The sequence below is a fragment of the Mustela erminea genome, chromosome 7, assembly GCF_009829155.1.
Source record: "Mustela erminea isolate mMusErm1 chromosome 7, mMusErm1.Pri, whole genome shotgun sequence".
In the NCBI taxonomy this organism is placed as follows: domain Eukaryota; kingdom Metazoa; phylum Chordata; class Mammalia; order Carnivora; family Mustelidae; genus Mustela; species Mustela erminea.
Genome location: NC_045620.1, coordinates 9,056,983 through 9,201,161, shown reverse-complemented (window position 1 = coordinate 9,201,161; position 144,179 = coordinate 9,056,983). Strand labels below are relative to the sequence as shown.

At 42.3% G+C, this 144,179-nt stretch overlaps 1 long non-coding RNA gene across 3 annotated transcripts; it reads left to right on the top strand.

Moving 5' to 3' along the window:
- The first annotated feature begins 38,687 nt into the window (after positions 1–38,687).
- LOC116594801 lies at positions 38,688–118,042 on the top strand. 3 transcript variants are annotated; one of them, XR_004287423.1, is made up of 7 exons: positions 38,688–38,772; positions 40,316–40,425; positions 42,266–42,342; positions 44,479–44,670; positions 45,115–45,314; positions 46,455–46,630; positions 117,981–118,042. It is a non-coding gene; the product is annotated as an uncharacterized LOC116594801 (long non-coding RNA). The 3 variants fall into 3 exon arrangements; XR_004287422.1 differs by lacking the exon at positions 117,981–118,042 and having other exon boundaries at positions 46,455–46,841; XR_004287424.1 differs by lacking the exons at positions 40,316–40,425; positions 42,266–42,342; positions 117,981–118,042 and having other exon boundaries at positions 46,455–46,841.
- The last annotated feature ends 26,137 nt before the right edge of the window (positions 118,043–144,179 follow it).

The window sequence follows — 144,179 nt, the reverse complement described above, 5'->3', positions numbered from 1 at the left end:
CCCCTGCTTGTATTCCCTCTCTTGTTGTCTCTTTCTCTGTCAAATAAGTAAACAAAAATTAAAAAAAAAAAAAAAGAAAATATGGCCAGTGCAATGCCAGCAAGCATTCTTGGGGTAGTCATAGGGTTGATAGTTACCTCTTAAATTGTGCTTACTATGTCCTAGTCACTGTTCTGAGGGCTTTACTTAGATCAACTCATTTAAGCCTCCCATCAGACCTCTGAGTTAGGTACTATGACTGCATCTGTTTTATAGATGAAGGAACAGAGACACAGAGCAGTCAAGTAATTTGCCCTAGGTAACACAGCCATCAGTAGCAGAGCTGGAATTGAACCCAGGCAGTCTGGGTCTAGAATCTACCTGCTTTATCAACACACCATACCCACAGTATACCCATAGCATCTCTTATCTTACTATTAATCTCATCCCATGTGACACTTAAAAAATACACTGCTGAAGTGAGCACACCGGGAAATACTCTCCTCTTGGGAAAAGAGGTGGTTCATGGTGGTTAGAACTAATGAGCTCTTTGAGGCCAACAACAGTCATATCATAAATGTCAGGAGAAGCCCATTTTATTTTATTTAAAAGAAAAACACACACACACACACACACACACAAAACGAATAGAAGTTGAGAAGCAGCGCCACCTAGTGGGAGGCTGAGTTATGACAAGACAGTGTTGGCCGCCCTTTTGGAATTTGCTGTGGATTCCGTTTTCTATCTCAGCTCCTAAAATGGATTTTTTTAAAAAGGTGTTTGCCATGTCATAGTCTCAAGGCCATTTCAGATTTTGACAGGAATGTATTTGGAATTGAGGTGTTACAATGAACGTTACAACGTTACAACAGAAGCCAGTGACGTTTTGGCTTATTAGTACCCCTTAAAGGAGAGCGAATGAATTTCTCAGCTTGCCTTGCTAAGCACTTTACTTTTAGTCATAAAGACAAAATGCTTAATTTGTTAAACATATACAGAATCAGAAGTAGGGCCATTTAGTATATCTAATATCGCTTGCAGTTATTAAAGTCAGTTTTTATCTGTTTAAACAGGTCATTAAAAAAAAGTAGAATCTGAAATAAAGGGCTAACTCACTCCCTCCTACAATATTTGATACATGCTCAAAATTCTGATTAGGAATCAGTGCAAACCAGGAGAGTGACTAACTTAAGAGGCAGAAATGAAGTTTCAGCCTGACCAGCATTTGTGTTCTAGTCAAGGTTGGTCAACCTTTAAATGATATAGGGGTTTTCATTAACTCTCACCAAAACCGCAACAAATCAGAATTCTTCCCCACACACTTGGCGTACATAGCTAGGCATTTTCTACTAACTGCTGGATCATTTTTGTCCCCTGACTATTCCCAACTATGCGTAAGCTGAGGAAACTCATCTTAATTTATTACACTTTTTGTCTTATTCCACTTTTTTCTTTAATTCTTCCATTTTGTGATATCACAGGCTACACCCACACCAGCATGTTAGAAACCAGCATAACATTGCATAAAACCTTTGGCTCTTGTAGCGTGTAAATGCTTTGCCTTGTGGGAGGATTATTATTTTATTCTTCTAAAAATTAATATATTTTATTTATTAAAAAACTAAGAGTTTTTATGTAGTGACTTTGTAAAGGGAAAGTCATGGAGACATGTACTCCTCATTCTTTTTCCTCTGAGAACACTAGTGATTTATATATATGAGTCTATCACTGTCTGGGCTTATATGAAGATATATATATATATATAGAGAGAGAGAGAGAGAGAGACAGACATATTTAACCCCCTGGGCCTTGGGTATCATCTAAAGGAGAGGATAATCGTACTGATCTCCAATCTCTTTTCCATAATTCTGAGCCTAAAAGGCTCTGAAAACCTAAAGGTTTTTATAACTTAATTGGCAGCAAAATCCAACCTAAACTGACATGAACTTAGTGATTCATTATTTATCCTCTTTAGCAAGAGCATTCAAATATTTTGATGCAGAAATATCATGTGTGTGTGTTTTAATCAAAAAGTACAGTTCCAGACTTGACTGTGGGCCTTCGGTAATCCATGGTATGTGTTTCTGGGGAAGACAGACCCCCAGGTGGCCTCCTGTGAACCCTCCCGTCCTGGGATTCATGCCTTTTTGTAAACTCTCCCCTGAAATGTGGGCTGGGCTGACTACCGTACTGATTTCCTTCCAATAAGCAGAAGATGGCAGAGGTGATGGAATGCCCCATCACAGGATGAGGTTAGATGGGATTTCACTCCTGCCTTGGGTGTTTGCTCTAATTCTAATTCTCTCTTGGATCCCCTGCCCTGGGGGACGCTGGCGGCCATGTTGTGAGGAAAGGTGATGTGAGACTTCCAGGGTTGAGGCTCTGGAGGGAGCCACAGCGGCATGAGTGGGCCTGGAGGCAGATTCCCCACTAGCTCTGGTGAGGCTGTCAGACGAGACTACAGCCTTGGCCGGTATCCTGATTTTTAAAAAGAATTTTATGTATTTATTTGAGAGAGAGTGAGTGAGTGAGCACAAGCAGGCAGAGGAGCGGGGCTGGCGGGGGAACAGACTCCCTGCTGAGCCGGGAGCCCGATGCGGGGTTCGATCCCAGGACCCCGAGATCATGCCCTGAGCCGAAGGCAGACGCTTAACTGACTGAGCCACCCAGGAGGCCCCGACGTCCCGATTGTAACCAAGAGACAGAAACACCAGCTAAGCCACTGATCCATACTCTGATTCTTGAACCTTACTGTGAGATAAAGCCAAGTGTTTACTGTCTTAAAGTCACTAAGTTTTGGCTGTTTTGTTACACAGCCATAGATAACTAATACAGCATCACATTTCACCCCCCCAGCTCCTCCCATTCCCCGTCCGAAGTTAAAGTAATCTGACTTCCAAAACACTTCTGGCCCCACAAGAGGTAAAAACAAAACCTGACCGAGAGATAGTGGGCCTGTCATACCTACTTCGGAGAGTTTTTGTGATAAATGAAATGGTACTTGGAAAATACTTAGAATCATTGGTCAATAAATATCAGTTATTGTCAATCTTTTTTTTTTTTTTTTAGATTTTATTTATTTATTTGACAGACAGAGATCATAAGTAGGCAGAGAGGGAGGCAGAGAGGAGGAAGCAGGCTCCCTGCTGAGCAGAGAGCCTCATGCAGGGCTCGATCCCAGGACCCTGGGATCATGACCTGAGCTGAAGGCAGAAGCTTAACCCACTGAGCCACCCAGGCGTCCTTCAGTTATTGTCAGTCTTACCAAGATTTTTCCCTTTGTTGATGCAAGAGGACTTTGGATGCTTCCATTTTGGCCTCAAGCATTCTCGTTAGGTTTCTTGTTTCCAGCTTGTCTCTTGGCTCAGGTGGGAGACCCTGAGAGCAAAGCATCCTCTGATGGGAAGCCAAACTGCCCCATTAAGCAAGAAGGACTGCCTTGAGCCAGCGAGTGCCCCCAGGTGATATACTCCAAGACAGTGACTGATTTGATCTTCACTTCATATCTGCCCATACCACCTACCTTTCCCCCATGTTTTCCTTCTATAAACCTGGAAGCTGGAAGTCTTTTCAGCACTTGTGGGGAGGGGCGACTCTGTGGTCTCCTGACTTTGGCTTCCCTGAAGTAAATCCCTTTCCTGCTTCAACACCACTGTCTCTCTACCTTTGAATTTCATCAGTGGTGAGTGGCCACATCTAGTTTTGTACCCCTGGACCCCAGCTACAATCTACCTACCTACCTATCTATCTATCAAGGTACTTTTATTTTCAGTAATCTCTGCACACAATATGTGGGGCTTGACCTCACAGCTGAGATCAAGAATCACAGGCTTTACCTACGATTATTTGTTAAATGAGATAATACCCTATTTCAGCAGCTGCTCTTAACAGCTTTTACCGCGACATTATTCTTCAGCCTGTTTTCTTTTCCACTGAACCATATTTTAGAGCGTTCAGCTGAATATGTACAGATAGAAGTCATTTTTTTTTTTTAAATTCACCAAACTCTCTACTGATCAACATTTATGGAAGCTGAGTTACTTTTTTCTGGCTTAGTCATGACCGATGATGCTTCAGAAAACATTGGAGATAATTTTCAACTCAGCTGAGTGTTCAGAGCCCAACATTTTGAAAATCAGGTTGACAGAGATGTAATTTACATACAGGAAAATTCTACACTTAAAATTTTTTTTTTAATTTTAATTTAATTTTTATTTTTTATTAACATATAATGTATTATTTGCCCCAGGGCTACAGGTCTGTGAATCGCCAGTCTTACACAATTCATAACACTCACCATAGCAATACCCTCCCCGATGTCCATCACCCAGCCACCCTATCCCCACCCCCTACCCCCCACGCCCCTCCCCTGTAACCCTTAGTCTGTTTCCTGAGATTAAGAGTCTGTTATGGTTTATCTCTCTCCCTGGTCACTTCTTGTCTCAGAAAATCCAACTCCTGAAGGACGCAGTTCTCTGTGTTTTTACCACTGTAGACTGTCCTGTCCCGGTGGCTGTGATCAAGTTATGTAATAACCCCATCATTCCCCAGACAAATTCAGTTTTGCCTAACATCCTTGGTTTAAAAAAAGTAGCAGCTGAAAAATAATATCAATACGACTTGTAGGCTCTAACCATGTAAACTCCCCTCCCCTCCCCTCCCCAACCTGCTCCCACATTCAAAGACAAATTCAGCCAAACTGGAATGGCTCTTCAATTACTCTCAAGGTTTTAAGCCTTTGCCAAAAGTGTGTGAGCTTAATTAAGTTAAAATATTTCAAAGGGAGCCCAGTTGCACTCATTTGTTTATAATACAAGCTTCTCTTTGATCATGGATGTTCACTTTTATAGAAACCCTGTTATCATTTTTGGGATAAGGGATAAAGTAAATTAAGTTTGAGTTGGAAAAAAAATACAGGAAATTAAAGAAGTACCTGAGGTGAACTTCCTTATTAATAACAGAAAGGTGTGACTTTATTGAGCCAGTGGGGCTAGTGGACTAGAAATGAAGTCTGTGGGAGAATAGTGTGAATTGCTTAGATATTATGGATATAATTTATTAAAAAGATGGCTTTAAAAAATGCACTTAATATTCCTCTTTCTGCTCTCAGTGTGAACCCTCCTGGTTCCTGCAAAAGACAAAAATTGCCTTGGGAAAGTGAATTTAGCAAACAGGTACAACACTCTTGAATAATTTGTCCAGAAGTTACTGGGGAGGGATTGACATCCATTGTTGTGGGCATCCCAAGCTGGAAGAAATTCGGGGCCACTTTTGCAGTTCTTCCTTTTAAAAGATTCTTATTTGCTTTGAAGAGTAAGTGTATACTTAATTTAATTATATTTAAAATCTGACTTTTAGGTTTCTCCTTTCCCTCCTACTGTTCTCTCCCTTTCCTGGGCTTACTTTTGTTTTCTTTTGATAAATCATCCACATTTAAAAAAAGATAGCTCCATTAACACTAGCTAAAAAGTATCTGGAATGTTTGGAGTATTCTGGGCGGGAGCAGCTAGGATTTGCATTGAGATTAACAGCAATAAGATATTATGGAGACAGCAGATCGTTTTTGCTGGAAACCAAGGTTCAGATACCTACCAGTGATGCACTGTGAGCCCTTGAGAATTTCATTTACCCTCTCTACAATTCAGTTTTTCATCTGTAAAAGGGGATTCATATTTCCTTCACAGAAAGTCTGTGAAAAGACTCAGAAAACCACAAAGCACAATATAAATGGTGAAAGGAACATCTGAGGTCACAGGGCTTGGGGTGGACCTGGGTCTGTCCCTCACCAGCTGCTTACCCTCCAGAGTCTTTGTTCCTTATGGTTGAAATCGGGATAGGACACTCCAATGATTGTGGCTTTCATGGAGTTAATGCATGTTTTTCTAATTTTGAATTTTTAAAAAATATTTCTCTTCTGGAATTAATGCACGTTAAAGTGCTCTGCAAATTTCAAAGCAGGAGCTGGGAAACTTTTTCTGATGAGGGCCAGATAGTAAATGTTGAGAGGCTTTGCAGGGTGTATGGTCTCTGTTGCAACTACTCAATTCTTCCTTTGTAGTGTAAAAGCAGCCATAGGAAAGACATACATGAGTGGGTGTGGCTGTGTTCCAATAAAACTTTATTTACAAAAACAGGTGGGGGGCCACATCTGTTTTGCCAGTTCTTCTTCTAAAGCACATGTTGCAGCTTTGTTAAATTCTAACCATACTTGAAAAGCGGTTTATAGCTACTGTTCATTTATTTAGCCCTTAGAGCTGCTACAGGGAAATGGGGTGGTGGTATTCTAGGTTAGTGATGTGATCTCAAATGGGAGTGAGGTAGGAAGTAGAAACTATTCATTTAATTGGATTCATATCTCAGATTTGCATAACAAGAGAGATTACAAATGAGCTAAACATTTAAATTCAAAAGAAAGAAAGTAAGAAAGGAAGGAAGGAGGGTGGGAGGAAGGAAGAAAGAAAAAAGAAAGAAAGGAAGAACTAATAAATGACTGTTTTTTAACCATAGCTTGGGAGCTGAAGTTTTTAATCCAGAAGCCATAAAAGAAAAATAATTTCTGATACCGTCTCTACCAAGCAATGATTGATCAATTAACTCCTGGTAGTCCCACTTTATAGAGCAGATCCCAGGTAATTTTGTCTTGGAAAAATTTCTCCGTAGGTGTTCCACTCACCCGGTGCAGTTGTAGAAAATCTCAATGACACTCTTATGAATCATCTAGATTTAAGCAATGAGCATCATGGTGAACTCACCGGAAAGAATTAATTGCAAAATGTGCCCCCAAGTAGCTAAGAAAATTAACTTGCTATATGGGATTATAGGTGTTAAACCAATTAAATTTTAGAGAGCATCTGTCAAAAATAATGACTTTTGTTTTTAGAGTACTTAATATTAAGACATTTCTAAAAGTAGTTAAACAGCAGGACCAATAGTTTATTTAGATGGATTCTAAATTGTGTCAAGAAAATGATCATTGAAGGGTTGGAAGATCTTTGTCCTCATTTGTGAGGGAGCATGTGTCCGATCCCACTGTAAATATTTATGGAGGACCCATTCTATGCCAGGAAGTACAGAACAGGAATATGCAGACAGATGACCCCAGAATGACTTTCCATAGTTGAAATAATAAGAACAAAATTTATTTTAAAATGAGAGGGGCCAGGGGTTTTGGAGGGAGTTTTAACAAAGTTCCTTTTAAAAAAACTTACCATTGGGACATCCCCATGGCTCTGTCAGTTAAGTGTACAACTTTTGACCTCAGCTCAAGTCTTGATCTCAGAATTGTGAATTCAAGCCTTGCGTTGGGCTCTACACTGGGCATGGATCTTAATAAATAAATAAATAAATAAATACATAAAATAACTTTACCATTATTATTCTCTATGAAACCGTTCTTCATAATCCTTTTTATTAGTTTTTAGGAGAACATATCCACACACCCACCCACTTACATACATACATACATGTATGTGTTTATAGTGTTATTTTTTTCTGATTACCACTATTTTTTTCTGATTACCATGAACATGTATTAGTTTTGTGAAAAATTAGAAAAACAGAAAAAAAAAGGAAGAATGCAGTAATATACACTCATAATGTCACCAGATAGTCATTGTTAATATCTTACTTCTAGCCAGGTGTTTTTCTGTCATCATAGAAATGCACAAGATTTAATAAAATTGACATCATACCAAGTTTGTTATTTTGTAAGCTGTTTTTAAAATTTAGCAAATTATTCACAATAATTTTCAATGCTATTAAATAGAATATTTTAAATGTTCTCATTAACTAATTTGTTGATTGTTGCCAGGCTCTCACTATTATAAGTAATAAATATCCTTATAAATAAGGCCTCGGGTGTGTTGGACACACATAAGTTTCTAGGAATGGATATAAATATTTAAATATGTTATAAGAGTGATGATATTTGATTATATGAGTGGAACATGAATATTTTTCTCCTGGTGGCATGTTCAATAGTAATAAATATCAACTTTTTTTCATATTTGTCAATTTTATTCACATTCTTTTATTTTAGCAGTTACTGACTACAGTAAAGTTGAGCCTTTTTCATGTTCATTTGCCACATGTGTTTTTTTCTTTTACACATTGTCTGTTCATGTTCTTTGCTCATTTTCCAAAGGGAGGCATTTTTTTTCTTGCTGTTGATAAGTAAGAGCATGTTTTCTATTAAGATCATAACCATTATCCTATCTACTGCTATGCCCCTTATTATGTGGCAGTCTGTCTTTAATTTTAATTAGGGCATTTTTAACATGTATAATTTTAATTAATTAAATCAGACAATTATGCATTTAAAAATAAATACAATTAATTAAATTAGAAGTTAAAAAAATCTCAGACTGGTTTTAATGGATTTAACTTGAAATTGCCTCCTGTCCCCAATTTGCTCAGACACATTTATTGGGTAGTTTATAATTTCACACTGATTTAAATGTTGCCTAATTGTACGCTAAATTCTTATAGATGTTACAGTTGTTTATGGCATGTCTATTCCGAGTCAGTAATAAACTGCTACATATTAGTCTTTGTGTTCACTTCTTTCTTTTTTTATTTCAAGAACATCTGGTCTTTGCTCATTGCCTTCTTCTTCTGGACTCTTTTTACTGGGTTCAGAGATGTACTGAAATTAAGCTAGGAAGGATAGAATTAATTAGGACAATGGATGTGGCTCGGCAGTGGAACTGAATAGGTCTTGACCATTCTCCTGGTCTCATGGTCTATCTCGTGGCCAAACTGATAGCCCTTCCTCCGCCCGAGGTTGTCTTGTATTCTCGCCCTATGCCTCCCTCCTGTAGTTCATGCCAATGTCCTTCATGAGGTATCCCTTGACCTATATTGAAGGAAAAACTGTTTTCTAGGGAGATGAGTCAAGAATTTATTGCAGTTACCGTGGAAGGATAAGACCGGGCCTTGGACCAGGGTGGTGGTCACAGAGAAAAGCTGGCCAGATGGGAGGTATATTTGGAAGACCTGGGATTTAAGATACACCCTGTCAAGACCAGCTGAGAGATAGGAAATAAAGGATGAGAGAAAGGGATGGATCAAGATTTTTTAAAAAAAATTTATTTATTTTCAGCACAACAGAATTCATTGTTTATGCACCACACCCAGTGCTCCATACAATAATACCCACCACCTGGCTCCCCCAATTTCCCACCCACCCCCGTCCCTTCAAACCCCTCAGATTGTTTTTCAGAGTCCGTAGTCTCTCATGGTTCACTTCCCCTTCCAATTTCCCTCAACTCCCTTCTCCTCTCCATCTCCCTATGTCCTCCATGTTATTTGTTATGCTCCACAAATAAGTGAAACCATATGATAATTGACTCTCTCTGCTTGACTTATTTCACTCAGCATCATCTCTTCCAGTCCTGTCCATGTTGATACAAAAGTTGGGTATTCGTCCTTTCTGATGGAGGCATAATACTCCATAGTGTATATGGACCACATCCTCCTTATCCATTCATTCGTTGAAGGGCATCTTGGTTCTTTCCACAGTTTGGCGACCGTGGCCATTGCTATAAACATTGGGGTACAGATGGCCCTTCTTTTCACTACATCTGTATCTTTGGGGTAAATACCCAGTAGTGCAATTGCAGGGTCATAGGGAACCTCTATTTTTAATTTCTTAAGGAACCTCTACACTGTTCTCCAAAGTGGCTGCACCAACTTGAATTCCCACCAACAGTGTCAGAGGATTACCCTTTCTCCACATCCTCTGCAACACACATTGTTTCCTGTCTTGCTAATTTTGGCCATTCTAACTGGTGTAAGGTGGTATCTCAATGTAGTTTTAATTTGAACTCCCTGATGGCTAGTGATGATGAACATTTTTTCACGTATGTGATAGCCATTTGTATGTTTTCACTGGAGAAGTGTCTGTTCATATCTTCTGCCCATTTTCTGACATGATTATCTGTTTTGTGTGTGTTGAGTTTGAGAAGTTCTTTATAGATCCTGGACATCAATCTTTTGTCTGTACTTTCATTTGCAAATATCTTCTCCCATTCCGTGGGTTGCCTCTTTGTTTTGTTGACTATTTCTTTTGCTGTGCAGAAGCTTTTTATCTTGATGAAGTCCCAAAAGTTCATTTTCACTTTTGTTTTCTTTGCCTTTGGAGACATATCTTGAAAGAAGTTGCTGGGGCTGATATCAAATAGGTTACTGCCTATGTTCTTCATTAGGATTCTGATGGATTCCTGTCTCACGTTGAGGTCTTTTATCCATTTTGAGTTTATCTTTGTGTATGGTGTAAGAGAATGGTCAAGTTTCATTCTCCTACATATAGCTGTCCAATTTTCCCAGCACCATTTATTGAAGAGACTGTCTTCTTTCCACTGTATATTTTTCCTACTTTGTTGAAGATATTTGACCATGGAGTTGAGGGTCCATGTCTGGGCTCTCTACTCTGTTCCACTGGTCTATGTGTCTGTTTTTATGCCAGTACCATACCGGCATGGTACTGGCATAAAAACAGACACATAGACCAGATCTTGGTGATCACAGCTTTGTAGTAAAGCTTGAAATCAGGCAACGTGATGCCCCCAGTTTTGTTTTTCTTTTTCACTATTTCCTTAGCAATTCGGGGTCTCTTCTGATTCCATACAAAATTTTAGGATTATTTGCTCCAGCTCTTTGGAAAAAATACTGGTGGAATTTTGATCAGAATGGCATTAAAAGTATAGATTGCTCTTGGCAGTATAGATATTTTAACAATGTTTATTCTTCCACGGATCAAAATTTTTAAAAAAAGTTCTAAAAGTAATACTTGCTCATTGTAGGAAATTTGACAATATAATAAAAACATAAAAATAAAAAATTTCCAATCCCATTATAAATGTTTTAGTGTATTTCCTCTCAAGCTTTGATAAATCGATGAAAATAAAATTAACTTTCTGAGTCTTGGTCTGTAATGAATAAAACCAGATTTAGAGAGTGGGTTTAGGATGACCTCCCATAAAATCAGGGTATGTACCATTTACAAAAATCGACTTTTGGACATCCTGACAAAGCTGCTGGTCATTGTTTAGGAAAAGTAAAACTAAGGTAGAGTGTGTACATGAGTATAGACAAAGAATGATTCATACTCATTAAGATACTGTGGGCAAAGGAAACCGGTGGCTTCAACATGAGCCCCTGACTGAAGGTCTCAGTCGTGTTGTTGCCTTTGCCCTGCGCTGATTCTACTGAGGACGTCTCTCCCATGGGCTACTCTAGCAAATGCTCACAGGTGAACAGCAGAAAGGATTTCTTAATTTAATGCTGTTCGTCTAAAAATTAGTGAGATGAAATAATTTACTTAACATCTGTCTCCCTAAATCCATTTCTACTCTTACTTCGATGTTGAGATAGTCACCTGTGTGCACCTATGTGTTAAAGCCTGCATTTTTCATCAACATTATACCATAAACATTTTCTGATTCATGCTGGCATAGTCTCCACATCGATTCTATAACTGCCAACTTAATAGGACTTTTACTTCTAATTGCTTTTCAATGGACTCTCTTGACTTTTCTAGAAAACAGTCGTATAATGGTCTAATACTTTAGTCTTACCATTTCCAATAATTGTACTTATGATTGTTTTCAAGTCTAATTTTATTAGGCAGGTTGAAGAAAATGTTTGATGATATTGGCAAAGAGAAAGGCTTCTTTTATTTTTCTGTACTACTTCTGATGTTAATGGGACTGCCGTTAGTGTTTTTAAGGCATGATCTTATCTGTTGATTTGAGATAGATATTCTTCAGTGTGTTTCAGAATTTTACCTTGGCCTCAAGTTTATTAAGAGTTTGTCATTGTTGTTCATTCAGAAATTAGCATTGAATTTTATCTACTGCCTTCAGATTAAGAAGATTAAGATTATGATGCTTTTCTGGTTTATACTGGTGTATTAAATTTATTCTGAACTCCAATAATGACGCTTTTAGAAAAACAATAGTTTTTTTCTTAAGTACATCAATTTCCTTATAAAATATGTATTGACTATCTTCTACACTTCAGATCCTGGGCTGAGTGCCTGGGATAGCACAGTGAACAAAGTAGATGTGGTTCTTTCCCTAATGGATTGAAGAATCTAGTGGGGAAAAATAGAAAAAAAAAAAAAAAAAGTAAAACAGGGTGATATGAAGTTTGGTGCTTTTGTGGATGTGATTTTAGGCAGGCAACATTCATTTTAAAAGAATAGAGTTCGAATTTTAAAAGGAAGACAGTGTGTGGTGATAAGCTGTAATAGAAGATCTTGCTTTTAATGCAAGTGGTTTTAGGGATGGACTTGTCCTATGATGGAAAAGACCTATTAAAATTTAAATTAAGTATTTTTAGAGATGCATTTATAACTCCAGGAAGGGCAGTGCATTCAATTTCAGGGATGTTCGAGGTTCACCAATTCAACCAGGTTTGTATTCCTGTTTTGATGTTTTGGTTAACTCTGCTTATGATCCTGTTGGGAGCAGACGTGTCTCCAAACAAGGGAAGTTTTAGTACTTTTTAATGGAAGTGATTTTTTATTAAGAGATGCCTCTTAAGCATAGACCCTGACGTGACAGACACAGCTAGTTGTGTGGATATTACCTATGGCGTCTTCTTATGTACTCATAAAACTCTGATTTTCTTTGGAGGAAGAAATATGTCCACTGACGATACTTACATTCAAGACTTCTTTGCAGGTAGGGAGTGCAACTGACCAGTTTTATCTAAAGAGACAGAAGCATCGGGGTATCTGGAAGAGGTTTTGCAAAAAGATTTAGACTTGACTAGCACTTTTTTTTTGGCCTCTTGCCCCTGTTCTCTCCCTGGAACACAGACATGCTACCTGCAGATTCAGCAGCCACGTTATGAGCTAGAGGATAAAGTACATATTCTAAGAATTAGGAAGCAAGGTGTAGACGAAGCCTTGACCCTGGCTGGTACACACATGTAGCAGCAGCAGCTTGGAAACATCAACCTCTGCATCTCTGTCACCACCCCAAAGCCAGACTTTGGTGTTGAGGTTTTTTTGTGGCTTGCAGCCAACACTTTTCTAACAAATACACAGGCATTCTTTAGAAATAAAAGGAAAGAAAGGCTACCACAGAGTGAAACCAACTCCATCACAAGACAAACTTGGTTAACAAAGTGGACCACGTAAGACCCGTATTTTCAAAGTACATATCCTTGTAACTTCTTTGTAAGGGCTTGGGAGAATATTGGGAGAGAGTCCAGAATAGAAGGAACCCTGCGGACCCAGGCCATTGTTCTAAAACAAAATCCACCTCTAGTGTTTGGGGCTTAGCTGCTTTTCAGGGGCCGGGCCAAGACGAAATGGCAGTGTTCACATAACGCTGTGTACTTAGTGCCTCATGAATGGACTTCTATTGCTGATCACACAAGCAGTTCACCTGTAAGTCCTAATCACCCCAGCTTCAAAGGCTCATCCCATTGAAAAGGATTTTTTCCTTTTTTTTTTTTTTTTTTTTTTTTTTGCAATTCAAATGATGTAAGTATTCAGTGAACCATAGATACCTGCTGTTTCTGGTCTCCATCACAAAAACCCCAGGAAACATGTCATGTATTGCAGATTCAAAAACTCATTGGTGTGAGGGGCAACTTTCTTTTAAAAGTTGCCTGCTATTACTTGTAGTTTTATTATTGATCCTCTGAGCAACACAAATGACTTTTAAATGTGTGCCTTTGGTGCACCCCCGTGGGTAGAAGAGTGCACTGTTTGGGATACCATCCTGGGGCTGAGACTTGTAGAAATAAGGCAAAGACGAAACTGTCTATATGAGACAAAATGTAACAGTCTATGTTAGATAAGACAAGAAAAGAAAACAGGAAAAGCATGAAAGATTCATGAGTCTGCTTCGTAGAATCCTTAATTGCCATTGGTCATCAGGGTCATGGAAACCAAATTTCTTTGTTCTGCTTTCCCATGAAGAGGAAAGGCCTAAGTTTGCACAGTCCTTGGCTCCATGGTCAGTGTCTCTGTATAAATCAATAACATGCTTCTGGGAGAGGGTGTGCACTGGCAACAATTTCTCTGTGGAACATCTGCTTCAGCCAAAAAAAGAAAAATTCTTATAAACAAAATGTAACTATGGCCATGAGAATCTCCTTATCAATTTGTTATCTTTCTGTGGGCACAGACAGGATAATTTTTAAGAGAAAGATGAGAGAGATCCAGATGTTCTCTCCCCAGAATAGTGTCTTGTAAAAATGTGTTTTCAGGCTGTTTAGATTATTAGCGAATCACAGTGGAACTGAAGGTCTCTCGACTCATCACAAGGGCCAGAACTTCAGAATGATACTGGGAGTTTCTCAGGGACATTGGGAAGAACCATGCAACGAAAATAAAAGTTTGCCAAGTAAGAAAGGGAACTGTGGTTTATTGGGCATTTGCTGGATTGTAGGCACTTTGCATAATGCTTTCGTATATTTCCCCATACAACAATACCATGAGGGAAATCCTGGGGTCTCTCCTTTACATGGAGAGATAGAGGATCAAGGTCATGACTTAAATACCTGAGCCCACATCCGAGAGCAGGAGAGTGCACTGTGGGATCTCCATTCTTCCATGGAACCACGTTGGCTCAGTCTCATTGTAGATGGCACACCCTCGTTGGGGATAGGCAGTAGGAACCCGTGAAATGTTAAAAAGCCACGCAAGAGGGTGGGATTATGGACCTTGGGGAGGGTATGTGCTTTGGTGAGTGCTGTGAAGTGTGTAAACCTGGTGATTCACAGACCTGTACCCCTGGGGATAAAAATATATGTTTATAAAAAATAAAAAATTAAAAAAAAAAGAAGATGTGGTATATATACACAATGGAATACTATGCAGCCATCAAAAGAAATGAAATCTTGCCATTTGCGACAACATGGATGGAACTAGAGCGTGTCATGCTTAGCGAAATAAGTCAAGCAGAGAAAGACAACTATCATATGATCTCCCTGATATGAGGAAGTGGTGATGCAACATGGGGGCTTAAGTGGGTAGGAGAAGAATAAATGAAACAAGATGGGATTGGGAGGGAGACAAACCATAAGTGACTCTTAATCTCACAAAACAAACTGAGGGTTGCTGGGGGGAGGGGGTTTGGGAGAAGGGGGTGGGATTATAGACATTGGGGAGGGTATGTGCTTTGGTGTGTGCTGTGAAGTGTGTAAACCTGGTGATTCACAGACCTGTACCCCTGGGGATAAAAATATATGTTTATAAAAAATAAAAAATTATAAATAAATAAATAAATAAATAAAACTTACATACAAGAAAAAAAAAAAAAAGCCACGCAAGACCAAGGATAAGAGAACTCAGCATGTGGTTAACTGGCAAGTGAGAGCTAGGAATTGTAAGTTTGTCCTGAAACAGAGCAACCTGGAAAGGCCTGGTCTTTGTGTAGGACTCAGGTCCAGATGAATTCTAGGAAGGCGGAAGGGTGTGAGTTTCACAGGTGATAAGCACAAGGTGTGCTCATGGCACTATCAGATTGTTTGACTACAAAAAGTTTATGAAGGAAGCTTGGGGCTACACTTCAATAGGCCTTACGTTTTGGGCTATCTAGACTTTCATTCAGTACCTCGGTTTTACTGGGGTCAGCGGACTCCCCTTCCGGTCCACCTTTCCCTCCCCTCTCCACCACCTTGGGGCTCCTAGTCCTTATTTTCAGGGGTTGTGAAGTTCTCTATGATAGTTCATTTTTTTGTTTTCTAAATTTTGAAGATAATAAAACATTATGAGCATAGTATGGAAAACCACCGCCATAAGTACATCGTGTCTTGTGACGGTCTCACCAAAGGGAGGGTAAAGAGCATCACAACAGCTGAATGCATCAAGGTCTTGCCGTTGCTGGCCTTGAGACAAGTTGTAGAAAATGAATCTGCATCCAGCATCCAGTACGATGACCCTATCAGATCTCCCCTACGGAGTGAGCATCTTACCCAGAGGAGCAGATCCCATTATGAAACTTTCCAACTTGAAACCCTTCAAGATTGGACAATACAGCTATGGGTTCCAGAGACAGATGCTGTTGGTGCCCTGCTCACATCTGGATGGCACTCACTCTTCTTGCACATGCCTTGGCCTCCAGCTGCAGGCACCCCTGAGTTTCTCCCTAGAAGTTTCTCTTGGCAGGTGTGTGCTTGGGGCAGACCTGATGTGTTGGGGAATTAATGTGAGAAGGAGCCCCCAGCAATGACAAATTAGAATTAGAGGAGAAATACCCCAGCTTCTCTAGCTCTTGGTGGGTCAATTCTCTGGTTCTAGTGGCCCTGAGCTCTAGTCACCTAGAGCAGTGCCCTGTTTATCCGTGTGTGGTGTACTGGCCTCTCTTCCTTCTGAGTCACTTCCCCACATGGCTTATTGACCTCCTGCTCCATATCTCTGTCTCAGGTTTGTTTTTGAGAGAACCTAGTCTGATCCTAATTCCAAAGCATTTGGAATAAATATTCATTTGATGAATATTTCCATTGCAACACAATGCGCACATTATCTTTAAGTGAGCAAAATAGTTCTGCAGAGTTATTAATATATGCCTCAATATGACTGGCATGCAAAGATGACTCTGCAGCAGACTTTTGGTTCTGACTCTCCTGAATTAGAAATTAAAAATTGCAGTGATTAGTGCAGTTTTAGACAGCATGCTTGTGAGAATGGTTATTCCTTGTGTTAGTATGATCAAAGTTGAAATACGGAAACAGATTAAATAAACAAACCTGAGGTTACATCCTCCGTCTGTTAAACCAAATATCAGCAATTTTGTTCCGGCCAAATAATATCATCTGTCACATTAAATTAATGTTGGGAATTTAAATTTTATTGGTTTTGTAGTTGTATTTGAATATAATTTGAAAATTTATTCTGGATTTATAGTTATATCAAAGCTGCCAGTATAAGGAGTTTATAACTAGTTTTATGTTTATACATATTGGGATTAAATTATAATGAATTAAAAAATTATACTGAGAGTCCGTGAGAATACACACACACACACGTATATATACATATGTATATATTTTCCCTTATAAAGGAAACTAGGAAAGCCTCTTTAGGTGATTGGGAGCCCCTGGAAGGTTTTGACCTTATAAAAGTGGTGTTTCAAGACTAATGGAAGATGAATTTAAGTAGAGAGTAGTAGTGCCTGGAATATTGTAGAGACACAATAGTATATAATATATATAACTATAGAATAATAATATTTATATTACTAATTATAATAATATAACATATCAATAAATATAATACTGATTATTATTATCAATAACAATGACTTGAAACTACAAATTAAAATATATTAACTATATATGTATATATCCACCATGAGTTGCTATAATCAGAAACTGAAGAGTTAAAGGAAGTTTGTGATTCTTTGTATATGGGACATGTATTAGTTGCACTTCTGCCAAAGCAGAACCCTGAGCAAGAGTTCATGTAAAAGTCATTTATTAGGGATGTACTCCCAGGAGAAATCGTAAAGGAGTGATTTTGGGCAGAGTTCCCCGGAGGGTAGCTGAAATCTGACCCTATAGGGGAACCCTGGAATATGAGTTATACTTCCAAATTGATGCCCGTTTTTGCCAAGAGAGCTGACCAGCCAGTCACTGGCCCGTCCGTTTGGGACGTAACATTGCAGCGCAAACTGCTTTCTGCAGTCAGAGAGCAGTCTTCCAAAGAGAGTACAGGTGAATGTCTAAAAGCTAAAGCACCTCTAAACCAGAGGACACATTCACAGAAGTGATGAGGGGGACCCCAGGACAGATGTGCGGAGTGCCCACAATGTCTACCACCAAAAATAAGGCATCAAGGTGACTGGAGTCCTCTGACCTGTGGTGTGACACAGGGGCGTCTCATTAACAGAGAAAAATAATTTGCGAGGGGACCTGAGTCACAACCACTGGATTTTTAGGAAGAATGAAACACTCCAAGACCACCTCCTTGGCCACCGCTCTACTCTAAGCCATGATCATTCCTCAGCCGGCTCAGATTACATTGCCTACATATACCACGTGTGTGTCATTTTATTCCCTCCCCAAGAGAAGGCTTTTCACACTTGTCCAGCCCTTCCATCCTTCGACACTCATTTCACATAATACCTATTCTGTGAAGCTCACGCCAGACTTAGGACCGCCTTTGTTTTCTCACAGTCCTTGGATCTCACTATGGGAGCCCATGGCACTCTGTCGGTGTCCCTCTCTTCTGGAAAGTGAGACCCTGTCTTCTCGCCTCTGCTGTGCTCACCAGTGATACGGATTCTGCTTTCAACCGTGATCTTCAAACTTCTTGAATTGCAACCATGATACGAATTACATTTTACACCATGATTTACCACACATGCTCATCACACACACACACACACACACACACGAAACAGAAGTTTCATGGAACAAAATTTACTGTGACAGAATGCCATGAACTCTGATGTTTTCTAGTCTGTTCTACTCTATTTGTCATTAAACATGTTCTGGCCAAAGCCCCCGAATCAATTTATCTTCTAATGAGTCACGACTCTGTTTATAACATCCTACCTAGTGTAAGCTTGAGAACTATTTGTTGATGTGAATCGAAAAGCACTGGTTATTTTGAAGCAAACTGCAGACATCTTGTAATTTTATCCATAAGTACTTCTGTATGAATTTCAAAAACAAAAACTCTTCATTTTTTCACACTGAAAAATATAACTTTTGCATCTAAGATATATGACAATTTCTTGATATCATCAAAGTATCCAGCCAGAGTTCACATCTCTCAATTGTTTCAAATAGTTTCTAAAAAAAGTATCAGATTAATATTTCTCTGTAATTTCTTTAAATCTATTAGTTATCCCTTCCTTTTTCCTTCACCTTCATCACCACATTTTGGGTGTTTTATAATATGAGTTTGCCATATTATTCTAGTATATTAAATCTAGATCAGATAAGAAAGCAAATGGGATGGATGAAACTCGTAAGAAGTTTTAAGCATTGATGGTAAGTGAGCTACTGGCTTATGTGAAACTTGGTCGCTTAGAGTGAAACTCAGTTGATGTTAAGAATAAATAATGAGTAAGGGAGAACCTTATGGATATAGGTGGAATTCATGAGATAAATATGGAGAGTAAGTTGGTAACCTACAAGACTGATAAAAGTAGAGTAAATGGAATGTTTGATGGGACAAATCGGAGTTTTATAAATAGAAGGAGATGCAGAGTCCAAGTCAGAATGAATGATCATGAGACATTCCGGCTGACAGTTGTGTCATCCTTAAATCAGCCCCTGCTGAAGTCACCCAGTATAGTCCTGCTCTGTCCTAGCCTGTGCTCTACCCAAGAAATGCAGACAAAACCCGTAAGAGCTCAGCAGGCTAATTGGTTAGCGACAGCTGTGGACATGTATATTTTCCTGGATGGAACAAGGAGTGTGTCACTGGTCCTAAGCATCTTCCACCTGTGGTCTCCTCGCTCAAACCTCAGTTCTGTTCCTTGTAGCTCCTCTGTAGGGCTGGGGAGTAGGTGCTGGCCGGAGAGGATCTATGCATGTTTCCTCATCCCCAACTCAAGTCCTGTGATCCTTCCATTTGCTTGGGCTCTAGCCAAAGTGTGTTAATCAACCCCATCGCTTTCTCTTTGCTTCTTCTTTTATAATTAAAAAAAAAAAAAATGAAGACTTTAGTTTTTCAGAGAAGATTCCGGTTCATAGTAAAATTGAAAAGAAGGTGGAGAGATTTCCCATATACTCCTTGACCCTACACAGGCACAGCCCCGCCCACTATCAACATCCCCCACTAGCCCGGGGGTGTTTGTTACAGGTCACGAGGCTGTGCGGACACACGGTTGTCATCCAGAACTCAGTTTACATCTCCGCGGGGTTAGGCGAGTGTACGACGACACATACCCATCATTACAGCATCATATAAAGCATCTTCACGATCCTAAGAACCTTCTGCTCTGCCTGTTCATCCCTCTACCCCCCACTTCCCCAACCTGATATGTGTTAATAATAATAAATTTAATAATAACTATATGATTTATTAAACTGTAACTATAGCATCTTAATTTGGTCTGTGAACCCTTCTGTTCTGTGACTTCTGGGATCTAGTCATGCGCCTGGAGATTACCACTGCATTCAGGTGATCTCCTGCACATCTTTGACGCTGCCTAATTTTAAGATGCTGCTTGTAACCTGTTTTTTGTTTGTTTGTTTGTTTGTTTGTTTGTTTTTTTAAGTCGCTTAACTCCGGACCTTGTCAGTTGCGATCGGATTTCCTCCCCACTCCCACCTCTACTTCCCCACTCATTGAATCTCAGTTTTGTTCTGGGATCCACTCCTTCCCACTCAATCAGTTGCCAAGGGAAAGCAGCCCCGCCCCGATTGTTCAGCTTTACACCTGATTGGTGTAAGGTATTCCCATTCAAATCGCGCTTGGCGGTGATTGGCTCAGGCATGATCACTCGCTAGAATTCTGGCCAATGAATTGTAAAGGGTGGTCTGCCGGTGTGGGAGGGGTGGGGCTTCTGGGAAAGGGTACCAACCCTATGAGAAGAGATACTTGACAGACTGCACAGTCTCTCTTGTTGCTCTCTATGCCGGGCAAGGAGGTGACACAGGGCATTTTAGAGTCATCTTATCGATAGCCCCGGGGAGTAGAGAAATGAGAGATGGACCGGTCCTCCTTTCCTAACACAGACATCATTGAGCTTCTGAATCAATCCCCCCTGGAACCCACATTACTTTTCATCTTTTTTGTTGTTGTTGTTGTTGTTGTTTGTTTGTTAAAAGTCCTCCATTCTTGGAACCAGCTTCCCTGTAACTCTTCATAAAGTTTCATAAAATCGTCTTTAATGGAAACGCCTCCCCCAAGCTAGGGTTTAAATGACCTAAACCGGTCATGTCTTAGTATATGACTATAGCCTATTAATGCTAGAACCGTTTGGGCGGGTTCTTAAAATACACAGGGTGAGACCCTCCTGCAAAAGTAACGGAATTGAAATTTTAGTGGGATACTTGCATTCTCTCACACATTAAAGACCTTAGAAATAATATCGTAAGTTTGAGATTTTTAAGAAAAATTATCCGAAACTTGCAAAGAAAGCTAAGGATGACTGTATTTTGTTTGTTTGTTTTGATTTACTGTGACTGTTGAACCAACTCGCCCAGGAGATATTTAATACCTAGGAGAATGCATCTGTGTTCAATTTGCTATTTTCTATTTGGTTAAAATCAGATAACGTAAGTTATATATGTTAACATATAGATTTCTATCTGGGGGAAAAACAAACTATTACTATTTAGGGACTCTACAGGACATTGCCCACTTTCAAATCTCTTAGTAAATTCATTTCAGCATCCTTTTGGCCAACTTATAAATCTGTATTCTGACTTCTCCTCTGAATCTCTCTTGTCGTCATATTGGTTCCCCTGTTTATTAATGAGTCGAATAAAAATTCTGACACGTATTCATTCCAGATTTGTATGTGAGCCATGCTTTCAACTTTTTGAAAATTAAACTTTAATAGGATTCTTAGCCCTTTGGTTCATTTTTCCCCTCCCAAGGAGGCATGACATGATTCCTTCCTTATTACCATTAACAGTTGCTTACCTTGATACCTGCAGGAAAAAGGTAAGGGAAAGACCCAGTTTTTCCATTTGTGCACATGGTGTTTTGTATATTTCTAAAGTCGATGCTGTTGAGGCTACTGTTCTTACCTTTGGACACCATCCTTGGTGATTTCAAGTGTTGTTTTATGTGCATTTTGGTGATGAGCTAATTTCCTGTTTTACTGACAAAATGATGGCTCTATTTTCTGGAATACATTTGGAGCATCCGGGGCAGGTGCAACATAGAATTTTAATTAGCTACCATTTAAAATCTGATCACTGCCATTGGATCAAGCCAGTTTACATGATCATTTAGAACAAGATTCTTTGGAGGTAGGGTGACACTGGGGAGGGTGGTCAGCCGAGCAGGACTGTGTTCAAATCCCAGCTGTGCTACACTGTCCTTCTGTGGCTCTGGGCCTGTTCATCAAAGGTATTTTTTTCTTACATGTGAAAAGGGGATAACGAGAAGCCACCTCAGAATGTGGTTTTTGGGGCGCCTGGATGGCTCAGTGGGTTAAGCCACTGCCTGCGGCTCAGGTCATGATCTCAGGGTCCTGGGATCGAGTCCCGCATCGGGCTTTCTGCTCAGCAGGGAGCCTGCTTCCTCCTCTCTCTCTGCCTGCCTCTCCGTCTATTTGTGATCTCTCTCTGTCAAATAAATAAATAAAATCTTTAAAAAAAAAAAGAATGTGGTTTTTGAAGCAAGAGGGAAGAGGCCGAATGGAATATCTCAGAGCTCACTTTTGAGACCCAGTGCTCAGGTTGAATTCAGGTTCTCCCTCATAAAGGCTTGCAATTTTGAATGTTATCTGACATCTTTGAACATCATTTCCCTCATCCAGAAAGTAAATAACAGTTCCTGCCTTGTAGGTTGCAGTGAATTGCCATGTTCCTCAAACCTAGCTATTCGGTACAACATTCACAGATTTTGCTGTATCTCCATACCTTCATGCACCCTTACCACACATTTTGTCATGTTTAGGTACCGCTGGTCCTCTCACCTCCTTAATCATTTTATTTAATGAATTTCATTAACCACATATTTGCCGACCATCTACTTCTCTTGGCATCATTGAAGTCTGGGGATATAGCAGTGAATGAGTGAGACAAAACTCTTGGCCCCCATCGAGGGCATGTCTTACATTTATATTCAAAAGCCACTTGGTGTCCCCCGTGTCAATTAAGAACCAATATGACTTGAAAAAACGATAATTTAAAAAATGGATAAAAAAATGTTCAAAAGCCACTTGATATCCCCCTGTCAATTGAGAACCAATCTCACTGGAAAAAATAATTTAAAAAATGAAAATAGTGAAAGCAAAGCAGTATTGGTCTCATAGACTCCAGCTAGATAGGTCTGCCCTTTGTTTAAAAGAGAGATTTTCAACGGTTCGAGGTGCTTGGCATGGGTTAGTACCACACCAAAGCTTTCTCCTGGACACAATTGGGAAAAATCAATAAAGAACCAGAAAAGAGAGAGCTTTTCCCCAGCGTGAGTTTCTGTGCTGTTTAATTCTATTGTCCAAGTCGGCTTCATTCATCACCAAGTTCCACCTTTGGAGTCGCCCCTCTGATGCGACACGAGGCACTTAGAACCGTTCCTGGCATGGAACAAATGCTCAGTGAAGGTAACTTTTGCCTACAGCAGCATTCATCATCAAAGAGAACACATTCCTCTGTGCACCTTTATGGAGAGGAAAGATCTGGCAATCCTCAGCGGAGTTATAATTACTCATAGATTTCATGTCTGTTTCCACGAGGCTGCCGTTCTGCCCGTCCACCATAGAATATGCCTTTCGAGCTCCGGGAGCTCCAGGCGTCTTGTCTTTGTATCATTTGGCTCCTAGTACTAAAAGCCACATCCTGTTATGTTTGGTTGCTAGGTGGAGAAATGTTATCATGGGCTTCAGCAATAATTTATCCACAGAACTCAAGGAGTTGTCATGTTCTCCTGACAGTGAGCTGCAGCACTTTATCAGCTCGCCTGTAAATCAGGCATGTGTGGGTGCGGATGCCAGTGCTGTTTGATCTCTCTCAGACACTGTAATAATCTGCTTTTGTCTGATTGATTCCTTCACATCACCACGCACGTTGCAACAGAGAGTGGAGTGCCCTCTGTTTATCTCCGCTGGTCATCTGCGGGAGGCCAACAGGGCAGAAAATGTTCTCCGTGCCGAGATGTAAGAGTTTTTGGAATTAGGGCCTTTCCATCATATCCCGGAGCTGGTTTCGTTCAATAAATCAATGATAGCAGAATTGAATGCACTATAAATACCTCAAACCATATCTCTTACAAGAATGTAAGAGTAATTCATAGAAACAGGAAAGGTAACTTTGTGGGGAAGAATTACGACCCCTACAAGCCACAGACATTCAGGGCTTTTTACTGCCTGTGTTCACACCTCACCCTTTGAACTTTGGGGGAAAGAGAGTACACTGCTGGCTGGCACTGGCTTCGGGAGCATGCAGGTGGTAGAACGGAGCAGAACGGATCCTGTCCAGACTGATCACTGCTTTTCCTTCTGAAAAGGAGTTTTTCTCAATTCCCGTTGGCTTCTGTTCCGTATGGTCCCCTTTATCAGAGGGTGCATCACATCAGCATAATGAAGGGAATTGGACTCTGCCATTTGATGTTTTGGGAGTCACTTTTCTGCCACCCCACCTCAGGACCACCACTGTGTGAGGTCTGCCCACCTTTCTGATGCTTAAAATGCCTCTCTCTTCAGCAAGCCTGATCCCTGTTTCCTGGGCTCCTAATTACTGGCAGGTAGTTGGGGGGAACACTGCTGCACCCCCATTCCCAGGAGGCGGGTGCAAACCCGTGGGCTGATGACTGTCTTGGCGTATGGCAGCAGCTTGCTGAGCGGTGACCTGGGAGCAGGAGCCAACGTCCAGCCTGCTTTCGTTGAAAGCAGAGGTCAAGCTGCATTGTCGTCGTGATTGACTAAATCCCAAAGGAAGAGGATTCTGTTGCAGGGTCTCTCTCTTGGATGGCGGCAAGATGAAATGACATAAAGAGGCCTTTCAGCTCAGAAATGAACTTAGCTCTGAGAGGGGAGAGTAGCTTGACCTGGCTGTTTAATGCATAGTCAGAAGGTTGTGCTTATTTTCATTATGGTAGTTGATAATATTAATGTTTATTTGTTCCATTCCTCTTGGGTGGTCAGGCATATTTTAGGCACCAAGTACATATCTTAGAAGCAGTAAAACTAGTGCTTAGAAGAGGAGGAGTCATACCACAGCCAAGGGCCAATTCCTGCTCCACGCTTGTTGTTGTCAATAAAGTTTTATTGTAATACAGCCACGTTCATTTATTTACATGTTGTCTATAACTGCTTCCTGATATGACAGCAGAGTTGAGTAATTGTGACAAAGACCATATGGCCTGCAAAGCTGAAACTATTTCCTATCGGGTGGCCTTTACAGAAAACATTTGCCAATCCTGGGTTTAGAGGATTTTCCCTGGAGTCAGGCTGCCCATACAGATTCTGGCTTTACCATTTCCCAGTTCTGTGACCTTGGGCAAATTATATAGCCTCTCTGACTTTTGGCTTCCTCATGTATAAAATGAGAATTGTGTTAATATTTATTTTATCATGTTGGTGGCACGTTAGCTACAATAATTGGGTAATGTCTTCCCTCCGAATGATTTGCTACCTGTTCCCTTATGCTCACTCTGAGCAGCTACACCTGACCTTCCCCTGGCCTTTCATTACTGACATCTGTGTGTGCTGTCCCCATGCACTTGCTTCTGTGAATTTACAGGAGTAGAGATGTGTAGCCTAGAGCTTTTGAAAAAGACCAGGACAGAGTTACAGCCTTCTCAAACAATGATACTTTATCACATATGTTCCTAGAATTAGAAGATTTCTTCTGAGCTCTGCCCGAAAGTGAATTAATCTGGTTGCTTGGATTAGAATGACAGTGGCCTCAGTGGTGTTACAGGATGATCTACAACATGCTGGAGAGAGCATGTTTACTCTTTATAATTCTACAAGGACTTAGATGCACTTTAAACACAATGAAGGTTAAACACACTGTACCGAAACTTGACTCCTGGAGATCGGATCATGAAAGGCATAGTTCTCTACTCTCTCACCGGGACCAGCAAATTTCTCAAGGAAAGGGTCAGAGAATACCTGTTTTAGCCCCACATCTATTCAACTCTCTCATTGTGGCATGAAAATGGACACAGAGAGGCATGGTGGTGTTCCAATAAAACTTTATTTACAAAACAGGTGGAGGGCCGTAGGCCTATCGTTTGCCAGCTTTGCTCTACCATCTCTGTTCTAAGAAAGCTTAAAGTTAGTCCTTGATCTCAACTTCTTACAGGAATTAATTTACTAATCCTAACAAGGATCTTACATGGTAGATTTGTTGACAGTATTGTCATGCATCTTCAAGAATGAGGAAGTCGAGGGACCAGGAAATTAAGTAATTTGGCCAGGGTCATCCTGCTAATAAGTGGTAGACACAGGGCATGAACCCAATATGTCTGGCTCTAGAATCAGTACAGTAAGCTGCTATCTCTACTGCCTCTCTCAGTCTGAGTGCAAATAGTGATTTTCTTTGTAAGAAAATCATTCCAGCCTTTCAATGTCTTTCACGTACCTATTAAAGACTCTTTAGAGAAGATAGTATTTTTAATTTTTCAAAGTGTCCCTTGTTGGGTCAGTAACCAAAGAAGAGGACACTCTGTCTTTCTGGATGCTAATGGTTTGGGGTCACTTCATGGACATGTGACCAGTTTAGGGCCACAAAATCCTGCCCTCAAAAGGGGACCCATGCTTGGGGTTGAATGTTTTTAGTTGCCACCTTGAAATCATTAATTATATCTTGAAATTTTTGTTTTGTAAGTCCGATGGGACATGATGTGCCAGGGACTTGGAGCCTTAGCTCACACTGGATCCTCCCTTCTATTGCCTGTCTGCTTCCCTGAGTGGCTTCTTGAAGGCCACCCTTAGCACTGTCCAGTGACAGCTGCCACCCTTGGCTCTGATCCCCATGCTCAAGGGAACACTAAGAAGCAAATGAGAAACCGTCCTGACAGATGGAAATAGGGACTAGGAGAAGAAAGGAAGCATTTCTCCCCTCTTTTGTACAAGGGGTCCTGCATTTTCATTTTGCACCGAGCCTCATGAAGCATGTAGCTGGTTGTGGTTGACCCCAGACCTGCTGACTCAGACTCTTCATTTTTACAAGACTCCCAGATGATTCCTGTCCATTTGAGTCCGAGATGCCCAGCCCAGTGATAGCTTCCAAATGTGCCTGATGCTCCAAATGCCTATGAAAAACAATCCAGGTGGTTCTGAGGCCCAACCGGCGATGGGGTTATTGCCTGGGGTGCGTGTTTCCCCGCCTTACCTGATGATCAGAATCACCTGGGGCAAGTTTTTAAAAGAAGCGCCCAGGCTCCATCATCTGTCCTCTGGGGTCCTCCAAAGGAGGGCCTTGGGAAGATACATTTCTAACAAGAACCCCAGATGACCCTTCTTGTCTGGTAAGTTTGGGAAAATCTCCAGAAATGACACTCCAGGACCTAGAAGCTTCCCCAAATGCCTAACTTGCATCTGTACCTGTCACTTATCTATGCACCCCGGCTTCACCTCGCACACACCGGATAAACATTCTACCTAGAGCTGCCTCATCTCACGCACCTGCATGTTTGCAGGCAGCAGTGAAAAGCCATTTCCGCTCTGGTTACAGTGGATTACAATGAAAAGGTGAATGTGTGTTTTTGGGGATTTCAACACCAAGGTCTTGTAAAGACATCAAGACAAAGTGGGACGGCCAGGCCCCTGGCAGTTGGGTCTCCGGTCAGCCTCTGTGAACATGTGGAGGTTGGAGGGGAAGAGGAGGAACAGTGCCTTCATTCTACTGTTCTGGGGTACATGGGGTGTTCCTGAAGCCCTTGGACCGTTGTGGGGGTCATTATGGGAGAGGCACTCGGCAGTCACCACTCCAAGTCAGGCTCAGGTAGCTGGAACTTTTCTGTCCCACACAGAGACTGTGAAAGAGCCACAGCCCAAGATGAACAGAAGCATGAAAACGTGGTGTCAGACCCCAAAGATTCCAGGCGTCTAGGGCAGGACAACTGGTGACCTGTCCCCCGCCCTTCCCAGTGAGGGGACGAGCCCTCAGTTCAAGTCAGTGCTTGCCACATGGGGATGTTGGCTCAGCCTTCCATGTGATTTTAGCTTTTTGAGAGAATCCCGAAGCCTGGATTTTCATGTTAAATTTCCTTATTCAAATAATGGCAATGACTCTTACATGTAAGGCAAGTGGAAAACACAGTTCAAGCCAAATCAGTCTCGTTTGTGGGACAGATCTGGCCTACAGGAATGGATTTTGCTCTTTCAGGCTGGCTAACAAGGAGGAGTGCCGCAGCAATCTGTCACAGTGGGGTCATGCTTTGGTGCCTTGGTCTGAGAAGGAAAACCGTACGTGCGAGGTGTGTGTGCGTGTCTCACTCCCTTGTTCCTGAGAAATTAGAGCATAAATATGCTTGTCTTCTTGGGCTCTTGTTCTCTCTCCCACTACCTCCCCATGTGTATACACTTATTTGTGAGTTTATGCATACGTGCATGTATATACTGTATGTACGTACTATGAATGGACCATGGGTATGTACCATGTGTGCATTACATGTATGTCTGTACCAACATGTATGCAAATGTTAGTATAAGCCATTATGGCCATACCACTCATACCTTTCATTCCTTTTGACCGATCAGTGACCATGCAGGGTCAGTTTTTAAAATCTGTACATCATACATATAGAATCATTATATTCTGCTATCTTCACATATATTCATATAGAAGAAAATATAAAGAAATACAAAAATGTAAAGAAAATATAACTTACACACATAGTTTTGTATTACATAACATTATACTATGTGGTCATTTATCAAGTCCTCACACATGCCAGACCTTGGCCAAAAGTCCTAGCAGCTTGATTATTGCTGGACCATTCACTTCTAGTTCTTTTGTTAAGGAACATGGCAGTCTAGCTAAAGACTACATTTCCCAGCCTCCTTTGAGCTGGGTGCTGGCCAAGGGAATGTGAGCAGAAGGGGTAATCAAAACTTTAAAGGGGGGGCACCTGGGTGGCTCAGAGGGTTAAAGCCTCTGCCTTCGGCTCAGGTCATGATCCCAGGGTCCTGGAATCGAGCCCCGCATCGGGCTCTCTGCTCAGCGGGGAGCCCGTATTCCCCTCTCTCTGCCTGCCTCTTTCCATACTTGTGATCTCGGTCTATCAAATAAATAAATAAAAATTTAAAAAACAAAACAAAACAAAAAAAACTTTAAAGGGGGAGCGCATTTCCTCTGGTTTTCTTTCCCTTCCCACTGGTTGGGGTGCGAAGGAAGTGGTAGGAACTGGATCGGCCATCTTAGCCCGTGAGAAGTTGCATGTCGAGGAAGATAATCAACAAGACGGGGAGCCTGTGTTCCTACCATGGAGTGACCATAGCCAGCCTGGATGCTGGTGCTTGGGCTGTTGCATGGAAAAAAGCCCCTTTTTCTTTATACTATATTATTGTTACCTTTGTTACATCAACCAGACCAGTTTCTCAATTTATACAGTGCCAAAATGCTGTGCCCAGAAATGTTGTGTTTCACTTTTTGGTCTTTAAAGAAGACATCCTAATGGAATCAAATTGCTTAACTTATGCAACATACTCAGGACAGTGTTTGAGGCATAGTAAATTCACAACAAATAAAACAATTATTATTATTATTATTATTGTTATTTATCATCGCTAATAGTTCAAGGACCACTGTAGTTTATCATCGCTAATAGGAATAGGACCACTGTAGTTCAAGGGTGATGTCCAGGTCACATTTAAAGAGCTTTGATGGGTTGGTTGGGGCACCTGGGTGGCTCAGTTGTTAAGCATCTGCTTTCAGCTCGGGTCGTGATCCCAGGATCCTGGGATCAAGCCCTGCATCAGGCTCCCTGCTCAGTGGGAAACCTGCTTCTCCCTCTCCCACTCCCCCTGCTTGTGTTCCCTCTCTCGCTGAGTCTCTCTGTCAAATAAATAAATAAAATATTAAAAAAAATAAAAGCTTTGATGGAAAGTTTGGATGACCCACAAGATTGTAAACTTTTTAACATCCAAGATGCTTTACCTAAGTTTGTGTCCCTAGCACATAGCCCAGTGAAGGGAAATAATAGGGGTGCAATCATTATTTGCTGAAGAAATGATTTTAAATATAATCTGCGCTGAAGTCTGGGTTGCAAATGTCCTTAAGTAAGTTATTTAACCCCTCTGGGCCTCCATCATCCTTTGAACTCTAAATCAGGTACATTAAAAGCGTATTGCTAGCTCTAATATCCGGTGATTTTCTGAGCTTTTAAGCAATCTTAGAGATTACTTTCATTCTCACAAATCTGGACACAGAGATACCTGGGTAGACAGGCACACAGAGGACGAAGTGAGACCTATATCTGGGCTTTGGCCTCTTGGGTTTCTGTGTCTGCTTGTTACCTGTGTGGCTTTACGCAAACTGCCCAAACTCTAGGAGTCCTGGGTTCCTCATTTATGAAATGGGACATCTTTCCCCATCAGCTGGTGACAAAACCCATGATCTCTGGGACCTGCTCTCCCTTCTCCCCCCGTGGTTTGGCTGGGACTCACTCCATCCCTGTTCCAGGGGACTTGGGGCCCCGGGGATCAGACCGTCGGCTCCCCTGTGGTCACTGCTGTGGGCTGTCAACACATGTACCCAGGTCTGACCGATCTAGTGTTCCATTTGCTCCAGGCACAGTGACCGGTTTATGTGTGTGTGTGTGTGTGCGCGCGCCTGTGTGCATGTATGTGTGAATCAAGGTGGGCCAGTGGGAAGCAATTCTGAGATTTTTTCCCCAATATTAGGAAGAAAGGTGACCTATATTTCCACTGAACCTGAAGTGGATGGACTTTATGTGACTCAAAAACAACACGGAGGGGCACCTGGGTGGCTCAGTGGTTAGGCCTCTGCCTTCGGCTCAGGTCATGGTCTCGGGGTCCTGGGATTGAGCCCCGCATCGGGCTCTCTGCTCAGCAGGAGCCTGCTTCCCCCTCTCTCTCTCTGCCTGCCTCTCTGACTACTTGTGATCTCTGTAAAATAAATGAATAGAATCTTTAAAAAAACAAAACAAAACAAAACAAAAAAAAATGACACGGAGCGCCAAGTAGATAGAGCATGACCAAGAGGCTAGCCAGTGTCGCTGGAGACTGACCAAGAGGTGGTTTGAGGCTCTACAACTGTCCCCGCCTGGAGTCTGTGGAGGAATTCCCAGTTTTGTAAAGCAGTAATTTCTCTTTGAAAGTCATTTTTTAAAAAAAGATTTTATTTATTTATTTGACAGAGAGAGAGAGAGAGAGAGCGAGCACAAGCAGGGGGAGCAGTAGAGGCAGAAGGAGAAGCAGACTCCCCACTGAGTAGGGAGCCTAATGCAGGGCTTAATCCCAGGACCCAGGGATCATGACCTGACCCAGAGGCAAGTGCTTAACCGACTGAGCCACCCAGGCACGCCTTTAAAAGTTATTTTTGAAGCATTTCCTTAAGTTTTTTTTTTTTTCCACTAATCCAGTTTAAATTGAAGTTCAGTCCCTAAATCTGTACCCCCCACCCCCGCAAAAAAAATCCTTACTGATATAGTAATGGTCACATTTTGGGATTGGGGTTTTGGGGAGAATTACATGAGAAATGGAAAATAATCAACATGAAATTCTTAGGATAGCGCTAGGATAGTAGTTGCCTGGTTAATACTAGATACGCTAGTGATGGCATCGGGGAGGCAGGTAAAGGTGGTGGGCATCAGCATGGATATAGAGCCATGTGACCCTAGCTCCAAGTCCCCTTGCCATCACTCAGAGGACTTCCCTGCTGTGTCTTTGTTTCTCCTCTTGTAAAATGGGGATCCGGCTGACATATGCATCAAGTGAAAGGGGTGAATGTATGTGACAGTGAGCCCAGTGTCCGGTATATAGTAGGTATTCAATTAATGGAAATTGTCATTTCCTAACACTTATCCTATTATGTCAGATAATGAATTCCTAGGTTGCAAACTCTGTTGTGATGGGAATCTTATTCTTATTATTTTTAATTTGTTTTATCCCTAGCCTCTAGCCTGGTACTTGGCACAGAGTAAAGTAAGACTGAAGTTTGGTGTTGTCTGAATTACTTTTTTTTCTTTATCATATCCTTTTTGACTCATCACCTCCTGAATACATGTTCTGAATCCAACCTGTTCCCCATTTGGCCTGAAAAATTCATTCTTCCACACGTCGTCGCTGAATGCCTACTGGGGGCCATGACTTGGGGCACTGGCGTTAAAGCAGTGAGTAAGACAGACAAGGGGCTCACTTTGGCGGGGCTCGGATTCCAGGAAGACAAACACAGCTGACAAACTGATGAATACATCATAGCAAGGACGGGTGAGTGTTCTGGAGATCCATAAAACAAGGCAAAGAATAGGAATTGGGTCTTTGCATTGGGTCCTCATAGAAGACCTGTTTGAAGAGAGGATGTTTGAGCAGAGATGTGAGTGAAGGGAGGGGGTGATGAAGCCACAGGTCTCCCTGGGGAGAAGAGGAAACAGTGTGTGCAAAGACGTGGTTTGTTCAAAGAACAGTGAGTGAGAGTAGAAAGATGAGATCAGAAAGCTAAGCCGGGGCCAGCTGACCCTGGGCCTACGTGTTTCTTCATATTTTAGAAATACCATTTAAAATCCTACAGTTGATTTTCCTATCAGTAATCAGATCACATCAGAAATCCAAACGTTGTGACTCCTGATTGTGTTCGAGTAATGTGTGGCATGAATTGGGAGCCTTGATGTAGCTTCTACCAATTCCTCTTTGCTTCAGCACTGCTGGTCTTTGAAGTCTTAAAACAAAACAAAACAAACAAACAAAAATTCCACCTCCATGCTGCCTCAGGGCCTTTGGGCATGCTGCTCTCACAAACATTCCTTTCTCTCCCTCGACCCTCCTACCTGTTCACTTGCTACTTCTTGAGGGAGCCTGCTTTGACCTCCCTCGTGAGACTAGATCCAGTTCTGCTGTGACACATTCTCAAGGATGTGGGTCCACACACCCATATACAGATGGCACTTCAAGTGAGGGTTGCAAAGTTGGGGTTTAAAAACTCAGAAGTGGGAGGAATGGCTTCTGGCAGCCTGTGGGGAGAGATGAAGAGGGCATTTGAGAAAGTTCCCTGGAGGTGACGATGGGCTTGGAGATAGCCTCTAGGAACGAGCCAGCCTGTGCCGTGGGGCTTGGATGAGGCTGGATCTCCTGTTCAGGGGGAGATGGGATTAACCTTTTTTGCTATGAAGTGTAGGAAGAGTGTAAAGGATGGGGAAACGAGAAACATCTGTCCCAAGAAGGGCAAGTCTGTTGCTTAGAGCTGGCCAGCAGATGCTGCTGACCAACCTGGAGGTGATCTGGACTCTACGGTGGGTGGAGTCATTGCAAAGTTTTCCAACCTGTTACAAAGCCTCTTTGATGAGGAACTGACCTTTCGGTTTACGTCTGAGGGACACGGGCTGCAGCTTTGCTCGTAATGAGAAGGTGATGGAAAAAGAATGTCTCAAACCCTTGCGATCCCGTTTAATGAGAGTTGACTTTTTCCCCTACCATTTCTTAATGAAAGTCTTCAAAAATGACTTTTGAATCAGAAAGGGAAAGCTGATCACTTCTTGCTCTGTGATTCTGCATCCCTTGAGCGGAGCTGAGCCCCAGGGATTGTATTGTGATGACGAAGAAGTTTGTTGAGCACCCCTGGGCCTGGGTGTACTTACTCTTCCTGCTGAAATGATGCTTCCCTGTACCGCCCCCCCCCCCCCAACCCTGCACCCGTCCCCTGCCCTCAGCTCGGAGTTACTGTGTTCCTTCCCTTGCCCTTCGAGATGCTCCGTGCTGGTGACGTCATTTCATGGCTGTCATCATCTGCCCATCTTCCAGGAAATTGCAGCGGAGTGCGGTTTAGAAAGAAATATGCCTGAAACGCATTACTAAATGGTCCAAGAAGTACCTAAGTAGTTTTAGATGGTCCCAAATCATGGGCTATTTGACCTTGTGGATACGTGGTCACTGTTTTCACCTAAAAGGGAACCTTCCTAAGAATACGCAGTGCTTCAAATATTCACTTTTTTTTTTCCCCCATGCAGAATTATCTAAAGTACTATTTCGACCCAAAGAACGCTTCCTTCTTTGGATTTCGTTAAAGAAGGAAGGTGTTTGCTTTTTTATTTCTTTCCTCTTTCCTCTGAGCCTGTTCCCGACTCACCTCATGAGCACTTCATAAATCTTGCATCTGGGTAATATAACACTGTACGGTGCTTTTTAACCAGAACATTTTGTTTTCTGCGTGATCTGGCACTGAGTGGTCTGGCAGAGAGGGACAATGTTGGGGAAGGGTGGGGGAAAAGCCTGCCAGGACACACTGGAGTTTCTGCAGCCTTACTGGAGAGTTCTCTGTCGCAGAGAGTGGCTTCAAAATTGCACACACTTTCTTCTGATGCCAACTTCTTGCTTTTCTAAAATTTCTGAGTCCTCTAAAATAAAACTTTTTTTGACAGTTTTTTTTTCTTTCCCCCAAACAGAGGGGTCTCTTATTTCCTCCCACAATCCTTCCTCAGTGCTTCTCCACATACCAAGAAATTAAATTGTGAATTTAAGTTTGCTGGGTTGTATCTAACCAATGCCTGACTTACTTGGGAATATGGAAAATCTACTATTTACTCTTTATAATGTGCTCTGTCCTAAAAGGAATATGTGGTAATGTGCATGCGAGGTATAGTAAACAAAAGGAAATAATAAAAGAAAGTAAATATAGAAATTTAGGATAAGGCAAAATAACAAATAAAAAATCAAGAACATATAGAAGAAGAACTTAGTGAGCGTGTTACCAAGCTCAACTACAACTGCACTTTAAATTGGTCTCTGAGCTTCCTGGTAACCAAAGAAAAAAGGTGTGGGTGGCCCAATTGGTTTAATAATTCTCTTTGTTAAAAAAAAAAAAATGCAAAGTATCATCAATCCACAGGAGATGTAAAACATTTTGTACACTTTAATTTGGAAAGGCATCTCACATAAGAGCATGGGGGATAGACGAATTAAGTAACAAATAGTAATATATAAATAAATAAATATTTATCGATAAATAAATAAATAATAAATAGTAATAAATGGTAGTTTACATGGGATTATGCCTTGTTAGCATTGTTCAAGAATAGCCAAGGCCATAACATTAAAGCAACTCAGTGAGAAATTTCCAGAAAGGTACCATGGCATGAGAATAAGGCATACACGTAGGGTGAATGATTAGGAAAATCTGCTACGTAGCATGGTCACGTAGAGAAATGAATGTCATGTCACTTTCATAGAGATTGTCCCTTGTGGAAGCAAACAAGAGGCATAATAAAGACCATCTGTCTAGATTGGGGGCTATGTGGACGGACTGGCTGAGCTCTCACCTGGGAATACTGAGCGAACATGTGATGCATAGGGACACATTTGACCTCTTGTGGAGATGAATGGTTTAGTTGACAGGGACTGCTTAATTTCAGAGTTACGTTATGGGGGCTTCTCAGCCAAGGTGCTGAGTGTCTGTCTGTGATGGAGACTATGCCTCTCAGGCAGGGCCCAGAGCTTTTAATATGCCTTGGACGGAATGTTAAACACCTTGTCATGCCTCAATCTTCTTAATCATTACTAATGATGATAAAAATGATGATGATAGTCAAGGCAGAGGCGAACAAAGGCAAGGCGGTGACTCACGGAGTCGAGCAAGGTGTCCTGGCGAGAAAGCCCCGGCTGGAGATGGAACGTTGGTTCTTGCCTCACCCCAAACATGATCTGTATCCCAGGCAATGCTTGCACGTCTTCGTGTTTCTTTAGTTTGCAAGTGATCCCGTGGCAGTGTTTCCTGTGCTTCAGCATTAAATGGACCTGGGAATTGAACTGGGAATGAATTAGAAATGCAGGTGTTTGGGTCCCTCTCCAGACCCTGAATTGCTCCAGGACATTTCTCTGAAAGAAACAGTCAACTGTGGGAACTACGAGACCTTGGCTGAGGTCTTTCACGTGTGTGGAACGATCCCCAAGACTCCATCCCCGTTTGTATGCACGCCTTCTGCCAGCTCCTCCTCTTAGGAGGTGGAGTCCAGCCCTTCAAATTTTTGAATATTGGCTGGGGGTCTTGCTTTGGCTAATGAAATGTGGCAGGAATGATGGGATGCTATTTCCAAGCTACCTGGTTCCCTCTCTCTCTCCCTCTCTTGTCTCTTTTTTCAGTTTCTCAGAACTTAGCCACAACCATGACACACACTGGACTAACTTGCCAGAGGATGAAAATCCACGTGGAAGAGAGCCGAGTCATTGCTCCAGAGGCAGTCCTAGACCAGCCAGCCCCCCAGCCATCTGCTGGCGAACCAAAAGGCGTGAGTGAGCTCAGGTGTCATTAGTTGGGCTTGACCCATCCAGAAGACACGAAGCCAACCTACGGTCGTGTGAGCTGAAACCAATGGGTGTAGTTTAAGCTACTGGGTTTTGTGGCTTTTTGTCATACAGAATCACCATGGCAATGGTGTACAAGATGGAAATTCCATGATTGTGCAATTCTAACAGTTCTGATCTTGATCTCTTGTTAGCAATCCCAAATTCACAGAGAGCAAATTCAGGGGTAAGTGCGACATTCCTTTGTTTTTTATTGACTAAATGTGTTTCCTCTTCTGAGCCCCTGTTCTATCATAAGGGGGGGAGTTATGTAATTCTCAGTTATTGCCCAGCAATCTAGGTCCGCACGTTTATGGCAGATGTTACTTCTTACCACAACTCTAGCTCTCTCCTTCTGAGTGCACAGAAGATGGTGCCCCACCCCCCAATCTCCTTGAAGTTAGATGTGAGCAGAGGACTGGTTTTGGCCAATGAAATGTGAGCAGGAACAGGTCACTTCTGGGTGGAAGCATTTAGGAGTTGGTGTTCAATTGTGCCTGTTCTTTCTTCTTCTTTCTTGAATGGTGGAGGGTATGTTGTTGCATAAATGCTCCAAGATTGAAGTAGCTTTGAATGCTGGGCTCCCCCATGGGGATCCGCTGCCCCAGGGAGTTGCCTGGACCTATAGTTGGTTTGCTGAGAGCAAGAAAGAAACTTTTGTTTCTTAATTTTCCCGTAGTTCTGGAGGTTGGAAGTCCCAGATCAAGATGTCACCAGGTTCGGTTTCTTCTGAAGCCCCTCCCCTCGGCTTTTAGATGGCCACCTTCTCACTGTATCCCAATATGGGTTTCTCCCTATGTGTGTCTGTCCCAGTGTCTCTCCGTGTGTCCAAAATTCCTTTTCTTAAAAAGACACTCATCATAGTGGATTAGGGCCCACCCAACAACTTCATTTTAACTTACTGACTACTTTAGAGACTGTATTTCCAATGATAGTCCTATTCTGAGGGCTGGGGGATAGGACTTCAGCACATGAATCTGCACTCATAAATCCTGGAAATGTATGTTCTAAAGGCCCTTAAGTAGGATAGAGAGTCAGTGGATAGTTGGGGTGGGGACAGCACACTGACTTTTGTCTCCAGCATCCTCTCGGTGGATGGGATACCTAATGTTCTACAGGGCACACGTAATGCTCCTGCCTTGTGCTAGTCCTGACCCAGAAGTCCGGTTCATCTTCTCATACTTAGGGCTGTGTTTGTATTATTCCGGCCATATAGAGGAAAAACAAACCATCCTGGGCACCCTGGCATGAAGAAGCTTACTCGAGACCCATCTGACAGTCTGGGGATTTGCCTACCCATCTCTCACTGCTCTCACACCACCTGAACGATCCCCACAAACCTTGTACCCTTCAGGTTTCACCAAGGGAGCAGATTACAGCTTCCTCTCCTTTTGGATCCCTTGAAATTCTCTGGGGTTTCTATCCCTTCCCTCCATTTTAGGGCAATTCTGGGATCTGTACGTGGGGCTACGATTTGGGGTTCCTTTCTAAGAACCTACAGTTTCACAAGCATCTAAATCTGTTTTCCTTGGCTCTTTCTCTTCCACCTCTAATTGGGTGGGAAAAACTTGCTCTGCCTAATCCTATATTCTTCTGTAACTTTTTAAAAACTTTTTTTTCCCCTGGACCTTTACTTTGAAACTCAAAACTGGAGACTTTGACACCTTTGCCCTTCAGATCCTCTATGATAAACCTAGCTGGGGGCAAGATCTGCCAATCTCCATGCATATCTCAAGATATGCCAAGTTAAATCTTTTTATTTATAAAAAGAATAAACTTTGAATGGAGACAAGCCATGAGGTGGGAATAAATTACCAGGAATTAAACACACCTCACTTAACATATCAAAATACTTATCCCCCTGCATCAGAATGTATAAGTTTGCCCTAATAAGATTTCTTCTTCTTAACACCAAGAAATAAGACTAAATTCTACCTTGAAAGAATTCAGCTTTCATAGTGAGACGTTGACACCCTTGGTTCAGAAGGCAAGCTCAGGGTCCAGAAAAAGGGGAAAAGTGGCTTGATTTTAGCTGACCATTGAGAAAATGGAAGTAGTTCATTTGGAGGCAATGTTTGAAATACGGGGCAGAAAATTGAGTTTTTCAGTGTAAGAGCAACACTGATACCGTACAAATATTATGAATGCTTCCAAGTAAAGTAAGAACATTGTGAGTGCAGAAATGAATTTGTGATTGACATAAGGGAGAAGGATGAATAGAGAATGATCTATAGTGTTTGTCTGAATCCTCATAAAAGTGTATCTGAATGCTGGCTTTCCCCAGTCTCATCAGCTGGGAACGATTATATGAAAGATGTGTCTGAGTTAATGAGGGCCTAGGAGTCCTTAAAAAAAAAAAAAGATCGTTTAGGAGAGTTTTCTCCTTAGGACCAGTTGGATCTTACATGTTGAGATTGGGGTATTTAACACCTGGATTCTCATTTTCTCTCATTAATCTTCCCTCCCCATTGTCAGTTAGCGCCCCCTCCTCTGGTCCTTCATGTCTTCTTGATCTCTGCACTCTACAGGAGGGATGGACTTCTTGATGTGTTTAGTTTATTGCTTAGCCACCAAATAATGAAAGCATTTACAGTATGCTTTGTTAGCTCATTCAGTGGTGTAGGGGTCAGCATACATTTTCTATAAAGGGCCAGAGAGTAAATATATTTGGCTTTGAGGGCCAGACTGTCTCTGTTGCCATGGCTTGGCTCTGCCAACATAGAGTAGGCAGGAGGTAAGTGAATGGTCGTGGCTGTGTTCCAATAAAACTTTATTTACAAGAACAGGCAGTGAGCTGGACTTGGGTGTCCGGGTGTAGTTTGTGACACCTTGGTCCTCATGGCGGGGGAGTGGGGTAGCAGAGCTCTGGAGTAATGGAAAATGTTATTTTCTGGTGATTTCTTTTTCCATGCTCATTTTATTTATTTTTTATTTTTTTTAAGATTTTATTTATTTACTTGACAAAGATGACAAGTAGGCAGAGAGGCAGAGAGAAGCAGGCTCGCCTCTGAGTGGAGAGCCCAATGCAGGGCTCGATCCCAGGACCCTGAAATCATGACCTGAGCCCAAGGCAGAGGCTTAATCCACTGAACCACCCAGGCACCCCTTCTGTCCTCTTTTTAAATTTCCGAATGCTCCGTCTTCCTTCCTCCAGTGGTTCAGGGACTAAGGTGCTCAAAGAGCAGCTGGTGTGAGACAAGCAGGTGAATTCTATTTTGGATGATGCGGATAGTTCAAGAGAAGGGAGGCACCACCTAGACTTGACGTGTGTACATGTAGGGTTGTGGGGGGGGGAGGGGGGAGAAAAGCACCTGCTTCTTGTGAAACAGAATAAGGTGATGTTTCTTGTAAATAAGAGCAGGTGGGTGGCTCGTTGGTTGAGGATCTGCCTTTGGCTCAGGTCATGATCTCAGGGTCCTGGGATCGAGTCCCGCATCGGGCTCTCTGCCCTTTCCTCTGCTTGCCCACGTGTGTGCACTCTCTCTCTTTCTCTCTCTCAAAAATAAATAAATAATTTAAAAAAAAAGAAGAAAAAGAAAAGCAGATACCTGCTCGTAGCTGAGGAGTAGAGCCGGCTGCAGGCTTGCTGGGTTCCTGCCCTTTCTCTCATCCCGCACTTTCTTCTCTTCATGGTCTCTGGAAACTCCTTGAACGCAGCCCATTCTCTCCCGAAGCTGTATCTTCTGAAAAAGTTAAATGATACCTAATACTACCAAGGGAATTTTCTTGTATCAAGGGCTCCCCAAATATTTTCATGATTTATTTTCTTCTGATTATAATAGCTATATTTGTTTCTTATCAAAAATTTGGCAGCTACCGGAAAAGGATAATGTTTGACAACCTACTATTTATCGAGTCTCTTTTATTCATCACTGTGGAAGTCATTATGTGTGTGTGTGTGTGTGTGTGCATTTACACATCACACACACACAATCCTAGAGACTCATGACAAATCTTTGAGGTAGCTAGTTTTAGGCAGAAAGAAGTAGAGCACCTTGCCCAAAGCATATGTTGGAGGCAGGATTCAAACACAGTTGTCTGATTGCAAAACTCCCATTTGATTTTTTCTGGGTACTGCACTACCTTCAGGAAGAAAGAAAAAATAATCTCTTGCAATCTCCCTCAGGGAAAACTGTGCTTACCTTTCGCTGTGTGTTTTTATTTTCCCTCCCCCAGGGTTTTCTGGTTTTCCTTCTATTTTTTCAAGCATAGCTGAGATCATACTGCAAATATGACTTTGTTTTCTTGTTGTTTTTCACTTTCCATTACTATTTTAGTGTCCTTTGTTGGTGGGTGACCCTCCCAGGAGCTTCCCAGCTGCAGTGAGAAAGTGGCCCTTGTTTTCCGAGGGCTAGGAGAGACAGAAGGGAGAGGCAGACCACTCCAGGTTGGTAGGTGGCGGTTTTAGAAAGGAGAGGGAACTTATGTAAGAGGCTTGTCTTGGGGGACAGCAGGACAAATGCATCCCTGCAGCCGCTGGCCAAAATCTTTAAAGTTTCTAAAGGGCCTAACTGGGCTTGGTCACATATACTGTGCATGGGTTCTCAACAGCACATCACTGTCTCAAGGTTATGACCTTGAACAGCCTCTGAGAGTAGGGACAGCATGCAGAACCCAGAGTCCAAGGACAGGGGAGGGGGTGAGGAGCCTCCAAGTGCCCGGGTTCAGCTCATGGGTCAACTGGTGGTCACGTCTTTTTGATGACCTTTCCCGACACTTTCCAAAATCTCCTTGGAAGTATCCTTTTAATGGCGTCAACTACTTCTTTATTTGGTATAGTATAATTACTTTAACCAACTCTAGTCTGTTGAACATTTCAGTTATTGCTAGCTTTTCATTGTTTTAAATAAAGAGGTAACGGACACCTTTCAGTATGAGACATTTCCCCCCATAAAACGTCAAAATTCTGAGAAGTTATCAAGAAACAGAAATATTACTTTGTAAAAGGGGCGGTTAAGACATTTGCTTTGGAGGCACCCCCAAATCTTAGTTACTGAGAAAAAATAATATTTCAGTGCAAATTTAAAAAAAAATGTAGGGCTCCTGGGTGGCTCTGCCTTTGGCTCAGGTCATGATCCCAGGATCCTGGGATCGACAGCGCATCGGGCTCCTTTCTCAGTGGGAAGCCTGCTTCTCCCTGTCCCTCTGCCTGCTGCTTCCTCTGACTGTGCTCTCTCTAACAAATAAATAAATAAAATCTTAAAAAAAAAAAAAGAAAAAAATATGAATGATTGCCCGAAGTTTAAATCCATGATGAACAAAGTATCAACATTTTAAATAAGGGCAGGGTCAGTACTGCAGATTTTCCTTTTAGCCTCAGGTTCTAATATGGCCCAGGGACGGTGCTGTTCTTGATAAAGTCCTGGCTGAGGAAACATAATTGGTGTCGGGAAGGAGGTACCTAGAACCAACTTTATTACTCTTATTAAGCCCTTTGAGAAGCTATCTGTTGGGTGTTTTCTCCTGAAAGGGAGAAGGCTGCTTGGTTTCAACCCCCAAACATGCCCTTTATAGCATCCACATGGCCAAAATGCTTATGCTGTCTGGGCCTCGCTTTCCTGATGCTCTCCATGGAGATGATGATAATCCTTCATGCCTTCCATTGATGGGAGGACTTAGTGAGATAATAGTGGGTCCCTTCTAACAGCCAGTGCTTGGCTTGTGTTAAAGACCCAAGAAAAATCCTACCAAAATCAGATCTGGCAACCTACCCTCCCTCACAGCCAAATCTGCAGACGAGTAGATTTCTTGAGAGGAAATGAATTCTCTCCAGTTCATCCCAGACCTGTGATTGTCATAATTTGAAAATAAAAATACCGAAACCCAGTTAAATTTGAATATCAGATAACTGAATAATTGTTTAGTGAAGTATGTCCCATGCCATATTTGAGACATATGCATACCAAAAAAAGTATTTAAAAATTATTTGAAATATATATATATATTTATTTTTATTTATTTATTTGACAGAGAGATCACAAGCAGGCAATAAGGCAGGCAGAGAGAGGAGGAAGCAGGCTCCCCACTGAGCAGAGAGCTCCATGTGGGGCTCAATCCCAGGACCCTGAGATCATGACCCAAGCTGAAGGCAGGGGCTTTAACCGACTTAGCCACCCAGGTGCCCCAAAATTATTTGAAATATTAAGACAGGATTTGTTGTTTATCTGAAATCAGATTTAGCCAGGACTCCTGTGTTTCATCGGGCAACCCCTCCCTGACCCCCGCAGGAGCTTCACTTGACCTCTGTGGGCATCAGCACAGACCAGGCATGACTCCGGAAGGAGAGCTCAGATTCCAAGCAGAGGTAACATTTGACAAGCTGCATGTCAGTGTGGTCACTGAAGTAGAGTTTTCGGCTGTTTAATGAACTGGCTACAAGTTTGGGGGCCTTTGCTCCCTTGGCGTGGCCATGGTGGAAGCCATACGAGGGATAAAACCATCTAAGGTCGTCTCAGTGCTGCGGGCAGAGTGCTCCAAGTGAGCGCCTGTAAGAGTGTGAGCGAAGGTAGATAGACCCAGAGCACTCTCGCTGCGGCTGGGGTGTTTCAGACAGAGAATCGGGCCTGATAAGGTCCCCGTGGAAACGGCAGCCATCTTGCAGGGCCAGGACGGGAAGGATGCTGGGGTTTTCCTCAGCTTGACAGACCCTGCCAAAGAGGCAGGTGGTTTTCAATAAAGAACTGTTTATGTCTCTGTTGGACAGAAGAGAGAGGTAGATACCTGTGACAAGACTGTTCTGCACGCTGACTGAAGATTTTCTCCTCTCTTCGGATTCCAGCAAATGCAAACAGGCAAGCCTGGACAGGAGAGGAGAGAATTAGCTCGAACAGGTGTCTCCACCTTGGCACCACTAATTCTTGGGGTTGGATATTATTTTTTTGTCATCAAGGGGCTCTCCTGTACATCAGAGGATGTTTAGCAGTATCCTTGACCCCCATCTCCTAGATGCCAGGCCCTCCCCATCCACCCCAGCTGTCACAACCCAAAAATGTGTCCCGTATTGCGTAATGTCTCCTGAGAGGCAGGTTCTTTCCCAGTTGAAACCACTGTACTAGAAATATCACCGTAAGGATGAATTAGGGCATACATGCCCCCAAAGGCCAGGCAGTAACTTCACTGTGAGAGTCAAGTTTCAAGTTTTAAGGTCATGGGGGTAGAGAGGGGCACCTAGAGTTCAAGTGCAGTTATGAAGTTTGCTGGCCAAATGAACCTCTTCTGTGGGCAGAATTTGGGTTAAGAGACTGTAGTTTGTAGCTATCGAAATGGGAAGATCAGCTTCATCACTGTTTGGTTTCTGGTACTGATCATTGTGTGTCTCACCTCTGTGCATCTCCCACTTTTTGGATTCCTCTCTCTCTCTATTCATCCTCACTCCCTGACCCCCACAAGTGCCCACCTGACCACGGCTTTGCAGCCCAGAGGGTAGTCCCATCTCCACCCCTGGTGACATTGAGCAATGTCTAGGGACATCTTCAGTTGCCACAAACTGGATGAGGAGAAGCCACGGACAGCCCCATATTTCCTACAACACGGACAGGACAGCCCCCCACAACAAAGAATTTAATGGTCCCAGATAGTCCCCCTCCAGAGGCTGAGAAACGAGGCTGCAGTAGGAATGAGTGTGTGCCTGCCTAAACAATTCAGGAGGATAGCCTTCCCTACACACCCCAGGCCCCTGGGGTTTGAGGGGACTCCTTCCGAATCCATAGCTGGGGAAATGTCAGCAGACAGTCTCTAAGGAGGGACAATTTCTTTTCTTTCCATTTTGTACTCATGCCCAGAAATAGCAAGACTAGCAATTCTGGGAGGATATAGGTTCTTATGTAACCTTTCCCTTCTTTCTTTGGGGGTTTGGGTGTTTTACAGAAGTTCATCTGGGTCTCAGATTCCTACCTGATCCTAATCTCTGATGAACATCCTCAGATAAAGGGATTCTCCTAACACATTGAGGGCAGACAGGAAAGAAGCTTAGCAGGTCTGGTGAGAAGAGAACACGATGCAGAGAAAAACAGACCAACTCGATTTCCATACACAGCCCTAAATCATCTCCGCATCATTATCAAAACACGATCTGCACTATTTCCGTGGTTGCAAATGGGAACAGCTTTGATGACCCGTGTTTGATCAAGTTGCTGATGGACCCCTCCCCTAGACGTCTTGTGCCTTCTGTTCTCTTTGAAATATTATTTGGCTCCATTTTTTTTTCCTCCCGGTTCTCTCTCTCTCTTTGTGCGTGCGTGTGACCACAATTGTAGTTTCAGTAAATAAAACGGCTGCTTGATAACGTGGAACGGCCCAGCGCTTAACTCTGCCCTTGGAGATCCTTTACATCAAAGCAGCGATCAAAAAGTGGTGCAGATAAAATTTGTCATCAGGGATTTCCTACAAAAGAATTACAGTGGAGAAATGGCCTGATCGATACTATGGATTTTCACTGCAGGGGCTGGTGGTCCAATTGCCGGGAGACACTCACACAGATAAAAGGGCACGGCTGCCACTCCGTCACAGACTGCTGACTCAGCAAAAACTTGTCCAGTATTTATAGTGCAGAAGGATACAGAATTATCACCTTGCAGTGCCCGGCGCGTGTTCCTTCGGAGATTGCCTTCCTTTATGGGATTGCTAAATGCAGGTGAATAGAAAAATGATGGCTAACAGCTGTCAAAATGCAACAGAATGAAGTACTTAAATCTTTTTTTATCCATTAAAAGGGTAACAACCGTACATATATCATGGCACAGACATTGTAATGATATTTGGGGGCTGGTAAACGAGGGGGTAATAAACAATATATGTTCTGATCAGAACAGCAGAGGAAATAGAGCTGGGTGGGGGCTGGGGGAAAGCAGGGCTTCCCTGAAGCCTTATAATTACCTTAATGGTAATTAAGGAGGAAAACAAAATTACATTTGCGTCCCAATCTTTGGGAGACCGGCTTTCCCCTTAGTTGGCATTTTGCAAGCATTGAACTATTCCCTGAAACACTTAACCAGGCTCCCTGCGTTCTGAAATTTACTGAATTTCACGTAGGCCAGGTTAATTACAGCGCGTGGAATAACAATCGCTTACTGGTAAGATTCTCCAGCTGGAAGGATCGGGTCCCAGTGAGAACTTTCTCTTGCGCATCTCCAACCTCAGCGCTCCCGCTGAATTTCAGCTGTGAAGGCGGAGGAGCTCACACGTACCTTCTCACCCACCGAGCGCGGTTATTCCTGGAGGAGAAGACTGATGCGCTGGTCGTCCGGCTTCTAGTTCTTTGGCCGCACCCTACCTAAGGTAAGTAATCGCCCCGATTCCCAGTTAATGTTTCCTCAAGGAACTCCTCTGGAAAAATCTTACTAATCCATCTAAAACATCCATACAGTATCTGCCTTATTTTTTATTACGTGAGAATCGACTTCCAGAAAGGTTTGAAATACCTTACGGTTCCCCTGTAGAATCCTGGCTTGTTTGAAAATATGCCACATTGTGTCTTTTACACGCCTTGCCCTAAAACATTTTACTTAAATTTTCAGTGAAAAACCGTTTTTTGGTAAGCTTCAACATGAAAAGAAGAATGTTTTCCTTATTCTCAATATTTAAAAGGTCCTGCAAAGCAAATAGGGAAATGAACAAAATATATAGGATATCATCAATAACAGGGCCTCCAGACGTTAATGAATTCTCCATTTCTCAAACACCTGCGGTGCGATAGGCCTCGTGCAAGGTGTTGAAGAAATGCAGTGAATGAAAACAGGCTTTCAAGTAAGGAGCTTATGGAAAGGAGGACAGGAAAAATATTTATTGAACAAATACTTTGTGCCGAGCCCTTGGCAAATGTAATGAAATAGCCAACAGCTAGAAAATGCAAGGCAGTCTCGTCGGTGTTCTTTTTTTTTTTTTTTTTAAGATTTTATTTATTTACTTGACAGAGATCAGAAGCAGGTAGAGAGACAGGAGGAAGCAAGCTCCCTGCTGAGCAGAGAGCCCGATGCAGGGCTCGATCCCAGGACCCTGGGATCATGACCTGAGCCGAAGGCAAAGGCTTTAACCCACTGAACCACCCAGGCACCCCTCATCGGTGTTCTTTTGATTTGTGTGCTCGACATCATAGCTCTGGGAGGTAGGGTTATTTATTAACATGTCCACTTTGCAAGTGGGGAAACTGAGTCAACAGAGAGGTTGAATCATTAGGCAAAAGCTTAGACTTTATACTGCAGAGCTACACAGCCTCTCCCCATCCCGAAGCTTTCTCCTTTTATCCCTGTGATGGTCCCATGAAGTTGGTGTCCCTACGGAACAATTAGGAAAGGCTCACCAGCTCACAAGCAGCAAACATTTTTTCCCCCGCCCCCGCCCCGGTTACTTGAAGAGCTGGGATCTGAACCCAGGCACACCTGCCTTGACATTCCTCTCTGGTTTACATGTCATTTACAGAGGGCCCACGAAGCCGGCAAGGCTCTGCAGCTTCTAAGTTCAAAAAAACAAAAGTCAGGACGTACAAGCCATCACATGCAGTCCAGGGAGAAGAATTCAATTTCAGGAAGCATGCCACCGCTCGGAAGGAACATTAACAAGGCTTTTGTACCCAGATCGTCCCTGGCCAGCGTCAGGTAGGACTCAAAAATGTAGCCGGCACCTTCGGGGACTGTCCATGGGGAAATCATCTTTGTGCCTGTTTGAACGGCCTCATACTGGTGGGAATCATTGCTGCTATCATCACAGGATTGTCGTGTGGAAGTTTACTGTCACTGGCAATAAACATAGATGAAAGGGGGGGGGTGAATAAGAAAACAAAAGGGAAAAGTAGAAGCAAAAAATGCACCAGAGTGAAAAAATATCCATAAACGAGTTGTTTTTTTGTCTCTCTAGTTGCTCTGATGTGCACAAAGGAAATAGATGGGATAAAATCACAGCTCAGGAACACCAACATAAATTCCCCCTTGCTTTGACAAGTACGTAATTTTCTTCAGAGATGCTCTTCACGTCTGGAGAGTTATGAGCCAATTTCATTCCCATCTGACAAATTTACAAAGAAACATTAGAGAAAAGGGATTAGGAAAGCGAGAAATCTTTATAGACTTTTTCCTCAGGCTGTATTTCCCTTCCATCTTCTGGCTCTTCCTTGAGACCATGCATGAGCGACTCACACGGTATGGCCCCCATCGCCGAGACGCTTAGCGGAGACACAGAATGTGCCATGTGCTTTCAATTAATGAATGGTATTTACATTATTGGGGAGTGGTAGGCAGGACTGTGGGGTGAGGAGAAAAGAGTGTTATTGACAAATATTTAGATGAAGACTCAAAGGATCCTTCAAAGTGGGATTTGTAAAATTAGACTTTTTTTGCAAGAAATCTGCGGGGTGGGGCAGTGGAGAGAAAAAAGAAGGGGGAGGAGGTGGGGGAGGCGGGCACAGAGGGCGGGAAGGAGGAAAACTGATTGGTCTAAGGGGGTTTATAATGGAGATGCACATTCCAGGATGATAATAATAAAGGATTAATAAGAGCACAGTATACATGTTTTTCTTCCTCTGGAAAGATCATAGATTCTAAGAAGAATGTGGAGTTTTTTGATCTTTTTTTTTAAAAAAAAATCTCCATTGCCAAGTTCATTGTGCAGTGTTTAAATTTTTTTTTTTTTTGTGAAGATTTTATTTATTTATTTAACAGACAGAGATCACAAGTAGGCAGAGAGGCAGGTAGAGAGAGAGGAGGGGAAACAGGCTCCCTGCTGAACAGAGAGGCCGACGCGGGGCTCGATCCCAGGACCCTGGGATCATGACCTTGGCTGAAGGCAGAGGCTTAACCCACTGAGCCACCCAGGTGCCCCCATTGTGCAGTGTTTAGAGTGACCGTTCAGTTCGCCCGGGACCGTCCTGGTTTCTGGACTGAAATCTCACATCGTGGGAATCCTAACATCCTAGGCAAACTGGAATTGTCGGTCACCCCACGGCGGATGACTGTGGCTCCCACGCAAATTACATGAGTTTTGGGCCGTTGTTAATTCTCTTAAGTCTTTGCAACCTTGGATTGTTCAATTTTTGGCTTTATTAACTAGGAAAGCTGGTGCGTCTGCGTGTGCACGCGTGCTCACACCCAGATACTTAAATACAGAGATGTATGTATTTTGATCAGTTTGAGATTCTAGTAAAAATTTTCGATTAAGGTCACCGGGAGGGCTTAGAATTTTGATGGAAAAATCATAATAGTGCTTCGAAGTTCAGGAAATGTGTTCCTTTCCTGGAGTTGAGATTAAACATAATATAATACAGATGCCGTGGGATACACAGAGCCCAGATGACAAATGTTTTATAACAGGGACTTAGGGAATGGAGAAAAGTAAGAGATACATCGCTTCCAAGGCCTTCGTTGAGAGCCGCAAAGCACTCATAATGCTGTATGTATAATTTGGCAGGAGAAAGGTGAGATATGTGTGTGTGTATTAGTATTGTGTATTTTTCACAGAGTCCTTCTGGATTTACGGTGGCCTTGTTTATAACTCATTCGCCTTACAAGAGCGTGAAATGGAACCTCATTTGTGTAACTAATTTCAGATTTCTGCTCTAAATTTGCCCATTGCAGCCACTATTCAGGTTTTGTGCATTCAAAAAAAAAATTTGGTCTTTGGCAACCCTCACTATTTTTCAAAGTCACAAGAAAATCTCCATTGTTTACCTTCATAAGAAATGGTGATTCATATTGGAATTACATGATGTTCAAAGCCTTCAGAGCAGGAATAGAGACAAGCCTTTCTTTTGCCTGAAACATCTCCAAAGTCTTGCATTTGGGGTTTATGTTGAGGATCCTAAATCCAAATGGGGAAGTGTAATTTGGATTTGATCTCTCTTGAAACTCTTACAATAAAACTCCCCCTTTGGTGTACCTGCTGAACATGAAAGATGGTGCTTCTTCTCTGAACTGTAAATGATTCTTTTTGCCCAAATGCAGAGAGAGAACAATGATAAGGGATGTTCATATTTGTGTGTGCGTGTGCGTGTGTGCGTGTGTGTGCATGTGCGTGTGTGCGTGTGTGTGTGTGTGTGTTTAAAATGTCTTGGAACACAAGAATATGAACGTCATGAGGTATCCGACCTGCCTGACCTCTGTGACACCAGCCCCACAGTCGGGGTAGGGGGGACGGTCTGTCCTAATAAAGCCGATAGAACATGCAGATGGCTTTGCACTTAATAAGCGAGCTTAAGTACAGTGTTGCTGAGAAATGAGATTGATCGTGATGAGAGAAATAAAAATTTAAAATATCCCCTGGTGGGGAAAATTTTTCTTTTTATTTCTGCATTTGAATCTTTTAAATACTGTAACTTTTGGGGGAAAGTTATTGAGACATAAAAGGAATATTTGAACGGCTTTGGAGTTTATGATAACCACAGTATAATACATTATCTTGAAAGCCTTTATAGTATGCAGTTACAAACTTCCAGGAAATCTATTAAAATGCAGCATTAATTAACATAAACTTTTTATAGTGTTACTAATATTCTGCAAACAACTAAGAGTTTAAAAGCCCTTTTTTACAGGCAGTTCTTGCTGCCTGTACACCATGATGAGAGTGAATTATAGGGAATGCTAAAGGAAAGAAAGACATGAATTTTCACTGATTGTCCTGAATGGGACATTTACTTCAATATCAGCCTTGAATGTGCACAAGTGGAAAGACAAAATTTGCCAGGTTGCTTAGCATTCTCTATGCTTACTCAACTGACCATAAGCAAAACACTGATGTTTCCATGCCCATTCTCCCAAATGATGATCAGTAACTTCTTTAAAATACCTTTAGACATCAAAGCAGCTCCTTGAATTCTGTGCGCCCGAGTGCGGCTGTGTCTTCTTGCCCCAGGTTTGCCATGTCACTGTCTTACTGTGCTACGGACTCCATTTAGACACTCAGGGATGTGCCAAGCCATCGCAGACACTGAAGCAGTATTTTTATTTTTTGATCTGGTTCTGGGTTGCACTGGCAGATCTCCCAAACCCGAGTCGTGACCTTTCTTCCAGGGATGTTTTTCATTTCTGTTTTGAATCCCAAAGGGGAGGAGGCATTTCAATATCTATGCCCAAAGGGCACCACTGTCTTCCTGCGGGCGTGGAGTGAAGATGAACCGGCCCGGAATGATCCGGCCGTTAATTGCTTCCCCACCACCCAAGCTTTGTTGCATCTGCTCAGACACGAATCCTGCCGGGGTCCTTCGTGTCCTCCACGCCACGGGCTGTCCTCTGTGAATACCAGCGCTGTGATTCTGGCCAGAGGCTCCTTATTTTCCTAGGTCTTCGGTGTCATCGGGATAAGACTGATGATCTATTTGAGTACCTTTTCCAAACTGCACTGTCGCTTTCCTCTTTGAAAAAAAATTTTTTTTTTTTTCCAGGTCTCTTCCTTTGGGCTGTAGAATCCTTCAAAAGTCTCTTGCCATTCTGCCTTTCCCTCTTCCTTCCTCGCTCGATTCTAAATCCATCAGGGACCGAGATTCTACTAGACAGATCATAAAAACACAAAACTGTGCATATACGTTGTTCTCCATGTGAGTTTCTGCCACGAAGTCTTTGGCTTATCTACATATTAGACATTTATTATGTGTGTCCTACGTGCCAGGTATTGTGGATGTGCTGGTGGTGATGACTGATGAGTGTCCTACTCCTGGAGCTTGTCTCCTCCTGGGCACAGCCACGCAGAGGGCAAGCAAACAAATGAATAACAGAGTCTTAAGTCCATCCAGGAAAAACACCGATGATGGAACTGAATGTGGCCGGTAGGGTGCTTGAGGCAGGGGGGCGAGGGATATCTTCTGCAGAGGGGCCCCGTCATAGTCACAATGTGAGGAATGAGAAGCTTGTGATGCCCGGAGCTGGGACCAGTGTTCCCGGCAAATGGAGCGGCAGGTGCCGCGGTCTCGTGGGAGCTCTCTTGATAGGTTGCGGTAAGAGTGCTCAGGCCTGTGTGGCTGAAACAGGGTGAACCAGGATGTTGGGGAGGTGGGAGGTAAGCGGTGTCTATGGTAAGAACAGCTACCCTTGATCAGTGTGGGCATTTAAAATGGGATGCCTGGGTGGTTCAGTTGGTTAAGCAGCTGCCTTTAGCTCAGGTCATGATCCCAGCGTCCTGGGATTGAGTCCCACATCGGGCTCCTCGCTCAGCGGGGATCCTGCTTCTCCCTCTGCCTTTGCCTGTGCTCACTCTCGCTGACAGATAAATAAATAAAATCTTTAAAAAAAAAATAAAATGCATTGCCTCTATACCTTGCCGGGAGAAGATCATTATCACATTCAACAGGGCATTATGAACTGGAAGTTCAGAGAGGTAATGTGACCTGCCCAGGGTCACACAGCTCCTAGGTGTCAGAACTGGAGTTCACATGTCCATCTGTCTGATTCCAATATTTGTTAAAAAAAAAAAATGTATTGTGTACGTAACTATGTACCTGGCACTTTGCAGGAGTTGAGGATAAAGGAGTGGACAGAATAAAATTCTTATCCCCCTGGGGCTCACTTCCAGTAGAGACAACTGGAGTAAGAACTGACTGTATAGTGTGTCAGATTGTGGGACGAGCTGTGTGGAAAGATGAACTGGGGTAAAGGCAGGAGGGGAAGCCGCGGGGCTGGCGTTGCTCTGTTACATAGGATTTTTCATTTTTTTATTTTAAGATTTTATTTATTTATTTATTTGTCAGAGAGAGAGAGTGAGCACTGGCAGACAGAGGCAGAGGGAGAAGCAGGCTCCCCGCCGAGCAAGGAGCCCGATGTGGGACTCGATCCCAGGACGCTGGGATCATGACCCGAGCCGAAGGCAGCTGCTTAACCCACTGAGCCACCCAGGCGTCCCTGTTACACAGGATTTTTAGAAAAGGCTTCAGGGAGAAGGGAGTTCCCTGAGTCCAGAGATGAAGGACATGAGAAGAAGCCGTTGGGCTCTCCCTGGAGAGCAGTCCAGGCAGAACCAGCAGCACGCGGGCCCGTGCGTGGCCTGTTGGAGGAAAGGCAAGGTTATCAGTGCGCTGGATTCCGAGCAAGAACAGGAAACCTGGTGTCCTATTATAAGAGCTTAGGCTTTTCCTCTGAGCAAGGTGGGAGTCATTAGAAAGTGCTGAAGCGGGCGCCTGGGTGGCTCAGTGGGTTAAGTGTCTGCCTTCAGCTCAGGTCATGATCCCAGGGTCCTGGGATCGACTCCCCGCGTCAGGCTCTCCGCTCAGATGGGGTCGGCTGCTCCCTCGCTCTCTGCCCATCGTCCCCACTCATGTCCTCTCACTCGCTCACTCGCTCAAATAAATAAAATCTAAAAAAAAAAAAAAAGAAGAATTAAAAAATGAAGTGCTGAAGAAGAGGAGGGCATGATAGGAATTTGGTTTTAATATGGTTTGTCTAAAAACTGGGCAAATCGTAGACCGTTGAGGTGACGGGGCAAACGTAGTAGATCAGGCCGGACGTCACGGTGGTTGGGAGGAGGGTTGTGGCTGGGGCTATGGTGAGAAGGCGGCAGATGTGGGGTATTTTTCCAAGTAGAGCCAACAGAAGGTGCTGTTGATTGGTGTGAGACAAAGTGTGACGTGTGAGACAATGAGAAACTAAGGCTGGCCACACCGTCTGAACAATGAGAAGGAGGAGTTACCATTTATTGAAAGGGACAGAAATGACTGGGGATGGGCATATTTAGTGGGAAAAAGGTAGACGGTTTGCTCGTCATCCTATCATTTTATTCCACTTCTTTATTTATATTGTCACGGATACCTCCCGTTTTTGCTAAGCGGCTCAACTGATGAGTAAACATTATTTGAGCAGAGGAGTGTCCACATTTTTCCTCTTTCTTAAAAAAAGAAAAAAAGTTGGGCTTAAGACACATGGGGAAATTGGGCCCTGTGGCCAAACCCAAGAGGGCACATCCCCAAGTGATAAAATTAAAAATATTAAAAATATTAAAAAATTAAAAATATTAAAAAAGGCAAATACAACCATTTCAAGGTCAGATTCTCCCCTAAACCTACTAGTTTGGGAATCTGGTACTAACGCTTGGAAGATTTGGGCATATGAGAAGGAAGTTTTATTTTGTTTTCTAAGGAAATGTATCTGTAGTGTATCATATCTCTCCTACCCTCCTTTACCGGGTAGTTCATTGGTGGGAAAAAAAAAGAATGGACAACCATTTGAAACTGGGGCAAGAACTAGCTGGAAGAAATACCTTAATTTCTTTGCCAGACATGGACCTTGAGATTTTGTCTCTTACTCTTTTCTTGGACTCGTGTCTTCATGCAGAAAACCGTTTGGGACTTCTGGAAAGCAGCCTGGGTACAACCTTCATATTGTTTAGGTTATAGTGCAGGAAGAACAAGGAAGAAATGGAGACGCATTTGTGCAAACCCGAGAGTGTGTTCTGCCTGTGTCTAGGGAGTGCTTGTTGGACTGTCTCCAAGCCAAGACTTGAAGCCCACGCTTCTCCCTGGAGGGTGATTCCTTGATATCACCCATGGCATCCATGCCAAGGCTATGAAATCTGCCTAGCAGAGCATTCCTGAAGGCCTTGCATGGTGAGCCGGTCTCTCACGGGGACTCAAGGAGCTTCTGCTCTCTGGGTGGGACCCATCTCCAAAGGGTTTGGGGGGGGGGCGGCCAGCCAAAATAGTCTCCTGCCACCATGTTTGGGAACTGAGAACAACCGGGACGTAAGTCAAAATGCATGGTCCCCAGTAAATTCAGCTTGCAGATATATTTAATTGGCTTGCATAGCAATTATAGAATTACACATATTTACAAAATTGCCTATGTGTCAATATTTAAGAAGTGGAAAATGTGACATGAAGATTAGAATTTCTGGCTTCTGGAATTTGCACGCTTGGTCCATACAGGGCCATGTCTACCTGGCCAAGGTTGGGAGAGAAACATCTACCCATGTGATGAAGAGCGTGCTCTCTCTAGCTCATCTCTGCCCCTACCCAGCCAGCTCCACTCCGCTGTTTCACCTGCTCAGGCTCTTCTGTACACTTGAGAGAGGACCCCCACCTGTATATTTATGTGCGGTCTTGGCGGTTATAACATGCATAGCTCTAAATGCCTCTGATATCATCTTTAATTTAAAGAGCAGCCTGCCCTTTAGATAATCAACTTCAGTTTTTTAAAACCAGAATTGTTAATTATCCTGGCAGCATTTTCTTTGTTTTAGACCTGATAAAGTCACTGTTAAGGGATGCGATTATTTGGTGAGTGAATCTAATAGGTACCCTTAACCCCCTGCCTTTTTCTTTCCTTCTTTCTTCTGCACTATTTTCTCTTTGCTCACACCCTCCCTGCCAACCAGCCCAACATACAAGAAGAAACCCTTCAGGTGTTTAAAGGAGCTGGAAAATATTCCAGGAAATGCTGAAAGTTTGCCACGTTGTCAGAGGATAAAAGCACAGTGTTCAATCCAAAGGCTTTGTGTAGTTTTTCCCTTTTCTTCCCTCAATGCAAGTTCCAAGTTAAATTTTTGGATGCTTATCTTCTCTACATTTTAATGAGAAGCTTTTGCTAAGGATTTTTTTTTTTTTAAACAAAGGCACAAAAGTTTAAACCCTTTGCACAAGAGCAGTGTGTATTGAAGTGACATGCTGTTTTTATATTTGGAAAAACACCAGTGCTCAAGTAATCAGCAGGAGAGGGGATATTGGATGAGTAAATATGGAATATTATGCTCACAGGCAATAATTGTGTCTATTAGATATGCAAACCACACATCCTCCTATGGATTTTTTTTTCTTCTATCGCATCATTTCATACGGGTAAGTGTATAAGACTGGGTCTCTAGTAAACTTTTACGAGTTAAGATCATTTTTTCTGGTGGTTTTTGCTGTAATTACCAAGATGCTTATTGTAATTTCTGATTGATCTTCAATCGGCACTGCCTCGTAACACTTTATCTTGACAATTCTCTGCCTTTAGGTTTTAGTTATGTGGTGAATGATTTATCTGTAAACCTCCAGCATACTCAGGAGTGCTATGATCAGAGAGATCTGTTTTCGAAGCGAGGAATGTTCCTAAAAGCAAATAATATTGAGGTTTTTTTCTGCAGTTAGGAAAGTTAGTCACATTGACCCTGGTGGGAGGGACCTGCCTTCACAGCCGTTCTATGTATAGTTGAATCTTAACTTTCCAGTTTATTTTACGTCTCTCTTCCCACTGGGCTGTCATTTTGCTTAGAGCAGGAATCATGCCTTTGGGTGGTTTTATTTTTCCCCTTAAAATTTTTTTTTTTGAAACTGTGGTAAATATCTATAACATAAAATTTATCATGTCGACCATTTTTAAGTATATAGTACAGTGGTGTTAAGCACATTTACATTGTACAAGCATCACCACCACCCCCCTGCAGAGTGTTTTTTTTCTTTTTTTTAAAGATTTATTTATTTGTTTGAGAGAGGGCACAAGTGGGAGGGGCAGAGGGAGAGAATTTTTTTTTAATTTCTAAATTTAAAATCAATTAATTAACATATATTATTTGTTTCAATGGTACAAGTCTGTGATTCATTAGTCCCATATAATACCCAGGGCTCATTATAACACATACCATCCTCAATGTCCAGTTACCCCATCCCTCCATTCCTGTTCCCTCTAGAATCATCAGTTTGTTTCCTATGGTTAAGAGTCTCTTATGGTTTGTCTCCCTCTCTGGTTTCATCTTGTTTCATTTTTCTTTCTCTTCCCCTGTGATCTTCTACCTTGTTTCTTAAATTCTACATATCCATGAGATCATATGATAATTGTCTTTCTCTGATTGACTTATTTCGCTAAGCATAATGCCCTGTAGTTCCATTTATATCATTGCAAATGGCATGATTTCATTTTTGATGGCTGCATAATATTCCATTGTATGTATGCACCACTTCTTTATCCATTCATCTGTCGATGGACACCCGGACTCTTTCCGGGTGGAAATTGCTGCTATAAACATTGGGGTGCATGTGCCTTTTCGGATTACTACATTTGCATCTTTGTTGGAAATACCCAGTAGCGCAATTGCAGGGTTGTAGGGTAGCTCCATTTTCAACGTTTTGAGGAACCTTCATACTGTTTTCCAGAGTGGCTGCACCAGCTTGCATTCCCACCAACAGTGTAGGAGGGTTTCCCTGGGAGAGAGAGGATCTTAAGCAGATTCCCAACTGAGTGTGGAGCCTGCCATGAGGCAGGTGATATGACCCCCAAATCCCACCAAGAGTCCAGTGTGCAACCATCTGTGCCACCCAGGCGCCCCGTAGAGTGTTTTCATCTTCTCAAATTGAGCCTCTGCCCCCACGAAACAGTAGTTCCCATTCCCAAATCCCCCCAGTCCCTGGCAAGCACACTTCCATTCCCTGTCCTATGCATATGACTGCTCTAGGTACCACGTAAGAGTGAATCAGAGGCTACTTGTCCTTTTGCCATTGGCTTATTTCATTTAGCATATGCCTTCTGGGGCCATCCATGGTGCAGCCTGTGTCAGAATATGCCTGTTTTTAGAACCACATATCTAGAATCTAGTTCAGTGCTTGGATCCTTATGGGTCACTGCAGACAACAATACATATTTGTTGAATGAATGCATGAAAGAAGGAAGAAATGGGTCAGCCACCCTAGATGCCTCTTGCCGGCCTCAGGACCAGACTCCAGTAGGTTCTCAACAGCTCTTCATGGTATAAAAGAGTCACCTGTCTTCCTGTCTGCTCAAGCTGATCCCAAAGAACAATTGAGATACTTTTTGGAATATGAAAAATTCACATTTTCCCTTGCACGTGTTGCTTAAATCCCACATACAAAATACAACTCTGTGGCATATTTTCTTGGGCTTGTAATTTAGGTTGCTTTGTGCTTGCTGCTAATTAACCAGTTGGTGATGCCCTGTCTTTTCATCTGCCTCTGAGCTTGTGAGGAGTCACTGACAAGCCCAGCGAAACTGGGGGGCACTCCGATAATTAAGGTTTGGAGGGCTTCTTACCGACCCCATCATGTACCAATCGCTTTCTCTGCTTCGACTGATGGGTAGCTGACATATGACAAAACAGTGGCCTTGTCTTATATACGCAGCAGCAGGACACTTTCCCACCTTTTAATGGCTGAGCGAATTTCATCCCAGGCAACTCTGACAAAATGAAAGTGTATTGTCAAAGTTGTTTGTGAAGATGACTGTGTTTAGAAAGAAGAAAAGTCTTGATACATTTGGAATTCTATTTCTCACACGTGCACGCACACACACACACACACACACACACACACACACCGGTCTGCACGCTTAGCCTCTAAATGCAAAATGTAAACTACGCAAAGTTTTATTTGAATGTTTAAATGGTATAAGGAGAAGTGGTTGGGTGTTCTATATTCTTCTACAATATTCACACTCACTGTCACCTGAGCCAGGCTCTTAGCTTTAAAGAAACAAGATGGATAGAGGGGTGTTTGGCAGTTTCTCTAAAACTGGTAAGATCTTAATGTGCAGGGTCTGAAGCTATAACGTAAAATCATCACATAATTGCAGGTCTTAAGTCGGGGGCTCTCTGTGCCCCTAGTGATGCTTCCTGGCATCTTTCTTCCCTTAAATCCGGTGTGGTTTGGGATCAACCCCAGCTCCGGCAGCCTTGCTGAAGACCTACTGGGTGAATCTGGGTGTAACCAAAGGGGTCTCCAACATCTTCTTCTTTTAAGATTTATTTACTGGGGATTCATATACCCAGGAAAATGTGAGAAGGCCTGGTATAAATCCTCTCTCTGGTTCTCTGCCTTCACTTTACTCTTATTCAGCTCAGTTCTCTGGGCCTTGGGCATGGAGAAACAAAAACATCACAAAGTCCTTGGTGATTTTCATGAGCCATCAAGATTGAGAGCCACTGGGGCCCCTGGGTGGCTCAGTGGGATAAGCATCTGCCTTTGGCTCAGGTCATGATGCCAGGGTCCTGGGATCGAGCCCCAGCTTCTCCCTCTGCCCCTCCTCCCACTTGTGCATGCGTGTTCTCTCTCTCTCTTTCAAATAAATAAACAAAATTTAAAAAAAGATTGAGAGCCACTGACATAGGACCCATAATTGCCATCAGCATCTAAGGGAAGGGACCTTGCATGTTCTGTTCTTGCTTAGGAAGGCGCTTGGAACACAGTGTCAGGTTATTTATTTGTTGAATGGATTGTTATGCAAAAACCAAGGCTTAGATAGTGTATTCCTCTTATATTCACATGGTCATTCATTCCTTCAACAGACATCTCTGTTGGTAAATCTGGTGGCGCAGGTGACAGAGGCAGGCACCAAGACCGAGATTAGGGTTTGAGGTATTTCTTTGGACTCTAAATCTGTTGAGGGACGAGCAGGGGGAAGCACGTTTGGAAAGAAGCGGTGGAGGAGTTGGGGTGTCAGTCTACAAAGTCCTGTTTGACCCCATGGGAAGCTCTGGAGCACAGAATGCTCCGAGGGGCAGTACGTTCCCCCAGATGGCGGGAATTTATGGCCACGAATTGCTTGGTCACTGCCAGTGGGCTGTCCCTCCCTCATAGGGCATGGCCTTGAGGACACAGCCTGCTGCCCGTGTAGACCTTGATGGAGCCGCTCTCTGGCCATGTGCTGACCACATCCCTGAAGTTGGGCAGCAGATGTCTGTGGAGGGAGAGCTGGGTGGCCCTTGTCTGTGTCCAGGAGGCTGGGAGAGTCATGTTCAGTGATGTGCTCTCTACAGGTTGACTTTCCGGCTCCCAGTTCTGGACCTGCCACTCCCTGAATGAGTGGCCCTGGCTGGTTCTTTGTCTTCTTTGTGGGTCAGTGTTCTTATTCATAGGATGATGTTAATTATACCCACCGAACAAGGTAGTTTGAGGGTTTGGTGCAAAAGATGGATTGAAGGTCCATGTAGGCACTTAATAAAAATTACCATTCATGTGATAACACTATTCCATATGCTATGTAATGAAAAGGTATACTATTAAGTAATATGGGCTATGATGAGTGCTGCGAAATGTGTAAGCTTGATGATTCACAGACCTATACCCCTGGGGCAAATAATACATTATATGTTAATAAAAATAATTAAAAAAACAAATGGAGCCTTCATTTGCTTTTATGTGGGAATACACTGGGATGATGAAATGTTAGTGAGAAAGGGTAGTTTTATCGATACCGTAGATAATTTGGTAAAAATTTTATTCTTCTGGGTTTGAGGACCATCTTTGTCTCCTCGATCACTGGACAAAATACATTTGTTTGTGGCCTGTGTGCATTTTTCTTTCCTGTCAGAGCAGTGAGAGTCTCGACTCTTGCCCCCAAATGAAGTCTTTTAGGAGAAGATACAGTGATCAGATTTGTAAAATTCCCCTCCCCCACCCCCATTCTGGTGATATCTGGGGCTCCACCCCAGCTGCGGAGGCCCCGCTTGACTTGATGATTGGGTCTTTTTGGATCTCAGAGGTGTTCTCGAAGACTCCCACCGACAAGCTCAGTAGTGAAGACATAATGCCAAGATTTAGCAAGGTTGGTTACATTTGTAAATGAAAAAGGTTCAAAGCTTTGTTTGAACAAATTGAAGCCATAGATCTTAGATGAGATAGAATTCTAGCAGAACTAGGAAATGTCTTGGAAAAAACCCCACACCAGTGGCTGTTAAACTTCTGGAACTAACTGTATGGTGACAATGAAGACTATCATTGCTTTTTTCCCCTCTTTGCCTCCTTAGTCCCTATTGTGATAATAAAACTCTCCTCCTTGTGATAATAAAACCCAGTCTCTGTATAAGTTAGGATTGTGGTCTGCTTTGCCCGGGCCCCTCAAAATGGTAACTTAAAAAAAACCCAAAAAAACAAAAAAACAGAATTTCATTTTGGTTTCACAGAAATCAAAATCCAAGCTAATAGTGGGATCCTGCTCTGAATATCTGGTAGGAACCTTGGGTCCTTTTGTCCCGTTGCTTTCTGTTATTAGGATGCTTCCGTTGTCCTCAGGACCCAGGATCACCATCACTGGGGTTGCATTCCCATCAGGAGGAAGGAGAAGGGCTGTGGCACCCACTTTGTTTTAAGGCCAGAAGAGCAAGCTGTACATTATTCCTTCTCCTCCTCTTCCTCCTCCCTCCTCCCCCATCCTTTCCCCCTCCTCCTCCTCCTTCTTCTTTTAAGATTTGTTTACTTATTTTCGAGAGAGAGGGAGAGAGAGTGAGTGCAAGTGCAGGGGGAAGAGCAGAGGGAGAGGGACAAGCAGACCCTACACTGGAGCCCGGTGCAGGGCCCCACATGGGGGCCTGACCTGCGGCCCCATCCTATGACCCGGAGATCATGACTTGAGCCAAAACCAAGAGTTGGACGCTCAACTGACTGAGCCATCCAGCTTCCCTGGGTGTTATCCCTTCTGTTCGCCCACTGTTTCGTCATGTGGCCCCATCGATCTGTGAGCAAGACTGGGGAGTGTGGACTTCAGGTGGCCATGGGTTGGGCTAAAAACTCTATTACTATAGAAGGGAGGATGGAGAGCGTCGCGTACCACCTCCGTCAGATGTCTTCAGGAGAACTTCCCCACCCTCCAGCTCTCTCAGAACACGTGGTTGGGGTGTGGCTGGCTATTCCCACCTCTGGTTTCCAGCAGTGGGCGCGTGAACCACATGCGGTCCGTCAAGGCACCCCATGACCATGGCTGTGAAGAGTAGTTTACAGCCCTGCAGGCAACCCAGGCTTGGTCCTTGGTCCTTGCTCCAACTCGTGGGGGAGAGACTGCTCGTACTTCCAGGGTGGCTTCGCATGTTGAGTGTGTAATCCTGGAGCAGCTCCTCGTGGCTTTGTCTCCTCTTGGCCCTCTGAAGCCCATACGGAGGAAAGCTGAGGGGTTCACCTGAGAAAACCAAGCTGCTCATGATGTCATTGAAGTATCCTTGTACCTCGGTCCAAGCCACCAGCATTTCTGCCTCAGGTTTAGAGTGGTCTCCTCACAGGGTCCCTATTCTCCTGGATTCATGTCTCCATATCACTCTATCCCTGTCCCTCTGTCTACCAGAATATTCATATTCTGTATGCAACCAACAGCCTCTCTCCCCCCACATCCTTTTGAACTGAAGTCAGGTGTTGTACGCAAAACCTCCAGTGGCCTCACTTCCCGCCCCCAGAAGCAGTCCCTGCTGTGACTCCCCACGCCCTCCCCCTTCCTGCCCTTTGCTGCTCCAGACACATTGGAGGCCTCTTCACTGTTCTGCTCATGCCCTGGCTGCTGGGCGTGTTCCCACCTCAGGGCATCTGTTCTTTCTGTTCCTTTCGCCTGGAAGTTTCCAGATATGGGCAGGACTTGCTCCCTCTTGTCCTCTGGTCTTTGTTCAACTCCCACTTTTTCTCCACAAGCTTGTCTTGTCTGCCTTCCCTCATACCTCACATTCCTCCTACCCCTGGAAACAGCTACCTGCTGCAAGAACCTGTTTCTCTTGTGCTGAGAGCTTTCTCTTCTCCTATGTGAGGGATAGGGCAGACATCCGGCAGTTAGTTAACCCCTCTGAGCGTGACCTTAGTCAGTGGCTGATGAAGTGGTAAGTGCGTGCCTCAGCTTCCTCACTCTTTGGGCTGGACAGCTGAGGCATATTCCGTAGAGTTCCTGGAGGTCCCAGTGGGCCCTGAGCCACATGCTCGCAACCATGTTGGCTGCCTTCCCTTAGCCTGTCTCACTTTTTCACTCCCCTCTTGGGCTTCCCATCTCCCCAACAAACCACCGGCATTTCAAATTCTCATCTCAGGGTCTGCTTCTGCAGGACCTTGGCTTAAGACACCCCCTTGCCTGTTTTATTTACTCAGTAAGCTCTTATCCCTGGCTTGTTTATATCTGTCATTCTAACTGTGTGGTCTCCATATCAGCACATCGGGGCCCCCTAGGAACTTGTCAGAAATGCAAAGTCTCAGTGATTCTCAAACTTTGGCTAGTGTCAGAATCCCCTGGAAGGTTTCTTAGACCACAGATGTCTGGGCTTTACCTTCTGAGTTCCTGATTCATTCATTCCCTTCAGGACTGGAGGGAAGCCCCAGGTTGGGTGTTTCTAAAAAGTTCCCAGGTTGATGCTGACGTTGTTGACCCAAGGGCCCCACTTTGGGAGTCACTGTTTATATGGTACTGTTGATTTAAAAAAAATAATATATTGTCTGTCTCTCCCCACTGCCATATATGCTGCACAATGGCTGGGATTTTAATATTTTGAATACACTGTATTCCCAGTACGTAGGTCAGAGCCTGGGACATGTAGTAAGCCCTTGAGTTAAATTTTTCGAACCCATTTACCTCAGGGACAGATAAAGTTTACTTAAGCAAAGAAGTGTTTAGAATGGAGTCTAGGCCTCCAGTTGGTCAACCCATCCATCCTCTGTTTTTCACGACTGCTGCTTTAGGGTTGGTCTCTCCGTAGCGGAAACACTCACGCCAGTCTATTCCTGTTATAACTGGTATCACTGGCCAACATTTACTGCAGACAAAATAGATGCCAGTCACTACGTTAACCACATCAATGCATTGTCTCATTTAGTTCCTTTATTGTTGGCTCTCGGATGTACATACTATTCAACCTCCATTTTACCGATGAGGAAACTTCGAAAGCTTAATTGTCTTGCCCAGTCTCACACTAGGAGGTCAAATAAGATACCAGGTTGCAAGCCCAGGGCTGACTTCAAAGTCTGTGTCCTTCCCCCGAGGGTTCTCCTGTTCAAGTTCTTCCAGTACCTTCTTGCTGCATGACCCACATGGCTCTCCAGAGCTGAGTCCCCATTGGGAACTTCATCATGGAGTTGGCTGGCACGGGTTGAGTCATATTTCCAAGAACTGAATGCTAATGCTCACAGCCTCAATTGGGACAGAATTCAGCCGACACATAGATACTCATAATTATAACCACAGGCATAAAGTTTTCCAGACAAGATTTCATTATGCCACATACGTTACTCTTTGTTCCTGCGTATGTAGTAGAGTGAAGTTTTGGGCAGTCAGGTTCATTGTGTGTGTCGCTTCCTAGAGAATTAAAATTCATTCCTGTCCTCAGGCCCACTGCCCCATGCATTGCCACTGACTGCCAGCACGTCCCACCTTTGGAGACCACGTGCCTCTGGGAAGGGTTGAGACATCACTTCTATCTTGGCCAGTCTCAAGAACTTCACTTTCATTTATTTGTTCTCTTATACTCATCCCTTTCTATTCAGACACTCCTTGTGCTGAAACTTTTGCATTCACCCTGCCTTCCTGTCTTCATCTAAGAGTGTCCATATTAGCAAGATTGAGCAACTGAGATTGGTTGTCTGATCACAGCAATTGTACGTAAAAGATGTCAATTCTTTTGATTTTTTTTAAGATGACGTCTCTCTTAATCACTTGACTCTCTTATCTCCTGTGGATTTTGTACCATATAGGCATGGATATTTCTATATTTTAACTTATATTTCCACTTAAATGTAGAAAAAGTAGTTTTTATCTCCTTCATGTTGGTCCAATGGCCTTCTGCTAATGATGTAATTAGTGAAACTATACAAGACAAAGGGGGAGATCTTTCAGTTTTACAGAGTCAATGAAGTGGCAAAATTTGCCACGTTTGCTGTATGTGCAAAATATTTCGCAGAGCTCTACTGTAGTAATGTGTTTTCTGAGCAGCTACTGTAGTTGCAGAAGCTAAATTATAATAATTTGATGACTGTGTGCAAGATGAATTTGCGGGAATACTGCCTCTTCGATGGCTGTCAGGTTTGGTTTGGAATGGGGAGAGGCTCTCTGTCACCCTTGGCCATACCCAGAAAGTTTTCTGGCCTGGAAACTTCCTTACCCAGCCTCCCTCTGCTAACTTGTCTCCAAAATGTCCCCATATTTTTTCTTCCAGAATTCTGTTTCCCAGTAAACACACTGCTAAATCTTTATCAGCCTCAAAAACTGTCTTCTTCATTTCTCACCTTAGTTGAATCCCTGAGGTCGCCGCTTAGTGAGGGGAAAACATTATCTCTGTTGCCTCCATATCCTTCTGAGTTGAGAAGTTCGGTTGGTGATAGGTCACTCACTGATGTATCTTTCAGTTGGCCATTCCTACTTGCTCAGGTGAAGTGTTCTGTTTGGTGGAGATTCATGCCCTTTACATGTATCAACCACTATCCATCCCAGGGGCTGGCTCATACTGGCTCTGGAGAGCTAGTTGAATATACCTTCTTCCACCTTCTGTATTCAATGATGTCATGTTGGTAGCTTGAAACTGGACACTGTGGGAGTATTTACACCATGGAAATTGGCAAATATTACAAATCAGAGCGACTTATTAAACATTTACCAGCATATCACGATCATTTCTTTGAGATTTTCTACCTCCTTCCTGGCCACCCTCATCTGTTGAAAACTTGGCTTCCAGATCTCAACCTTGTTTTTCCCCCTCCAAGCCTGACAACAGTCTCAGAGATTTTAATGTCTGTGTTGAATTGGTGGGTGAGGGCCAAGGTTACTCAACATCCTGCCATCTGAGAGAGAGTGCAGCACAAAGAAGGATTGTTTCACATCCTGCTTGACTTTCTAGCATCATGTCAGAAAGTTGGGTAGCTGAAAAGCCCTGATTACGATGATCTTGACCTAGAACCAAATTCTATTTTATATATAGCACAAAGTGTTCTTTGTATAGTTTTAATATACACTGCACAAATGGAAGGAGAGTTTACTCTGTTCTGTTTGGAAATTCACCAAGAATTATTCCTTGTTTCAAAAGTCATGTCCCCAGTGGCAGTGGCACCTTGATATTTGAGTCATACATTCAACCCACCTTATCAGTCTGTATTTGATTTACTTATTATTGATTTGCTCTTCTCCATAGCACTTAAAATCATTTGACATATTTACTGCTGTCCCTAATGAAGAAAGACTGGTTCTGTTTTACTATTTTCTTTCTTCCTTCCTTCCCTCTTTCCTTCCTTCCCTCTTTCTTTCTTTCCTTCCTTCCTTCCTTCCTTCCTTCCTTCCTTCTCTTAGCTCCAGGACCTGGAATAGAATGGATCAGGGCTGAGTAGTAAATATTTTAGGCTTTGTGGGCCACATGGCTGTGTTGACTCTACTGACTTCCAACACTGCAGTGTCAAAACAACCTCAGCAACATGGGAACAAATGAGTGTGACCATGTGTCAATAAAACTTTATTTACAGACACTGAAATTTGGATTTCCTATCATTTTCACATGTCAGGAAATATTATTGATCTTTTTGACTAAAATAATGTGAAAACCATTCCTAGCTTCTAGGTCGCACAAAAATAGGCAAAGGCCTGAATTAGGCCTGCAGGTTATAGTTTACCAACAACTGTGTGGTGTTTAAAAACCATTCCTTTCATGAATGAATGAATGACCAGGTATGGGCTAAGTACATATTAATATGTACACATTAAAACTTATTTTTTAGCTTCCATATTTGAGCAGCTTATATATGGACCCAGATCAAATATGCTTTTTGAATATATGTATCTCACTCTTTTAACATTTTAACCATCCCTCAATAGACAGAGGGATTAATATTGTGAAGTCTGGAGATCAGATCTGGTCTAGCAAATGTCTAAAAACTCTAATGCACCTCACAGACGGCAACACACATCCCCTCCAGCTGATTATGTACATTTTTTAATAAACAGAAGAGGGGTAGAAAGGCTCTGTGTATTTTCAACTTGAATGAATATCCACAGCTTTTCCCTTTGACTTTCAGAGTTTATCTTAATTGAACTTTTCAGCACTGCTATTGTCTTTCTCTGAAAACTCTGTTTGGAAAAAAATAGACCTTAAGACCCCAGTAAGAGCACTCCAACTCCTCAGAGCAAATAACTTAAACATAACAAATTGAAGCTTACAAAAGTCGGAATTGTAAAACTAATAGGGCTGTTAAAACCAGCTTTCCTGAAAATTATGAATTGGTTGGCCTGTTTCTTATAATGGCAAATAGTGAATCTTGATCATTCATCAGTACGCATGTCATAAATTAGGCCCTGAGAGTGGCTGCAAAATCCTTTATTGCATCACCGATACTGCGGCTGCCTTCATATCACATTGTTAGATTCCGGTGGTGCTGGCCCAGATCTGGCAATGAAAGTTTTAAAATTGTAACAAGTTGTCAAATGTTTATCAACGGGGTTTTATGAAGGACTAAAAAGTTATGTACAATACTGCACAGACCATTAGGGGAATAATAATAGTAATAAAGAGACTTTATTCTCATCAAGACTTATGTGGCAGCTAGCTTTTCTCCCCAAACTTGGTTAATGGAGGTTGGGAGAAGCAAATAATTCAATACTAGGAGTAGAACAGCTTGAAGCATTAGATGGAGTATCGGTATTATGTGTTGAATGGAATGTAATGGATATGTGGGGCTCTATCTCTACTGATATGTAGATCTCTCTGTGTATTTATGGAGAAAGATATTCAGGAATGAAACATGGCCTGAACAAATGCCATGTCAGCTGTGTTTTATGGGTTCTGGTGAGTAGCAAGACGGTGGGCTCTATGATCAGGCCGAGCTGGGTCCAGTTCCTGACTCCTTCACTCAGTATCTGTGTGTCCTCTCTACCCTGGAGCCCCCTGTGGCATGACAGGAGGGCTAGTAATCAAACCTATCTTATTAGGCTTGTTGTAAGGTTTTAAAAAATAGAACATTTCGCCTAATTCCTTCCCATGTAGGGAGCCCAGACCAAAACTAAGCATCCCATTCACTCCCCTTGCTAGCCGTGTGACCTTGGGCTGGCCATTTTACCTCTCCTGGCTTTAGCCGCTCCATTGACCTAGTGGAGATAATAATTTCTGACCACGTATTTTGTGACATCGCATGAAGATGAAACAAGATATTCTGGGAAAAGAGTCTGGTCCAGTCAGTCATTCTGCCTGTGTTCATGATAAATCCCCCTTTCTTTTATTCTTAAAAATGAGGCAAGATAAACTGTATCTTTGGAGATGCAGTAGGATAATAACTCTGTTTCATAAACCACCTTTCCTCAGAAGGTTCTGGAAACTTAATGAATATCCCCAGTTTATGGGTCTACTCCATGAGGCCACAAGGCAGGGAAGCAGAGGTAGGTACGCTCCGCGCCCTCTGCTGGAGGGTGAGCATCGTGGGAGGTGGGGGATCGCGTCCCTTGGCCACCTCTGGACCCCTACCGCATTTGTCGGGCATGTAGGGTCTCCATTTGTAGATGCTCAGTTAATATTTTTAAGCAAATCCAGCTCCAGCTGGGAAAAAACAATAAATAAATCTACCAGTGGATGTTCTCTTTGTAACTCCACACCGAGGGTGGTTGTACTGTCCATCAGGGTCCCAGCAGGGTTCCAGCTGCGAAGTTTGGGGAGAGCGTGGAGAGGGGCGCATCGCCAGCAGCATGGGCAGTGTGGCTGGAAACCACAGGGGACAGTGCAGTGTCCGGGGGCTGGTGGGTGGAGGGAGACCCTGCGAGAGAACCGCCGGCGGGGAGGGGAGCCTCCTGGCTGGCTTCGAGCTTACTTGAGGGAGCTGCTGGCTTTGGGTGTGCTGGCGTGGCTGGCTGATCCACGTCTCCCGGAGTCGCCTTCTATGGAGGGCCACCAAGGATCCGGTATGAGATCTGGGGCCCTGGGGCTTGCCTGCTGGATCGCCTCCTTGGCCTGAGACAGCGGCTGGGCCTGCCACTGCTCCCCCTTCCCCCGGTGGCCGGCTCTCTCAGTCTCTGCACTTTTAGGCCGGGTGCGTGTTCTCGCCGCGGTGGAGGGCCTGGCCACTCCCCGACAGCCTTGTCACTGCGGTTAGGGACAATGGGAACTGAGGCAGGTTTCAGTCTGTCCGCATGAGCCCCAGATCATCCTGGTGGCTTTTAGTTTTTTCACCCTCTTCCCCACTTTCCATCTGTCTTCCTCACTGCGGGCCCTATGGACCTCGAGCTCCAGCACCTGACATGGAGACAGTAGCTCTTTGGGGATGGAAAATGTCACCTGCTCCCATGAGTGCTGGCAGTGAGGACCCTGAAATAAATACAGATGTACCTGTGTGCATTCACATCTGTGTGTGTACACACACACACACACACACACACACACACACATCATCTATATATTTCTCTGATTCTCTTCTCTAACATTTTACCATACCTTGGGTGTTTTATTTTTTCTTTAAAATGAGTTTTCTTTTCTTTCTTTTTTTTTTCCCAAAGATTTTTAATTTATTTATTTGATAGATCACAAGTAGGCAGAGAGGCAGGCAGAGAGAGAAGGGGAAGCAGGCTCCTTGCTGAGCGGAGAGCCCGATGTGGGGCTCGATCCCAGGACCCTGAGATCATGACCTGAGTTGAAGGAAGAGGCTTAACCCACTGAGCCACCCAGGCATCCCCGTTGGGTGTCTTTTAAGTAACAGAAGTTTTTTCCTTGCTGTTCTGGAGTCTGGAATTCTGAGGGCAAGGTGCCAGCCCAGTCAGGTTCCGGTGAGAGCCCTCTTGGGTGGCACACCATCCACTTCTCCTTGTCTCCTTATAGGGCAGAAAGAGAGTGAGCTCGCTCAATGGCCTCTTGTTTGAAGGACATTAATCCCATTCGTGAGGGTGCCATCCTGTGATCTAATCACCCCAAACACCATCACACTGGGATTAGGGTTTCCACCTGTGAATCTGGAATCAGACCATGACAAACACTGACCAGAACAGGCAACACCGTTCTTGGTGATGCCACTGAAACTGACCAGGGGTGGGGAGAATTCATACCTTGATCGTATTCTTCTCCCTCACTGAGCTGTCCTGAGGACACACCCCTTTAAGGAAACCCATCCAAAGGCGGAAGGTCAGCCTCTTGGAGCCCAAGAGAAGATGGAGAAGAGTAGAGAGAGAATCTAGAGGAGCAAAGCATCTCTAGGAAAATGTCCACCCTAAGGGCATTTCTTGAGGTACGTTTACTTGAGATAAATTAAATTCATTCATTCAGTCATGAGTTCCACCGACAATGACTCAATACCCGTGTGCCAGACACCGCGGTAAATGCCGGGACACGCGCACACAGACTAATTCTAATGTGGTAGGTAATTTATCGGGTATCACTGTGTATTTTATTCTCTCTGCTGTATTTCCCCTGCCATGTGAAGGAGGGAAACCGAGACTTTGAGTTTGCCTGGTTGAATTTCAACAAGTCTGTTTAAATGCCTCATTTAGCATTTTACGGCAGCTTGTGTGCAGTAGGGCCAAAGGCAAAACTTTCCAAGTTTAAGTTTTGGAAAATCTACAGTCGTTTGAAGGGTATTGCATCGGGTGGGTAGAGATGAGAACTTTCGGGAGGTGGAAGTAGCAGCACGCGGATGAGAGGGAGAGAAGTTGGGGAGCATCCTCGGAGCTGGTAAAGGGGATTTGCTTTTGCTTTTTGCTGGTCCGATGGGTCAGATGCTCTACTGCAATGTCCCAGGCAGCGGCTAAATCTTAGAGGGGACATCTGTGGCGCTCTACAGATACAATTTTTTTGGAGGAAGTGTGTGTGTGTGTGTGTGTGTATTTTGGGGGGCACCACGTATATCGGTAGTGACAACTATTATCCAAAAACCAAAAATCCCTTTTCTGAATGTTCTGAGCTGTGTCCACCCCCTTGGGGTTCTTGCATGATCCCAGAGAGCCTAGAGAGCCCCTCCCAGTAACTAAGATTGAGTTTCTCACCAGCCCAGGAGAGGGGGCTTGAAGCAGATTAAGCTTAATCTCCCGAAATACAGAAACATCACATTTGGGGGGCATCTGGGTGACTCAGTTTGTTAAGCGTCTGATGACTTGATTTTGGCTCAGGTCATGACCTCAGAGTCCTAGGACTGAACCCTGTGCTGGGCCGTCTGCTCAGCGGGGAGGCTGCTTGTCTCTCTCTCTCTCCCCTGCCCCTGCACGTGGGTACATGCACTCTCTCTCTCAAATGAATAAATCTTAAAAAAAAAAAAGAAAAAAAAAGAAGGCAACTATATATATATTTATTTATTTTTTCCTCTGATCAAGGTCTTTTTTTTTTTTAAATTTCTTTTCAGCGTAACAGAATTCATTGTTTATACACACACACACACACACACATGCAAAAAGATGGTGATTTAAGCTTTACATTGTGGAGATAAAGTGGGATATTCAAATACCCACCTATACAGAATGGATATGTAAATCTTGAAATACCTACAGGATAGAATTTTATATATCCATAAGAAATCATTGTTTATGAATTTCAATTGTGTAGTAATTACAGTATAATGTGTAAACATCCAGATATAATATTCTTAATACATTATTGTGTGAAAAACAATACATATAAAAGAGGAAAATATGTTAATATTAAATATCTTCTATTTTGGGGGGAAAAAAAAGAAATACCACATTTTGTGTATTGGGTGTTACTGACTAAAATTTGTATATCCACCACAGTGACATTGATGGAAACTACTTTTCCAGAATAGCAGTATATGCAGTGTTATGCTGGATGTTTTTACCCTTTAATTCATCTGTCTGTCCAGTGAATACATGTCAGGCACCTATTTGTGTCAGACTCTGTTCCTGGAACAGTGCTTGGCACTGAGGTTATGACAGTGAGCAAAGTCGACCGAGCCCCTCATGGAGCTTAAATAAGGAAACAGATCTGAATGAGGTGGAGGAGGGAGCCATCTGGGGTCGGGACAAAGAACGTTCCAGGCTGAAGGATGAGCCAGGACAAAGCTCTGAGGCTAGGAGGCTAGTGTGGCCGCAGGGAGGGAGGCAGACGGTGGTAGACTCAGGTCAGCGAGATGGGGAAGGGAGATGGGGGCGGGCGGCTTTGGATCTGGTGAGGAAGACAGACCTGTAGACCTGTCAAGGACTGGGGAGCGTCTGGCCTTGTCCTCCCTGCCAACTAACAAGTGAGATCACCACGGTTCCAGAGGCTCTGGCAGAAGATTCAAGTCCCCAGAGTCAGAGACAATGAATGGGTTTCATTACTCAGCACAGCAGCCTGTGTGAGCTTTGTGTCCCCTTCGGTTCCCTTTGCCCTCGAGGTCCATGGGGGCCAAGACCAACGGCCCAGGTAGATTTATATGCGTAGTGTTTGCAGCACAGCCAAGGAACCCACAGCTTAGGAAACTTGATCTTTCATAAGGGAGCTGCTAGCAGACTTCCCTTTTTGCCCTGGAGGAGGACATCATCTTTACTAGGCTGGCCGGGAAGCAAATCTGCCCTCTGCCCGGAGGGCGCTACTATTTCTGTCTTCCAAGGCCACCTGCTGAATGAACATCCTGGAAAAGATAGTCCAGAACAAAAGCTGTTAGGGCCTCTGCCCACAGGACGTGCAGAAACATGAAACGTGAGAAACCCATGGAGAGCTGCTTCCCGAAGAAGACGGAGTTAGCGAACCCTAAACTCGATTAGCACTTTTATGAGTTGATGTCGTTCTGGGCCGGGTTAAGTAACGCAGTTCCTGTTTTCCTGATTGTTCAGACTCCAGAGGGAGGCAAGAGGACCATTGATCATCAGAGGTGAGTGGAAGAGTCCTCGGGGAGAGGAAGAGGGTCAATGAGGCCGTTTTTAGGTTAGCAAGTTTCAAAATTCACTGGTCGTCTTTCAACAAATACTTCTTCAGTGCCTGCTATATGTGGCAGGTGTCCCTGGGGCTACATTCGAGATGCAAAAAGGAAGGGTGAGCCAAAGGTCCACAGGGCAGGGAGGCCAAGTCTGTTGTCAGACAGATTTCTCAGCCGGGTGCAAGGCAGAGGCACCTGGGCACACCCCAGAATAATTCAAAATCTCCGTGCCTGAGGCTGAAGCATCTGGATTAGTTTAAAAACAATGTCCCCGGGAATTCTGAGATGCGGTGGGGGTTGAGAATAACTCCATGGACAAGCGAGAGGGCAACAGGCTCCTCCTGGCCAGGCTGCTGGTGTGACATCACAGGTTGCTTTGGATCTGATGGGGTTTCCAACAGGAGCTGCTGCTTCCCCTGAGTTTCTGTTATGAGGGCCCAGTGTCCTCTGAGGTGGGACACATTTCTGTACCCTTAGGATGAGTTCTGAAGCCAATACAGCATTCATTCATTCTTCTTCTTTTTTTTTTTTTTTAAGATTTTATTTATTTGACAGAGAGAGATAGAGAGAAAGAACACAAGCAGGGAGAGTGGGAGAGGAAGAAGCAGGCTTCCCCCTGAGCAGGGAGCCCCATATGGGCCTTGATCCCAAGACCCCAAGCAGAAGGCAGACGTTCAATGACCAAGCCAGCCAGGCTCCCAGGATCCGTTATTCTTGTTACAGGAAGAGGGAAGCAATTGTTCTTTACCCCAAGGTCTGGCCTGGGCGGGTGTTAGTACATTTCGGGTTTCCGTGGTATCCCAGGATTTGTGTATCGCCGGTGATTGATATTTGCACAGACATCGGATCAGGAGTAAAAACAGACTTTTGAATCAGAGGAATGTGGCTTTGAAATCCAGCTCCGCCTTTACTGGTTCTGTGAACTTTTCCAGCTTTCCCACCTTTTCTGGGGTCGGTCTCCTGCTCAGCACCGAGAGGAGGCTCCTACCTCCTAACAGGTTTGTTTGGAAGATGAGATGAAACAAGATACCTAAGGTTTAGAACTCTGTTTTACTATATAGTTAGGACTCAACATATTTGAAAATTTTTATTACTTCACTTAATCCTCAAAAGGACCCCTGAACCATAAATCTGCATTTTTTTTTTTTTCCGATGAGGAATCTGGATCTCAGCGTAAGTAAGAATATGGAAGTAGAAAAACAGGTCCTTGCTTTTGAGGAGCTTATAATTGAGAGGATAGGACCTCTTTGGAAAGAATTACATGAAAATAAACCCAGATAATGACTCAAAACTCTATTAGAATGATACCCTACTGAGTACATTGGAATAGCGTGTAGAAGATGAAATTGAAGAGCATATAATTTGTAGATTTCCAAGCTCAGACCCACTACTCTGGTCTGAGCCAGAAATCTTCTATTCAACAGACAGACAGCCCCAGATGACTCTGCAACCACATTTGATGTGTGAACGACACAGAAAGAAACAGTTTGAGAAATTCCCATCTGGGGCAGCTTCTTGGAAGAGGTAGGCTTTGAACTGGGTCTTAAAATCTAGGTAAACCATGGATGGGCAAAGGAGACAGGAGAGAGTATTTTTCAAGAGGGAGCAAGTTGTGAGCAGAGCTCAGAAGACAAGAATGGATCATATTTGCAGAACTAACCATGTTAATATACATAGTAATTCAAGTTTATTGGTTTTGCTGGACTTTAATAAGGTAAGTATTTTCTCATTTCCATGACCTTTTTCTGGCAAAGAAACTTAATTAACAAACCTTTCATTTCTTGAAGGTCTTCTCTCCAACAACCCCACATCAGTTTTGCTGAGCACCACACTATGGTGTGTTTGGATATTGATATTCTATCTAAATTATGCAGACAGTGAATTTCTGAAAGTCAGGCAGGGATGAGTATTCTCTTGATCAGTGGTGAGGGGACACAGAAAGCTCCAGGAAGTTAAAACATCCCCAGGATGTGCAATTTGGGATAGATTCCACTGAGAGCCTGGAGTGAAGGTGTCAAGCTCAGTCACGAGTTAAAAACATGCCCCACCCTCCTGACGTTTGTCCTGTTTTGGTTGTTTTAATTAGAGAGGGAATCTCCTGTACAATGTTAAAAATTAGTGGCCACAATTTAAGAAAATGGAATTGCAAAAAAATGGGATTTCCTATTTGTCTTGAAAAGTTGGAAGCTTGGTATATCCCGTGGGGGTACTGTTGTCTGCAAGTATCAAGTAAAACCTTACATAGACTGGCTTAAACTGTAAGGATTTGTTATCTTATATAAAACAAGCTCCAGAGGTTGGCTAGATGTGGTGTTCCAGGGATCTGGTCCAGATGTCCCAGGCTCTGTATGGCAAGATGGCAACAGCAGTTTCTGGCATTAGAGTAAGACACAACTCTGTCCAGAGGAAGAAAGATGATCTCTTCTTATTTCTTTGGAACTCTGAACATCGAACTGGCCTTCCTTTATGTCTCCTTGGCTAGAACTGGGTCACACACATGCTCCTATGCTAATTACTGACAAGGTAAACAGAATTCTCTCAACTGGCTTAGACCAATGTTCTAGACCTGGAAGATACAATGGGAGAAGGGGTCATCTTGGGGGAGGAGGGTTACATACACAAGGAGAGGATGGGAATTGCGAGGCAGTCAACGGTATCCATTACAACTTGACATTGTAGGTTTTATACTTCCTCTTGGCAGAAGTTGGCTAGAGCTGGTCTCTGTTGCTCCCTTTAGAGGGCTCATGGAGTCTTCAATTTGTCATATTATTATTATTTTTTAAAGATACATTTATTTGAGAGGGAGAATAAGCAGGGGGAGAGGCAGAGGGAGAGAGAAATTTCTTGAGCAGACTCCGTGTTGGGCATGAAGCCCAACACGGGGCTCGATCCCACAACCCTGAGATCATGATCTGAGTTGAAATCAAGAGTTGGCTGCTTAAACACCCAGGCACCCCACCCCCAATATTATTTAATATCCTAACTGCCTCAATATTTATTTTACCTTCTTAGCTCCTACAGGCAATTGAATTTGGGATCCTATATGTAAACACTTCAAGAATGCGATTACTTTTGTTAAGTGGTATTGCTCATTGACATCATTTGGCTTAGATAATCAAATAGAGGGATTGCTTAATTGCTCCGCTCTTCCTTTGCCCACTAGATACTGCTTGTCAACCTTCCAAAGGACTTACATCTTCTTTTCTCTTGTGGCCAACTTCCCCTCTCATATCCTACTTTTGATGATGCACTGATTCTGTGGGCCACCGGGAAAACCCCAGCAGAAGTCCTTGGTCCCGTTCATGTGCTGTAAATAAGTCCTCAAGAATTTGAGTCTTCAAAAAGCTGCCTCCATAATGAACTAGACTTAGTGAAGAGAGAAAACATACAGTGTCAGTCTTGGCTAGTGACAGGGTGCAATTAACCCAGGATCAAATTGCAGCAAGATGGATGAGGCCAGATGGTCTTGTTATCCTAACAAAGGGATTATACAGTCAGTGCCCTTCAAAAGGGAGACATTTTTCCTACATAGAACTCTAGAATGAAAAGAGACAAGGGTGAACTCTTCACAATTTCCAAACAGATATTATAGAGTAGGGAAACTAGTAAATGATGTTTTAAATCATCATTCCATTCCTTAATTGGTGACTGGTAAGGCATACGTACACTGTCAGTTTTGATCGTTCTTGAAGCTATAGCTCCTAGAAAATTCAAAAAGAATCTTAGCCATGAAAAACCATGAGGAAAATCAGAAATCTTAGACACAGTGGGGCAAGTAATGCAAAGAAAGTGCACAGAATTGATTTCATTCTTTCAACAAAAACAGTTAAAGCTCTTGTACACATGCTTTTGACTATCAGGGATATGGTAGCGAGCGATTTGGGTAATGTCTTTGCTCTCTTTAAATGATAGCTGCAAGAGAGTGTTAATAAAGTAAATAACACAGGGAAAAGATGATTTCAGAGAGGGGGATGGTCAGAAGAAACAGAGTAGTCTCGTGTTGCACAGTCACAGTAGGAGAATAGAGGTAGGTAGTTCTATACTGGTAAATGTTCAGTAAGTGGTTTTCTAGGAGGCAAAAGCCCTGATTTGAGTGTTGGCCAATTTCTTTGGTGTAAATACTTCCACCACGGTCGATTTCAGAGCTCCCCAGGCAGAGTGGGTATGTTGCAGGTGCAAAGGTCCTGAAGTAGACACAAACTTAACATGTCCTCCAGGGGAAGAGAGGATGTCACAGGGCGAGGGTTTAGAAACTGAAAACATTGGCAGATAAGAGTGCCAGGCGGGACCTAAATCATGTAGGACTTTGGGACCATTTAAATACCTTTAGGTTCTATTCTAAATGTCATGAGACATCCTCTGAGGCTTGAGCAGGCGATCGACCCTATCTATTTAGTAAGAGTCTATATCGCAGTTTCATGGAAGGAATTCAGTAAATGGTTTTCCTAAAGCAGAAGGAGGTAGAGCAAGAGAAATCATATACTTTCACTTTACAGCTTAAGTCTTGACGTACCTCTGTTTGCTCAAAGAAAATGCTGTATGTGAACCAGTTAGCACAAAGTCTGGCACACAGTAAGCCCTGGAGGAATGCTCGCTCTTGTGGGTGATACACTGGGGTTTTCGGACATGGGGCTCAGGAGAGGTCACTGGCACTGGATGGATCAGAGAGCTGTGGTATCGTTGACGAGGGGCAGGCAGCAGAGCTCAAACTTAAACATGGTGCTGAAGATTGGTTCAAACCAGTCACTGTCTCCAGCTTTGGAACTTAGTTCAGGTTAGATAGATATCAGCTTGACACTTAGCCCTCAGGGATGAGAGCTGGCCAGATTATCAGCCATGTTTAGGTCTTAAACTGTAGTGCATTTATTCATTGCCTCTGATCAGGGACTCTCGTTCAGCTGCCAAAGTGGACTCCATCTGGCACCTTCACACAGGATATCTTAAGTGCAAGGGAATGAAAAGAAGATTCCTTGTGGGTTTTCCCTTTGTGCTATTGTTGATTTCTTTCTTTCCTTTCTTCACTACCCAGTAAGCAGGGATTTTTCACAAGGGGAATGTAGAAATATTTTCATTTGTGTTGGCAGAAACAAGAACATTGATGGTATTAGTAGGTAGGATTTATTGAGTGCTTGCTGCATATTTATGCGGTGTGCAAATGCTTTATGTACGCAGTTAAACTGTATAGCAGCCCTAAGAGGTGGGGACACAGTTACCTTTATTTTACAGATGAAGAAACAGATGCTCAGACAGGTAGAGTAGTTGCCCAGCTGAGTCCCCATGGCTAGCTGGTGGCAGAGCTGGGGTTCACCCTGGTTTCTGCAGACCTTTCCCAGCCTCTGACCCTGACCCTAAAATCTATTATGGAAAACACACACCTTTTTAGACTCTGGTCCTGTGTCTTCTGAATTTTGTTCTTTGTGTTGCCTCTTTTTTTGCTGCCATTTCTATGTTCAAGGTCCTCGGGGTTTTCATGATGCCTTCCAATGGGATGTCTACATCTGCCATCTGACCTCTTCAGTGCTATCAAATGAGTAGCTCTAACTTGAACTCTTTAAGGAGCAGCTATGGCCATGCTCTTTATTGAATGAGGAGCAGCACTTTCTTTCTGCTTCAGCCCGACAAAGGACTGAGCGCTGGCGTCTTTTTTTCCCCCAGTGGAGGGCTGCCTGCTTTCTGTGTCCCCATCTTGGGGTGCGTCCTCTGTGCTACTCCCATCTCCCAGCAATGATGTTAGAGTTTGCATTTCTGGAAGGTAGGGACTTGGTTGGACGTCTGTCTCTGCGTAAGCCGTATGAGTTTACATCTTGACTGTACACAATGTCACGAGCTTCTGTTTTTCGAAATCAAATCCAATCCGTTTGTTCTAAGGCCATGCCCCAGAGTCGGTGAGCACCTCTCTGTAGGGACTGTCCAGGCCAGTCCGGTGATTCCTGGTTGCTCAACCTGTCCTGGTGTCAGTTGGCCCATCTATCAATGAGAGCACAGTGCAGTGTAACTTAACACGGCACTGGAAAATCCTTTACACATTTAACACAGATCTGAGCACAGAGTGAATGTTAGAATGTAGCAAGCAAGGGATAGAATGGGCTTTTCATAGGAAGGGCTCAATTAATGTCAGCTGTCACCTCTCTTACCACCATCATCATCATCACATCTGACCTTACACAGCATACTGCTTGAACATTGCAATGACTAATCCCTATTGGTCAGCTGGTGCAATTATTTGGAAAAACACCAGAAAAAGGCTGGGGGAGGGGGTGGTTCTTAAAGATAGTACTTTGCCAAAAGTTTTATGTATATTCAGTTCTTCTCTAAAACCCATTTTGTAATCGTTGATTCCCATGGTTTTGCACTTAATGATATCTAAATATATTAAATGTATGCCTCATAGAACTGTCTGAGTGATATAGGATTTTGATCAACCTTCCTTGTGCCGGAAATGAATTGATTCAGTTTAAATATTTTGTCTAAAAGTTATTTGGCCTGGAAAATACCAATCTAATTCCCTTACAAGTAAGAAAATTATAAAGAGAGAGATCTAATCAGTGAGTAGAATATAGCCTTAGAAAATGTGTATCAGCATACCTTAACGAAAGTAGAATAAATCTTGGAACTTTAATATCTCCCTTTCTTGGACCTAAATAGGCCCCTTTGGAAAACTATTTTATTGTTTCTCATTAAATTAGAATTGTGCTGAGGTGCCACTATCTACTGTTTCCTATTATTATTAATGTAAAAAAAATCACTGCATATTCAGCATTTCCCCAGTTAAAGCCAACAGAAAATCTTCTCCACACTTAAGCTTAACTTGGCCCATTTTTAAACAAAATTCCTTTTTTTTTTTTTTTTTTTTGTTTACATCTGCATTAAAAGGTAGCAATCCTTTCTAATGACAATTAAGTAAATTTCATGTATGGGTTTCTCCCCCGCTCCATTAAATGAGCAGCTCTGGCGGAAGAAGCCCGGAAGGTGTTCCAGAGGAGGCAGGCAGTGTCTCGGTAACCTTAGGTCGAGGCAGTGATCTCTGGCAAATAGGACGTAGGAAGCTTCATTTTTCCAAATGTGGCTGGTTTGATAGTGCATTAGAGACAACACTCTGAAACTCTGGATCCATCAATGAAATGGAAGGTGTTTTAGTCGGTTTGGGCAGATGTAACAGAAAACCACGAACTGGGTGACTTTTATCAATTTATGTGTCACAGTTCTGGAGGCCAGGAGTCCAAGGTCAAGGTACTGGCAGATTTGGTTCTGGTGAGGGCCTGATTTCCGATCGGGAGATGGCCATCTTCTCATTGCGTCCTCACTTGGCAGGGAGCAGAGAGCGGAGTTCGCTCTCCCAGCTTTTCTCCTAAGGGCATTCATCCTACTCCTGGGGGCACAGCGCCCCTGACCTAGTTACCTCCCAAAGGCTCCACCTCCGGATACCATCCCACTGAGCATTAGATTTCAACACAGGAATTCTAAGGGGACGCAGACCTTCAGTCTGTCATAGAAGGCTTAATGTGGGTGGATACCGAGTTTTTAGACTACTCTTGAGGTTCACAATATTTCTCAAAAATGCTGCACTGGTGTGTCTTATCTGTTCATGAAACAGATGATTAGTGACAAGAGAGGCTGCACTGGTGACCCACTGGGCTCAGCTGGCCTGGCTGTGTGATATTTGGGCCTAGGACTATGTTTTATTTGGCAGCCGTCCTTGGAGCCTCATTTAGACCAGGCATCCCTTTCTAGTCCCCTTTCATATTTCCAGCAGCTTCTTGGCCCCTCTAAGTTTTCAACCCCTACGTTAAAAGCAATGACCATTAGGATAGTTCCAGATACTATGATAGGACATAGCTTCCAAGATACAAAAGGCATGAAAAAGGGAGAGATCCTTTATGCCACTCATAAGTGTCACAGCCCTCCTAAGACCGCCAAACCCTTACATGACACCTTGTCCTTTGGCCCTTACCACATGGTCTGCTATTTTCAGCTTGACTCACTGCATGCAAGTCACGTGGGCCCCCTTGCCACTGAAGCCTGTGCTACTCCCTCACCTCTTTCTAGTTTTTGCTCAAAGGCTACCTTGTCAGGGTAATTTTCCCTGGCTCTCCTTGATAAATTTACAAGAACTTTCTGCTTTCCAGCATGCACTAATGCTGTTCCTAGCCTTTTTCTTTTCTTTTCTTTTTTTTAAATATTATTTATTTATTTATTTGAGAGAGAGAGAGAGAGAGAGAGCAGGAACACAAGTGGGGGGAGTGGGGGAGGGAGAAGCAGGCTTCCTGCGGAGCAGAGAGCCTGATGTAGGGCTTGATCCCAGTACCCTGGGATCATGACCTGAGCCGAAGGCAGATGCTTAACGACCGAGTGATCCAGGCACCCCATCTAGCTTAATTTTCCACCAAAGCCTTTATCATTCCCTGACATGCTGGATACCTTACTTGTTAAATATGCTTCTGATTCACTCATTGTATATCTCTCCCAAGGTAGACGGTAAGCTTCATGAAGGCTCTAACTTTGTCTCACCACGGTCTTCCCAGCCCCTACAACAGGGCAGGCACCTGATAAACAAGTTCAACACTGAGCACAGGAACATAATCGGTATATGGAGCACTGGGTGTGGTGAAAAAATAATGAATACTGTTATGCTGAAAATAAATAAATTTAATTAAAAAAAAAAAAAAGAGGCCCAGGATGTTATGGGAAATGCAAGGAAGTCAGGGAGGCTGCGTCGTGGAATTTGAGGTTGGGATCGGGAGAGGTGAGGGTTGGGTCGTAATGCTTGTGGACTAGGATGGGGCTCCAAGAGGAGCGACCAGAAGACAGCAGAGGGACAAGGAATGCTTTGTTTTGCCAATCAAAATAGTATGCGTAGCTATTAATGTCCATGAATCTGAGAAGAGGACCTTTTCAAACATTAAAAAAATGCTAATGAGTCTGTTTGGATGGACTTTTACCAAAAGCCTATGCATTCAGTTGACCCTGTATTTCCCACAAGATACTGGCTTGATTTCAAGCAACTTCATGCCTCAGACAGCTGATTAGAGAAGAAGGTAGGGTTATGAGTGGGTCCAGCGCAATAAGGTCATCCGGATTGGATTCAGATTCCAGCTCCGCTCCTGGCCAGCCGCGTGTCCTTAGGAAAATTACTTAACCTCTCTGACTCTTTATTCTTCTCTGCAAAATGGGATTAAAGATGCCAGTTCAAGGCATTGTGAGCATTAAATTAAAACAAAAATAAACATGTCACATGCGTCCTATAGTAGTAGGTACTAAATAGATGGAAGCCGTATTTATGAGAGCTATCCTGTGCTTTATTCATGATTATGCAAATTAATGCATTTTATTTTTAAGAATGCTAAAGTTGACTTAATTTTTGCAAGGAAAATTTAACTGAAAATGTAATATTGTGGTTTTCCCCGTCTTTTTTATTTTTTTGCTTCCTACGCATGCTGCTGAATAAAATATAAAATATAAAAAAATATATGATATAAACAATAATATATAAGTACTTGCATTTTGCTTATTAGCATCTCATAGGACTATATTTTATTGCATGAGGGGTCAATATGGCAATGGATGATTTAGAAGATGGGGCCATTTCTATTTCTGCGTCTTGCGTACTTCCCTAATATGGGTGTAAGTTGCCGCTTTGGGGAAAGCGTATCCCTGAGTTGTAGATCAATGCCATAAACGTCTCCCTCTTTTGAGGAGTCAGGTAGACTCTGCTTTGAGACCCGGGGAAGAGTACCTCATCATTTTTTGAATCCTATGAGTGCTCTGGATTACACTTTATTTAATATATACAGCATGTAAATAAGTTTTAGAGGCATAAAAGCTTCAAAACTAAACGAAAAGGAAAATTTAATAACCGGCCGATTTTTAGATTGTGCACTAAATAATCTGCTTTTCATCCTAAGAAAGGGGAGGAGGAAGGCAGAGTTTAATAGACATATATAACAAATTAAAATCCAGTATCTAGGGGGTGTAAATCACATTCCATGAACCAAACAATGTGGTTTTCATCAGATCTCCTCCAGCCGCTCTGCCTGGGAGCCCGAGCATAACTCACCCAACTGTAAAACAGGAAGATACTCCCGACAAAGGGCGGAAGACAGCCCAGGGCCCACGGCTCTTCGCCAAATTCTGCCCAGCCGTGCTATGTATATAATAACATGTCTGTCAGACGATGTGTTTAGAACTATCCTTCCAGGGCTGGGGTTAAAGAAGAGAATGTGAAAATAAATAAGACATTTGTACAACTGTGCTGATCTTAGGGTTGAAGAAATAGAACGGATACCGAACATACAGAGCAGAGTTTCGACTGGGGGGGATTTTGACCGCTACGGGATCCCCGGCAATGTCTGGAGGTGCTTGTGGTTGTCCCAGCGGGGCAGGTGCTGTTGGCGTCTGGGGGAAGGAGGCCAGGGAATGTGGCCAGGCATCCTACAACACACACAAGCATCTTCCCATACACATGATCTGTCTGCCCCAGCAGGGAACGACCCAGCCCCCAGTGTCAATGGGTGCTGAGATTGAGAAATCTTGTGGGGAGGTTGCACCTCGAACTGTTGGGTAAATTTGAGACTTTACTCACAGAACTTCATCATCTGATGTCCTTGGGATTACCACAGGTGTTTCTGTGGGGAGCCCGGAGCTCCGCTGTCACTATGAAGGTTCATTTCTAGTTTGCCTTCCTCAGGAATGACACAAACGCATCATATCCTCATCTGTTCTAGGTTCTTGCTTCGTGTTTGGTGAGAGGCCAATGGCCCAGACCTCTGAGCAGCTGGTTTCTGATTTGGTCCACCAAAGGGTGTCCGTGTGAGGAAATCTCCGGTCCTTGTCCCTCATGTGGATTAGAACGTCCATCCTTGCGAAGATGGCCTTGTGACATGGCCATGGTTAAACACAGCACGAGCCGCACAGCTCCCATTTCTTTCCTACAAGTGTCTCTCTCTTCTAGAAGTTCGAGGAGCAGAAGTGGAGAAGCAGGGAAGATTTTCATCGCCTCTGTCTGTGTTTCACCCGGGGTTGTGGTTGAATAGAAGACTTCAGTCTCCAGGCTGTCAATCCGTCCCTTTTAAATAGCATCAGATTTGTTTTAAAAAATTCATGCTGTGGGTTTTGAGGTCATCATTGTAGCTCCAGAGAAGTTTGTTAAAGATTGCATTCGATGGATGCTTTTTAATGGACAGTCTCTGCTTGGACATCTGTACTTCATAATTGTCTACTTGGGGAAGAAAAAAACAATATGCGAGCTAGAGGTTTTTCAGCAAATCTCACTAAACTATTGCTGTCTTTGTCCAAATGTCTGAAAATTTTATGGGGGGAAGAATTTTGTCCTTATTATGCTCCACGGAATAATTTGTTAAATTGTGTTTTAAATCAGCATTTCCTCAAATGGAGGAACAACTCATGCTAAAGTATATCATGGATTTATTAAACATGCAATTTGCATAAAAGTTAAAAAAATGTCAGCACATCAGTGGTATCAGGGTGCCGCCTAGAAGATTGCAGGAAACCGATGGCAAAGATGAATATTGTTGGCGTTCAGACTTCTGTTATCTAATTATAAAAAAGCATAGCTTTGCCACCCGATTGAGTGGGCTCATCATCAAATCATAACCATTTGGAATAAAATGGAAGCTTAATGTAGAACTGCTGATACAGCGATTTTAATGGAAGCTCTTTTGTATTTTGAAAGGAAAGTTCTAAATTTCAGTTTTCGGTGGATTTCCAGACTGTGCTCTGGATGCAAGGGGTGGGTCTGGATGCTGGCGGGACTCAGGGTCCCAGGGACGGCTGAGGGCTGAGTGGTTGGGTGCTCAGGCCGGCCTTGCCCACCAGCCCTTCACCCCAGGCTTCATCTGAAACAGCTGTGGGTCATCCGTTTGATTGATTGGGTTTCTATCGTTTTTGTGTGTGTGTTAAGATTGAAATCTATGGCTAAAAAGATTTGGGAAACCGTTGGATTAATTGTTGCTGAAGGTTCCCAGGCGAAAGAGCTAATGTTAAAATGTATGTAAGATGATGTAAATGATTCGCATTTAAGAGCAAAAGAAAAGATTTTGAGCTCCTAGATGAACAAAGAAAGGTGATATGTACTGTCCTCTTTTACCTGGCGGTCTGCTGAATTTCAGTAGCTGTTAACTGGGACGGATGCACAGTCTGTGATTCCCTTTCTATCCTTCCCTCCCTGAGTCTTTCCTTCCTTCTCCTCTGCCTTTCTTTTCTTCCCTTCCCTTCATCTTCCCCTCCCTTCCCCTCCCCTGCCCTCCCCCCTCCCCTCCCCCCCTTCTCTCCTTCTCCTTCTGTCCCTCCAGGACATATTTACTGAGTGGCAGATTTTAAAAAGAGAAACAAGTACAAAACCAAGATGATTTCAAACAATGATAAATGCTGAGGAGGAAGTTCACGGAATGATCTGATAGCTCCTAGGCAGAAGACAGTAGAGTCTGTTTTAGAAGGTTACTTTATTTTGAACAAAAAAAGTTTGGTGCAAGCCCCTGAAAGTGTCATCTGAGAGGCTTTCTTCCACTGTGCTCTTCCCTCTGAGATACAATTTCGGAATAAAAAAGGGTCTTATGTGTAGTTAGTTATGTTACGTATCATTATAGCTTCTTATACAGCAGACCAAGTATTGACTGGTGTCTGGCATAGAGTCTAAGAATCATACTCAGATAGAATGGGCTAAGTAGTTACATTTTGAGAGATTAACTTTCATTTGGGTGGAAGTTGAAGGCTTGTACCAACTGAGGACTCCCAAAGGAAATGAATGTGACTGCATCTTCTTGGGGGGCAGTATTTCACCTGCAAGCTGAAGGCTGAGAAGTCATCTCTGCAGAGATCTGTAAAGTTCGAGACGTTCTGATCGGATCAACCATTGCAAAGGCTGGTGAGGAAGAGCTCACTGTGTTGGGGGACAAGTGGACATTCACGATGGCCCTGAGATCTCAGACTCAGATGAGTCTGATGCCCTTCCTTAAGGGGATCCCATTTCCTCTAACCTGTACTGAGCTTCTCTGAAGTGTCCATGCGGCGTTCTGGGGTTCCCTCATTAGGACAGGTTGATGGACTGGATTCCTCATTGCTATGGAAGCGTGAAGCAGGAAAGTCCCCTGCAAAATGAAAACAGCATCGCAGCGCTTCAGCAGAGAGCAGTCCGCTGTTTCTGGTGATGGTGGGGGTGGGGGTCAAATCCAATGGCAGATTGAGTTCAAAATTCACAAGGCATTTTAGCCACATTTAAAATCATCGCCATAATATTTCTTAAGTTGACATTTTTTTAAAAAAGATTTTATTTATTTATTTGACAGAGAAATCACAAGTAGGCAGAGAGGCAGACAGAGAGAGAAGGGGAAGCAGGCTCACCGCTGAGCAGAGAGCCCGATGCAGGGCTCGATCCCAGGACCCTGGGATCATGACCTGAGCCGAAGGCAGAGGCTTTAACCCACTGAGCCACCCAGGCGCCCCTTAAGTTGAAATTTTAAAATCACCCCAAATTAATCATGGTTAATGTCATTGAATATATCTTCCCAGATGTTTTCTTTCTTTCGTTTGTTTTTATTTTTTGGCATGTAATAGGTGAATATATAATCAACATGTGAAAAATAGGTTTTGATTGTATGTGCATGTCTTATGTAATCTTTGTGGAAGACTGTGTTCCTTATCAGTACTTATACGGATCTACCTGATTTTGTTTGTTTATTACACAAGATTTTCTATATTTATTTGACAGAGAGAGCACAAGCAGGGGGAGTGGCGGGCAGAGGGAGAGGGCGAAGCAGGCTCCCTGCTGAGAAGAGAGCCTGACCTGGGGCTTGATTCCAGGACCTGGGGTCATGACCTGAGCTGAAGGCAGACGCTTAACCAACTGAGCCACTCAAGTGCCCCTTCCTGATACTTTTTAAAGTGAATATTTCTTTCTTTGGAAAGGCCATGGTTTATTAATGGGGCATTGGAATCCTGATTTTGCTGTTTATTAGCTGTCTGCCCTTAGGCAATTTATTGACTTAGGTTAAGACAAGAAGAACAGTCTAGGCGGAAGAAACCTATGTGTGGAGTATGAAGGTAGGAAAGATCTTGGCCCACGGAACGGATTGAACGAAGGCTAGTGTGTTGGGACTTAGTGCGTGACGATGTAGTAGACAAGACGATGAGACAGAGAAGCAACCAGTGAGGGCCACGCAGGCCCTTGTGCTCCATGGGAAAAATCTCGAAGCTTTAAACCAAGGGAGTGATAGGACAAAATTTGAGTGTTCAAAATTTATATGAAGAATGACCTAGAAGGGGGCAGAAGAAGGAGAACAATTTTTTTTTTTTAACCTGGGTTGAATGTTTCTTATTTATTTGTTCTTTAGGGGAAATCCCTCCAGAACCAAGACTTCAGTTTTAATGTTACAAATATTTGCTTTTTTGCTTTGATACCTAGATATTACAAATATTTGTTTTTTATCATAAAACCTGTGAAGCCTTTGCTGAGTCCTGCATGACTTGGTGAAAGAGATCACCAAAACTTAAAGTCAGGTAGATACATAGATCCCACTGAAGTGATTTCTCTAAAGAAAGAAATGAATGGGCTCTTTAAAAGGTAGTTGGAGGGGCACCTGGGTGGCTCAGTGGGTTAAAGCCTCTGCTTTCTGCTCAGGTCATGATCCCAGGGTCCTGGGATCCAGCCCCGCATTGGGCTCTCTGCTCAGCAGGGAGCCTGCTTCCTCCTCTTGCTCTGCCTGCCTCTCTGCCTACTTGTGACCTCTCTCTCTCTGTCAAATAAAAAATATCTTAAAAAAAACCACATCCTTCCTAATGTATCATTCCCCTCCAATTAGAAAAATAAAAGTGTTAAAAAATAAAATAAAATAAAAGGTAGTTGGAATACCCAGACCTTTTTAGCATAAGATCGCTATCACATTTTTTTAAACCTTTTTATTTAGAAAAAGCCTGACTTAAAATATTACAAAAATAGCACACAGATTTCCCAGGGTACACCTTTACCCAGATTCTCCAAATGCTAGCATCTTACATAAACATAGTCTAATATCCTAAACCAAAAATTAAAATGGATTTAGTCCTAAGCTACCGGTCTTATTTGAAATTCCAAACTGTCTTACTCATGCCCCCTTTCTGGTTCAGGATCTAATCCAAGATTCCACACTGCATTTAGTTGTTCTGTCTCCTCGATTCTTCTGATCTGGGTCTTTGTAGAATGCCCCTCAATTTGGGTTTGTCTGAAGATTTCTCTTGATCAGACCAGTGTTGAGCAGCACCAGGGAGGATCCCACAGGACTGCAGCTGTGTCTGTCTCAGGGCCTCACTTCTGGAGGTTCATGACGCCAATATGTCTTACGAGCAGAGAAGAGATGTTCCCTTTGATCCCTCAGCTCAAGTGGTGTCTGCCAGGTTTCTCCCCCATAATGTCGCTATTTGTCTGTTCATAGTTAACAAGCATCTCATAGGGAGGTATTCTGAAACTTTAGAAGTATTCTGTATTAGCGTCCTACTCCTGCTATAACAAATGACCACAAATGCAGTGACTTCAAACAACTCAAATTTATACAATACCCTTTTTTAGGTCAGCGTCTGAAATGGGTGTCACTGGGCTAAAACCAGGATGTTGGTTGACCAGTGCTTCTTTCTGGAAGTTCTAGGGGAGAATGGTTTCTCTTGTCTTTTCTAGTTTCTAGACACCGCCACATATCCTTGGCTCGTGGCTCCCTTCCATTTTCAAAGTCAGCGATGGCCAGTCAAGTTTTTCTCCTGCTGTATCACACTGACACTAACTGTTCTGCCTCCCTCATTCCACTTTAGGGAACCTTTTGATTACACTGGCTTCTACCATGTAATCTGGGGTAATCTCCCTATTTTAAGGTCAGATGTTTAGCGATTTCATTCCATCTGTAATTTAAATCAGCCTTGCTAAGTAAGATAACATATTCACAGATTCTAGGGATTAAAGCGTAGATAGCTTTAGGATCAATTTTTCTGTTTCCCACAATTCCATTCTTCAAAATTTCAGCTTATGATTCTATTTTTTATCATTATGGGCTCATCGGTTTTTTATTTTATTCAACGGATCTCAGTCTGTTAATACTAGTACTTTGATGCTCAGATTACTTGAGATTGGGTATATGGGAGTCTGTTAAGGTTAGCTTCTGTGTCCTTTTGATGTGTTCCCATCATTATTTTGGTACCATGAGATGTTCTGGGATAATCTTTTACTTTGCCTGTCGTAGCTCTGGAATCAGCCATTTCTCCAAGGGTTCATGGTTTCTTTTACCAGAGAATGGCATTTAGAGACCAAGCTTGGGCACTCAGAGTGCTCATTGCTAGCGTCGTCTTTGTCTCTTGGTCCTCTCAATGGGCAGGGTTAGGAGATGTATACATACTTCTCTTTTCTTCTTAGCCCTTAAAAATTGTAAATAGAATTACTTCTTTTTTTTTAAATTGTCATTTCATCCATTTAGCTCTGAATTTTATGAAGCAGGGGATTGGTCACTCTGCAGTAAAATCTGAAGTTAATCTCTAAGGTGAAAGTCATTTATAGTAAAACCTAACTTGTTTCCAGTGACACCTGAGAATTCCTGAAATCTCCCATAGATTTCCGTCCTTTATCAACACTAAATAAGTCCAGCACAGTAAGTTTTACCTTTGGCAATGAAAACAATTGCTGTGTCATTATTTGAATGACAGATAGGCATCTTTATTCAGTGAAAGAGAGGATTGCTCATACCAAGAGAAAACAGAGACCCTTTCTCTCTAAATATACAGCAAATTCCTATTGTTCATCTCACACCTCTGGGGAACATAGGCTTATTTGGTATCATATTGGTGGAATATTCCAAACTATTTAAATTGTACTCAATTGCCCTCTGTCTTTTTTTTCTGAGTACCTACAGATGGATTTAAGGAAATTAAAAGCATTCAAGAAGCTATTTTAGTATGTATCTGAGGTCCCAGGCCTTGTAGACACTAAAGAAATATGTGCCTAATGAATAAATAACAGTATGAGTGTTTTTTGTTCTTTGGAAACGTGGAGCCTTGTCTGTTCTTTCCTTAATGATAAATTTTACTTCTCTCCTTGTATTACCTCTTCTCATTTTATTTGAGCTCTGTTTTTTCTTTTTCTAAATAAAAATGGCATCAATATTGGGGCCTGAAGAGTGTGAATAATTCACACGTGTCTGTATTTGGTGCACTATTTCAAAAGAGGTATCATGGGCCTGGGAGCTTCATTGGAACTTTGAAAAGGGGTGGGGTTAACTGTTATTCAAACACCAAAGCCCCAAGAGGACTGTTTGGGAAGACAGGATCCAAGCTCTATCTGAGGACCAAAGCTTATTTACTGTCAAATCTACAACTTGTTTCCTTCTAGAACTGTCCCTTTCATTGATGTGGTGGAGGAACTTTCTGCAGACAACTTTCTTATTCGACCAATTCTGGAAATAACAATTCTGTGAATACTTCTCCTGGGTTTATGACACCAGGAGATCACAGACCTCAGGAAAGCTCCACATGCTACATGAAGTACAGCCTGGGCACAATTTCTCTTCTAAAGGAATTTTACAATTCTAGGCAGACTGTTCTGTTATGTTGATTAGGTTTTATTATCTCCATTTCTCACCTAGTTCATATGACAGTTTTGTGCTCCTATACAACAGGAAGAGAAGCAGATGGCAACATAGAAATTGGAAAAAACAAGGAAGGTGGCTTCTGGGCAGAAATTGAAGATGGCTAGGAGAGCTACTCAACTAGTGTCTTAATCAATTCTGCTTTGTTACTGATCAGAAGTTCAGAACTCCTTTAGAAGGACGACCTCATCACTGAACATCTCTCTGCCAGTGTGGAAAAGCAAATTGAGATGTATCATCCAAGAAAGGTTACTATTCCTATTTTAGTTTAGGTTGATTTTGTCCCTAATCCCATCCCTGTCTTACTGTTTGCCAGTTGAAAACAAAAAATAAGATGTTTTATTTCACTCTCTTGTTCTGTACTCGATCAGTATGAACCGCTCTCAGAAGAGTAGAGGGTAGTGGTTGACTTGGTACATTTGTTCTCACACAGCTTTAGGACCACTTCGCAATCTGTCCGTGATTGTGTCTAAATATTCACACGAGATACTTAGCTGTTTAGTCTACTTTCCTTGTCCATACAATAGGTGTAATAAAACAGTGAAGTCATAGCTTACCCAGAGTTCAGATTTTAAATGAACTCACAAGTCATTAATTGGATGTAGTTAATGTTGTTGTTTTGAGAACTTTAAATCACCCATTAAAAAGATTACTCTTGGTTTTATGTACATATATACAATTATACACAATTATGCAGCCTAGGTGTTTGTAAATGTATAATAATGCATACAATAAAGTACACTATAAGATAGCACGTATGCAAAATACAATCTTATAGTATATTAGATATGCCATCAGATGGCTATTTATATTTCTTGCTTTTTTTTTTTTTTCCCATTCACATATGATGCAACTCCATTTTATCTATCTCCTGGAGTTGTGAGGAGTAAAAGGAATTATGTATGATTGGCAAATTGCTAATCCTGTATAAATGATAGAGGAGACAATACTGACGAAGACAAGGATGAAGATGGGGAAGAAGAGGTGATTTGAAGATTTTTAACCATCATCAGTTTCCTCAGACTAATGTTGATTATTGTAGGATCCTCCACATGGACAAAGAGGGGGAGAGTTTCAAGCGTAAGACATCCTTTCCATCAGTCAATGGGATTCATCTGTGTACAGACTCTAGTAGTATACAGAAAACTGCAACTCCAACTTCAATTTCATTCTACTTGATGGCTCGCAAGCCCAATGCGTGCTCCTCTGAACCACGTGACATAGATCGGGTTACACCTTCCGTGTACAGACCAAAGTAATTTGGTCTCTTTTGATGTGAAAGATCAGGTGGAACAACATTATTTTGTGGTTATAAGACATCAAACTACAGTGAACTTTAGTTCCCTAAATGAATCTTTAAATATTTAATATCATGTTAAAAAATGTTCAAATGCAAGAGCAGAGAGCGGGTTGGAAGCTGGGAGGAGAGAACATGAGAGCTGAAGGACGAACAATGGGCCCTTTGTAGAGCGTTGCACTCGGTCTCCCTTTGCTGAGAAAGCAAATCACGTGGTTGCTTATTTGGGCCATATCTTCAGATAATAAACATTATTCTGCAGCAAAAAAAAAAAAAAAATGTGCATTGTTATAGTCAGATGAGTTTTTTTTTTTTTTAAAGAGTTCATCTAGCCTTTTGAAATTCCCTGTTTAAATATAACTTTTTATTATGGAAATTATCAAACATGTATTAAGTAAGGAGAAAAGTATAATGATCTCCTTTGTACCTCATCAACCAGCTTCAACAATTATTGACATTTTGCCACTTTTATTTCATCTTTGCCTCACTAATCCCTACCCCCATCTGCCTTTTTTTTCTGGTGTATTTTAAAGCAAATACCAGTCATGTATATTTTCATTGTAAATTATTATATATGTATATATACACACACACACATACATATATTTATAGAGGAAGACTTTAAAAAATGTAACCACAAATTAGAAATACCACAGAAGATCAGTTATAAGACCCTTTTTAAATAGTAGAGGCATTTAAAACCTTTAGAAAATCTTGCCTTGGTAAGTAACTATTTCAATGAATTGTTGTACTGGAAATTCATAATTCCATTCCCATTCACCCTGAGTTTTGTAACATGTTTTGGAGTTGTCATAATACCAGTGGTATAGATCAGTACTAGCAAGATGTTTCTTTTAAGGACCAGATAATATTTTCAGTTGTGCTGCCCATCTGATCTCTGTTACGACGAATCAAATCTACTGTTGTAAGTAAGAACAGCCAAAGATAATACATAAATGAATGAGCATGACTATGTTCCGATAAAACTTTACTTATAACAAAAGGCAGGGGCTTGGATTTGACCCTTGGGCCATACGTTGCTGACCCTGGCTATAGAGAAAGCAATCCAAAGAGGGTCTGCAAACCCTGTGGTCTGTAGTACCTTGGAGACTAGAGTGTGTTGTGGTTGAAGACCAGGCATTAGAAACCAGAACCAGACTAATCGTGAGCATTTTGAAGATCTTGAATAGGTGACTTTTTGATTCATGGTTTCTTATTTATTAGATGAAAATAGAGGCACCTGTTCTTCTTGCTTAAAGAGGTTGCAGCTGGACTGAATGAGATCATGAATGTGGGAGCGCTTATGGAGCTCTAGGTGCTGCTCAAATACAAGGACTGATTATCCATTTTATGTTGCAATTCTGGATGGTTCTCTGTCAGTGATTCTCAATTACATTGTTATCTCCTCCCTCCCATTTTTCTGGATGCCAGAGACATAACAATGAAAAGCGAACTTACACTCACTGAGCACTTTTACATCTATTCCAGGGACAGTTGTAACAGGATTTATGTGTGTCCCCCTCTTTGGTTCATCAGGTGTTTCGATCTCACTTTTAAGGGCAAGGAAACCGAGATGGACAGGGTTTCAATCACGGTCTAGCGACCCACCCCCAACCCAGGAGTGAGCGGCAGAGTCAGGCCTTGAACCGTCTGACTCCATAACCTCTGATCTGTACCTCTAGTGACATTTAGGATATGCTGTCACCTTTCTCCTTTTCACAACATCACCAATGACCCTTTCATAGTTTATGTGGGGGTTTACCTACCTGCATGAGCTCATTCCGTTCTCCCAGTGGAGATGCTAAGTAACTCACCTAAGTTACCACCCTGAACACCCTCTCCTTATCCTCAAAGAACTATGTCACGGCCACGTCCCCTGAGAGACCCCCTTATTCCTCCAGAGCAGTGCAGGTCCCTGCGTGAAGTGTGTTTTCTGTTGCACCTGTATCTGCTTTGCCATGCCTGGCTCACTTCCGCAACTAATAGGGCGTCATGGGGAAAACTGCATGAAAACAGAAATGATGTACCTGTTCCCCGCTCTATTGTCTCCCCGGGGCCCTCGGTGCTCAAAAAATATCTATTGAATTAAGTTTTTTTTTTTTTTTTCCTAAAAATGATGGCAATGGAAACTGTGCACGTTCGAGCGAAGTCTGCATGATAACGATACGTGTGGCCCTATAGGTTGAGTTGGTTGTGGGAACCTTCTTGCAGGGAGCCCGTTAGGAATTCCAGTGCGGTGAATCTATGCTGGGGGTGTGGGGTGTGGGGGTGTGTGTGGTCTCATAGATCTCGGGTCTTCCCCTGACCACTGAGTCACTGGTTAGATGGGGAGGCAGTGCAGGGAGTGAGGGGAGGAGTGCTGTGTGCTCCCACCTGGGGAGGGGAGAGGTCTGTCCCTCTCCTGAGAAGTGTGTGGGTGTGTGGGTGAAGATCGCTGCCTAATACTGCTTATGGAAGAACCACGGGAAAACAATCAGAGAGGAAGGGAAACAGGGATTGCCAACTGAACCGTCATCAGAAGCCGGACATGGGACATGTATGTAGGAAGGGCTGTGTGTAAGAGAGGGGGCGAGGAGGTCTCTGGTGACCTGGGTCTCTATTTAGCCTAAAGATATTTGAATTCGACATGTTTAAAAAAAATCACTTTGCAGACAATCGGGACATAGCAAGCTCAGGGATGCCCGTAGAACTCAGCTTTGCAATTCCCCAGAAGACGGAGATGGGGAACGAGTAAAGAAGCAGGGAGGGAAGGATGTGCCATGGAAAGGGTGGTCCCTGGGCAGATGGCGGGTCTGGGGGCTTGCTATCAGCTTCGTCATTCTTTATAGAAGTATAGATGCCTTTGTGGCTTAAGACAGTCGGAGGCCGACTTCCATCAACCATGAGGTGTTGTTGGATAGTAGCCGCATCATAAAATTTTGGTATCTGTGCACTTGGCCTGACAGGTTGGGGCTCACCCAGAGACACTGGCATCTTCTCATTCCCATCACAGCCTTCTATGAATTTGCTAACCCGAGGTGGCTGACTTTGGGCTTAGCGATGTCTGAACAGATATTTGGAGCAATTCCAATGTTCCTGGGTGCTCCTATTCATAGGCTTTCTCTTTCCCCATACTAATTTCTGTATTGGCTGCCAGCGTACATAGAGGCCATTGTGCCCCTATTCTCTTTAATATGGGTCTTTGTCATTTTTCCTTGGCAGGGGCCAGGCAGGTGATGCCAAGGTGCCCGAGGGCTCTGTGCGGGCACCTGGGTTAATGCCGGGCTGTGCTAGAGTCAGAAAGTGTGCAAGAGTCACTTATTGGACCAGACCCCCATTTTATGTGCAATTATCTTAAACGTTGCAAGCTCAGCTCTTCAGTGTGCTATGGTCTGTCGAGTCGAGAGAATGTTGATGGAGTTTCCTCTGGGTCTCTCCAAAGGTCCAAAGGGTTAGACCTGTATGAGGCTATGAAGACCAGAGGGCCTTGCGGCAGGACTTAGGTGACAGAACTGGAGAAAATTACCATCTCATTCAGCACTAGCTCTTGAGAATTCATTCAAGGCAGAACATTCATTGAACCAAGTGCTCAGAAGCCTCATCCTGAGTGAATGTGAAACCAAAGGACACTTGGTGATGAAGCCTGGGAACTGACTTCTCACTCTGTGGGTGTAGAGATGGCTCAGGGAGGGAACACAAGCCCACTCCTCCTCCTCGGGTAGGAAGAACGAGGCTTAGAATCATAAAATACGGCTGGAACGCACCATTTTCCATTTCTGGAAACACGTGCTCCCAGCAGTTAAAAAGCAATGAGGAGGAAGGATGTCTCTTGCCAGGAAGAAAGGAGTAGGAATGCAGGGGCTTCACGTGGTACTTCTCCTGATTACTGACACCCGCACGCTCGTAGCAGCCCACAGAGCTCCAGCCACCAACCCCAGTATTTGTCACTGTCACTTTCCAAGTGCTTGGCATTGTTCAGGAAATTGTATGTGTAAAGCAGACCTGCCTGCGTCCAACTTCGACAAGGGAACAGCCGTGCAAGGGTGCTTGAAACTGAAACAGGCTTATATGTCCTATGATGTACCCCAGCAAGAGTCATAAATAATTGTGACAAGGTTTTTTTCCCATCCCATGTGACAGTCCTTGACTCTGCCTCCTGTCGCCTCTCCCCTCTGCCTCATAGACTAGACCTGCCAGGCTGTGCAATGATAGATGTAACCGGGCAGCAAATGACAGCTGGATAGATTTTTCAGTTGGTGCTTTAGAGGGAATCAGATATGCTGTATAAAGCAATAAAAAAAGCACACTCACAAGGTAGATTAAAAATAGCTAGCACAGCAGTAACCCACTTTGTTGTTTATCAAAAGTTAAATCTTACATGGTAAGTCCTAGTGATGTGTTAATTTTTCAGCCTCCTGTCAGTGACGCTGACGACAGCCACTTAAAAAAAAGAAAAAAGAAAAAAAAAAGAGCAGGGATAAAAGCAATTGACCATTTCCGTATTGTGTGTGTGTGTGTGTGTATATATATATATATTTGTCTAATGGGACCAAAATATCTTCCTTTCTTCTTTAAATGGCGTCTAAGAAGAGAGATGGGCTCCTGGTGCTGTGCCAGATTGCTATGATTTTTTTTCATTCTTCTCGATTTTGAATTTCAGCCATAACATTGGAGACTTTGTGAGTCTGGAATTATTCAACGCTTGTGCAATTAAATTATTTTCTTTAAACACTGCTCATCTTCCTCCTCATGCTCTACTGATCTAGATTCTGTGTAACAAATGGTCTGGTCTCCCAACCACCTTGGAAATGTCATGTAAGCGTCAACAAAACTCCTTAGTGTATGTTTTATAAAGAATTACAGCCTCCTCTGAATTACTCAGACTTTCATCTCGGGCAAGCTGGCTTGGCTACCCTGTGTCTCGATGGTGTGCGGAGGTGCTGGACCATGATTCAGTGACCTGCCCCACTCCCCAGTTCACCGACGAGACAGGCTGTGATGTACTTAGTCACCGCGTTTCTGTCTTGCCCTTGCGCTGTGCAGGAAGGGGCTGCTGTGTAATTTAAGAGTGCTCGGTATATCAGATCATGACTATTTTCCCCTTTGATTTTTCTGATGAATCACGTTCGGAAGGCTGTAGCTCTCACCTGGCAGCGTGTGGCACGAGGAAGCAAGGTAGCATAAAATGTTTCTTTAAAAAATATGTTATTCAGGCTAGGTCCCGGGCAAAAGGGATAATGCGTGCTAGGCCTCTATAATTCAACTCATTTGCCTCTGATCATTCAATACGGGGGCAGTTGCATTTCTAGCAATATCAGGTTATACATGTGTTATTGGGAGGTGTTTATTATTTTGATTGTGTAGCATTATCTCTGTAGAACAATTTTTGTGGTAAAATGTATCTTCTATGGCTCTATCACTCATTTGGTTCATTTTTTTCTCCCGGTAGATTATGACTTGATGAGATATAAGTGTGGCATGAAAATATAATGAAATGGTCAAAAGGTCAGGTTTGGCATCCTGTTGTCTGGTTTCTAATTCCATGTCATTTTCTGACTTCCTGGGTGACCTTAGCAAGTTATCTAGCCTCTCTGTGCCTCATGATCTTTATCTAGAGAATGGGGGGGATAATGACCCCAAATAATACAGTTGTTTTGAGGACTGAGTGACACGAATTATCTTGGTACAATCCCTGACAAGTGGTGGTGAATAAATATTATTTTAGTTATTATAATAATTATTTTATAGTATGGTCATTACTTGGGGTGGAGGGCAGTTTACTCAGGTTACCTGAATCTCTCTACTCCTAGTCGTCTTGGATTTGATAACTGTGTGTTGGACTGTTACTTTAGGAATGGAGCCCTCTTTGAGCTTCAAGAAACCCTAACAATGTTCCTTGATTCTGTGTAGTCTTTGATAAACCCTCGAGCGTGAGGGAGAATATTCTATGGATCACTGATAATGCTTTTTGGGAAAATTTCATCTCTTCTTCATTAGGAAGGAACCTTCGATGAGATGCTTTATGTGGACGTAGCTAGTTGAACACTGAATTTGTTAATCAGCCTTGTTTTTCTGTTCTTCCCTACTCACCATCCAGCTATCTTATGTAATGTACCAAAGATCTCTTGAGTTGTAAGCATAAGACATAGGCAGGTTTTAATCTACTTCTAGAATCACTGAAAAAAATTTTTTTGAACTGTGATTCAGTGAGGAACACAATCACTGTGACCCAGTCTGTGCCCACATACATTACATACATACATTTTGTTGAAGTGAATGTTCCACGAGACACTACTTAGTGTTCCTTCCCACATGGGATACCTTCTGGAATTTTCTACTCCTCTCTGTGTCATTTTAAAAAAGGGCTGCTCTAAATCAGGAGTTGGCAAAGTCTTTTCTGTGAAAGGCCAGATAGTAAATATTTTTAGTTTTGAAGGCCAGCTCAAAACTACTCGACTCTACTTTGCAGTGTGACGGGAACATAGGTGACACAATTAAATCAACCAGTCACGTCCCCAGAAAGCTTTACTTATGGACATTAAAATTTGAATTTCATGTAATTTTTTTGTGTCACAAAATATACTACTTTTGATTTTTTTCAACCATTTACAAATATAACAATCATTCTTGGGTGGGGAGATGGGCAAAATGAAGTCGAATGGGAGGTAGAGACTTCCAGTCATGGAATGAATAAGTCACGGGGATGAGAGGTAGAATATGAGGACTTGCATCCTTGGCAGTGTAGTAGTGTTATATGGTGATGGATGGCAGCTACACTTGTGTTGTATACCTGAAACTAAGGTAAGTATCACTTTGTGTCAGTCATGTTCCAGTGGAAAAAAGTTAATGTAAAAATTATGAAATATCTTTATGGAAAATTCTCAAATATGAAAATTATTTTCTATGTTTTCAAATCATTTTTCCTGAAATAGTCAACATTAGCTAGTAAAATTATAGACCCCATACAAAAAACTAAGGAGTATTAAACATTTTATTTAACCTTTTGAATGGACATAAATCTTAGTATGTATGTCAATCAAGTTAAAACTGCCAAGTAAAAAAATGTAATAACCGTTCTTAGCTTGCAGACTATAGAAAACAGACAGTGGGCTGGTTTTGGTCTTTGGGCCATGGTTTATTGATCCCCGTTCTAGACCACTGAATGGACTTTCTAGTTTGCTTTGCATAGTTTGCAAAGCACTCTCCCTGAGCATTTTCCAAAGTGACTTTGCAGATGATAGTTGTTCATCAGGGGTGCAAATAGTTGCTAATGGAAAGCAACCATTGTCTTTTAGGTGGGTTTGTGAGATGTCAGGTGGGTTCCAAAGTGAAGAAAGATGTCTGCCTTTTAGCAGAAATGCTGTGACCCTATGGCCTACCTCAAACTCCATGACTGTGTAAAATGGGTACAATATGGCTGCCACCTCCAACTGTCTGACTGCTGACTTAGTTTGCACAACATCTCTGGGACTTGAGAGCTAAGTAACATACCTGGAACCATATTTCAAAACATGAATCTGGGGACTCACCCTCTTTCAGTGGTTGCGAGCATTGTGTGTAGGGACTCACAGCACCAGTGAGTGAGAAAGTTCTTTGGTAAGGAGCACATTTGGGAGCCCGCTGTGTGCACAGTCCTCCATAAGGCTCTTGGAAGAAGAGACGAACCTAATTCTGTATTCCTGTGGAGTTTGTAGTTGAATTTGAACTTGGTTATAGGCGACATACCAACAATTACAAAATAACATGGTCTCATTCAGACACATGACATAAGTGTTGCTAATATCACAACAGGGGGAGTCATGATAATACCTACAGGCATTTTATTGTTTTATAGTTTTCCTGTTTTTTTTTAAAATATTTTATTTTTTATAAACATATATTTTTATCCCCAGGGGTACAGGTCTGTGAATCGCCAGGTTTACACACTTCACAGCACTCACCAAAGCACATACCCTCCCCAATGTCCATAACCCCACCCCCTTCTCCCAACCCCCCTCCCCCCAGCAACCCTCAGTTTGTTTTGTGAGATTAAGAGTCACTTATGGTTTGTCTCCCTCCCAATCCCATCTTGTTTCATTTATTCTCCTACCCACTTAAGCCCCCATGTTGCATCACCACTTCCTCATATCAGGGAGATCATATGATAGTTGTCTTTCTCCGCTTGACTTATTTCGCTAAGCATGATACGTTCTAGTTCCATCCACATTGTTGCGAATGGCAATATTTCATTTCTTTTGATGGCTGCATAGTATTCCATTGTGTATATATACCACATCTTCTTTATCCATTCATCTGTTGATGGACATCTAGGTTCTTTCCACAGTTTGGCTATTGTGGACATTGCTGCTATAAACATTCAGGTGCAACGTGCCCCTTCGGATCACTATATTTGTATCTTTAGGGTAAATACCCAGTAGTGCAATTGCTGGGTCATAGGGCAGTTCTATTTTCAACATTTTGAGGAACCGCCATGCTGTTTTCCAGAGCAGTTGCACCAGCTTGCATTCCCACCAACAGTGTAGGAGGGTTCCCCTTTCTCCACATCCTCGCCAGCATCTGTCATTTCCTGACTTGTTGATTTTAGCCATTCTGACTGGTGTGAGGTGATATCTCATTGTGGTTTTGATTTGTATTTCCCTGATGCCGAGTGATATGGAGCACTTTTTCATGTGTCTGTTGGCCATCTGGATGTCTTCTTTGCAGAAATGTCTGTTCATGTCCTCTGCCCATTTCTTGATTGGATGATTTGTTCTTTGGGTGTTGAGTTTGCTAAGTTCTTTATAGATTTTGGACACTAGTCCTTTATCTGATATGTCGTTTGCAAATATCTTTTCCCATTCTGTCAGTTGTCTTTTGGTTTTGTTAACTGTTTCCTTTGCTGTGCAAAAGCTTTTGATCTTGATAAAATCCCAATAGTTCATTTTTGCCCTTGCTTCCCTTGCCTTTGGCGATGTTCCTAGGAAGATGTTGCTGTGGCTGAGTTCGAAGAGGTTGCTGCCTGTGTTCTCCTCAAGGATTTTGATGGATTCCTTTCTCACATTTAGGTCCTTCATCCATTTTGAGTCTATTTTTGTGTGTGGTGTAAGGAAATGGTCCAATTTCATTTTTCTGCATGTGGCTGTCCAATTTTCCCAACACCATTTATTGAAGAGGCTGTCTTTTTTCCACTGGACATTCTTTCCTGCTTTGTTGAAGATTAGTTGACCATAGAGTTGAGGGTCTATTTCTGCGCTCTCCATTCTGTTCCATTGATCTATGTGTCTGTTTTTGTGCCAGTACCATGCTGTCTTGATGATGACAGCTTTGTAATAGAGCTTGAAGTCTGTAATTGCGATGCTACCAACTTTGGCTTTCTTTTTCAATATCCCTTTGGCTATTTGAGGTCTTTTCTGGTTCCATATAAATTTTAGGATTATTTGTTCCATTTCTTTGAAAAAAAATGGATGGTACTTTGATAGGAATTGGATTAAATGTGTAGATTGCTTTAAGTAGCATAGACATTTTCACAATATTTATTCTTCCAATCTAGGAGCATGGAACATTTTTCCATTTCTTTGTGTCTTCCTCAATTTCTTTCATGAGTACTTTATAGTTTTCTGAGTATAGATTCTTAGCCTCTTTGGTTAGGTTTATTCCTACGTATCTTATGGTTTTGGGTGCAATTGTAAATGGGAATGACTCCTTAATTTCTCTTTCTTCTGTCTTGTTGTTGGTGTAGAGAAACACAACTGATTTCTGTGCATTGATTTTATATCCTGACACTTTACTGAATTCCTGTACAAGTTCTAGCAGTTTTGGAGTGAGTCTTTTGGGTTTTCCACATATAGTATCATATCATCTGCGAAGAGTGATAGTTTGACTTCTTCTTTGCCGATTTGGATGCCTTTAATTTCCTTTTGTTGTCTGATTGCTGAGGCTAGGACCTCTAGTACTATGTTGAATAGCAGTGGTGATAATGGACATCCCTGCCGTGTTCCTGACCTTAGCGGAAAAGCTTTCATTTTTTCTCCATTGAGAATGATATTTGTGGTGGGTTTTTCATAAATGGCTTTCATAATATTGAGGTATGTGCCCTCTATCCCTACACTTTGCAGAGTTTTGATCAGGAAGGGATGCTGTACTTTGTCAAATGCTTTTTCAGCATCTACTGAGAGTATCATATGGCTCTTGTTCTTTCTTTTATTGATGTGTTGTATCACATTGACTGATTTGCAGATGTTGAACCAACCTTGCAGTCCTGGAATAAATCCCACTTGGTTGTGGTGAATAATTCTTTTAATGTACTGTTGAATCCTATGGGTAGTATTTTGGTGAGAATTTTTGCATCTGTGTTCATCAAGGATATTGGTCTCTAGCTCTCTTTTTTGATGGGATCCTTGTCTAGTTTGGGGATCAAGGTGATGCTGGCCTCATAAAATGAATTTGGAGGTTTTCCTTCCATTTCTATTTTTTGGAACAGTTTCAGGAGAATAGGAATTAGTTCTTCTTTAAATGTTTGGTAGAACTCCCCCGGGAAGCCATCTGGTCCTGGGCTTTTGTTTGTTTGGAGATTTTTAATGACTGTTTCAATCTCCTTACTGGTTATTGGTCTGTTCAGGCTTTCTATTTCTTCCTGGTTCAGTTGTGGTAGTTTATATGTTTCTAGGAATGCATCCATTTCTTCCAGATTGTCAAATTTGTTGGCGTAGAGTTGCTCATAGTATGTTCTTATAATAGTTTGTATTTCTTTGGTGTTAGTTGTGATCTCTCCTCTTTCATTCATGATTTTATTTATTTGGGTCCTTTCTCTTTTCTTTTTGATAAGTCTGGCCAGGGGTTTATCCATTTTATTAATTCTTTCAAAGAACCAGCTCCTAGTTTTGTTGATTTGTTCTATTGTTTTTTTGGTTTCTATTTCATTGATTTCTGTTCTGATCTTTATGATTTCTCTTCTCCTGCTGGGCTTAGGGTTTCTTTCTTGTTCTTTCTCCAGCTCCTTTAGGCGTAGGGTTAGGTTGTGTACCTGAGACCTTTATTGTTTCTTGAGAAAGGCTTGTACTGCTATATATTTTCCTCTCAGGACTGCCTTTGTTGTGTCCCACAGATTTTGAACCGTTGTATTTTCATTATTATTTGTTTCCATGATTTTTTTCAATTCTTCTTTAATTTCCCGGTTGACCCATTCATTCTTTAGAAGGATGCTGTTTAGTCTCCATGTATTTGGGTTCTTTCCAAACTTCCTCTTGTGGTTGAGTTCTAGCTTCAGACCATTGTGGTCTGAAAATATGCAGGGAATGATCCCAATCTTTTGATACCGGTTGAGTCCTGATTTAGGACCAAGGATGTGATCTATTCTGGAGAATGTTCCATGTGCACTAGAGAAGAATGTGTATTCTGTTGCTTTGGGATGAAATGTTCTGAATATATCTGTGATGACCATCTGGTCCAGTGTGTCGTTTAAGGCATTTATTTCCTTGTTGATCTTTTGCTTGGATGATCTGTCCATTTCAGTGAGGGGAGTGTTAAAGTCCCCTACTATTATTGTATTATTGTTGATGTGTTTCTTTGATTTTGTTATTAATTGGTTTATATAGTTGGCTGCTCCCACGTTGGGGGCATAGATATTTAAAATTGTTAGATCTTCTTGTTGGACAGACCCTTTGAGTATGATATAATGTCCTTGCTCATCTATTATTATAGTCTTTGGCTTAAAATCTAATTGATCTGATATAAGGATTGCCACTCCTGCTTTCTTCTGATGTCCATCAGCATGGTAAATTCTTTTCCACCCCCTCACTTTAAATCTGGAAGTGTCTTCGGGCTTAAAATGAGTTTCTTGGAGGCAACATATAGATGGGTTTTGTTTTTTTATCCATTCTGATATCCTGTGTCTTTTGATTGGGGCATTTAGCCCATTAGCATTCAGGGTAACTATTGAGAGATATGAATTTAGTGCCATTGTATTGCCTGTAAGGTGACTGTTACTGTATATTGTCTCTGTTCCTTTCTGATCTACCACTTGTAGGCTCTCTCTTTGTTTAGAGGACCCCTTTCAATATTTCCTGTAGAGCTGATTTGGTGTTTGCAAATTCTTTCAGTTTTTGTTTGTCCTGGAAGCTTTTAATCTCTCCTTCTATTTTCAATGATAGCCTAACTGGATATAGTATTCTTGGCTGCATGTTTTTCTCATTTAGTGCTCTGGATATATCATGCCAGCTCTTTCTGGCCTGCCAGGTCTCTGTGGATAAGTCTGCTGCCAATCTAATATTTTTACCATTGTATGTTACAGACTTCTTTTCCCGGGCTGCTTTCAAGATTTTCTCTTTGTCACTAAGACTTGTAAATTTTACTATTAGGTGACGGGGTGTGGGCCTATTCTTATTGATTTTGAGGGGCGTCCTCTGAACCTCCTGAATTTTGATGCTTGTTCTCTTTGCCATATTGGGGAAATTCTCCCCAATAATTCTCTCCAGTATACCTTCTGCTCCCCTCTCTCTTTCTTCTTCTTCTGGAATCCCAATTATTCTAATGTTGTTTCATCTTATGGTGTCACTTAGCTCTTGAATTCTCCCCTCGTGGTCCAGTAGTTGTTTGTCCCTCTTTTGCTCAGCTTCTTTATTCTCTGTCATTTGTTCTTCTATATTGCTAATTCTTTCTTCTGCCTCATTTATCCTAGCAGTGAGAGCCTCCATTTTTGATTGCACCTCATTAATAGCTGTTTTGATTTCAACATGGTTATATTTTAGTTCTTTTATTTCTCCAGAAAGTGCTTTTATATCTCCCGAGAGGGTTTCTCTAATATCTTCCATGCCTTTTTCGAGCCCGGCTAGAACCTTAAGAATTGTCATTCTGAACTCTAGATCTGACATATTACCAATGTCTGTATTGATTACGTCCCTAGCCTTTGGTACTGCCTCTTGTTCTTTTTTTTGTGGTGAATTTTTCTGCCTTGTCATTTTGTCCAGATAAGAGTATATGAAGGAGCAAGTAAAATACTAAAAGGGTGGCAACAACCCCAGGAAAATATGCTTTAACCAAATCAGAAGAGATCCCAAATTGTGAGGGGGGAGAAAGGGGATAAAAAGAGGTTCAGAAAGAAAGAAAGAAAAAGAAAAAAGAAAGAAAAAAAGAAAAAAAGAAAAGAATTTAAAAAAAAAGAAAACGAATAAAGAAAAGTATAAAAAAGAAAAAAAATATATATATTAGATAAACTAGTTAAAAAACATTAAAAAAGAGAAGGGTAAAAGTTAAAAAAAATTTTAGCAGAAGAAGAGAAAAAAAATGAAAAAGAAAAAAAATTAAATTAACTGCAAGACTAAAAACTCATGGAGAAAGCCATGAGTTCCGTGCTTTGCTTTCTCCTCCTCTGGAATTCTGCTGCTCTCCTTGGTATTGAAACCGCACTCCTTGGTAGGTGAACTTGGTCTTGGCTGGATTTCTTGTTGATCTTCTGTGGGAGGGGCCTGTTGTAGTGATTCTCAAGTGTCTTTGCCCCAGGCGGAATTGCACTGGCCCTTACCAGGGGCCGGGCTGAGTAATCCGCTCGGGTTTGCTTTCAGAAGCTTTTGTTCCCTGAGCGCTTTCCGTAGAGTTCTGGAGGACGGGAATACAAATGGCGGCCTCCTGGTCTCCGCCCGGAGGAGCCGAGAGCCCTGGGCCCACTCCTCAGTGTGCCCTCAGAGAACAGCGCCAGTTACTCCCGTCTGCCTGACCTCCGGCCGCGCTCCGAGCTCACCGAGCCTGCGACCAGTTCAAGGTAACCCCGAGCTGTGAGCTTACTGTCGGCTCTGTCTCTGTAGCCGGCTTTCCTGTTCCAATACCCGCAAGCTCTGCGACACTCAGACACCCCCGATCCTTCTGTAACCCTGCGGGACCTGAGGCCACGCTGACCCCGCGTGGGCTTCGCCCCGGTTTAGCCTCTGGAGTGATGTCCCTCAGCGGAACAGACTTTTACAAGTCCCGATTTTGTGCTCCGTTGCTCCGCCGCTTGCCGGGAGCCGGCCCCTCCCCCCGGGGTCTATCTTCCCGTCGCTTTGGATTCACTTCTCCGCCGGTCCTACCTTTCAGAAAGTGGTTGTTTTTCTGTTTCTAGAATTGTTGTTCTTCTTCTCTTTGATCTGCCGATGGGTTTGCAGGTGTTTGCCATCTTTAGATAAGCTATCTAGCTGATCTCCGGCTAGCTGAAGCAGTCTCAGCCTGCTACTTCTCCGCCATCGTGACTCCTCCCCCTTTCCTGTTGTTTTTGCGTAAGTCGTTTCATTTGATTCTAACGATAGCTTTGTGAGAAGGAGGGACCGTGGATCAAGAGTCCATTTCATAGGCAGGAAAATAGAGCAGCTTCTTGGAGGCTGTACCTTGAGTGAGATGTCCAGCTGAGAAGCCAGGTCTTAGAATTCTTAGAGCTTCCAATAATAGTGGAAATACTTTAAAAAGGAGGAAAATTTTGAGTGGGTTTTAGAAAGGGCTCATGGCTATCTATTCTCAAGAGAATCTGGAGGGGGTGTGCATGTATTAGTCCATACTCTGTTGATTTTGATAAAGGCCACAGGAGTACAAATACAAGTTCGGTGTGAGAGAGAGCAAAGCCTTTTAAAAGAACCGCCAATTGTTGCTGAATTAAAATCAACCAACCAACCAACACAATAACCATTCAAGCCCTAGCACGGCAAAAGACAATTCCAAGTGAGAATTCTGGAGTTAAAATTCACCTCTAGGATCCCTAGAGGTCCCCTGAGCCTTGGGTGGCCCAGCGTGTTAAGCCTTTACCTTCGGCTCAAGTCATGATCTCAGGGTCCTGGGATCGAGCCCCACATTGGGCTCTCTGCTTGGCAGGGAGCCTGCTTCCCTCTCTCTCTCTGCCTGCCTCTCTGCCTACTTGTGATCTCTCTCTCTCTCTGTCAAATAAATAAATAAAACCTTAAAAAAAAAATTCACCTCCTAATAACCACCTGGGCACCAGCCTTCTGTTTCACAATGGTAGGAAGGTCCAGTATAAGAGCATTCAAATAACATAAAAACTACCACCAAATCTTTTGACATTATGTTTGATATTAAACAGAAAATTATGAAACAAGTAGAAATACTGTTCACCTTTGACCTGTCCCCCAAAGACAAATGAAGCACCGAGTCCCTTTATGATTCTTTCTCTGAGAGAACGTTCATGAAAATAATTTGGTTTCTCTTTAAAAAAATATTTTAGCAGCCATGAAAAATAAAGTTAGCAGAGCTCAAGAGGATGTAAATAAAAGAGGCCCCATCCATTCAAATTTGGAATTTAAGAGCATGCTATTATTTCAACTCTGTGAGTAGTGAAAGAAGGAGAGAAATGACCTAAGGTCATGGCACCATTTCCAGTTAAACAACAACAACAAAAATACCAAAAACAACCCTGCTTTGAAAAAGTGTGCTGCGGCTTTAAAACTCCTGTCTCCTAGGGACTGGGGATTAGGTGTTCCACACAGCACCTGGAAATCTGTGGTATTAATAGGTATGGTTATTCTCACCAGCATATGCCCATCTTCCACGATTTTGATAACGGGGCCAGGTAAGTCGCTTGCTTTGTTTTCTGGGGTTTTGCAGAGTGAGTCTATGAATTCAAGTTAGGCCTAAGTGCAGCCGACTTACGGAGGGAGTGGTTTGCTTAGAGATGCGTAGGTGATCAGCACCTTTGTTAGGCAGGTCTCAGCGAGGTCCCCCTGCCAGCTCCATCTAAAGTGAACTCTCCCTCTCGGGTACTCTTTACTGCATCTTCCTGTTTTATTTCCTTCATGTTCCTTAGAGGAATCTGATGTCATCTTGTTGATGCAGTCTCTGCTGTCTGTGTCCGTATTGTCACTCCCGTGAGAACACAACCCCTGGGTCTGCGCACGGGGTCAGCTCACCATGGGCCACAGGCCATATCCATCCTGCTGCTGCCTGTTTTTATGTGGCCCAGAAGCTAAGAATGCTTTTTGTATTTTTAAATGGTGGGGAAAAAAAATCAAAAGGATAATATCTCGTGATCTGTGAAAATGATGGGAAATTTAGGTTTCAGTGTCCTTATGGAAAGCTTTACTGGCGTGCCGCCACGCCCATTCATTACGGATCGTCTGCAGCTGCTGCAACGTACAGACGTAGAGGTGAGAAGTTGTCACAGAGACGGGATGGCTGCCCCAGATTTACTATCTGGGGCTCTGCAGGCAAAGTTTGTAGACCCCAGCTATATGCCCAGCGCAGTGCTTGGTAAACCATAAGCAACCCATAAATGCAGCAGGTGAATTAATAAAGAACAGAGCTTGGTGAAGGTTATTTGCAGATGTCTCTTCCCTGCCACTAATAAACAAAAGGAAACAGATGAATCAAAATTAAATATTGACTCTAGGCTCTTGGAACTATAAGAAAAGCCAAGGCGGGGCAGGAGGGTGGGGGGAACACCTGAAAGGCAGGGTGGAGTCGGCTTAGAAGCTTTGCTGAACATTTCTTTAAAAGAGATGACAGAAGGACCAATTCAGGAAAGTCACGGCATCTCAGGTTCCAATTTCTGGAAACTGGATACTCTCTGCTTTCTCCCTGTCTAATGCCTTTTCTCTCCTAGCCTTTCCCTCCTGCTTTTTATCTGCCATCTGACTAAAGATTGAACTCTGGTTTTTACTGCCCCCAATTCAGCAAACTTCCCTTCCAAAAAATGTCAGCTCTTAATCCTCTTAATAAAAAGGCCCCTGTAACCGAGAGGATACATTCAAAATCGTCCGCAGTACAAAAAGACGGTCTGAAAATAACAAGGGGAAAAAATGTACTAAACGCATCTGCACACACACAAAGTTGCTAGGGAAACATAGCAGTTCCTTGCAAACTGCCAGCACCATCACATTTATAAAGAATTGACAACGGCTGACCTTTGTCTTCTCTTTTTCTGCCTGCTTTTTTACCAGGCACAGAAGAGCCCTGTGGCTTGAATGATGCTTTTGATAGGCAGATTTTTGGATTCTGTGCTGTCTGCTGGATGAGGGGGGTCCTGCTTTACAGCTCTGCTAAGACCTAGAAAATCTTTTGAGTGTCACCTCCAGAACGACCCAGTCGATGCAATTGAAAGGTGCATTTTCACATTGGGATTTGGCTTCTATAGTCCTGAGGCGAGAAATGACATATTTTGTTGCATTATTTAAATATTCCTGCTGAACACCAAATTAAAAATATCCATTAAAGGTTTATTTGATATCTTCCTAATTATTGCCCATTGCGCATTTGACAAATTCTTTACACATTTTAATAATTGCGACTTTCTTTGGAAGTGACACAAAAACAATTACTTTTTCGAAATTCCACTGTGTATATGCTTTTGAAACTACATAGCCATTAAAAACAGTCTGTCGAATTAAAGGTTGGGCAATTAATTAAGTGCAAATTCTGTAAAACCGGACCAAGGAGAAAATTCATCAAACCTATGAAATATGACCTATCTTGTCCAAAAGACAAATATGTTTAAACAAAAGATGAAAATTGATGACAAAATTACGGGTAGCAAAATGCACACAGCGCAAATATAAGACAGCTGTACGAGGTTTCAGCGTGTTGGGTTTACCCTTACAGGAATCGTGATTCATTACCTTCAACCGCCTTGTAAAACTTTTCGTAGTTAATCTCCAAAGTCCTCTAACCGGAATAATGAAAGTTCTCAGTGAGAGCGTGGAAGGCCGTTCTGTTAACGATTTGCTGGCCTTTCGAGGAGCTCGATCAACGCGACTCAGTTTGGGGACAGTAGCCCCAGGGTAGGTCTCCCGAGGACAACTGAGACCCAGGTGGTACGCGTGGGCACTTCCATTTCTCTCCTTTTGGACCTTCTGACATCGGTCTGCCTTCCTTGCTCCCTTGCGCCAGTGTTCAGACTCAAAAGCCCCCCTTGCGCGATCATCTAGGAAGGACCCTGCCCACCATACAACTTTGGCTCTTACCGGGAGCGACGGCTGCTGTGTGTTCAGAGCGTTTGTCTCGGGCCGTGAGAAGGTGGCCCCGTGGTTCACGTGGACCGTGTCAGTGATGGGCCGTATCAGTGATGGGCCCTGTCCTTGTGTATTACAAGTTCTGGACATTACACTCGGGCGTTCAGGTTCAAAAATCCACATCCGTGCTGGTGCGAAGGGGGCGGAAGAAGGAGGCGGATCTTTGGGCTGTGGGGATTGTTAAGGATACAAGGCTGTTATTTCCATATTAAAATGTAATGGTCTCATTAAAGTTAAAACCACTGTTAAACTTGATTGAGTAAATTAGTTAATTAACCGTAGCATCCAGCGCATTCCTGCGGGGCATACCTCCGTTCCTCAAGACGCAGAACGAATGCAGGCTCAGCTCAGAGTGTCTTATCCAGGGTAGAGGGATAAGACTCATCGTAGACTGACTTATGGCAGAATCTGTTAAAAAAAAAAAAAAAAAAACAAGAGCTGGAAGGTGAGGGTGTTACTTGGTGTGAAAGGAATATGAAAATAACCTCCAATGAAAGAATTTTATTTTTATGCTGAAATCTCTCAAGATTTTCTTGATTAAAAAAACAAAACACCAAACACCTGATCAGCAGTTTGTAAAGTGTTTTAACTGACAGAATAAAGGCCTCTCTTCTTCTTGTATATTTTGCCTTACTTTCCCTCTCTTTGCTTGAATATCCAAAGGTTATCTCTGTGGGGACAGATGGGACTTTTTCTAAAGTTTTTTTTGGGGGGGGGTGCTGTGCTTCAGTAAGGAGCTTTGAAACAGGGTTATGGTGAGGTTTCATGGGTGAATGGATGGGGAAAGCTTAGGAAAACATCTCAAATTTGCCATTTCAAGGCTGGTCCTGAAATGCCAGTTTTCATCATGTTGGCTACCTGTGACGCAAATGACCAGAGGAACCATTTGGAAGAAGTTTCTGAAATTTGATGAAAGTCAGCCCTCTTCCTGGTATATCTTATTTTCCACAATTATTATTTTTATTATTATTAATTATTATTTTATTAATTATTATTATTATCTTATTTTCCATTATTATTATCAGTAATAATGATAATAATAAAGAACTACCTCCTCGTGTTGTCGTAAGGGTTAAATATTTGAATATATGTAAAGTGCTTAGAATAGCATCAGGCACACTTAAGTTCCCAGTATCAACTCTGATTATTATTATTTTTTAAAAATATTTTTATTTATTTATTTGACAGAAACAGTGAGAGATGGAACACAAGCAGGGGGAGTGGGAGAGGGAGAAGCAGGCTTCCCGCTGAGCAGGGAGCCTGATGCGGGACTCGATCCCAGGACCCTGGGATCATGACCTGAGCTGAAGGCAGACACTTAATGACTGAGTCACCCAGGCGCCCCTGATTATTATTATTATTATTTTATAAACTCTTGAATTGCTGATTTCTTTAAAAAAATTTTTTTATTATATTATGCTAGTCACCATATCGTACATCATTAGTTTTTGATGTAGGGTGCCATGATTCCTTGTTTGTGTGCTGACTGATTATTACTGAGTGTAGAGAAAGGAAGGTAGACACGGATGGAGGTTGGTCCAGAGGCAAAGCCAGCCAGAATATTTGCTCAGCATGTCACCTCCCAGACAGGATTTTTAGGGTGCCGTGTCCACTTGAAGGGGCCAGGGAATCTCTAGACACTGAATAGCCAGAAAGCCTGGGTTTTCTTCGACTTGTCTTTTAATCTACTCTCGTCTAACCCAATGACTTGCCTAATTCAAGGCTGGGGTGGAGAGGTATGCTGGCGTAGAACCCGTGGATGCTGGTATAAATTCTGATAGTTAGAAAAACAAGACTTGTAAATCCAATCTGTAGAGGACTCAGAAATAAACGTAAACCAGAACGTTGACATGATTGGCCTGATTTTCTTACCCCATATTTACACAGGGCACATAGGTAGTCACATATTTAAAAAATACATCTTTATATTTTATAACTTGTTTTGATTCCCTTAAAAATTGGAAGAATTTGAAAAAAGTCATTTATTTTCAATATTAGGGCAGGAGACTTAGGGAACGATTGAGAGAGATACAGAAAGGGAGGGAAGCATATGGAATGCTTTGCAAAAAAATAAACCAGGTCAGATGCATTATTTTCTAAAACTATAGGTTTGGAATGAAAATTTGATATCAGGAAACCTGCTAACTTGACACTCGGTCAGACCTTTAAAATAAATGACAGCATTACTAGGCACTATGGAGAACTCTGCTGACCACGGGATGAAGCGGCTACTATTATCCCATTGTGTAGATGGTAAAACCAAACACAGAGGTTAAAGACTTGCTCGAGGTTCCCAAGCTAGCAAGCGTCTGTGCTAGGATTTGAAATGACATGGTCTAACCTCAGAGCACACCTTGTTACCACTCTGCCACGCTGCCTGTTTCAATTCCACTTTGTGAAAGTGGCAAAGCCCTCTTATGTCCGTGTTGCCTTGTGTACAAACGTGGCTCAGGAGTCAGGAGGCCTTGGGTGTTAGTTCCATCTCTTTCATCATTATATGTGTCATCTTGGAAAACATTACTCATCCTCTCTGAGCTTCATGTCTTCATCTGTAAAATGAGGGTGGGGAGAGCGACCGTCTGCAGGTAGGTAGTGGCTGTCTAGCTCATGTCTCCGTGGCTCACCTTGCAAGTACTTAGCTGTTCAGAGGCTAGCTCTCATACCTGCTGATAGCTTCTTCGACCATCAGCATCTCTCTGCTTGAAATATCTCTCCACAGCTGGGGGTGCTGGAGGTGATGCTTCCAGGTGTGACCTCCAAACCAAGAAGGTGGAAATTGGTGGATAAACATTCCTGCGTCCTTATCCCCCTGGTGGGCAACACCATGTCCCGCACATCTCTCAGAGGATCTTGAGTTGGGTTGGGTTCCATATCCCCTCAGCCGCCACCGGCTGACTAGAGACAGCGTCCTTTATTCCTGCCTTCCCCAAGTCCCTCTCCCAAGCCTTGAATACGTTCCTGCCCTAACTTCTCAAATAAATGATTTCTCTTCAAATCTTTCAAGTTCTTCTTTGGGGAGAAGCTGCACAAAGGTACCAACTTTTAGGTTTGTTCTGAAAATTCAATGAAATAATGTGTGTAAATAGCGCATACCTGGCATGTTGTAGGTGCCCCGTAAATGTATGCTTTATTATGTCTCTGTTATTATTTCAGTCTGGAAATCTGGCTTAATTGGGAAGTTGTCATAACAAGTCCGACACTATTTTTTGGATGCTTGACTGCTGATAACTTTTACAATTCATTTATCCTTCTTCTCCCTCTGCCCCACATCTGGACAAGCTGATAAGGAAGTTTAAGCCATGCATGGAAACCCTCATGGAGACCACACCTTACCTACCATAAAAACCCCAAGCCAGTCTTCTTTCTTTGTTCTCTCAAGGCATTTTGGACCTGCTTGGAAACCTCCCCAGCTCTCCCAGAAAGCTTTATTGTACAAGTAGAAAAACCTTTTCATACTTGCTTGATGTGTGTGTAGTGTCTTCAGTCCTGACACTTGAACCAGATTTGGGGCGAGGGTCCATCTTGTTTCTGTGGACTGGTCACAATAGAAGCCAATCTAGTCTTTTCCACAAAATGCACCATAGTGCTAGCTAAGATTACAAAAGCATCTGAGAGTTTTAAACATTGGTGTTATTTATTTAAGGAAGGGTTCATGGGGGCAGTGGTGAGGGTTCAGGGCAGGGGTCTGGAGCTCAATGGCAGAGACCGAAGGAATGAGTCATGGAGGGCTGCTGAAGGTCGGGGCATCGATCCAAGGAGAGTGAGCTCACCATTCCCTTCTCATCAGGAAGAATAAACAGATCTGGGCTTCACACAGAGATTTTGCTTCAAAGAAAGTATACCTTTTTTGAACCTTTTACAACCCATTGGACACTGACATGGACTGGGATTTCAGTGAGGAGAATTAGTACGCCAGGGCACAATCTGCATTGAAACTTAGAGGAAAGAAATTTATTTGGGGCTTAGCCCAATGAACAGGGTAGAAATACTGATACTCAGAATGTAACAAGACCTTAGATGTTCTAAATTCATATTCCATTGTTTGTAAAAAAAGAATCTCCATTTTGGTTTTCACAGTTTCAGAACAGGCTGCCCAAATCCAGGGCATCAGATCAGAATTATATAACTTATGTCCTCACCTCTCCCGTCAAGTGTTGGCATGTATGTGAAAATTTAAAGGAAAGGCTGCTTGCCTCGTGATCCTGTGATCTTTAATTTTTACCTTTAATTTAACAAACATTTCATCCTGAAAACTTCTCAATGGACGATGAGGGAGAATTCTTTCCAAGACTGTAAAAATCTTAATTTCACCCTACAGATTTGTGTTGACTAATACAAAATTCTGCTTAGTATAAACATTTAAATATGAATGATCTTAACAGTCAAGAACACTGTGCAGCTAGTTGCTGGAAACATTATACAGATTTATAGATTTAGTATATTATTTATGCACATTTAAAACACAAATGAAGTTAGCGTGGTGCAAGTAGATTTCAAAACTTGCTTTCAAACCAAAGCACTCATTTATACAAAACTTACAGAGAGACCGTTCATGAGAGAGACACAAGTGACGTAGTATAGGTTCATGGTTAAATTGTAATCACAGCCAAGAAGTATTTGGTGAAAGAAAAAAAAAAATCAGAATCCCAAGATGTTCAAATCCTGATGTCTTTGTTGTAATTGATGGTGCTCATTGGGCAGAAAACTTAGAGGTTTGTTTTGTTGTTGTTGTTGTTGTTTAATTGGAAGGAAAGTGGACTTCCGCAGAAACAAAAGGAACAGAATGGCACTGACTCGTGACATTGGATGTCTCTGTCCCACCCCTGGTTCCCTCAGCGTTCACCCATCTCATACACGCAGGTGGCTTCCTCAACAAAGCCTACGAGTCTCAGCCTGAGCGTTCTCTCTCACCACAGGAAAGTGGGCCTGTGTTTGTGCGTGGATTTAGTAGATGAATATCTGAGGTTCCTTGCCCTTACATAGGAGACTTCTGAGTTGTGCTCTCTTGGTCTCCCAGGAGCCCTCAGTAGGAGGGAGCCCCAGTTGCTCCGGCCCTCACCAGCTCATTCATTCACCCTTTCTGGAAGGATTCCTATCCTTTGTTCATGACCTCATACTCCCACCTCATCGTGATGCTGGGATCACCTTCCATGCCAATCCTTTTCGCAGGGTCTCTTTCTGGGGGAAGCCAACCTAAGACAACTTCTGGGAATGTATTTTTTGGTGACCATTTCTTGCATCGAATCTCATGTTTTTCATATCAGCTGTGTGTGCACTCTGGTGAGTGCTAGAAGCTTCCAGTCAGGTGGACTCTGGTGAGAGGCAGATACTCATCTCTAATGAGTAGATACTGAGTCCGACCTTTGGGAATTCAGCTCTCCGTGAAGTATGAGAAGTAAGAGAGAGAAATAATTACTTCGATGGCCAGGGCTGCTGTTTTGCTCACCGAATGCACACCCCCCGCTGGAAGATGAGGTGGCAGTAGGAAGCGGAGCGTCACATTGTGTGTACCTCTCATGGAACGTCTCCTAAGTGTGATTCTCGCATTTGAAGATCCAACATGCTTCTACTTTTCCTGCAATGTGGTCTTTAGACACAAGCCAACTCCTTTATGAGATGTTTAACCGAAGGAATAGTGATTTTCCTAACACTGGAGGAAAAACTAGCTAGGAGGGACTCAGTGAGAGTCTATGCCCATGTGCAACATGGGACATATTTTCTCTGTACATGGTCTTTACTCCTGATTCTTGTAAGGGACATAGATGTAGCCAGGACCCATGACGGCTAGTCAGATGTGTGTAGACTTCTCAGCACAGGTAGAGTTTGAACTGAGTCTTAAAAACTAAGTAGACGTTTGCTGATGTTTGGCAGAAGAGTAGAATGCAGCTCTTAAACGTCTACCACACAATGTCAACTTTGCCTTCCTTAATCCCTCTGCCCGGATCTTGTGGCCTTCTTTTCAGTCAGCGATAGAGACGGTCTGGGGTGTGTGCTTTGGGGACGAGGAGACAGATTCCTCCAATCTGAGATTCATGCATGGACGCATGACTTAGTAGGACATTTACCTGCCTGTCTGTCTTATTTCCAAAAGATGTGTTAGGTGTGTCAACCTGTGAGCCTAGGTTCTCTGAGCAGCAGACTTGAGGCAGGTAGACACACATGAGTTTATTAGGGGAAGAGCTAACAAAGGATTGTGGGAGGTTCCTGGAGAGAAGCCAGGAAGGGCCACCGGAGGGTAGGGAGAGTCTGGCTTGGGAGCAGAGGGTTAGGATGGGGCCTCTAGTGCACAGAGCAGTTCTGCGGATATTCGACAAGGCTGATGAGCCATCATGGCCTGTCACACGAGGCCTGGTCTCCTGGCCTTGGTACCCTGCTGCCTCTGTCACTGGTCGGGAACAGCCTGTAGAAAGCACGGCCTCTGTGAGAGCACGGTGGTAGGTCAGAACAGAGCATCTGGGTGTGTTGGTCAGATCTGCCCCATTGTCTGAAATCGGAGAGGTCCAATGTCAAGGCCACCGTGTTTCCCCAAAGGTGGGACCCATACCACAGAGAGCACTTGAAATGATTTTAGGTAGTGCATTGAATTGTTTAGTATTCAAATTATCCTCTTTATAATTCTCTTTAATTCTGGTGCATGAAGGAGAAAGACTCAGGTGGGGGCTATCATTTTGTAATCCTCCCTTTTAATAACAGGCAAGCCCCAGGCTTATAAACTTGAGCAGATTACGATATCCAGATAACACCAAGCGGTTGTATTCACCGTTTTGTTTTTATGGGTGTGTGTGATCAAGAGGGCTTTCAGTGTGTTTCCATTTGTGGCTCATGATTCTGGTTTTTAAGATATACTATTTAAATACATTCTTTTCCTTTAAAAATACATCTAAGTAAATAAACGGTAATCAATTTAAATAGAATATGCACGAAAGTGTGGCAAGCAGGTAGCCATGGGGGTAAAAGACAAAATTTGTGAAATGTTTTAGAAATGCCTGCAGTTTGGGTAGCCCTGACTTAGGTCGTCTGAAAGCAGCTTGCTGTGTCCATGTTATCTGAACTTTTCGTGGCAAATGCCTTCCCTGCCTTGCCATTTTAAATGATGCTTTTTCTATCTCCATGGGGTCACTGAAAGGACTGTCCGGTTTTACAACGTTTCTGTGATTTTGTGGCTGGAGATGTTGTTCATTCTTCTACTCATCCTTTAGACAAATCCCCAGAGGACAAATCCAGCTTGAATTTAGTTCTAGGGGGATAAAAAGTATTGTCTCTGAACGAAGGTGTATACTTTTTCCTGTCAGAAAAAGACAAGTATACCTGTCAGGATGCTTGCCTTACCTTCTAGAATGCTTAGGGCGGAATTTACTGCTTTTATGTTCTCATCTGTTCCAATCTGGCATCTGAAAGCATACTCTTTCCCTGGCTCCTTCAGAAGACTCAGTTACTTAAAAAGATCTTTAAAAATCTCTGATATCCCTGCGTCCTACAGGCTCGGTCTGCCTGCATTGGCCGGAATCGGCAAGGTTGCGCTGCGGTAATAAACCACCCCCAAAGTTTAGTGACTTAAAAGCAACCAGGGTTTATTTCTTGCTCAAGCTCCATGTCTATTGCAAGTTTGCTGGGGGCTCGTTCTTAAATCTCCTCCCTGGGAGAAGCTCTTGACAGAGGCTTCATGACCTGCACGCCTTTTGGTTGTCGTGACAGGGAAAACAAAAGAACATGGCTGTTTATTCATCTTATTCAAAAAGTGTCACCATGAAAGGGACATATTCCGTTTCTGCTCATATTTCACTGGCTAAAGCAACGGTTATGACCAGACCGAACTTGAAGGAGGCAAAATCGTGCAATTCTACCATTTTCCTGGAAGGAGGGGCACTGATAACATTGATGAATCGCCCTAAATGGTCCCTCACTGCCATCCTTCATGACGTAGATCTACTGTCACCTCATGATATCTCTATGGCTTTCTGAGTCAGCCTCTGCTCCCGTCCGTTTGTCTGACATGACCTGTTTTTGAGGCCATGATTCTTCCTTCCTGTGATTGTCATCCAATCTTGCTGGTGGTATGTTGACCCACACTGGATAACATCTGTGGTCCCTTCGTCCCCCAATGTGCCATTAAAACAATGTTTTTGTTTATAGCAGGTTTTTATTGCTGGTTTGGAGGGACAGTGAAGGGACATTAGAACCTAGGGTAGCAAATGGCCTCAAATTGTCAAGTGTATACGTTGGGTAACTTGTGATTTTATTGATTAAGTAAATCAGCACAGAGCTTGGCACAGAAAAGGGGCTTGATAACTATTTCATGAATGAAAGCATTTCAGTGTAAGTCATCACAGGTCAGAGACATTTTTAGATCTTTTTCTGCTACATGGAACCTCCTGCAAGTGGACACCCTCTGGATATCTCCCATGTGTTCTCGGGACCTCTTTCCAACCTCCTTTCCTTTACCTGAGGTCTTTTCTTTTCATAGCAGGCTCCTCACCTAGATTTGACTCTAGATTTGAGAGCAAAGGGCCATCTCTTTTCTTTTTCTTATATGAAAGTATTTAGCCCTAAGTTTTTACTTCTGACTTCCATACTATGACCTGAAAGGTCCCAGTTTTATGTTCAAAGGACCCTATCAAAGAAGTTTCCTAGGCTTAAAAAAGAGGGGAAGGGGATACTTGGGTGGCTCAGTCAGTTAAGTGTCTGCCTGGGGCTCAGATCATGATCTCAGGGTTCTGGGATTGAGCCCTGTATTGGGCTCCCTGCTCAGCGAGGAGTCTGCTTCTCCCTCTCCCTCTGCCCTCTCCCCCAACTCATGCTCGCTCGCTCTCTCTCTCTCTCTCTCTCTCTCTCAAATAAATGAATAAAATCTTAAAGAAAAAAAAAAAGAAGGGGAGGGACTTCCTTAGGGATGAATTACATCACATCTCTTGAAACCAGAAGTGATCATAGTCAGTGCTTATTTTCCAATAATATTTATTGTCTTTCTGTTAAAATATAGTTCAGTTTGAATCCTTTGTGCCAAGGTTTTTTTTTTCCCCCCTCAAGCCAGTGTATGTATCACAAATAGTTCATTCCTTTTTATCATATTTATTCCATTATATGGATAATACTTTGTTTTTCCACTCACCAGTTGATATGCATTTGGGTTGTTTTCATTTTTTTGGCTATTATAAATCATAGAGCCATATGTTTTCATTTTTCCTTAGAGTGGATCTGCTGGATAAGTGTGTGTATTTTAACTTTTTTGAGAAACCATAACTCTGTTTTCCAAAGGGACTCTATCATTTTATATTTACCTAGTGATATCTGAGGGCTCCAGGTTTTCTACATTCTTACCAACTCTTGGTGTTGTCAGTCATTTATATTTTAGCTATTTTAGTGGATTTATAGGAGTATATAGGTCTTTGTGATTTTAATGTGCATTTTTTGGTAATGATTAATGATATTACATATATTTTCACGTATTTCTTGATTATTTCTATGTATTGTTTTCATGAAGGATCTGCTCAACTCTTTCACCTTTTTAAATTATTTTTAATTTTTTAAATTATTGAGCTATTATTTATATATTCTCAACACCAGTCCTTTATAAGATATATGTTTTGCAATTATTATTCTCTAATATTTACTTATTTATTTACCCCATATTTACTTATTTACTTACCTGGAATTTAATTTGCTCTCCTTTTTTAGCTTCTGGAGGTAAAAGCTCAGATCACGGATGTTAGATCTTTCTTCTTTTTTGATGTCAGCAGGTAAGACTATAAATTTCCCTTTGAGCTCTGCTGTTGTGTTTTCATTATTAATTTCTGATTTAATTCTGTTATGGTCAGAATGTATATTTTGTGTGGATTTAGTTCCTAAAATTAATTGGGACTTTAAAAATCGGCTTTATTTTTTAGGGTAGTTTTAGATTTACAGAAAAATTAAGATAATTCAGAGAGTTCTCATATACCTAACACCCACTTACCCCTATTATTACCAGCAGACGTTAGTATGGTATAATTATAGTTACAGTTAATGAACACTTATTAATGCATTTTTCTTAATTAAAGTCCGTAGTTTACTCAGATTCCCATTGTTTTTATCTGTGGTTCCTTTTCTGTTCCCAGTCCCATTTAAGATGTCACATTACATTTAGTTGTCATGTCTGCTACTCCTCTTGGCTGTGCTGGTTTCCCAGGCTTCCCTTATCTTTTTTTTAAGGTTTAATTTATTTACTAAAGATAGATAGATAGATAGAGAGAGAGAGAGAGAGAGAGAGAGAGAGAATGAGCAAGGGCAGGGGCAAAGGGAGAAGCAGACTCCCTGCTAGCAGGGAGCCCGACTTGGGGCTCCATCCCAGCACCCTGAGATCATGACCTGAACTGAAGGCAGATGCTGAACCGACTGAGCCACCCAGGTGCTCCAAGCTTTCCTTATTTTTAATGACCTTGAAAATTTTGAGGAGTACTGGTTATGTATTTTATAGGATGCCCCTTTATTGGAATTTATCTTGTGTTTTTCTCATGATAAGACTAGGATTATGGGAAATAATTCAGAAAGATGACAGTGACAAAGTGTCATTTTCTCAATATATCAAGTACTGTTGAGGTAATACCCACATGACTGACAACTACTGATGTTCCTCTTGATCACCTGGCTGAGGTGGTGGTTGTCAGGTTTCTTCCCCATAAAGGTACTCCTCCTACTCCATACTGTACACTTTGGAAGTGAGTCATTATGCATAGCCTGTACCTCAGGAGTGGGGAATCTAGATTTGCTGGATACAGAATTCTTGGTTAACTGATTTTTTCCCCCCAATATCTCAGATGTATCTTTCCAATATCTTCTGGCCTTTATATTTCTGATGGAAAATTAGCAGTTGGTTTCATCTTTGTTCCCTTGTATGTAATATGTTTTTCTCTGGCCCTTTCAAGATTTCCTTACAGTTTTCAGTGAGCTGTTTTTGTTACGTAGGAAAAGTGTGTTAGTTATTCCAGAAGCTCAAGTCCCTGTCCTACTCATGCTATGGAGTGACGATGATGACAGTGATGTCATATTCTCTACATCACATTTAGAGGTATCACTAAGACATAAGAGTCACAAATGATGTTGTGGTTTAGTCTGACCACTTATTGATTGAGTTGACTTCTCTTGAACTTTTAACTAAAAAATTGGTGAAATTGCTATGGGCAAATTTGGGTTCATGTACGTTCAGAATTTCTTCTTTCTCCTTCCACTTCCTGAGTAATTCTGTTGACATTTTGCAGAAGCTTGGTTGAACTTTCTTTCTTTCTTTTTTTTTTTTTTTAAGGTTTTATTTATTTATTTGACAGACAGAGATCACAAGTAGACAGAGAGGCAGGCAGAGAGAGAGAGGAAGGGAAGCAGGCTCCCTGCTGAGCAGAGAGCCCGATGCGGGGCTCAATCCCAGGACCCTGGGATCATGACCTGAGCTGAAGGCAGAGGCTTTAAATCACTGAGCCACCCAAGCGCCCCGCTTGGTTGAACTTTCATTTCAGGGTCTGGTTCTTGGGCTCTTAGAAGCCTTGACATTTCCAGAAGACATTAGGGTCATGTAAAAACTATTATATGGGGGGAAAAAGACTTTCTTATTTTGGTATAACAGTTGTGAGATTCATCTTGTTGCCAATTCAAACCCATTGTTGTGATTTTCTTGTTACAACATTTATTGGCCCCAAGAATGAAGGCATCACAAACAGCACGCAATTTTCATGGCAACTGAATTGGATAGCATGAGGATTCTATTAATACTAATCGCTGACGGTAGAGGACATAAAGAAAGATAGTTGGTATTGGTTGACCACCTACCATCTGTCAGATGGCACAGTGGACACTTTACATACTTTGTTTCTTTTTTAATCCTTATAACAATCCTTCAGTGTAATATGCCCAGCATTAATTATTCTCATAGAAGTTAATTTTTTTCTTTCTTTTTTTCTATGCAACTGATGGTAGCTTCTTCAGTAAAGGCATATTTGGCAATGCAAAGGTTTTCTTATGTTTGAACCCTAAGTATCTGTATTCCTCTGGCTACAGCTTTAGTCAGTAGTGGTCACATGACCTAGTTTGAACAGAGGAGCGTCAGAGGCAGAACTTTTGTCTCAACTGTAGGAGGAAGAGAAATTTTATTTTCCTGCTGGATTGGAACATGGGAGAATTTAGCCATATGGCTGCTGGCAGCCATCTTGCTACCACACAAAGCCAGAGGAAGAAAACATGGCTGGCTGAGAGCCCAGGCAAATGGGAAGAATCAGGACTGGGTGAAATTGTTTAACTCTTAGGTTAACCCATACCTGAGGCTAGGTACAATATCTACCTTTTCGTTACATGAACCAACAAATTCTCATTTTGCTTAAATTGGTATGAATAGAGGTTTTCTGACAGTTGCAAATAAAATAGCCCTGACTGATATAACCTGTTTCTCTTTCCTCCACTGAGCAAACCTCAGCAAAGGCTTCTTTGGAAAGAAATTAGACTGGAATAAACACAATATTCTTTATTATTTTTTATTATGTTCAATTAGCATGTACATATAGCATGTGCTGGTGCATGCACATAGAGTACATCATTAGTTTTTGATACAGTGGAATATTCTTTAAATTTTTTGATCTCCTAGTTTGAGGGCTAAGTATAATTAGACCAGTCCTGTTTTTTTATTGGGCTTTGAGTTTCTCTTTTAAGGAATAAATTTATTTCTCTGTAAGTGGATTAAACTGTATTTCCAATGGCCTCTCTTGGTGTAAAACTCTCTGATTCTGGAAAGTCCTATTTCAAACTAAAGTTTTATTGACTTTAAGATTTAATAGAGGTTAAGAGACTGACTTTTAATGTCAGACACAGACACACATTTGAAGGCTGGCTCTACCACTGACTAGTTATATAATCAAAAGCAGATTTCTTAATCTCTTTGTATTTCAATATTCCTAATTATAAAGGGAGATGTAATTCACAAGGTGGCTGCAAAGATTAAATGAAATGATAAATGCAGATTCATGTATGGTAAGGACTCAATAAATGATAACTATTATTATTTATTACTCCTGCTCAACACCATCCTTATCTCAAAAAAGAATTTCTCAAGATATGTTTGGTGAGAAACAGTCCTGCAGATGCCCTCACAAAAAGATTTTGTGGTCAAATACATTTAGGAAATGCTTAGGCTCTGCTTTCCCCTGTTTTCAAGGCATATTAGCATATTAAAAGCTCTAAAAAGTTCTTCAATAAATAAATCTGCTTAAATCTGTTGATCCAGCATCTCAAACATATTTGACTACACAACACTTTTCCCCTTCACAGGTGCATACCCATTAACATATATTAACAAGAAAAGAGTTGAAACGTTAAGGTGTGATTTCAGGCATCCATCAATGGGTGGGAGCAGTGGAAAGGAGGATTTTTGGGAGATTCTAGGCCTTCCCAGATGTGAGTTCTTTTTAAATTGATTATTGAAGTGTAGTTGATGTATAATCTCATATTATTTTCTGGTGTACTATATAGCGATTTTATAATTCTGTACATGACTCAGTGTTCACCACGCTAAGGGTGGTCCCCATCTGTCACCCTATAATGCTATTACAGTATTGTCAGCTATATTCCTTACACTGTCCTTTTCATCTCTGCAATTTACTTTATACTTTAAGTTTGTACCTCTTAATCCTCTTCACCTGTTTTATCCATCCGTCTCCCCAACACTTGTTTCTGGCAACTACAAGTTCTCTATATTTAAGCCTGGTTTTTGGTTTGTTCATCTGTCTTGTTGTTTTTAGATTCTACATATAAGAGAAATCATATAATAGTTGTCTTGCTCTGTCTGACTTATCTTACTTAGCATAATATTTTCTAGGTCCATCCATATTGTAAATGGCAAGATTTCATTTTTTTTTAATGACTGAATCATATTCTGTTTTGTATACAGACCACGTCTTCTTTATCCTTCATCTATGGACGGACACTTGGGCTGTTTGTAAATAACGTTGCAGTAAACATAGGGGTGCACATGTATTTTCAAATTAGTGTTTTCCTTTTCTTTCCATGAATACCTAGTCGGAATACTGGATTGTGTCATCTATTTCTATTTTTAATGTTTTCAGATGTGAGTTCTTAATTCTTACCAGAGAACAGAGCTTTATCCAAATATGTAGGCTACATCACACGTCCACAAACTAGTAGAACTCCTGGGCTAGCTACCTGTTTTTAGAAATAAAGCTTTATTAGCACCTAGTTGTGTCTGTCTGTGTATGCGTTGTCTGTAGTTGCTTCAGTGTTACAAGGGCTGAACTGAGTGCTTCTGACACAGAGCGAATGGTCTGCAAAGCCTGAAATATTTACTATCTGGCTTTAAAAAAAAAAAAAATGTGTTGACCCCTGGCCTGATGACAAGATTACATCTGTAAGCACTACATGAACTCTTGAGTAGATTTTTTTTTTTAATCTGTCTTAGTAAGTTCTTGTTTTTCTCAATTCGTAAGGTGACATGCCGTATCTTTTATATTAATAATCCTAACTTCAGAAAAGGTGCTGAAAGAACTCAACAACTCTTTTACTCAAAGGGAGCAGCAGAAAAAGGAAACTTCCTGAAAGTAGAGAAATTTGTAGCTCACAGAAATTTAATCGCCCCTCAGCCTTCTGGGGCCCTTAAATCCGAACACAAAGAAGTTTTCACAGGAATTACGTAGCTGCCCCATTTTCTTGTGAAAGTTTTGTCATGTTCTCTTCATGTAGTATCAAGTTGTCTTAGGAATCAAGGTCACATTGTGGGATATTACTGTACCTTTTGTCATGTCTAGTAAATTGCACTGTTGAATTCATCCGGGGGTAGCAGCGTCGCTGAGGGAGAGGAATAAGCAGGGTTTCTTGACCGAAGTGGTAAGAAGCAGTGTGCTTTTGGCCCCGTAGGTCTGTATTTGTGGTCAGTACCCCATCGGGGCCTGTCAGGGAACTGAATGAGTCTTCTGAGCAGAGCCACTCAAGTTCCTGATTTGTATCATATTATAAAGACTTTTAAGCAGCTCATAGACATATTTGGCTACATTTTCTCTTTTCCAGTTTTTGGAAGACAGGAAGAAACTGTGCCTTATACAAACTAGGAATCCCTGACCTCACAGAGCGTTTATACTGTGGTTGCAGAAATGAGTTTTGAGCTCTGAGTTCTAAGACTTTTTGTCCAACCATTCGCTCAGCAACTCACTGAGAACCTTGTCCATACCACACATGGAGCGTGTAGGGAGGTGGGTAAATTTGACAACATTCCTGCCCGCATGGAGATACAGTCTAATGGGGGAGGTATACTACAAAGGCAAACATAACTGTCACCTTTGATATATGCTCCGCAGTGGTAGGTAACAGGAGGGATAGGGGTCCTGTAGGGTGGTCCTAGATACTGTGTCTGAGAACTTCACCTAAACCCTGAAAGTCGCCAGGGAACGGGTTCTACCTGGGAAAAAGGAGGATATTCCAGGTAGAGGGAACAGTATGAGGGGAAGGCTTTTAATCTGGTCACTCCATTTTGGAAACAGATTGCAAACCCTGGATTGTGATGTTGACGTGTTCCCGAGCGAGTTGAATTTCAAGTGATTTCATTGTTCTTGGACTCAACCTTTCTGTCTCTTAAGTGGCAAGAGCGATTTTGACTGCGAATGCTTTATGGAAATACATGGGAAGTCCTCTTCCTATTTTCGATCAGAATTAATGGGAGAAAAATAGCTTTCACGTTAATATCATCTCATTTATGGAAATCTTGTGTAACGATGCCAGAAGCATCTTAATGTTCACTCAAGTGTCCTTAGATTTGTGATGGGGTAGGGTGAGGCAGAATCTGAATAGAATTAGAGTTCCCTTCCACAGTTTTGTAATTCCAGTCAAATATGCCAAATCCAAGATAATCTGACTTCCTTCTAAGCTGCTGAGTAGAAGAAAAATTCCCCATAATATTCACGTGATTTATTGTGAGTTAAAAAATAAAAATAAAGTAAAATAAAATAAAATTCTTTATTAAGCAGTTTGTCCCAAACTCAACTGTGCTAATTAAGTCTCCATGGATAAATATACTCATAAATAGTCATGTTTTATCAAAGTCAAATACAGTGCAAATACTTGTGTTCATGCACTAATAAACCTGAATTATTAAATAAAATCTGTGCACTACTCTTTAAATTAAGATTCCATCCATTAATAAATGTTTAATAAAAATGTAAAGATAAGATATTGTTTGAAGAAGGAATACATCCCCAGTACTTCCAGTTGAATCCAGCTCAGTTAAATGCAAATTTTATAAATTCCAATCCATCAAATAGAAATCTTACTATAAAAGGTTTTCATGGAAATAATAGCTGTCAACTATCAATTAATGCACACGGTCCCATTTTCCTTAAGTATGGTATTGAACTTTAATGAAAGGTTACTTATTCTATCAAATTGCTTTATACTTGGTAAGATCAAACTTAACCAAAAATTAAGATCAGTATTCCATGAAGAGAGCATGCAAACAAAATTCACCTAAATGACAGGGGAGCCTAAATGTTTTTGTTGCACACAGAGAAATATGCTTCTAACACACATTTTAAAAAGGCGAAGAATTCATTTTTTAAACTGATGCTATCAGAGAGTTTAACCCATTCTTGACTATGCAGTATCTCCCGTATTTGTTTGCCTCCTTACTTTGAGCTACACTGAACAGATAGCGTCACTTTTGCATATTCCAAGAGGGCAAAAGCTTAACCTAACAGCCACCAGCCAGTGCAGGATACAGCTGCAAGTTGAAGGGCTTGAACCCAAACTACTGGGTTCAAATCCCAGCTCTGTCCTTCATGAGCTGTGTCATCCTGATCGAGCTGATTATGCTAACTGAGCCCCCAATTTTGTATCTGTAAAATGAGAACAATAAACTGAGCTTTGAGGATTGCTCTGAATACTAAGGAGGAAAGGGCATAGACACGGTTTGGAACATAGGACATATCTAATAAATGGTAGCATTGCTTAACCATTATAGAATTGGCGTGAGGTTAGGTAAGGATGTCAGGGTCCTACTGCTGTAAAGGCACAGCCCATCTGGACTAGATACGCATACAGATGGGAACATCTTCATGGACGCTTACGGTTTTGCAAAATGACATTCAGATCTCCTGGTAGTAAGAACAGGCATGTGCCATGATGAAGACGGATTAATGACAATGCTCGTGACCCAGGCATACTCTGTGGCCTTTGAAAACTCCCTGGACACTAGGTTTAAGTTTTTCTTCCAAAAACCATGTGTATATCAGTGTAGAAGGGCACTGAGTGATTCTAACTAAATAAGCGATAAAGTAGAATGGGGAGTTTTGGGTTCTCGTTCCAGCGCTGACCCTAATCAAAAGCATGTCCTTGGACAGTCCTTCTCCCTTTCTGGACATCATTGTCCTCACTTGTCAGATGAGCAGTAGGCAGGTGTAAGTGGGGTTGTGTAAATAGTAGGGGGGAGGTGGGGCTCTGGCCAAATGGCAAGCCGGTGTGTCTTCCTTGAGGTTCACCTCTGTTCAGCTCCAACTGACAGCTGCCTTGCGGGAATCTGGACCAAGTGTGGCCAGACCGGCAAGAAAAGTCAGAAATTCAGACTTGGCAAATAATTAAAAATGATTCTTTTAAAGCACTCTGCTAGTCAAAGAAAACCATCTCTGCGAAGATTTTATGCTTGTGGGCTTCTGCCCATTTGAAACTCTGGCCTTGGTGTTTTCTGAAAGCTCTGTCCAAATCTGTACATTTCTAATTTTAGGGAAGTCTCTCTCTCTCTCTCTCTCGTCTGACTTTCTACTCTATAATCCTGAAAAATGATTTACAAAACCCAAATAGATTTTGGCATGTACTCAGCTTAAACTGACTGCTTTCTATCATGAATTAATATTAACCAGAGCTTGTCAGATACTAAATATTTGTTTTAGGAATACACACAGCCCCGACTTTCATCTGGGTTAGGCTCTAATCTTTGGCCTGTCAGTTCCGGGATATAGCACTGGATAAATCATGCTCTCTTGAACAGATAGATGCCAGGGTGGTTGTATACAAATGAAACAATGTGTCAATGAACACCCGAGTTTGGGTTACATCTACTATAAACATCGACATTCCTTTGCAATGAGCCCATTTGCTGGTTAAGCAGTTACAGCTTTGGACGGTTTGATGCTTCTGTGCTCAATCAGGTTCTAATGATTTCAGATGTTTGCAATTAATGAACCATTAGATTCATTGGTGGAGTACCATAAGAAGGGTTTAAGAATTGGGTCAGAACCACAGACAAGCTATTATCTGCAGGAACGGCAATCACCAGAGGCAAAACAGTGCGAAATTGAATTAATGATTTTATTCACTGTCCCTCATCCGTCCCTCCCAATGCTTTTTTTTTTTTTTTTTTTTTGATTAAAAAAAAAATAGCATGGACCAGTGTCTAGGTTGGGTAAACACAGATAAAGAGGGGAGGCTGGAAAGGAAAATGAAAGAAAAATGGTTGTTTCATGTTCCTCCAGTGAAGACTTGATCTTCTGAAGACCGAGATTTTCTCTGGTACCAAAAAGTGACACAATTTCTCAGTGTTTGCCCGGATGTCTCTCTCTGGGCTTTCTTCCTAAGCTCTTGTGTTTTATTAATTATGTAACACATAGGCCATCTTAGAAAAATGATTAATGGTGCTTCAGAAACATGGAAATAAATAAGCCAAGCTTCAATATATGATTATGTAGGCTTGATCTAAACCCCAGGGTAGCCATCTTTTAAGAAGTGTGCTAGGAGTTGAACACCAGCCCGCCGTTATAGTACTTAAAACCTGGCAGGCCCTGAGTTATCGCCCGGTGGTGGATGGCGCCTTAGATGAATTTGTAATTTGAAAAGTTAAATTAACCCTGAAATATATTATTTGTTGTCTGTTTCCTACACAAGAAGGCGATCGTCCTGTAAACAGATCCTTACTAGCTGGCTTGAAGAGTGAGCTAAGCTCAGATGCTGGGTAAATTGATGGTAGCTGTTCTTTTTCATAGCACAGAAAGTCAATTTTTGGGAAAGGACACCACCACCACCATGAAAACATATTTTCAAAGAGAGTTCTGGAGCTTTCTTTATAGTTTGTGTTGTTGTTTGACATTTTGTTATGCATTGATACACTTCTTTGTTCATTGTTGGTCTCACCACTGGACCATGAACTCCATGAGGCCTGGGTCTTGGTCATCTTGTTCATGGTTCTCTCTTCACCGACTGCAAGAATCCTGGCCCCTAGCAGGCACTCGATAATCATTTGTTGGGTGAATGCAGAAAGGAGTATTTGTTGTCAAGAGAAAAATGAGTTTGGAATTTCTGTGATCCTGGAGGATTGGCCAATAGAAACTGGCTCAAGCAGTGGCCCTTTTGCTCTATGGAAAGGCTCATTTAGTTGTGTATTCAACCAATCTTTGTTGAAGACCTACTAAATGCCGGTCCCTATTCTAAGTGCTGCAGACACAGTGGTTGACAATGTACAGTTCCCTAACTTCATGGACCCTCTTTTATGGGGAAAACAGGAAATTACACAATGGATGAATTTAATTAAAAGTTAAATAAGTATTTTGAAGAATAAAAATACAAGGACCATGAGAATATGTGATATGGGAACTTAGTCTACTTTGGAGGGACCAGGAAGGCTCCCTTGGGGAAATAACCCATAACCTGAGACCTCAGGGTAAATAAGAATGGGAGAATACTTGGAACTGAGGGAAAGCATGAACAAAGGTCCTGAGGAAGGAGAAGCTTCATGTTTAAAACATAGCAAGCAAACCAGCGTGGCTGTGGACAAGAAAGGAAGACGTGAACTATGTGAGTTTGGAACAAAAGAAAGTTTTGGGTGAAGTTATGGGGTCTGTGAAGGATACCGAAGGCTTCTGCATTTATCCTGAGAGAACTGAGATGCCATCAAAACATTCCAAGTAAGGTGGGACGCCTGGGTGGCTCAGTGGGTTAAGCCGCTGCCTTCGGCTCAGGTCATGATCTCAGGGTCCTGGGATCGAGTCCCGCATCGGGCTCTCTGCTGAGCAGGGAGCCTGCTTCTCTCTCTCTCTCTGCCTGCCTCTCTGTCTACTTGTGATTTCTGTCAAATAAATAAATAAAATCTTAAAAAAAAAGAAAAAAACATTCCAAGTAAAGTAGTAAATTAGAAATTGGAAATAAAGTAATTTTTAAATGGTGAGAGGAGTCCAATTTTAGTTTAATTTTTTTTGGGGCAGGGGGTGCTCCCTTATAAGAAGGAAAATAACAGAAACTCTTAGATAGAGTAAAATAATAAAGAGCTAATGTTTTGGGGCAACTGGCCTTACCTCTAAATACCCATGCATTAATCCAGTCCTACATTTTAGTCTGAGCCTCTTTCTAAAAATGACTCAAACTTCAAAGATTTAATGAGATTGGGTAGTTTCATTTTGGATTAAATAAGCATTTTCTAGAGTGAAAGGTATCCAAATGTGTTTTCTTCTTTTTCTAAACTTGGATCGGTACTGTTAATTCAAAAATTATTTCATCATTCTTCATTTGTACAACAAGCATACTAGAAGCAGCTCGCACGTGTCTTGCCTGAGTTGCCAGGGTTAGAAATGGACATGAAAGTGTTCTCCATGAGTCATGTAGGTGGAACTCAACAGGTGTGGCTGAATGGTGGAACGATAAATTGGGTCTTCCCAGTCAGGAGTGTGTAAATAACATAAATTACACAACCTGGTCCTTGTTATAAGAGATATAAGAAAGAAATAATGCTCTGGGAAAAACTAATCCTACAGGAGCATAACCAAAAAATACGAGATCAGGGAAGACTCCTTGAGCTGATATTGGATTTGGGCTTTGAAGAATCAACAGGAGTTCCCAAGCAAACAGCAAAGCATAACATAAACAATGGCCAGCATGCAGAATTGTCTAAATCTTCACCATTTTGTGATTTAATCTTTTGTGTGCCAGATTCCTAATTAAAAAAAAAAAAAAGTTTTATTTATTTATTTATTTGACAGAGAGAGAGCGCGCACGCACAAGTAGGCAGAAAGGCAAGCTCGGTGTGGGGCGGGGGGGGGCGGGGGGAGGCGGGGGGGGGGGAGCAGGATCCCTGCTGAGCAGAGGTCCCGATGTGGGCCTTCATCCCAGAACCCCGAGACCATGACCTGACCTGAAGGCAGAAGCTTAACCCACTGAGCCACCCAAGCACCCCCAGATTCCTAATTTTTGCCTTGACCTTTTCTTACCATACTCTTACTTAATTAATATTTTAATTAAATCGACTTAAAAAATGTAGCCCTACCTTTTCTTACTATACTATTATTTAATTAATATTTTTAATTAACTAGACTTAAAAAGATTTACTCTTACCCTGAGTAATAAGAGCTATGAGAGCATGGTCCAGTGTGCTAATTTCGGTTTTCCTAATACATATCTGAGAAAAGAAACATGCTATAGATTGTTAACGAAGTCCATTTCCCTTCTTCTCTCTCTTTGGTAGAACCCTAGGGTGATGGGTTATCCAAGCATTCTCTCTCCATGCAATAATGCGCTTCAAAGAAAGCGGATCCCATTTCCAGGTAGAACCTAACTAGTCTAGGCCAGTCATCAAAATCAAGCCCTTTTCCAGCGATTGGTTTGGGAGCATTCATATGACCCAGTTCTGACCAATCAGAGGTCAGCAGAGGTCCGCCGGAGTATTTCTGGGGAAGATTTTCTTATTTTTCTTACGGAAAGCTTTTCTTATTCAGAAGAGGATATTTCTGCATCAGTGGAATATCAGAAACTCATGACCGTGAAAGAAGCTAGCCTGCGGGTAAAGTTTATGTGATAAGGACCGCAGATGGGGTAGATGGAAACAATCTTGGTATTAATGAGACCTAGAACTGCTCTCTTGACCAGCTGAGAGTTGCTCTCTGTCTGGGGCTCTTGCAGTATGGATGAAAAGCCAAGGCTCAGATAGTAAATATTTTGGGCTTTACGGGCCAAGAGGCAGAAATCAAGGATACCTTAGGTAGGATTACATTAGGCATTTATAGAACAAGAGGCAAAACAAATTCTCACCGATTGTTTATTGATGAAATTCAAAATGTAATTAATAAGATATAATTTTTTGTAGTAAAGATTTTTATTTTCCTTTTTCCTTTTCAGTACTCACCATCACCAAATTGTTTGCAAGTAGTCATCTACAAAAACCATTCTTGGTTTGCAGACCATACAAAAGACAATGATTCCTATTTGACTTGTGGGCTACCATTTGGCCAACCCCTTGTTTTAAGGCAATTTTTATTTTAAAATATTTTTGGCTGAAAATTATTATTCACAAATAATCTCTACTCTTCATTGCCAAAGGCATCCTCATTGATACCCATTAAGTATTAAAATAAAAATTTCTCTGTGAGTCACCCCAAACCATCTTATGTCCACCAAGGGGATGATTAGCAAACTTGGGGAAATAGTCGTTTACATTCATTAAGCACTTATTATGTGCCCAGAATTGGATTCTAAATATTTTATTTGTATGAGCGAATTTAATCCTTAGGAAAACCTATCAGGTAGGCACTATTATCATTGCCATTTTGTGGATGGGGCAATTACGTCACAGAACATTTAAACAGTTCTCTGCTAAAGTGAGGTAGTTAGGAGCTCTTTGCCACTGTGAGGCTCTCTATGGCGGTTCATCCCTGTTTCTGTGCAAATGAACCATATACATAAACTTGCTTCTGATTCGAACTTCCCAAACTAACTGACACATCTCAGGGAAGTCAGATATGGAAACAGATGATGCAGCTTTAAAAAAAATTATCATTACATTTCTTTATGGTTAAAGAACATCTGGAGCAATTTAAGAAGTGAGAAAGGGAAGAAGATGTTTTACAACATAATATGCCCCAGGACTGCCATACAAGTGGGAAACGTGTTCCTTGAATAATGGCTCTGTGCCTTCCTTTCTTGGGTCTGCTTTTTCCAGTTCTCCAGAACATGACTGTAGGGAGGTTAGCTCTTTATTTATTTAGTTTTGAAAATTTTTCTTTAATTCTAGCATTCCAGGGAATAATGTAGCCCTCCAAATAATAATTCATACCAAACATGGAGAAATCCTCCCCATCACGGGGGAGAGAACAAAGAATAAAAATGCGAATCATTAAAAAGCAGAAAAAACCCACAAAAGACTGAAGTAAATCCCTGAAATTATGCATTACAAAAGGAAAGTCAACTCCAAATGGTTCAGTAACCTCATCACCAGCCTCGCTAATCATCATTGCAGTTAGCTGCGTTCTGTCTTTCCTGTAAGTTAATGAGCGGCACAGGCTGGGGAAAAAAAAGTGTAAACACGAGCAACAATTTCTCATCTAAATACAAAACAAAATGCAGTGACTCACCTTTAAGGTTTGCTACTGAGCCCGAGTGCCGAGAATTTTAATTTACAGTCTGTCCCTTCTTTTAAAAGGTCAACCAAGGGGGGGACACACAACCACATGATAAAAGTTGCCTTTCTAACTAAACAGGGCTTTTCACCCTGACCCCCTCCGATGGTGGTCGCCTCTGGAAGGAACCCTGAGAATTAATACTTCAATAACCAACCAAATTTAAAGACAACGATTAGTAAACAATTTTGTCATCCTCGAAGCTGTACCGTCGCCATTAACATTTCTATAGTTCTTCAATTACCTTATAAATCAAAAGTAATACAAAAAGACAACGTAATAATAAGCATGCAAAGGCTGCATCAGAAATTCAGGTATCAGCTTCTCCTTCCCTCTGCCATCCTTCCGTTAATTTATTTTACTTTCTTAAGCAATGCAGCCACAAACGCATCATCATAATAAATGTTCCTTTTACCTCAGAAAATTATCTTATTAGTTGAGCCAAGGAACAATGTAGAGTATAGTTGGGTTTTTTTTGTTTTGTTTTGTTATTGTCCACACCTGTCCTTTCTTCCCTAGAATTTTGAAAGATTGAAAAAGAAAAAAAGTCTTCGTGGACAGGGAAGAAAGGACCGAAGAGTCTTATGCAAAACAGATGTAAAACAGTCCCTATAATCTAGCATCCTCCTGTGGAAACTTTCTTTCTTGCCTGTCAAGGCAATTGATAGAATTCTGCCCCGGACTCAAATCTTTATGTTTCCTCTCAATTATGGTTGTTCCACATAAAATTGGATCATCTCAAAAATACCTACCAGGGTATAGAAGGAAAGATACGTCAGATTTTTTTTTTTTTTTAAAGATGTTTTATCTGCTGGAGTGGGTTAAATTGCTGTTCTCTTTCAACACATTTTATTTATTTATATACCTATTTTTATTTTTTTTTGTTCCTTCAAGAAATCATTTGAAGCTCTGCTTCTTGGGGAATGTAACCTACTTCATCGGAAAAAGAATAGCTCTCAGCTTCGTTGTATATACATGGGCTTCCGGAGTGCTTACGTGTTTGTATATCACACACTCAATCGAAGCCTCCTTTTACCTTTTAGCACTGGGCAGCACCAACTCATGCAGACATCCCATCCCCAGCTCCCCAGATGCTTATGCAAGGATGTCATTCAGGCCTAGGTGATGTTGGTCATGAAGGTCTGAAAGTGTATTTAAAATTTTCAAGAACGTTTTGCATTGCAATCACACATACCTGAGTTGGAGAGGCGTCAGGCATTGTATCTTGTCATCTGGTGGATTTTCAAAAATGCAGCCTCTCTCTTTCTCTGCCCAAGGCCAGACCCCACTTAATTTTCATTACGTCCTTTGGTTCATTAGTTCATTCAACAAATGCACATCAGGGATCAGGCACCATTCTGGCAACTGGGGACACAGTGATCACCAAGGAGGACAAGATACTACGGAACTGGCATGTTAGAGGCAGTTTCTAGAACAGAAACTCTCGGAAAAGCCTATGCAAGTGAGGGTATTTTACAGAAAGCTTAAAGGAGCCCAGCATTAGAAATGACAACCGCCCCTCCCCCCCGCCCCGGTAGTATTTGGAGCTAGAAACTGCTGTTCTGTTAGATGCGAAACCACTGTTTTACTGTCTCTGGGGCCACTTTCTGTCTAGGCTTCCTTTCTTCAGCATGTCTGCTCCAGTCCGCCAGCTGTCCATTCTGAACGCCATGTGCCAGAGCTGGGGAAGATGGCGGCACACCCCTCATGCCCCCCCACAGCTGCCTGGGCTCTGCCTCTTCACCTCAGCCGGGAGGGCAGGGCAGGGGGCCTGGGAAGCACCCCCAAATGTGTCTCCAGTCAAGGTGACTGTTCACCAGCAACTCTAAATGAATTGTACAGACTCAGGCTCATTCTTCCATCTTGTCACAGTTGTTTAGATTGTTATGAATGTTATGGAAAACAGACGTTCTAAGTCGCTGGTTCCCTGGTTTCTGAGAAGAGAGAGATGAGAAACCTGGTTTTCCTTCTTAAAGGGCATTTTAGTTTAAGGGCACTTCTAAAAAATATTTTGAATTCCCCTTATTATGAAACTAATAATATGTTCACTGTAGGAAACTTGAAAATAGAAAAAAAGTCATGAAAAAAAAATCCTTAATATTCTCACCTTTTAGAGACAATTGCCATTAATATTCTAGGCCCATGACTGTGTGTGCAAATAAAAATGAGACCTCACTCAACGTGGTTTCCAAAATAATAGTGTCTTTTAAGACCCCCGATATCCATATGATATATATCCATTGTGTGAAGGAGTATAAAGAATGGAAAATGAAAATTCCCTCAGAAGTACCCACCTTTCAGAGATAACCATTGATAATGAGTTGGTATATATATTACTCGATTTTGAAGCTATGTACCTGTGGCTAGATGTTTTTCTATACAAATATCAATACATGCCATACTTTAATATCCTTTAAGCTTCAGTGTAGTATTCTATCAAATGGATATACCACAATTAAGTTAAAATTCCCTTTCAGTAGACATTTGGGATGTTTCCATTTGTGGGGTAATTCTTAATCAATTTTGCACAAGTTGTCCAAATATTTCCCAAGATATAGTGCTGTATCTGAGCCAAGAGATGCCATTTTTAACCAAATAGAAGAGAGACCATTGTGGGTAAAATTAAAGATCGAAGAGAGAAACCAAACAAAATAAGCAAACAAAAACCCCCAAGACCTACAATACTGGGAAGTGCTTAGGCAAGAATTAGAATAACAAATTTAAGGCTCAGTACCCGAAGATGGTAAAAGTAAAAGTAAACAACAACAACAACAACAAAAAACACACACACAAACACACACATACACACAACCAAAAACCACCACTTCTTTTAAAAGGGGCATCTCAAAATGCAGAAGTGAAAGCTGATGGCAGACTAGCCTGTTTTCTCCAGGTTTCTGACATCCGGAGGCAGACACAGAATTCGCTGGACTTTCTGATGCTAGTTCATTGTCTGTGCACCAGCCTGCCCACTGGCAGAGGTGGGCTTCCTCCCTTGTGTAAGTCTACACTGGAGGGCGGGACAAATCACACTCAGGAAGGTCAGTGCACTTTGAAAAGCTGAGGGGCTCCGCTTTGCGAAAACTCCAAACAGATAACATTGTCGCTTGAATAAAGCACGCACGTTGGAAAGCAGACTGATCACGTTATAAAGAATCGTTCCATTTTTAGGGTGTTTAAAGGGAGGCATTTTTTTAGAGAGACAAAACTTTGACACGTCTGAAAGAAGGTTTGATTTTAAAATCGCTCGACTCATTTATCGCATGTACTTCTGAATGCCCCACTTGGGATGGCAGTGGCTTTTGGACGCACGTATTTTGTCTGTCACCAAGATGGAAGGTAAAATTTTGTACATCTGTGTCACTTTCCCATCTGGTTTCTATTCACTGCCCAGGTTTTCTTAAAACAGTGAAGGAAGTTATAATGAGAAATTGGTCCAAACCCATTGTCCTAGTTTGATGCTGTGACTTTGCTTAAAAGTCAAGGAAAGGGGCAGCTGCGTGGCTCAGTGGGTTAAAGCCTCTGCCTTCGGCTCGGGTCCATGATCCCAGGGTCCTGGGATTGAGACCCGCATCATATCAGGCTTTCTACTCAGCAGGGAGCCTGCTTCCTCCTCTCTCTCTGCCTGCATCTCTGCCTACTTGTGATCTCTTTGTGTCAAATGAATAAATAAAATCTTAAAAAAAAAGTCGAGGAAAGTCTAATCAACAAGGGTTGAAGACAGTGTCACTGGATCTTTCTATGCATCAGTCTGTCCCTCCTGCTCACCTTATGTACTGCAGCAGAATTAGTCTAGGCATGCTAAACCTATATACTCTCTCTGAGTCTCAAGTCATTATTGTAAGCTCCAGAAAAAAATACATATATAAAAGAAATATTAAAGAAAAGGGAAAAGCAAAAGTTGCATTTATAAAGAAATCCCTTTTAGCTAGTGGGGCTCCCAGAGAATCTGGGGACCTCAAGAGTTCCTCAACTGCAAAAATATTTCCTAGTCTTGTGAATTCTAAAAAAAAGTCTCTGAAGTCCAATAGGGACCCCAAACACACTGATAGGATTAGAAATGGCGTTCTCAATAAAAAATGCATAACAGAGTAGAACATGAAATAATGTATTTCTCTTTGAAACCATGAAAGTACACCATATTTGTCTGGATATGTGTATGGGAAATTTAAACAACCCCTGAAGACATCCATCTATTTTTTTTTGTGTGTGGAGTTTGTTCTCAATTGAAATTCTACTCTCTCAAAGTTTGTGCGGCGGGCTCCCAACTTCACACTCTCCCTCGTTCCTGTTTCCCTCAATTTCCTTCCCTTTATGACCCTTTCCAGTTGTGTCCCTTGATTCATGGTCATTTGTGGGATCGCTCTGCTTTGCTTTATGGCAGTTTATGTCATACTGGTCTTGTCATAAATGACTACCATAAAGTGAGGTAAAATATCGTAAAACATTAGTGAGTCCCTGATACTCAAGGTTCTTCAGAATAAGCCCTGACAGGTTCCAACCATGGAAAAACAGATTTGCCCATTTGGAAGGGGCAGCATTTGTAAAAAATAATAAAAAGTAATAATAACAGTCATTGGGGTTTACTGAATTCTTTCTGTGTGCTAATCACCAGGCTAAGCTCTCTTCATACCTTATCACCGATAACCCTCCTTCCTTTTCTATATGAGATGATCATGGTGTGGTCACCCATACTGTGCAGACAAAGAAACTGAGGCAGGGAGGGGCTCAGCACAGCCAGGAGATGACAGGACTTCTGTAAGTCCACACTCCACCCCAGAGCCCGTGTTCTTCACTATGACGTGTGTGGGATCCTGGTACTGACCCCGGGGGCGGGGGGGCAGCCCTTGGAGCTGATTGATGTGTGGGGCGTAGCCTTTGGTAGACAGTCTCCATGCTCCCTAAGTGCTTGTTACTTCCTACTGTCCTCCCTGCCCAGCTCGTGAGAAGCCCCTCCAACACCCTGTAACGGAGTCGCATGGCACTGCTGCCTTCCCTGATCTTGCCACATTCTCCAGACCCCACGTATTTGCCACACTGTTGCCTTCCCAGTGTGAACCCCGAGCTTGTTGTCCTCAGGGTCTAGGCTTTGCCAGCACTTTCTGGAACCGGAAACAGGAGAGTTCCCTTTGATTCCTCCTCCTCTCAACCAGGTCCTGTTTTTGCTACCTCGGGGCAGATGCATCTCCTATAGGTCCACACTTTGTAGTTTTACCTTCTAGAAGGGGGGTCCTGCAAGCTGTTATCATCTCTGCCCCGAAGCGCTAGAGAACCAATTTCTGCAAACACTCCCAACACCCTTTGTTCTGTGTTCTCCACGGGAGCAGAAGTGCTCAGAAACCACACACCGCGACTGTGGGCTGTTAGCCCTACTCGTCACTGTCACTGGCTTCCTTCTGCACTCCACCTGACTGTCGCCTCCCTTGTGACCTTGCCTCATGCCCTTGTCTGCCTCACTGGCCTCCCTCTGAACCAAGAGAATTCTCTCCTAATTTAGAACCTTTACACAAGCTTTCTTCTCCGTCTAGAATTCCCAGCCCCCCAACTCTTACTTGTCTTTGTCTTTATGCAGCAAATCCAGTCTTCAGTGCTAACGCCTCATCCGCCATCTTTCTTTCACTCTCTCTTACTGCAACCGTTTCCTTCATCTCTCTGATTGTATTGCTTAGTGGTTTGTCGACTTCCTGGCGATCTGTTTCCCCATCTAGATCGTAAGCTCCATGAGGAGAAGACAAAATGCCTAGTAGATTCACAGAAGTCTTCCTAACACGTTAGGCCCAGGGTCCAACAAGACAGCATGGTGCGTCTTTGCCGAGTGGGTTTGTGTGGCCTTGTAGGCAGGTCTTCATTCTCATAAGGGGTTGCAAAGGCTGGAAGGACAGTTGTGTGTTCCCTGTTTCTGTTAAAATATGTGTTAGCAGGAGCGTTCGCATTGTTGGCATAACATATATGTTAATTTAATACGCAGAGGTTGGACTGATGTATGACAACCTTCACAAGCCTTGGCATGGAGGATTAAGCGGGTGCCTTGCACTGGGTTGCGGAGGGAGGGGGAAGAAAAGTCAGGTATGGATCATAAGACAAAGGAGGATGATGGTGTCCCTGATCCATTCAATTCATTAAAAGAAATATTTGAGCATTTTGGCTATAGAAGGAAAGGGAAAAAAGAAGACAAATGAGAGCCAGGAGGAAAAATAGAATCAGTGTGGTTTCTCTCTTTCTTCCTCTCTCTCTCTCTCTCTCTCTCTTTTCTTTTTTTGCGCCCCCTCATCTGCTGTCTTTTCCAAAAATCATTTTAGGTTTCTTCTGTCACATCCATAGTGAAGTGTAAATTACAGTTTCCAAGATAGATGGCCATTTTCAGTGAATTTTAGCAAGGGAAGAAATTTTATTTGAGACTGAAATTTGGCATCCCTTTGCCTCTTCATGCTGGGAACTATTTTTTGTCTTTACAAAATGCGACGAGACATAAATCCTGTTGCTTTTATTTCTAAATGGTGCTACACCAAGCCGAAAATGGACTGGGAAACAGGAGTGCCTCCAAACTCGGGCCAGTCTTGGTGATCCTAATTTATAGCGCCTGTCGTACTACAGGGGAGAAATCCAATCAGGGTCCTAGAAAAATGGGAGGCTATTTTTAATTGTACTCACTTTCAATCCCCTTCCTCTGCTTGCAAATTTCTTTTCACCCTGGCACTCCTAGCTAAGTAGATTGCCACCCACAGGAAAGCCTGCTACACCCAACAGCTAACATTTGACGTGACACCATTTGGAAGCCTGGCAACTCCCAGAGCATATGGAGGACTTCAGATGGGTTTTGAGGGACATTTGGCTCCAGGTTTTCTCATGGTGGGAGCACTCTTGGCATGTGGATCAGGCCAGTTCTTTACTGTGGGGGACTGTCCCGCGTGTGGCAAGATGTTCAGCAACCCTGGGCCCCCAGCACTGCGTGCCAATAGATGCCTCTAGGTCACAGTGACAAATAAAATACCCGTCCCCAGTCCTAAGCCTCACCTCTGGGGGACTGTACTGCTTTGGCAGAGAAGCGCCAAGAGGATTTGAAAACTTTCTTCAGTCATCTCAAGATGAAGGTTCCGTATTTGTGATCATGAAAAGAACTGTCAATCACAAATCCTTGGATGTGAGAAGAAGAACAGTAATTAATATCTTTGGAGCATTTAGTACGTGCTAGGTGTCATCAAAGCACATTGTATGCATTTCCGCACTTGACCCTCCATGAAGTAGATAGCAGTGGTACAGTAAGATCTATTTTACAGACCCACATATGTCCAAAGGGCCACTCAGGGTTGCCCCGGGAGCCACAAAGACTGGACGTCACTGAGATCATGGCTGGAGGATTCTGTGTTGTCTGACCTGTGCCTGCTTTTGGCACTGCTTTTCCTTCTCTCTTTTCTCTTTATCCTTCCTTCCCCCTAGTATTTAAAAAATGGTTCTTTCTCAATGCTTTCTGGCTCCCCTTCCAAAATTACTTAATCTAGAGAAATAAACTGGTTGTTCTATTTGCTGGTTACAGCATTGAATAATAAGAGACTGATAGAGACTGATAGTCACAAGAGATTGTAGAGTTTGGGATACTCAGACCTGTGGTTTCTGCTGAGTTGGCGACATTCGCATGGTGGTGGTGGTGGTGGTGGTGATGGTGGTGATGGTGGTGGTGGTGGTGATGGTGGTGGTGGTGGTGGTGGTGGTGGTGGCTGGGAGGAGGACCTCAAGCAGAAGCATGGAGGTGTTTCCAGGGAGCCCAGGTCGGTTCAACAGGAGGCGCCTGTGACCATCAGCCAGACGAGAGATGTGTCATATCAGGATGACTTGGTCAGAGTGACCACAGGCTTTCAGTGTGCAAGGGCGGAGGCTTGGAATCCGGAGTTGACTGTTGGTTGAGCTGCTTCTCTCTGGGCAGCTCCTTTGGGTGTTCTCAGGTGAGGGCAGCAGGAGTTTCTTGATCCACGGATGTGTCAGGACTCCTCCGTGCAGTTGTGTATTGAGGCGCACTCGTGCTGAGGAACGGGGTGTAAGGGTGAGTAAGACACAACCCCCGCTCGCCAGGAGTTCACAGCCTGGGGAGCAAATCCAATCACAAATAGTGTCATGCCCGTTAGAACAGAGCAAGATTTCCCAACCTCAACACTAACATGTGGGGTCAGATAATTCTGGATTCAGTGGGAGCTCTCTTTTCTCAGATGTAAAGTTTGGCTCTATCTAAAGTTTGTTGGATCCAATATGGCCACCCACACTGTCGAGTCAAAGCATTTTCTTAAACAAAGGCAGTTTCCTCCCTAAAAATATTTCTGTTTTGGGCCAATAGGCTGCTAGAATTTCAAAACCTTTATATTGTGTACATGTACACATTCTTTTTTTTTTTTTAAAGATTTTCTTTCTTTATTCATAAGAGACTGAAAAAGAGAGAGAGAGAGAGAGAGAGGCAGAGGGAGAAGCAGGCTCCCTGTGGAGGAAGGAACCTGATGTAGGACTCAATTCCAGGGTCCTGGGAACATGACCCGAGCTGAAGGCAGATGCTTAACCAACTGAACAACCCAGGCGCCCTACACATTCTTTATAATATAAAATTACCTTAAACATCAGTATGAAAAGATGGGTTCTATTGTGTTCGCATGTTCATCTGGGCAAGCTCTTATAGCTATAAGGACTAGAGGAACTCTGAACTTGAATTAGGCTGGTAAATGAGCTGGCGCAGGGAGAGTGGAGCCAACAGGTGCCCTGAGGCTAGAAGGGTCGAAAGTGCAGCGTCCTCTGAAGAAGCCGAGAGCAGCTGAGTCCTTACAATGTCAGAGCGCAGGGGAGAGCAAGAAGGATGCCAGCTTCAGAGGGCACAGGTCCCAGAGCCACCACGGCCTCGGCAAGGCTCCTCTTGGACGCCGTTGCACATCCCTGGGGACTGGCTGTGACGCAAGTCCTGTTTTCCTTAATTCCCTTTGTCATCTTACCATAAGCCCTCACACCTGAGGTAACATGAGCACGAGCCTGTCCCTCCCAACAAGGACAACAGATATCCCGATGACATCAGTTTGTATTATATAACTGCGGGGGAGGGGAGAGAGGAAATAGAAGAGACACTAGCTCACTTTGGGGGGAAATCTTTGCTTTGTTGAAGTTGACGAAACATTTGAAAGTTAATCCGTTTGAAGGAACTGGAATTCTCGGGGCACAAGCCAACCTACAACCGAGACGTGGTCTTGAATTGCTCAGAAAGTAGAATGGTTCGTGGGAAAATGTTTGCCTCTCAGTAAGAGGATGATTCATGGGCAGATAATCAAGATCTTGCCAAGACAATAAGAAAAATATTCGAGCTTTGAAAAGGACTCATTTCAGGCCTCATCTTCTCAGGGAAGGCTGCTCGGGCACCCTTCCTCCCCATCCAAGACTCTAGAAACTTCTATCCTCTTTCACACTGCATTGGATTATAATGATCTGTTTACCCATCTGTCACTTGGCTGGGCTTTAGGATCCCCGGAGGTAGGGCCTGTGTCTAATTCATCTTTATATCCCCAGCCTCTCACCAATAACCTCCATGTAATAGACGCTCAATAAATTGTTGAGGGAGTGAATGAAGGCATTCACTCCTAAAGGCTCGCCCTGTGTACTTTTTAAGGAGGGGAAAAGAATTCATTTTAACTTGAATATAGGTTTTCTTCCCCAAAGAGCATATTGATAAAGAACAGCTACAGATTTCTTCTACGAGAGAAAAATGATAGAACAGGCCTCCATGCTATATTTCAAACTTACGTGAACTTTTCTTTAAAAAAAATGTCTGTCCACCAGCACTCGTATCATTTTTCAAATTTCATGTCATCCTTTTTTAGATGCTGCCCATCCATCATGTTAGGCAGGGAGTATCCATCATGAGAGAAGCTAAATAATTTTCAAAGTTGTCAGGGAATGGACACCAAAAAGGTCCCCATTTCATCTGAACAGAGCTGTCTGGGGCTGGTGGTGGGCATCCTGCTGGGAAGGGAGAGCTGGCATCCGGCGAGCACCTCGCAAATTGGTTTCCAGTGGAACAGAAGAAAAAAATTCATTCTAGAAGTTAGACATCAGTTCTCCACATAAAGTGTCACATGTAACAGCCGTCAATACCATAGTTAGGTAATAGTTTGGGTAGAAGGAAAGCCTGTTTTTCTAATGATGATGTTTTCCTTAAGAATCTCTCTCTCAATTTCTCTCTCTTTCTCTCTCTCTTCATATATAGTGTTATCTAATGTTAAGCCTCAATCATGTTTGTTCATAAAATATAGAAAAGTGTAAGCAAAAAGATAAAATTGGTAAAATTTATGAATTATCCCACCGTGCAGAGATGACCACTGTTAATACATTTCCGGTGCATTTTTTCTTCCAGTCACACTCACAGGTGTGTGTATGTGTATATACATATTTATTTGTATATATATATGTGTGTATACACTCGAATTATTTTTGACAAATTTGGTGTTATATTTTTTACGGAGTTTTATATCCTGCTTTTCTCACTAAATTATATCCTAAACATTTTCCTGTGTCATTAAGTATTCTTTGAAAACATGATTTTTCAAGGCTACATTATATTTGATTTTATGGATATACCATAATTTATTTACCTCTTGTTAGACATGCTGATTGTCCTGGCTTTTTGCAATGTGGTGTTTTATTTATTGCATTTTCCCTGTCTTTCAGCTTTTTTTGTTTATCATCTATATAATTCTCAAGAATCATAATCTTATCTTTTTATTAGAATGTCAAAGATAGGTAAATGGATTTTGTTTTTATAACTCACAAAGATTCAACCTACAGGAGGCTTTTTGGTTGTCTCCTAAATCAATAAGAGCTATTATATACGTTCACTTTTATAATATAGATTAAATTCTGTCAATTAAATGAGTGTGCTTGTATTTCTTTCCTGTTTACCGATTTGTTGTGAGGTGATGTACAAGTTCTTGTTATAGATCCGGCAGAGGCTACAAATACATCCAGGGCGAGTGCTCAGAAGGTGTCTTTAGCGGAGGGAGTAAAATGATGGCACCGCTCTTGCTGGATTAGAATCTTAGCCCTGCCACTGGCTTGCTGGGTAAACTTGGGCCTCTTCTCTGGCCTGTAAGGGCCTCAACTTTCTCATCTGTATATTTGCTAGAGAGAGTAGCATCTAAGGCTTTGCAGGTTAGATACGAGGATTATCTGGGGCAAAGCATAGAGACCACCTATCCCGGGGGGCGGGGGGGGGGGTGCTATAAAAAGGAAGTAGTACCTCCCTTCATAGAGACTATCTTTCCTGGTTTCTATCTTAATTTAAGGCAGGTTAAATATTAGCTGTTTCTCTTTGCAGTGAGGATGGAGGAGGGACAGAGTCCTTGCCTTAGCTGACCAGGGAGTCAGACACATAATCCTTTCTCAGGGACCTTGTGTCTGGGCTTTTTTTTTTAAATTTTCAGAGCTTCATTGAGGTGTAATTTACCTACCATAAAATTCACCTACTTAAATATACAACTCATTGACTTTTAGTACACTTGGGGAACTGGGTACTTCCTGCCACAGTCCCAATGTTGAGTGGACTCTGAGATATAAGATAAAGGGAGTCTTTTCCAACAAAAATGTAAGCTGTAACATTCTTTAGTTAGAGGAGCTTGAATGGTCATGAGTCAGATCTGAGAACTGTCACCAGGACTATGGGAGCCGCTGATACATATGGGAGCTGCTAGTTTAAAAGGGAAATAGGGAAGGCTGAGTGTCTTTGTAAAGAAATTATTCTGATATAACTTCTGACTTAAAGAAAAGAAGCCAGAGTAGTATGAAGGATCCCTAGGTATAGGTTATTATGATTCTCCAAATATTAATATTTTACTATATTTCCTTCTTTTGTTTCATGTGCTCTCTCTACTATGTTGCTCTGTCTATATATCTGTGTCTGAAACCAAATCTCCATCTATATGTCCTAGACATACAGCCTATGTATATTCTCTTTATTATCTGTCTAGACAAATGTATAGCTATATATGTGTATATGTATATATATCACACATAAATCATATATATATGTATATATAATGTTTTCCAGAACTGTTGGATAGTAAGTTGCAGACTTCACCCCTAACTTTAACCCTAAATACTTCTTTACGTATTTACAAAAAACACATTCTCTTAGTCTCTTATTGGGGTGCCTGGGTGGCTCAGTGAATTAAGCCTCTGCCTTCGGCTCAGGTCATGATCTCAGGGTCCTGGGATCGAGACCAGGATCAGGCTCTCTGCTTGGCAGGGAGCCTGCTTCCTCCTCTCTTTCTCTCTCTCTGCCTGCCTCTCTGCCTACTTGTGATCTCTCTCTGTCAAATAAATAAATAAAATCTAAAAAAAAAAAAGAGTAAAATTGGTATACTGCTACTAATATACATACTTCTCTCAGATCTCCCCAATAATATCCTTCTTAGTCAAAGAAAATCTAAGATCCAGTGTTGTTTATAATAAACTAAAACCTAAAACCAAAGAT